At 48.1% G+C, this 144,179-nt stretch overlaps 1 protein-coding gene across 8 annotated transcripts; it reads right to left on the minus strand.

Annotated features, from left to right (window-relative positions):
* Positions 1–27,554: 27,554 nt before the first annotated feature.
* Positions 27,555–114,143, minus strand: TBX5 (T-box transcription factor 5). 8 transcript variants are annotated; one of them, XM_084761697.1, is made up of 10 exons: positions 79,060–79,200; positions 78,727–78,882; positions 74,205–74,389; positions 72,364–72,458; positions 70,389–70,508; positions 69,420–69,567; positions 65,706–65,858; positions 57,268–57,359; positions 39,642–39,868; positions 27,555–29,881 (listed from the first exon to the last, which is right to left on the minus strand). In XM_084761697.1, the coding sequence occupies exons 3-10, from the start codon at positions 74,349–74,351 to the stop codon at positions 29,307–29,309; spliced, it is 1,557 nt and encodes a 518-aa protein (XP_084617823.1). In that variant the 5' UTR covers positions 74,352–74,389; positions 78,727–78,882; positions 79,060–79,200; the 3' UTR covers positions 27,555–29,306. The 8 variants fall into 8 exon arrangements, with proteins under 8 accessions (XP_084617823.1, XP_084617825.1, XP_084617821.1 ...); XM_084761699.1 differs by lacking the exons at positions 78,727–78,882; positions 79,060–79,200 and adding an exon at positions 114,048–114,143; XM_084761695.1 differs by lacking the exons at positions 78,727–78,882; positions 79,060–79,200 and adding an exon at positions 78,455–78,718.
* Positions 114,144–144,179: the final 30,036 nt, after the last annotated feature.

The following is a 144,179-nucleotide window of genomic DNA, read 5'->3' on the forward strand; positions in this document are numbered from 1 at the left end:
CTCCCTGGGCAGGAGAGAGAGGGGAGGCTAGCCTTGAACACACATGGAGAACCAGGGAGGAGGGAGGGCTCATGGGAGGGGACACTGGTGACTGGCTAAGAGAATCATTGCAAGCCTCTGGAAAGAGGACCATTAAAGCTAGCTCCCAAGGAGACTCAGAGCCTATGGACTGTGGACTCTCTTATCAGCCCCAGTGTGGTAAACTTGAACTTGACCTATGCAGTCCTAGGCAGAACTCACATTGGGCCAACGCCACCCTCTCCCTCATCATGTCCAGAGCCCTACCTATCTCCACAGCTCACAAGAGTACTGGGACCATAGGATGTGAGTGTGATGCGGAAAGGTGGGGCTGGCTAGAAAGGATGTTCACTTCAGGAGCCAGTCAAGTCCTAGCCAGGTGCTCCCGGGAAGAGCTGCCACTGTAGCTCCTGCCTCTGTGGGAGCCCAGCCTGGACAGTCTCATCCCACTCTGAACTTTGCCTGGCTGGAGATGATCTTACCTGCCTGACTTGTGCTCCCATTGAGTCAACCACTGAACGTGGAAATTGCACACGGATTTACCAGGAGAGTGTGAAGGATATTGTTCGGGAGTGTTCCAGCTAGGAAACAGGCTTCCTGAAGTACGTGAAATTTTTCTTCATTAAAACAAACAAGCAAACAAACAAGGACGTCTCAATCGATAAAAAGCTTCCCTAGGTGTGGAGGCGTACACCTGTAACCCTGTATTCAGGAGGCAGGAGGATCCAAAGTTCAAGGTCATCCTCAACAATGTAGGGAGCTCCAAACCAGCCTGGGCTACATGAGACCCTCTCTCCAAAACAGCAAAATCAAAAGTCAAACATTGTGGAGCTAAGGCTGCATCTCAAGGGTGGACCTATAAGTAGTGATGGCTAATATTATGGGGTCTTGTGAGGTTTCTCTGGGATCTAAGTGGTCGTTGTCTCCATTCTACTGAAAGGGAAACTGAGGCTCAGGGAAGATTTGTGCCCCACAGTTGCACAGTGGCAATGGCCAGACCAGAATCAGACAGGTTTGGAGAAGAAGAGAGACCTGGGCATTTAAACTGGTACCTTTACCCTTTTTAAACACCAAGGAGCCATAGAAATCTCACAATGAGGAGGATAAAGTCACAGTAACAGTGCTGGGCAGAGGGTTGCAGGGACGGTATCTTGTTGCAGCCTTAGTACCATTAATATCCTGATTTTGGGGGGGGGGCACAAGATGGCTCAGTGGGTACAGGTGCTTGCCGCCAAGGCTGAGGATCTGAGTTCAATCCCTGGGACCTTCATGGCAGAAGGAGAGAACTGGCTCCCCCAAGATGTCCTCTGACCCCTACACATGTGCCATTGCATTCATCCCTGCCACTCACTCACTCGCTCACTCACTCACTCACTCATTCACTCAACCAATCAATGCAAAAAAAAAAAAAAGATAAATGTCCAGTTTGGGTCTATCGGTTTTGCTGTTGTAAGTCCTGTGTCCATGGTGGCGTCAAGTAGCTGCTCAATAAACACTTGTTGACTTGTGAAGAAGCATTCAGTGGATGATTAAACAACTCCGAGCCTTTACAGTTGATGATGCCCCCCCCATTAGGCTACAAATTCCACTGAATTTCACTAAGGGCAGAGCCATGAATCATATCCCTACTGTATCTAGTGCATCACTCAACACAGAAAGTCCGTAATGTGCCCGTCGAATGAATGAGCGATCACCTGCATCACCAAATCTGGAAGAGCAGAGACTGGAAATAAAATAAGAACTAAAGAACGCAGCCACCCATGACGGACAAGGCTCTTCCACGATGGGCTCCAAGTCCTGTTGGAGCCTGTTTAGAACTGGCTGAGCCCACCCCCAGCCCCCAGCCCCCAGCCCGGACATGGGTGAGTGTAAGGATTGTGTGCTTTTTTTTTGGTATTAACTGACACGATGTAGATTTTGAAACCAAGCAGATGCGATTGGGTGAGTTGGGTGCAAATGTGCCAATGGTTCCAATAAATATGTTTGGCATGAAAAGGCTCATTAAGACACAGGAGACCCAGCCAGATAGATCTGCCTGTCCCTGAAGCAAACTGGGTCATTTGTCTTTCTTTCTTTCTTTCTTTCTTTCTTTCTTTCTTTCTTTCTTTCTTTCTATCCATCCATCCATCTATCTACCTATCTATCTGTCCATCTATCTATTTTGGAGATAAGGTATTGGCAAGGATAACCTTAACTAATAACTCTCCTGCCTCCACCTCCTAAGTGCAGGGATGAAAGGAGGCATGTGCCACCATGCCCAGTTGACACGACTTTGGGTGAGGCTTGAACCCTGGGCTTTGTACACACCAAACAAGCACTCCTCCAGCTGAGCCTGGAAGGCAGATAGAACTCTATCAGGATCAACTTGGATCACTTGACGTCATCCATTGGTCCAGTTGGGAAACGGCTTCTTGGGTAGAACTCTGACTTTTCACAGTGTCTGCATCCACTCACCATCTACCACCATCCACCCCCCACAGGATGCTACATGAGAGAAACAAGGGTTTGAAAGAAAACACCCCCAAAAGGACTGTACCCCTACCAGTGTTTATACACAGAGAAAGGGGAATGGGTAGGGAGTTGGCACCACTTGGCACACATACCAGCGTGTGTGGATGGTGGACTACAAGAAGCGAGCTTGTCCCCTGCCTCCCTCTCCTCAGGGCACCACATCCAGAGATGCATCCTTGACTGTCAGTTCACTCAAGACCTCTGGCATCTTTCCCGCTTCTCCCTGATCAAGCCCCCGCCATCTTCACGCTTCTTCCCCCCCCCCCCTCCTGAGACACCAGCCTCCACCCTACTGCCAGATGCAACTCACACTCCTAGATCAGGACCTTTGCAGTTGCTGTTCGCTCCGTGCCACATATCTGTGTGGCTCCGTCACATCATACACTCAAGTCTTAGCTCCAGCATCATCTTAGAGAGAGGCTGCCCTTGGACTTGAATGTTGTTGCTACTCTCTCTCTTAGTCAGGGTTGCTGTCGCTGCAATGAAACACCATGAGTAAAGAAACTAGGGGAGGGAAGTGAGTATTTGGCTTCACACTTCCACATTGCAGTCCAGCATGGAAGGAAGACATGACAGGGAACTCAAACCTAGAGGCAAGTGAAGGAGAGATAAACCTGTTTTTTTTCCAAGTGTGGGATCAGAACGGTCTCGTGAGAAAACAGGTGAGGTTAATCCACTAGAAGAGCAACCACCTCGTGCAGTGGCTTAATTGTTGCCAGCTAAAAAGATCTGATGAACAGATTCTGGGAGGAGATATATAAATGAGCCCAGAACTGGAGGTGGGGCTTTTTGGAGACTTGAGATAATTCATCGCTGCACTTCGAGATGCTCCTAGAGAGAACTGCTCGAAGGAAGGCTTCGGGGCTCCACCTCCTGCTGAGGTTCTGGGTTCTGGTTACTCAAAGTTCCAACAGAAGAAATCCTGTAGATTGTGGCAAGAGAATCATTCCTCGGAACTGATATCCTTACGGTTTTGTTGTTGTGTCCATTAACTCTCATTTCCTGTTGTTTTGGTTAGTCGGGTTATAAGTGACGTATACTCAGCCACTAAGTTGCTGATAAAAAATATATTGGTTAAGAAAATTGAGCTTACAGGCCTCAGCAGGCAGAGGCCATGGAGGGGTGCTGCTTACTGGCTTGCCCATGTGTCTTGCTCAGCCTGCTTTCTTATAGAAGCCAGGCCCACCAGCCCAGGGATGGCAGCGTCCACGGTGGGCTGGAAGTCCGTCTCACACCCTTGTGGTGTATGCCTGCCTGTCTGTGGAGACCAGAGGTTAGCAGGAGATGTGGTTGGTCAGGTGTGGACCATACTGTTGTAGGGAGTCTCTCACTTCCTAGAACCTGGGGATTACTGATTGGCTACACTGCCTGGCCAGCAATCCCCAGGCATCTACCCATCTCCTCTACAGTGCAGGACCCCTCTGTGCCTGGCAGTTTATGTGAAAGCTAGGAAATCAAATTCGGGTCTTCCTGCTTGTAGAGCATGTACTTTATCAAAACGAAGCTACCCATCTGAGTGCCACATCACCCATCCATTTACAGTATTCAGCCTAGGCCAATAGCCAGGCCAAAAGAGCCCTACCCAGCTTCACACCCAAATGCTAAGTCCTCTAGGCCTGCTGCTAGCTGGAAGGCCCAGCTTGATTCTGACCCAAACCGCTAGAGGCTGTGAGCCTGGGCTGCACTTCAGGCGGTGCCAGGACCGCCGAAACCAAGCTCTTTTCCTGTGTGGAGTTTGATGGATTGTCTAATGAGATGCCTGGACTCTCGGAATTAAAAGCAAGTGTTTGTGCGCCCGGCTGTGATGGTGCCTCTCTGGTCACGGAACCACCCCCGCCTCCTGCTTCGAGTCTGCCAGAATTTTGCTAACATGCTCTCAGAAAGTCATTTTTGGACCCAACATAAAGAAGTAGAGCCAAAACTCACTTTGTGGAAAGATTTTATTTCCAAATGAGTCCACTTCAAGAACAGCCATGGATTAGTTTCGTTAGCCTTTTTTTTTTTAACTTCAAAAAAAAAAAATGGCTGAGTCTTTCTGAAGCAGCTCAATGGAACTGCTTCTGGGCAGTTGTGTTTCAAATCACAGGGACTGGGCACCCTTTCAATGACAACATCTGCGAACTGGCTGGCACTGCTGTGGGAAGGCCGAGTGGAAATATCCATTGAGTTCCGCGTGAGGTGGGCTGTGCCAGGGCTGGCTTTGCAGAGTCTGGTGCTGCGCCAGATGGATCCGGCTAACTCCCAGCATGCTGAATGCCTTTAACACAAGGAGAGGAAAGTCCACGTGTTAGCAAGAAGGAGGCAGAGGGTGGCCAAAGAGACCTGCCGTTGAGAGTTCCCGCCAAGGAGATGGATCCACAGGTAAAGAACGTAAAGAGCTCAAAAGCCCAGAACCCACACAAAGCCAGACTCATCATCATCATCATCATCATCATCATCATCATCATCACCTTTCCTCCTCGCCATCATCTTCTTCCTTCTCCTCCTCTTACCAAGAATCGGAACCTAGGCCCTCAAGCATCCCCCCCCCCATTGAACTTGAGTTAAAAGCTCAAGTGAGACTTAAAACAAGGTCTCACTAAGTTTCCCGGTCTGATTCTCAAAGCTACAATCCTGCTGCATCAACCTCCTGAGTAACCTCATTAGAGGCATACACCACCATGCCCAACTTGGATTCAGACTTCAGTACCCTCAAGAGGATGCTACTGCTAATCTCACTGATGAGGGAGCCAAACCTTCTATATGATAAGGGGATGCTGGGAACGGGATGCATACCCCTTGGCTCCCTCACTTCACCAGCTGGGCTGGGCTGCATGACTCCCACCTGCAGGTACTTAAAGCAAAGTGTCTCAGTTTGGTCCGATGCATGCTCAGACATCCTTAGCACTGAGAAGGAGGTGGATGGAAACCGTTTCTTATTCTACTGCGAGGCAACCGTGTTTCAAGATGTGGGGACCAGAAGCCTTGGATGGCAAATGAAAGAAAAAATTCCAGCCAGGGTAGGTTAGATTTAAAGAAAGAAAAAGAGACCATCACACCTCAATTCTACTCACCTGGGACACAAAACTAGGTGAGACCCGGGTTCATTCCTTTGGCATAAGGAAAGAAAGAAAGACACTCAGAAGCCAAACTGGGCAGGGGATCGCTACATTTATGGTACTGACAAGGGGGGAAATATTGGTGCCTTACTGGGATGGCCAGCCTGATGTGGTTAACTAAGGACTTAATTTTCTAACTCCAAGGAGAAGGGGGTATAGCTGCCTCCTGAACTTTGTTCCAAAGAGGACTGACTTGTCCTCACTATTTCTTAGAGCGTTACAGGCAGACCTCGGGAAGAAGCAATGGGAAGTCTGAAGCACCCAGCTAGAGGGTGTCCCCAACTGTCCTAACCAGCAAGAGGTTCACACCCCTCCATAGCAGCTGACCTGAGAAGACAGTTCCTTAGTCAAGGTTTCTATTGCTGGCATGAAACACCATGACCAAAGCAACTTGGGGAGGAAAGGGTTTATTTAGCTCACAGTTCCATAAAACAGTTCATCATCAAATGCAGTGAGGACAGGAACTCAAGTGCCGCAGCAGGAACCTGAGGCAGGAGCCTGGAGGCAGGAACCTGGAGGCAGGAGCTGACGCAGAGGCCAAACTTTGGTCCTCACGATTGCATGGTGAGCACTTTACCTGGTGAGCCATCCCCTCAGCCCAGTGTGTACTTTGTAAATCCCTAAGTCAAGTACAGAGCCAAGCATGGGCAGGCTGGGGGCATGAGACTCAAGTCTAACCCCGCTTACTTGATCGTGACAGTGGCATGTGACTGTTTTCTAAAGCTGAGCTTCCTCGTCTATAAATAGAGATCCGGCTAGACTTTCCTTCATAGAATCAAGATGTAGATTAAATGTGACAGCCGTGTACAATCTGGGTCCAGATGGGTCATTACGATCATGGGTAAAAGCTGAGTATAGTGTGGCGCATGCCTTTAATCCGAGCACTCAGGAAACAGAGGCAGAGGGGTCTCTGTGGGTCTAAGGCCAGCGTGTCCACATAATGAGTTCCAGGACAGTCAGAGCTACATAGTGAGATCCTGTCCTGGAAAAAAAAATCATGGGAAAAGCCTCCATTAAAATGCTTTAATGCTGTGAATGCACGATTACCGAGTAGTTTAATATGTAGGCACGTGATGTTAATGTTTTAAATGTGCTGCCAGATGGCTCGGTGTTTAAGTGTATCATTGTTATTGCCTCTTTTATTAAATATTTTCATGTCTTAAAAATATTCTGAAATCTTTGAAGGAAATGGCTTAAAGTTTAAGTGGGCTTGATTTTTTTTTTTAATGTTTGCTAAATAAATACAACTTTAAAAATGAAGATTTTCCATTAGGGAAAGGCAAATCAAACTACACCAAGACTCTTAGGGCCTGAGTTCTCATCCTCAGCATCCACATAAGAGTTGGGTACAGTGATGTACTGAGAAGTGAGACAGGAGGATCCCTAGGCCTTGGTGGCCAGCCTCTCCAGCCCAGAGTAGCAGGCTTCAGGTTAAAGTAAGATGAAACGGGAGTTGGAGGCTCTCAACTTTAATCCCAGAGCTGACAAAGCAGAGGCAAGTAGGTCTTTGTGAGTTCTAGGCCAGCTTTGTCTATATGGTGAGTTCCAGGCCAGCAAGGGCTACATATCTCAAAACAGAGATAAGTAGATAGATAGATAGATAGATAGATAGATAGATAGATAGAGTTAAAGATTGAGGAAGTCATCCTGGTGGAACCCTCTGGTTTCCATGTGTACACACACACACACACACACACACACACACACACACACACACACACCACAGTAGAATGGCTACCTTGAGTTAATAATACCCACGTTGTCTTGTGTACTCCTTTTTGTTGAGAACACTCTGAGGATCAGCTCTGTAAGCAGTTTTCAAGCATACGGGCTGCCAGCACAGTCACCACATGTGACCTTCCCCACTAGCGGCTAAGGTCTGCAGATGGTCAGGGCTTCCTTTCCCAGCACCACCAATCAACGCTCCTCTAATGAACTTCACTGGCCAGGTTTGAAGTCACAGCATCATTTGTAAGCCTACCAATTACTGTGGCGAGGGATGGGGTAGAACTTCCCGATTGGCCACGCTTGAGGTGCTGTGCATTCTGGGAACTAGAGGGCACCATCAACTTCACCTGAATCCACAGTGAAGTTGGGGCACACTGACAAGCTGCGGGTTCAGTGAGAGAGACTCTGTCTTAAGGGAATAAGGGGGAATTGGATGGAACAGGACTCCCTGTGCCTTCCTGTGCCACCACACATGTGTGAGTGCATACATAGCATGCACACACACACACATGCACACACACATGCACACATATACTTTTTTTAGAGCTAGTAGATTATAGAATTTCTCTCTTTGCTAGAAATATCCATGATCCATGAGTATGTGGCCAGTAGTAGCAATAGCTTGGGATGGCTAGATTTTTCTCTTTCTTCTTCTTCTTCTTCTTTTTTTATATCTCCTGTATTGAGTTCATGCAATGTCCTGACCCTTGAAGTAAGTGCCCGCACCATTATCATATCTGTTGTGACCTGAACACAGAGCTGTGGTTCATGTTGTGGGCGAGTCAGAAGAGACCCTCAGGGAGGTCAAAGCTAAAGGCTTCGTAGCCAGGTTGCAGACCCTATCTCTTGGGTTCAAAGATATTTTTCTATATTGGCATACTTATTCATCCATGATTCTATCTTGTCCTCCGTTTCCCCTCCCACTACGTTTCTTTTCCCCCCAAAAAATTCGCTCTTCTACTTTATTGTCTTTTTTTAAAATCTAGATTCTGCTCTTAAGAGAGAACACTGCACCATTGTTTTTCTTAATCTGTCTTATTTCACTTAACATAGCCTACAGTTCCCTGCCTTCCCATCAGACTGCATGGTTGTGTTCTTCTTCGGGGCTGTATAATACTCTATTGTGCACCTGTGTTGTGTTTCCTTTCCGTGAATCTACTGGTGGATGTCAGGGCAGGTTCAGCATATGAGCTATTGTGAACATGTTACATGGGTGTGCAGGTGTCTCTGAAATGTCAACGTAGACCCCTATTGGTGTATACTCAGGAGGGGGATCCTGGATGCCACGGCAGTTTCTTTTGGAGATTTTCATGACTATTTTCCACAGTGGCCGGGTTAGCTTGCATACTCACCAACAGTGAAGAAGGCTTCTTCCTCCTGTGCCATCTTTGTTCACCTTTTTGATGACAGCCATTCCCACTAGGGTGAGGCAGATTCTTTTTCCTTCTGATTGTTTTTTTTTTTTTTTGGTTGTTGTTGTTGTTGTTTTGTTTTCTTTTTTTTTTGTTTTAGCCTTTTCTTTCATTGAAAGAAAACTTATACAATATATTCTGATAATGTTTTCCCTTCCCTCAGCTTCTCTCAGATCCTTCCCATCTCCCCATGCACCCAATTCCACAGCATACACGCACGCACACACACACACACACACACACACACACACACACACACACATACACACACACACACACACACATACACACACACACACACACACACACACACATACACACACACATACACACACACACAATATACAAGCATACCATTGAGTTTGCTTTGTATTGGCCAACCACTCCTGGGCATGGGCTGTGCCCTTAAGTGTGAATTGTATACCTAGTGAAACTCCAGTGGAGAAAAACTAATCTTTCTTGTCAGTGGGTGTCACTTACAGAGCGCTTCTTGGTTAGCCTGTGCCTACTTTCCCTCTCAGTGCTAGGACGCCATCTGGCTTGAATCTGTGCAGCTTTGTGTGTGTCACCACAGTCTCTTGTGAGTTAGTATGTGTGTAAGCTCCGCTGTGTCTGGAAGATGACACTGTGTCTTGGAGTCTTCCATCCCCTCTGGATCTTATAATCTTTCTGGTGAGGAAGAATATTAATGTCCTTTTGATTTTCATTTATCAGATTAAAACCCTGTGAAGTCATGCCTCTCATGTTGCAAGGGCCCGTGAGACAGGGAACTCACGTATTCCCTGCATTTCACACACTTGGGACCTAGAGGATGGAGAGTTACAAAGAAACTTACCGGAAGTTGCAGAATATGACAGAAAGACTGCAAAGACCCTTCCAAGCTCCCATAAAAGAATTGGGCAGCTTGTGTCTGTAATCCTTGAACTTGGAAAGTTAAAGCAGGAGAGTATCCTGGGTTCAAAGCCAGCCTGAGCTATATAGAGACAAACGAAAAGCAAAACAAAACTAAAGACGCTTGGAAAAGAGAGTGAGGTCCGGAGAGCCCAAAGCCCAGGAGCCTTGATCTCTCAGCAATGTGTGTGAATTAAGCCTTTGGCACAGATTTGAGGGTGGATAGAGATTTGGGGGGGCCAAAGGGATGGACTGGGGCGAGCTCGGAGGCCTCCTGACAGATGTGATATCACACAAAAGGCCGTTCATCTGCATGATGAATGTGAGGCGTGGGCTCCTGGATCCCTAGAGATGAGCTCACACAGCCGGTCTCCACTTAGCCTTGAAGCCAGCTCCCACTCCCCTCTATGAGCTCCTCCCCCTCCTTCGAGGGTAGACCCACCACCCCCCAGTAAGTCCCTAGTCTCACTCGCTCCTCCCCAACAGCCCGCACACCTTGGTCACAATAGCTCTAGTTCATAAATCACGCAGCCGCATTAGATGTCTTGCAATCAATCTCTTCCAGGTGTTGGCTCCGATGTCTCTCAAGAAGAGTGTCTTGCCCCTCGAGGCTTAGGCGCTAAGAGCCTGCTGTCTGGGAGTGGTTTAAAGCCAGATCCTGTCTCTTCCCTCTCTAGGTCTTTTGGTTCAAACCCAACACTAGCCGGCCCCCGCTAAGACTCAGCAAACCACAGAGAGCGTTAGAAAATCTGATGTGACCAGACAGATTCTGGGACTGTGGATGACCAGGCTAGCCGACTCCAAGGCTTAATAAACACAACCAACATTTGATTCCACCATCCTCCATAGTACATACTTTCCATGGGCGATCTAATCCCTAACAGTGCATGTAGTAGCTGGAATTCACTGGACAGCAGTCAGTGGCATGTCAAACCAGTTTTTACAGTTAGATCCCCCCCCAATTTTTTCTTCATCCTTGCATTGGGTTACAGATCACCAATGACCTTCTGTGACTTTTCCTTGGTCACATAAGGGACTGTGCCTTTTGGATAAGAAGAGTCTGGGTTGTGTGTGGAAACTGCCAGGCAGGAATGCCCAACTTCAGCTGGTCTATTATAAATGCAAGAGACTTATACCACTCAGTTCCAGGGGCATCAATGCAGTGCCACCTCGCTCACCCTAAGAGACTACACCTGCTTCTGTACATCGAATGTACAACCCATCTTCACTTGTAAAGGCAGGCTAGTGTAAGGAGCAGTATGTCCTCCAGGAATAGTTTTCTACCCATCCATGTGCTGGTTCTGCCCACCCATCTGCCACCTCATTTGTCTACCCATCTATCCATCTACCTATTCATCAATTTAATTATCTCTCCATTTACCCATCTATCTATCTATCTATCATCTATCTATTCAGCCTTCCATCCACCCATCTACCCACCTAGCTATCTACCCATCCATCCACCCACCCGCCTTGCCATCTTTCTCTCCACCCATGCAATGAGCACATCCATTCATCCATCCATTTATGCACAAATTTGATAAATTATAATCAGTTTACCACCCATCAAGGCACCTGTTTACTTCTTTGAGAGTTTAAATCCCGCCAGGAACTCAGAGAACACGAATGTAGTAGCATCCGGGTGCTGGAATCTGGGTGGAGAGGTGACTGAATCACTGGTGTGGACATGGATGTGGCTTCACTTTCTATTTTCTCACCCACAGAGGGATGGCTTCTGTCACATCTAATGTCCACTGCTTAGCAATGTGATGGGTGTGTGCCCGAGCTACTTGTGGACTTTCCCTTTAGGGAGGAGATAGAAGGACTGAGTACCCACTAAAAACATTGTCAGCTCACGGCCCTGAGCTGTCAAGCTGTCAGAGATGGCCCAGTCAACAGAAAGCCACCTCTACCAAGGTCACCGTTTTTTTCTGCAGTGGCTCATATCCAACGATAGCTTTATGGGGAGGTGTGAAGGAGATTCTGGTCCTGTCTCCAACATGGATCATCTTAGAATAGCCACTCCAGCCTCATAGACGGTGGTTGATAGATCCTAAGGGGGCCGCCCTTTGTTCCTGCACTCTTATTCTATTTCCTTGTAGTCTGCCCTCCTCATGAATGTAGGTAGGACCTACGACTAGTTTCAAGTGGGGCTTGAAAGAGAGCTCAGTCTGTAAAGTGTCTGGTGTGATGTCCAAGAACCTATCAATAATAATGATGATTATGATGATGATGATGATGATGACGACAACAACAACAACAACAAGGAATGGTGACATGTGTTTGTGATCCCAGCACTGAGGAAGCTAAGACACGCAGATCCCTGGGTTCACTTGCCAGTCAGTTGAACCTATTTGGCAGCAAAAGACCCTGTCAATAAGACAAACCAAGGTGGACAATGCCTGAAATATGAAAATCAAGGTCAGATTTGGCCCCTCATGCATGACCGTGTGTACCTGCACACAATAAACATGCACTGAGTATGCAGACATGCATTCATTGGAACACAGAATGCAGAAGAAAATGACACTGGGACACCCAGCTTTCTCAGGGTGCCTTGTTGGCTCTGATTATGCCAGTCACCATGTTGGGGACAACCATTAACAGGAATGTAAGTGTGGCTTCCAGAAATAGCCAACAAGAAGCTGCAGTCCACTGTCCTATAGCCTGAAGGAAACAGAATTCTCCCAACAGCAATGGAGATTTAGAAGTGGGTCTTTCCACAGCCCATCCTTAATGTGGGACCCGCCCTCTGATCTGAAAATCGTGAGACCCTGAATCACAGGACCATGAATCATAAGAGGCATGTCTGGATGCCTGACCCTCACAAGCTGCAAAATGCTGAATCCTTGCCAAATCTGTACGAGGAACAGAAATAGACAACTAACTCAGGACTGTCTGTGTGGTCTGTTCCAGGAAGGTTTTTGCCACAGCCCACCTCTTCTCCTGTGTACTCATCCTCCTTTGTACCTCAGATGTTGTTGGTCCTAAGAACACACCACAGTAAACCTCTCAGCACCAAATTATCTCAGCATCTAGTTCCTGGAGAAGCCAAGTTGAGACATATATATTACTTACACGTTCTCTTTTCCTGTTTTGGGGATAAACCACTAGTTTTGATTATTTGACTCTACTCTTCCAGAGAGGCAGGCCATAGTCTTTGGGTCAATGTGTGGGGGTGGGTGGGTGATTGGATGAACAAATGGATGAGTGTCTAGAATGGGTGGAGGGAAGGTTGGTGGATGGGTGGATGGGTGGATGGATGGCTATATGGATAGGTGGATTGATGGTGGAATGAATACCGGGATGGCAGATGGCTAGAACAGTGGGGTGGATGGATAGATAGTTGGATGGCTGGTGGGTGGATGAGTGGGTGGGTGAGTAGATAGGTGAGCGGAAGATGGATGGATGATAGAAGTGGATGAGTGGATGGGTGGACAGGTGAATGAGGAATGCAGGGTTGATGGTAGATAGATGAATAAATGAGGTATTTGGAACGGATGGACAAATAGGTGAATGGAGGTTGGATGGATAGACATGTGGAAAGATGGGAAATGAGTAGATAGGTGAGGGGTGATAGGTTGATTCATGGGTGGGTGGATGGATGGATGGATGGATGGATGGATGGAATGGATGCATGGATGAGTAGACACGTAAAAGGGTGACTGAGTGTAATGGTGGGAGGGTAGATGGCAACACTTCCCTTCCTTGCTTGCTGATGTCCTCCCCACACCTACCAGGTGGCTCTCCAGCCCTGGCCTGATCATTTTAGGATATTTTGTGTGCTTTAAGTCAGGGGCAGCATGAGGCATGAGATTGCTCTGGCTCTTTCTGTAGTGTGCCTGATGTCCCCGTTGAATGGGAGCAGAGAAACAATGGAGAGCCCCCATGCATGCCTGTCACCCCCTGCTACCCTCTCCTGGGAGCACAAATACCGCTATCAGGCTGGAATCCCTCTGTGACCTGCCAGGGTCTTGCTGTGTGACTTTGATGGAGCCAGCTCCTTCCTTTCTCTTGGTTTGATCCTGTCAAATATGGACATTGAATGAGTTAAGTCTCTACGTCCCCATCTTCACTGTCATTCAAATTTTATCCCAAGTATTTGACACATGAACAAGAGAAAGACGGACATGGGCGGAGATGGGGGAGGAAGAGGAAGAAGAAGAAAGGACAGAGGATAAGAAGGGAGAAGGAAGAGAGCAAGATAAAAATTGGATTTCTAGATAAAGCCACAGACCTCCACCCCCACCCCATCTTGGTCCCCTCAATGCCACCTGGGAAGTCACCATTGCTAGCATTCTACCAAGTTACAACAAAGTCCTAAGAATTTTATAAGAATGTTTGTCCTATTGGGAAACATTCTACCTCTTTGTCCCTGCGGGTCTGGATTTAGGATTCAGTCTGAAACTGTGAGTGTCTCTCCGCTTCCTCGCCGTCTCCTAGGAAGATTGCCTGGCTCTGGATGGCAATTCTAGAGGCTAGAACGTCTCAGGGGTTGGGCTGGCCAGTAAGGAGAGAGAGACTGTTCATCTCTCCTCTTCCTCCTCCGCCTTCCTCTTTATCTGGCTCTCTTTTTTCTACTCTCTCCCTGCCTCTATTTCTCTTCTCTATCCTTCTCCTCTTCCATCTCCCCCCTCCCCTTCCTCTCACTCTTCTCTTGCTCCCCTCCTCTCCTCTCCCCCCTTCTCTCTCACTTCCCTTTTTATCTAAGTTTCCAGAATCTACTCTTGGCCTCTTTGAGGTCAGTACTGTGTCCTGTTTTATGAACAGTGGAGAGGAAGCCAGGTGAGCCGCCATGCCAGACAGAAAGAGACTGCCTAGTGTGCTTTCCTGTGTGAGGAACCCGGGCCACTGTGAGCCTAGGGGAAAGCCCAGTTCCCAGGCTGGGAGGGAAGAGGGGAGAAACCTGTCTCTTTCAGCCAGATAAGCCCACCCCATCCATCTTTCTTGACACTATCTGCAGGACTGATTGTCTCCTCCTGGGGGAGGAGAGAAGCAGAGCTTTAGGGACAGGATGCTTTGGCTAGCCAGCTTCCCCCCAAGAATAGGATTTCCAAGCTGAGAAGGTCATGCCCTTCACTCAGCCCTCCTTGGTCTGGCCTGGGTGCCAGGTGCTCAGTGCTAGGTGCTGGGTGCTGAGTACTAGGTGCTGGGTGCTGGGGATGAGATCTTGCTAGTCCTTTTTCTGAATCTCTTCCCAAGGGACTAGACCCACTTGAAACTGCAGCTTGTCTCTCTCAATTAGCAGGGGAGGGGTGAGACCCAGAAAGAGAAAGTGAGGGAGAGGAAAGACACGGTGCAGCCACTCTAATGATCTTCCAGAACATACTGTAGCCATTTTTACTGCTATGAAGTGGGCAGGCTAGTCTCCCTGTCTAGGAGATAGAAAAGTAGTGAAGTGGGGTGACTTTCTTGGGGGTCACAAGGATGATCTGAGGAATTTACCAGCTGCAATGTCTCTTGGGAGAGACCACTCTTTAGAAGGGCAGAAGCAATCAAATGAGAAGAGGTTGTAGCAACCTGGAACACGCTTCCTGAAGCTTCTTCCCGCTAAGTCAGCTGAGTGATTCTCCCATTTCCGCATCTCCCCACCCTCAGAATCTGATCATTGATTATGGTCCTCCTTTTTCTCTGGGGAATGTCTAGGCACACCTGTCTCCTTCAGCAGGCATCCTGGTGGGTGGGTGTGCCCAGTGGCCACTGAGGTTCCATCTCAGCCATATCTATCCATAGACACTGCCACCCCTCGGCTGATCACCTCCACATCCCAGCCTATGTTGCGCCCAGCAAAGTTGAGTTATATTTCTCATCCTCATCACTGCCTTATCCAAACCAAGCTTCCTGGTCTCTTACCATTGCCTCTACCTTGACTAGAGCCTGCAAGGCCAGCCTTTTAGAGTACCACGGCAAAGTTTTTCCTTTGTGTAGGCCAGAGGGCAACCTCGGCTGTCCTTCTTCAGGAGCCATTTTCCTTGGTTCTTGTTGTCTTTGTTTAATTTGAGACAAGGTCTCTCTCTCTCCTCTCTCTCTCTCCTCTCTCTCTCTCTCTCTCTCTCTCTCTCTCTCTCTCTCTCTCTCTCTCTCTCTCTCTCACCTGAAACTAACCAATTCAGCTAGACCAGCTGTCCAGTGACCCTCAGGCACCCACTTGTCTCTGCTTCTCCAGAGCACACCACCACATCCGGCCTTTTTATTTAAGTGGTCCTGGGCATCCAACTCAGATCCTCAGTCTTGCAAGGCAAGCAAAGCCACAAACAAACCTTCCTGCTAGCCATGGTCACTTTTAATGAATACAGCTCTCTGCTGTTTATTCATGCCCTGGACAGTTCTGGACCTTGCACCTGCTCTACTCTGGGTGCCAGGGAGTGGGACCTCACCAAACTGCTTTCTGTACTTTTTTGAAAATGTCTCCCTAGATCCACGCCAAACCTGTGACGAACGTGGTGGCTCAGGGTCACCATGTAGACTGCCCCGTGTTTGAAATATCTAAATCTTCACTTGGGTGTTGTACATACAGTGAAGGGTCCTAGGAGACTGTGTCCTAAAGTGAGGGCCATGGGAGACATGATCCTACAGTGAGCAGCCCTAGGAGACACAGTCCTGCTGTGAGGGGTCATGGGAGACACGGTTCACCACACTGATGTCGTCAACTGAATGATCAAGCTAAATATGAAAACCCATGCCTGTCATCCCTACATTTGGAAGGCTAAGGCAGGAAGATGGCAAGTTTGGGGAGACCAGCCTGGGCTGCAGAGTGAGACTGAAAAGGAATTAGTGAAACAAACATACAGTTCTTTTTTATTTGTTCACTTTTGAATATTAAATCAGGCGTCCTTGTGTGTAGCTGAGTGGGAGGATATGCATGTCGGCGCCGGTGCCTGTGGAGGCTAGAAGACAGTGTAGCATCCCCTGGAAATAGAGTTACAAGCCATTGTGAGCTGTCTGATGTGGGTGCTGGGAACCAAACGCCAGCTAGTCCTTTGCAAGAGCAGTAAGGGCCCTTCACTACTGAGCCATCTCTCCATCTCTGAAAGATTCTACAGCATCTTTCCAAGACCCTTGAGAGATACCCACCCCTGACCTTTAGCAAACCCCCTCCATCTGCCTATCTATGGTCAGAGTGCAGACCCTCGCCGCTAACTGTAGCTCTCCTTGGTTAGGCAGCAGGCTAACCAGGCTCCGGACAGATGGATTCCTCTCACCTACACAGGATGTTCCAGACAGAAGGCTAAAGAAGCCAGTGCTCCTAAAATGCAGAGCCATAAAACTGCCACTTAGGATGCTCCTAGATTCCAGAGTCTGGATGGAGACGGAGCAGAACAGGGGCAGCTTGACTTGGTGCCATGATGTTGACAGAAGTTCCGCAGCCATAGGAAGCTCTTGGCTCCTGAGTGAAGGATGCTGGCTCTAGGCTGGGTCACAACGCTTTGCCCTGTGGGCCTCACAGGGCATGCCTATGCTTTCTCCCAGCATGGCTCAGTAGTCAAAAGTGCTTCCTGCTCTTGCAGAGGACTCTTGTTCTCCCTGACAGTGGCTCACAAATGCCCGTAATGCCATCTCTGGGGTTTCTGGTGCCCTCTTCTGACCTTCATAGGTAACTGGCCTCATACGCACATACCCAAACACAGAAACACATGCTTATCAAAATAAAAATAAAACTGAAATAAAAGAGATTATGGCTTAAATAAATTAGTTCATCCCATAGTGAATAATTTTACAAAAGAAGCCTCCATTTTTAAAAAAAGGCAGTTGAGGGTGTATGTGTCGGACCCTCAGCACCTAGCTAACCTCCTTGTGTGACCTCAGTGGGAGCTGATTTCTGCTGAGCCCTTGGTGCTGGAGCAGGATGCTCAGCTGTACTTTGTAAAAAGTAAGTTTCTGTGCCCAATACCACAGTCAAAGCAACAGGGAGCTCCATACCAAGGAAACTCTGGAAAGTGTGAGAGACCAACAGAGGGTTGGAGCCCTTTGGGCAAATGCATAGTCACCGTTGAACAAATGGGATGTGCTAATAGGCGCAAATGGCGTCCCCATGCTTCATGCTGTGTCTATCCTGTTTTTTGTTTTGTTTTGTTTTGTTTTTATTTTTTGCTGTTTGTTCTTTGGAGACACAGTACCCCTTTGTGACTCTGGGTTACCTTGAACTCAAGTCCTCCGCAATGCTAGGATTAAAGGATTGTGCTGTCATACCTGGTTGCGTGTATTTTGCAGTGTCAAATACCATAGGCATGAGGTGGGCACCCAAACACATGGCATCCAATGCCACGCTGGGCTGAGAACTCCACATGGCCAAGACCGTGGGCTTTGGCACCATAGCTCATCTCACTGGAAGTGTCCCACGTCGGACATGAAGAAACTAGGGCTGAGAACGTGACTCAGTTGGCCAACTGTCTGCCTAGCATGTGTGAAGCCCTGGGTTCAGATCCCAGACCTGCTGCATAAATCAGGCATGATGTCAGACTCATAACTCCAGCTACTCAGGAGGCTGAGGCAGGAAAATCACAAGTTTGAGGCTAGCCTTGGCTACATAGGAAGCCTCTGTCTCAAAATAAAAAAGTAAAATGAGGATTGGAGATGTAACACAGTGGTAAGGCACTTGCCTAGCATACTTGAGATCCTAGGTTTAATTCCCATTGTACACACACACACACACACACACACACACACACACACACACACACACACACTCTTCCCTTTAAAAAACTGCTTTTGCCAACCTTTGATCCCATCAAGCCAAGGTCTTTCAGCCAAATGTTGGAGTTGGCAGATCTAATGAGTTCTAGGGTGAAGGTGGAACCCTGGGGGCAGGCCCTCATGACTGTGTGCTGGGTGAAGATGGAACCCTAGGGGCACCCCTCATGACTGTGTGCTGGGTGAGAGTGGAACCCTGGGGCCACCCCTCATGACTGTGCTGGGTGAAGGTGGAACCCTGGGGGCACCCCTCATGACTGTGTGCTGGGTGAGAGTGGAACCCTGGGGGCACCCCTCATGACTGTGTGCTGGGTGAGAGTGGAACCCTGGGGGCACCCCTCATGACTGTGCTGGGTGAAGGTGGAACCCTGGGGGCACCCCTCATGACTGTGTGCTGGGTGAAGATGGAACCCTGGAGGCACCCCTCATGACTGTGTGCTGGGTAAAGATGGAACCCTGGGGGCACCCCTCATGACTGTGTGCTGGGTGAAGATGGAACCCTGGAGGCACCCCTCATGACTGTGTGCTGGGTAAAGATGGAACCCTGGGGGCACCCCTCATGACTGTGTGCTGGGTGAGAGTGGAACCCTGGGGGCACCCCTCATGACTGTGTGCTGGGTGAAGGTGGAACCCTGGGGGCACCCCTCATGACTGTGTGCTGGGTGAAGATGGAACCCTGGAGGCACCCCTCATGACTGTGTGCTGGGTGAAGATGGAACCCTGGAGGCACCCCTCATGACTGTGTGCTGGGTGAAGATGGAACCCTGGGGGCACCCCTCATGACTGTGTGCTGGGTGAAGATGGAACCCTGGGGGCACCCCTCATGACTGTGTGCTGGGTGAGAGTGGAACCCTGGGGGCACCCCTCATGACTGTGTGCTGGGTGAAGGTGGAACCCTGGGGGCACCCCTCATGACTGTGTGCTGGGTGCAGGTAGAACCCTGGGGGCACCCCTCATGACTGTGTGCTGGGTGAAGGTGGAACCCTGGGGGCACCCCTCATGACTGTGTGCTGGGTGAAGATGGAACCCTGGAGGCACCCCTCATGACTGTGTGCTGGGTAAAGATGGAACCCTGGGGGCACCCCTCATGACTGTGTGCTGGGTGAAGGTGGAACCCTGGGGGCACCCCTCATGACTGTGTGCTGGGTGCAGGTAGAACCCTGGGGGCACCCCTCATGACTGTGTGCTGGGTAAAGATGGAACCCTGGGGGCACCCCTCATGACTGTGTGCTGGGTGAAGGTGGAACCCTGGGGGCACCCCTCATGACTGTGTGCTGGGTGCAGGTAGAACCCTGGGGGCACCCCTCATGACTGTGTGCTGGGTGAGAGTGGAACCCTGGGGGCACCCCTCATGACTGTGTGCTGGGTGAGAGTGGAACCCTGGGGGCACCCCTCATGACTGTGTGCTGGGTGCAGGTAGAACCCTGGGGGCACCCCTCATGACTGTGTGCTGGGTGAGAGTGGAACCCTGGGGGCACCCCTCATGACTGTGTGCTGGGTGAAGGTGGAACCCTGGAGGCACCCCTCATGACTGTGCCCTGGGTGAAGGTGGAACCCTGGGGGCACCCCTCATGACTGTGTGCTGGGTGAAGATGGAACCCTGGAGGCACCCCTCATGACTGTGCCCTGGGTGAAGGTGGAACCCTGGGGGCACCCCTCATGACTGTGTGCTGGGTGCAGGTAGAACCCTGGGGGCACCCCTCATGACTGTGTGCTGGGTGAAGGTGGAACCCTGGGGGCACCCCTCATGACTGTGTGCTGGGTGAAGGTGGAACCCTGGGGGCACCCCTCATGACTGTGTGCTGGGTGAGAGTGGAACCCTGGGGGCACCCCTCATGACTGTGTGCTGGGTGAAGGTGGAACCCTGGGGGCACCCCTCATGACTGTGTGCTGGGTGAAGGTGGAACCCTGGGGGCACCCCTCATGACTGTGTCCTGGGTGAGAGTGGAACCCTGGGGGCACCCCTCATGACTGTGTCCTGGGTGAGAGTGGAACCCTGGGGGCACCCCTCATGACTGTGTGCTGGGTGCAGGTAGAACCCTGGGGGCACCCCTCATGACTGTGTGCTGGGTGAAGGTGTAACCCTGGGGGCACCCCTCATGACTGTGTGCTGGGTGCAGGTAGAACCCTGGGGGCACCCCTCATGACTGTGTGCTGGGTGAAGGTGTAACCCTGGGGGCACCCCTCATGACTGTGTGTTGGGTGAAGGTGTAACCCTGGGGGCACCCCTCATGACTGTGTGCTGGGTGCAGGTAGAACCCTGGGGGCACCCCTCATGACTGTGTGCTGGGTGAAGGTGTAACCCTGGGGGCACCCCTCATGACTGTGTGTTGGGTGAAGATGGAACCCTGGGGGCACCCCTCATGACTGTGTGCTGGGTGAAGGTGGAACCCTGGGGGCACCCCTCATGACTGTGTGCTGGGTGCAGGTTGAACCCTGGGGGCACCCCTCATGAATGGGTTCTGGGTGAAGGTGGAAGCAGGGACTGGAGGCCTGATGGAGAGCAGGTGGAACTTCTATCTCTCTTGGTCCTGTTTGGTGCCGACCTCTGTTTCTGCTTTCGGTGTAGTATGCGGGTGACTCCAGAAGACAAAGAGCCTCGTTATCCACTCCTTTGCTGTGCTTGGAAATACTCAGAATGCTTGGCCCTCCATTCAAGCCCCAGCTCAGAGCCCAAAAGCTAAATCCTGATATGTCATGTATTTATCCAAAGGCAGCCATTGGCCAGGAAATGACTATAAAACACACATTTTGAATAAAACGGGAGATTTATGATGCTTTCGTGAATCTGAGCCATATCTCTCTGCCTCCCCCAAGCCAAGATCCCCTTAATCACTAACATACCCCCAGCCTGGATGCTCAGCGGGCACAGAATCACTTCCTTCTGGTTCTGTCCCAGCGAAAGATGTGATGAGGATGGCCCTACCTTAGCTGACAGTCCGCAAATGTATTGCTGCTTCTTTTGGAGCTCCCGTGGGGGCTGGTTTTTTTTCTCCTTAGACGATACAAAAAAAGGGGGGGGTACTTTTATATGGATCTTTGATCAGACAGGACTTGAAAAATTATTTTCCTAGGAGTTTATCTATCCTTAAATGCCACAGAGGGTGGGGGGGGGGGGACGGAGTTGGGGGTGGGGGTCGGGGATTGCTTACCAAGAACAACCTCTATATGTCAGAAGTTAGAACACGGTAGGAGTTGCTCCCTTGCCTTTAGCAGTGTCCCCTGCCCCCACCTGCCTCCGTCTTCCTCTTTCTTATTCAAGGAAAAAAAAAAAGATGGGCAGCAGAGAAAATTGGAGAAAAATTTTATTCACAGCTGGACTTCCAGATGTTTATTTCAAATGAAACAACAATGCTGGGGTGTGGGGGCGGGGAGAAATGACTATCCTCTGAGTCTCCAAGATCTACCTATGTCTGCCTCCAGCACCGCGATGACAGGCATGCACCACCAGGCTAGGCTGCTATGTGTTTCTAGGGATTCTGAACTCAGGTCGTCACATGTGTGTGGCAGGCTTTGGCTTTGTAGCTCATCATAATGAGCAAGCCATGACCAGAGTCATCTGTGTTTCTGTAGGTAGTTTCAGCAAACTCAGTGTTTTTCTAAGCTGGTGGTGACCTATGTGGAGTGAGTAGATCACACACCACACACACACACACACACACACACACACACACACACACACACACCACGTCATATGACAACAGATAAATCCTACCACAGACAGAATACTTCCCAAGTGGTGGAATGTGTCCTCTGAGGAGCTCATCTGATGTGTGAACAAACAGGTGGGATGTTCCTGCCCCTGCAGGGCCCTCCTGGCCCTGGACATCTGCAGTTCTAGAAATGGAAAGGACCAGAAGAGAAGGTTCTCCAAACTGCCTTGAGGAAGCAAGGTGGTGGCTGTGATGATCCTAGTGATGGCGGTGGTAGAGATGTAGATGTTGGTGATGGAGACGATAGGTATGGTGGTAGGGATGGTGATAGTGATGCTGATGATGACAGAGATGGTGATGGCGGTGGAGACGGCGATAACGGTGACAGGGGTGATAGTGATGGTGATAGAAATGGTGATGATAATTATAGTGGTGGTGATGGTGATGGTGGTGGCCACAGTGATTGCAATGGTGGTGACAACACCAATACTGCCAGCGGTGATGGTGGTACCCAGTGATAGTGATAATGGTAGCAAGATTTCCTCACCCTGACCCATACCTTAAATCTACTGTGAAACTAATGGAATTTCGTGGGTAAGTTTCTGAAGAAAAGAAAGACAAAGAAGAGAAGGAAGGAGATTAAGAAGCAATGATAGCAGATGCCATTGCTCTTGTCATTGGCTGAGGGTTCCCCGGCACTTCCCCTATGCCAGGCTTCTGCACTGAGCAGTGCATGCTGGTGGTCAAACTGACTCCTCACTGCAGCCAGCACTCCCTTTGATAAATGCCTGGGATGCTCCATGCCAAGGATGATTAAATAGAAGCTCAAATAGGTCAAGTGGCTTACCCAAGGAACAGCAAGGAGTGGAGTGAATTCAGTAATCCAGGCCACAAAACAAAGGTAAGCGCCCAATACTGAGTGAGTGGAGGAAGTGAATGTGTGAGTGTGCGGGTGTGAGTGTGTGAGGGGTGTCTGTGTGTGAGAAAGGGTGTGGGTATTATGTTTGTTAACAAGGAAAAAATACAGCTCAGGCCAGGACAACAGCTTCCCTGCACCAAGAGGACCAAGCAGCCCCACCAGGAAGTAGAGACGTAAATATCCAGGCAGCTCCTCATCTCTGAAACAGGATGTTCTGTGATTAGCAGCTGCCCAGCTGGCGCTGCTTCCAGCTCTGTCACTGTCCCCAAGTGAGGATCTTAACGTGCGTCTGTTGATGAAATAAATGAATGCAGGTAGGTGACGCTCACTACAGCTTCTTCTCAGCCTCCCATCGGCATCTACCTTCCTGCTTGAAATGCTGAGCCTGCCAATTGTTTCCCTACCTGCTTAGTTCCCATTAATTACTAGACACAGCTCAAATCACACACACACACACACACACACACACACACACACACACACACACACACACTGTTCACATTCACACATATATACACACTCAAATTCACACACACTCACATACAAACTCACATACACATTCACACATACACAGTTTCTCACACATACGCTCACATATATACACTCACTCACACACATGCATACACACTTTCTCACACATTTGCGCACATACACTCACTCACACATGCACACACTTTCTCACACATACACTCACGCATATATACACTCACTCACACACACACATTCATACACACTTTCTCACACATTTGCACACATACACTCACTCACACATGCACACACTTTCTCACACATATAATCACACGCTGACACACACTACCACAGACTGTGTTAGATCCCCTTGTCCTATCCCTCAATGACCTGTGAACTCTGTCTTCATGATTCCCCAGTGCTACAATCTACCCACGTGGCAGACTAGTTTTATTTAGGGTTTCATTGCTGTGGAGAGGCACTATGACCAGGGAAGCCCATGGAGGAAGGCATCTAATTGAGGTTGGCTTAGTGTTCAGAGGTTTAGTCCGTTATCACCATGGTAGGAAGCACAGCAGCATGCAGGCAGGCACAGTGCTTGAGAAGGAGCTGAGGGTTCTACATCTGGGTCATAAGGCAGCAAGAAAAGAGAGATTCTCTCAACCTGGCTTGAGCTTCACCCCTAAGCCCACCCCCAGTGACACACTTCCTCCAACAAGGCCACGCCTCCTAATCCTTCTCGAGTAGTGCCACTCCTTATGAGCCTATGGGGACCATTTTCATTTAAACCACCACAATACTAAAGACCTTTTATTTCACTAAGTTACAAGCATCTAGGAGTACTGAGTTCCCATCACCTTGTTTGTCCCAGTATTCCCAGTACTTCCAGAAAGTTCAGGTCAGATTCAGTAGACAGATTCAGAATGTAGCAATGTCTATTGTGCCCTGGACAGCCACACAGTGAGAAGACCTAAGCATTTTGCATTATACCCCAGTCCTGTTATGACACCCCAGTCCTGCTATTACACCCCAGTCCTCTATTACACACCAATCCTGTTATGACACCCCCGTCCTCTATTATACCCCAGTCCTGCTATGACACCCCAGTCCTGCTGTTACACCCCAGTCCTGCTATGACACCCCAGTCCTGCTATGACACCCCAGTCCTGTTATGACACCCCAGTCCTGTTGTGACACCCCAGTCCTCTTATGACACCCCAGTCCTGTTGTGACACCCCAGTCCTGCTCATTCAATGATAAGCTCCATGGTACAAAGACAGGTTGAGAATCTTTTTTTTTTCTTTCAGATTAACAAAGCTTGTGAACATGCTCTTAATTTAAATTCTTAATGATTTTAGGATGGCAGCAAGTGTTTGGGGGTGGAGATGGAATTCGTATGTGTCCAGGATGGGCATCCCTAACCCGAATGCCCCAAATCCAAAACATCATGAGCACCAGGCAACCTTCGAACCTGAGTAAAAATTCTACACCTGAATTCATGCACCCAGGCAATGGCTAAGGTCAAAGCCAAGTGTGCTGAAAACAGCACACAAAATTACCTCTAGGCTGTACTTAGGTGTACATAAACCATGAATGAATTTCATGTTCGCACCTGGGGCCCACCTCCTCCCCCTCCCCCCAAGATACCTCATTATGCAAAGGCGGCTGTCCCCAAAACCAAATTTACAAAATTTGGTCCCAAGCATTTTCTGATAAAGGATGTTTCCGTCTGCGTTTGGGTGGTCCAGTTGGTTAAGTAAGTTAGGGGCTCATCTCTTCTTCAAAGGCACGCTTTCTCTCAAATTAACTCACAAGATTAAGTATATATTGCCAGTCAGTATTTATTCTGCTCGGCCTTCCTAATTCAGACCCGAAAAAGCTGTTGACCTAGTTTCTCTATCATATGTGGTAGCAATGGGATTGTGCGTGTCGTCTCTCCATGGTTAATTCACACTTCTTAGGAACTCTGTGCCCAGGAAAAGCCCACGGTGGGCCTGATTCAGTGAATTGTGTGTAATGGACAAGGCGAGTGTCCCTTTTCCCGGGTGGGTGAGACACACGTGGATGTTTCTGGTAACTAGAGGTGTGTGGGAATCAAACCTTGATTGTTTTGACAACAGTAGGCTTGGGACATGGCTCATTGGAACCGTGAACATTCGCCTTAAGATTCATGAAGTCCTGGGTTCCAGCCCCCAACATCAAAAACAAATTATAAAAGCAAACGAGCAAATGAACAACACTCATTTCTGTTGTTGTTGTTGTTGTTGTGTTTTGTATGTTCATGTTAAATAAGTTAGGGGGCTCATCTCTTCAACCCTATGTTTGTGGGTGCACATACATGTGTGTGCGTGAGGAGGCCAGAGGTCAGCGTCAGATATCTTTATCACTTTCCACCACCGTGCTGTCTTGAGGCAGGCTCCTTCACTGAACCTGGGGCTCTCTGATCCAGTGGGGCTAGCAATCTCCCAGGACCCTCCTGTTTCCAGTTCCCACCGCTGGGATTATCGGTGCGCCCCCATACCTGACTTTTGATTTGGATGCTGGCTGAGGGTGGAAGCCAGGTCATCACATTTGTGTCGCAGCCACTTTCCCTGCAGAGACTGCCCCCAGCCCCACGCCAGCACTACTTCTGTGGTAGTTTGAATGAAAGTGACCCCACTCCTACCCCACCCCGCCCCCATAAGCCCATAAGGAGTGGCACTGTTAGGAGGTGTGGCATTTCTGGAGTGGGTGTGGCCTTGCTGAAGATGATGGGCTCTGAAGTCTCAAACACTCCAGCTAAGCCCAGTGTTTCCTTTTTCTTCCTGCTGCCTGCTGATCTGGATGTAGAACTCTCAGATAACTCTCCAGTACCATGTCCGCCTGGGTGCCACCATGCTCCCTGACAAGGGACCAAACTCTGAACTGTAAGCCTAAATGCTTTCCTTTATCAGTGTTGCCATGGTCATGGTGTCTCCTCACAGCAATTAAACCCTAACTAAGACTGCTTCATAGGCAATCTGCTGCTTTGTCTGTCTTGTGTGGGTGACAGATACACAAATCAGAAATTGTTGTTGTTGTTGTTGTTGTTGAAATGGTGGTGCATGCCTTTAATCCCAGCACTCAGGAGGCAGAGGCAAGAGGATCTCTGTGAATTCAAGGCCAGCCTGGTCTACTTAGCAAGTTTCTAGACAGTCAGATTTACATAATAGAGAGACCCTGGCTAAAAACAAAACAAAACAACAACAACAACAAAAATACTAATCCATAAGTTATCTGCATGGAGTACCCCTCAATGCATCTGATCTAAAAATAACTCAGAAGAAGACATCTCAGAAAACACCAGGCCAAGATAGTATCTACTTTAGGATAGAACCCACATTTAGGTGGCACATGCCTGTAATCCCAGCACCTGGGGAGGCAGAGGCGGGTGGATCTCTGTGAGTTTGAGGCCAGTCTAGTCTACAAAGTGAGTCCAGGACAGCCAAGGCTACACAAAAACCCTGCCTCAAAAAACAGACAAAAAAAAATCAACACTTTTAGACCAGTGTGTGTTATGGTTTGATTATGAAATGTCACCCACAGGTTTGTTTTGAGCACTTGGCTTCTGATGGGCTTACTATCCTGAGATGGGGCTGGGCTAGCTGGAAGAAATGGGTCACTGGGCGGGCCTTAGGAGATTGTACAGGTCGCTCAGGGTTCTCCCCTCTCTCTTCTATGTCCACCAAGAATGGAAGGAAATGTCTCCTCCATCCCAGACTCCCAACGCTGTGCTATTCTGCTCCAGCGTGTGGGGCCACACAAGCATGGCCCTTCTAGAAGCCTGGACGGAAACCAACCTCTTCCTCCTTTAATTTGTTTCTGTCAGGCAACCAGGAAACAGGTAGGATTCCTGAAGGTCCTTGATCCTAATGCTCACATAAATTCGGTTTTAAGTCTTTGCACCCCACGGTTCTAGTCCTATGGATAATATATTCCTGCTCCACCTTGTTCTGGAGTGGGGGGCCTGAAGTACCTCTGAGGGTCACCAGGACAGACCTGACAGCAGGCAAAAGCCATCCGCAAGCCCCCCTCCCCCCACCCCGTTCCTTCTTCCCAACAACCAGTCCCTCTATTCAGTCAACAAAACCCAGAAACAAACAAGCAAGGGGAAAAAAAAAAGCTATTCATGTCTGGTGTACTCTTTTAAGCACATGGTATTTATTAGGCATTAATGGGCACACAAATGTAAGAAACGAGTACTTGATTCTCACCCACCCCCCTTTAGCGACATTAAAAAAAAAAAAGACAAAATCGCATAGGACACGTGCAAACACTCACTCGCTCACAGGCTCCCACATCCTCAGCCACACAGATTACCCTGTTCTGTTTATTAGGGTCAGTTTTAAAAGGAAGGAAGGAAGGAAGGAAGAAAGGAAGGAAGGAAGAAAGGAAGGAAGGAAGGAAGGAAGGAAGGAAACACAAAACTTTTTTTTAAAAAATCAATGAAAGAAGGCATGAGAGAGAGAGAGAGAGAGAGAGAGAGAGAGAGAGAGAGAGAGAGAAGAGAGAGAGAGAGAGGAGAAAACACAAACACAGTTTTGAGTACCAATAAAATTAAAAGGTTTTGGTCAGCCCCCAGGCTGGGTTTCATGTTACTACTTAATTAGAATTCCTATTTATAAATAAATAGTACCAGTAAAATATTACATCTGAGAAACCCTACAATAATGTAGTACTTACATACTTTTTTTTTTTCAAACACTGTTTTTCTGCTTTTGATGAGTGTGGTTTTGTGTCCCAGGTGATTGGCGCTGGGGGGCATTTCTTGGCGGCAAGGCACTGGTAACCTGGCTTCCTGTCCTGCAGCACCTAGAGCTGTTTTGCTCCGCATCCCGGTTCCTTCAGGGTCACAAAGGTCTGAGCCAGCCTGGGGCTGACATCATTGTTCTTGTCAATCACAAAGTATATTTATTTTCACTTTCTTTTTCTCCCCTACAACTTGTAAGCGGGGAGCGTGCACCTCCCCCCCCCCCTTGCTCTGTATCACAGTTCTGTTCCCCTGTGTCACCCAGGGCGCTTTCAGTTTGTTGAAGCAAGATTTCTGGCTGAGGAGCAATGGGCCGCTGCCCCGTCTGCCGCTGGAGAGACCCGGAGCTGGGGAGAAATGGTGCTGAGGATGTGGGATGTCATGCGGAGCCCGACATCCTAACTCCATCCGCTCAGTAGAAGGCAGCTTTGAATGCCATGATACTGGGGGAAGGCAGAACAAAACCAAAAGGGGGGGGGGGAAGCAAACTCCAATCCAAAAACTAGCAGATACTCTGGGACCTTCGTAGACATCTCACATGACGGAGGTAGGTACTTTCGTTTGAGGAGGGTGGCGGATGTACATTTTAGCTCATTTATTGGAGAGAAGCTCTGGAAGCACATGTTGTGAGGCCTATTTGTCTCTGCTCTCCCTCCATTTAAGGGACTGGGTCCCGGTAAGAAAATTCAAAGGAAAAAAATATATTATTATTTATTATATAACAAAGTCAACTTTAACACTGAGACACAGAATGTCTCTCACCGTGCACCGGGGTCAAACACTCAATGAGGCAATATGTTCAAGAACCCAAAAGAAACAATCGGGGAACACGTCTAAGGGTTGTGAGTGTGCCTGGTTGATGACAGTGGAGAGATCATGCAGGGTAGAACTCATCTTTCTTTCTTTCTTTCTTTCTTTTTCTTTTTTCTGTTTGTTTTGTAGGTTTTGAGTCAAAACGACAAGAGTCCACGATTTTTGGAATGGCAGCTTCAGGCCACTGATCTGATCAGTGGCTATGGGAGCCTCAGGTACAGAGGTGAGGACAGATGATGTGAGTTTCTCATCTATGGCGTGCTCATCGCTACTGTGCCCCATCTCTCTCCTCTCCTGCCTCTCTCCCGCCCTGCCCCCTCTGGCAAACGTCTGCCTTTAGCTGTTCTCGCTCCATTCTGGCACCATACCGACGCCATGTACTGAGTGATACTGGTGTGGGGACAGGGTCCTGGGCACGCCGTGAGAGTACAGGAACTCTGGGGGCTGGAGGCCACCTGGAGACTGGAGGCCAGTCTGAGGCCCGCATTGCCTGACCACAGGCTGGTGGGCCACTGAGGTCTGGTGCTGGAACATCCCTTCGCCAAGCTGAGGAGAACCATGGTTGGCCATGCCAGCCAGCCGAGGGACCAGTGGCCCCGAGGTGAAATGAGCTGAGAAGTGCTGATAGGGTAGGCGGTCCATGGGCTGCACTGTGGTAACCGTGCAGCTGCTGTAGGAAGGCATGCTGGGCCATGTGTTACAGCTGATGTCCTCCAGGCTGGGCACCGGCTCGCTGGGTGGTGCGGAGCTGGCATACATACAGGCCTGCCGCTGGGCCGATTCTGTCCTGTACGAGGTACTCAGGCCTTGCTGCTGGGGGTAGCCTGAGCGGTAGAAAGCATCCTCTTCACTAGGGGATGTCTCCATGTATGGCTTTTTATAGGGGTGCTCTGTGCTGGAACATTCTTCATCTGCAAAGATAGGAAAGGAATTAGTCACCCTCACACCACAGCTAAGGCCAGAGACAGTCACTGGGGTCTGATACTAGAGGCTCCAACCTTCACTCTGATAAAAAAACAAAGCAAAACAAAACAAAGTATAATGGTCACACCCTTGGGCTATGAGTTCTAAGCCAAAATCTTGACCTTGAACTTTCTCCGTCGGTAAAATGTGACAAAGTGCTTTGTAGGAGCATTGAGAATTAAATGGAAAAATATATCCACTAACCAATTAATTCAGGGTTTGTTCCAGAAAATATTCCATAAAACACATTATCATCATCACTGTCACCATTATTACCATCATCACCATCACCACCATCATCAATGTTATAACACCACTATCATTACCATCACCACCACCACCACCATCATCATGGTCATCACCACCATTATCATTACCATGGTCACCATCACCATCACCACCACTATCAACAGCTTCTAGCTCTAAAGTTTCTATCTAGCTGAGGAGGACCTTGAACTTCTCACCTCATGCTTCCCCAGGATTACAACCACTAGCCACCGTACTTGGTTTTATATGGTTCTGGGAATTGAACTCAGGACTTTTGCATATTCTAGGCAAGCACTCTACCAACTGCGCTACATCCCTGCCTTATTACTAATGATAGCAATTAACAGTAGTATCATTGTTTCACCCATCATGTGCATTACCTCATCCACCCATCTGGCATACACACAGCAGCAATTGAAATGACAGTAGTACCAGCAACAACAGTATAAACAAACACACACAGTGCTGATGATGCCTGGCTGTGTTCTAACTACTTCCCCGCAAGGCGACCCACTCAACCCTCATAGCAACTGCGTGAGGTGGGTTAGTTCCATTTTATACATGAGAGAAAAGGAGAACAGAGACGTTAAGGAGCTGGCCCAAGGGCTCACATGGTGGCTGACGATGGTGGATCTGTGGCTGGTGTGATCCAGCTGTCTCACGATGAAGTATCTGCTCATCAATGTCATAATACGTGAATCAGACACCAAATATCCATGGATTGGATGGGCAGATGAGTGGTGGACTGGTGGATGGATGGTAGATAGATGAATGAGCAGATGGATGGCAGGTGGGTGGATAAATGTGTGGACAGATGCATGAATGGATGAGTGGGTGGATGAACAGCTGGGTGGATGGATGGATGGATGGATGGATAGATGCATGGATGGATGCATGGATGGATGGATGGATGGATGGATGGATGCATGGATGGATGCATGGATGGATGCATGGATGGATGGATGGATGGATGGATGGATGGATAGATGCATGGATGGATGCATGGATGGATGCATGGATGGATGGATGGATGGATGCATGGATGGATGCATGGATGGATGCATGGATGGATGGATGGATGGATGGATGGATGGATGGATGGATGCATGGATGCATGGATGGATGCATGGATGGATGAGTGGGTGGGTAAACAGCTGGCTGGCTGGATGGATGCATGGATGGATGCATGGATGGATGGATGCATGGATGGATGAGTGGGTGGGTGAACGCTGGATGGGCAGATGAATTCTGGACGGGTAGTTGGATTCTGGCTGGGTAATGAGTGAGTGAATGACTAGATGAGAGATGAAATTATGGATAGCTATATGGATGTGTAGATAAATGGTTGTTGACTGGGTGAATGATGCATGGACAGGTGGCAGGATAACTGATGGACAGATGGATGGGTAGGTGGGTGGAATTTGAAACAAATCCCCTTCACCAGTTGCTGAGTTGATACCCTGTGTTCCTGATTCCTGTGAATTGGATAAGGCCCCTCCTCTGTGCGCTAGTTAGTCTGAGTACAGCGTAGCGGAGATAACTTCATTCCTAGAAGAGTCTCCCTTAGGTACCCTTGGGAGCTAACCAGTGTGCTGGGGAAGAGTTATTTCCTAGAAGAATTTCCTGAAATAGGATGTTTTGAAAACTTTTTGCACACACAGTTTCCCACAACTTATGGGGTGTGGCAGCAAAAACTTCCTAAGACCCAGCACCCAAGCTAAGAGCCCTGGACTCGTTTGGATAGGAATCAGATTTTTCCATGAGTGTGTTGCCTGTGACAAATCCACCACTTTTGATGCAGGTTAGTGGTGTGGACCTCATTCTATGATAAGAGTAAATTAAGGAGAGGTTTGGTCATTAAAATTAAGGACTATACATGAGTAAATGCTTTACTGAATACCTATGATGTGACCCCACTCCATCATATGGTAACCCATCAAAGCGCCTGCCCATGCTCCCATTTCTCAGAAGCAGGAAGTGAACCTCAGAGATGTGACAAGGACAAGAATGAAAGTGGAAGCTGACTTCCTGAGCCTATGATGCTAGCTTTCCAATGGCTCATTTCACTCACTTGGCTACCCAGTTGGTATTTCCTGAGTTCTGCTGAGTGCCAGGCAGTGTGCTGTGTGCTTTGTACAGAGCTGTGAGCCAGGTAGATGTATGTTTTTCCCAGCCCCACTCCATCCAATACAGGGCAGTGAGTGAAGAAAACTATCTCTTCCATCATTCAGAGAAAGTAATGGAATATGAAACTTTGAGTAAGCACTCACACACCAGCGACGCCTTTGGGCTGGTTTATAAAACAGCCCCTCAACTGGATAGATGACTGTATATATGGCTTCTGCCACACAACGCCGTGGGTAACCATGGTACCCAGGTGACACCAGTGGGCAGCTCAGAAGCCTCCCCACAGTGTGGGTTGTGCCTTCCAAACAGCAAGCATGCTTATTTTTAGCTAGACATTCTGCAATACATCTGGGAACCATAGCGTGCTCAAATATTCGCACGCATGCGTGCTTGCGCACACACACACACACACACACACACACACACACACACACACACACACACACACCACTCCCCCAAAGAAAACTGCGGTCACTCTTGCAGGTGTCCTGTGTACACAATGCCAGCCACACAGATGTTTGAAGACATCCAGATGTTTTGCAGTGTTTACTCCCCCACCGCCCCCCTTCATCTAGCTGGTTTTTCTTTTTTTCTTTTGGACTCTTGAGATCGCCAACCTTAGCTCATTTCAATGCCTGTCACCTCATCTCTTGATTCCTTCCTTCTAATCATCCCACCAAATCTTAAACCCAAAGATCTCAGTGCTGCTGGGTTCACAGCTTTGGACTTTTTATTATTATTATTATTATTAACGAGGGCGTTCCCCCTTTCAATAACAGAAAGTACAGCTGCAGGGTACCCTTGGCAAGAGAAAAAAAAAGGCAAAAAGAAATCATTTTCTAAGTTTCTGATCCCTTCCAGATTCATTACAAGTTTAAACAGGGGGCGGGGTGGGGAGGAATAATAAGAAAAAGGTCGGAACACAGTTTAGAAAATCATAAAATTAGACATTCCAGTCTGTAATACCCAAAAAGATGTGGTGCAGAATGCTCAGGAAAAACTCTAAACTGATGAAAGCTGGACCTGAGAGTCCTCAAATTCCGCCCCCCCCCCCCCGGGCTTCATCACACTAAAGAGATTCTATCACAGGGTCTAGGCTTTGGGTCAGGCATGGTCAACGCACTGAGTGGGAGCTATGAGCTTTGAGCTTGTCTGAGGGAAGGCCTGGGTTTATTCTTTTAATTGTCTGGGTCTAGTTTACCTTCCCTTGTTGTGCAAAGAGCCATAGCCAGGGGTCAGGTGTTCTAATGAGACTAGCCAGAGAGTTGCTGGTCCTGCTTCAGAACGGGTGTAGCAGACGTGGCCAGTGACACTTACTTGCAACTCTGATGAACCAAGCTACGTATCTTGAGTAACAGGGAAGTTCTTCCTGAGCCTAACCACCCAATCACAGTATAGCACTGTAGGAAACCCTGCTCCCTTGGAGTTTTCTTGAAGTATGCTGTTCGATTTGTTTTGATTTTTAACTCTGGATACAACCATTTTAGGGATGATGACCTCAGAATACTAACTTTAAGGCACAGCATCACAGCCCTGATGCTTCTGGTCCAAGCAGGCATGGATGAAGGCCTGAACTGCTTCAAGCTCAATCCTTGGCTGTACACAGACACAATCTCCAAACTCCTCGTTAGGTTTAATTAGGGAAATGCCAAGTGCTGTCTACTGTCTGCCTGCCTTGCTCAGTGAGTCAGTGCAGCACTTTGAAATCTCTTCACATCTTATCTCTCTGCATAACCCACGTCTACTTCCTTTCTCTAATTTTCTCTCTTAGCCGACTAGGCAGATGGCTCTCTGAAGGTCATCCAATGCTCAGAGGTATTTGGGTGGATTCCAGAGCTGGAAGCTTCCCAGAGCCACTTTTCAAGTCACTGATCCCATTGAGCAAATATGGTCACAGTTCCCAAGTGGGTCATCTCCTTTGCCGGCTGAGTTCATGCAGGGAAATGTTATGGCGTCACCACAGACAGAGACTCTGGAACCCAGAGTATGAAACTCTTCAGCTAAAGGGATGTTCCAGGAGTCAGGAGATGCCTGCAATCCAGACCTTCTGAGTCACAGAACAGTGGTTGACAGGTGGCCCTGGAGTTTCTGCTATTAACGTTAAGTCAACCGGCTCAGCCAACATGGAGAGCTGTAACACTTGACACAGATGGATAGATAGATTGGAGGATAAAATGGCATATGGATAGATAAGTGGGTGAGTAGGTAGACAAATGGATGGATGGATAGATAGATAAATGGGTGAGTGTGTGACAGAAGGGTGGATGGGGGTTGGGTGGAATGAATAGGATGGTGGGTGGGTGGGTGGATGGACAAATGGATGGGTAAGTGAGTGAGAGGATGGATGAATAAATAGATTGGTACATGAGTGGATGGATGGGTGGTTGGATGGAGAGATAAATGAATGGATGATAGCTTCTGAACATAATATGCTCCAAACTCTCAGGACTCCGGGTTTAAATGGAGACACTGAAATGGTACCATGGGAAGACCTCAAGTAAAAATGAAAACACACCAGCTCAGACCCCATGACCACCATGAGTCTATCCACTCCCCCCATGAGGATATGTGATTCATAAGAGCAGGTCTCCCTCCCACTTGCTCTCTACCTCCGGGGCCCGCTGTGTGCTGTGTACTAAGTGCTCAACAAGTAAGCACTTGATGACTTCACTGCAGCTCTGCCACTCCTCACTCAGCAGTCATATAACCTTAGGATCTGATGTCAGTGTGCAGTACACCATTTGCCCCCCCCCCCCCAGGGATGAGGATTGGTTATTTCTCCAGCGAAGGCTGCTCTGAACAATTCAGTCAAGGGGAAGACCCTGAAGTTGCTTTTTAAAAAGCACAGCTTCAAGTTGGTGCAGCTGGTAAAGGCACCTGCTGACAAGCCAGGCAACCTGAGTTCGATCCCTGAAGCCCTCACATACCACACAGTGTGTGGAAGGCTGGAACCAACTCCCGAAATCTGTCCTCTGCACTCTACACGCTTACCATGGCATATGTGCACCCACACACCTACATCTACACATGCGTGCACACAAAATCAATGCGTGTGGAGTATGTAAAACACACCTCAGAGCATGGGAAATGCACCCCGTGGGTCCCCTGCCCTCCCGTCTCTATCACCGACTTCCCTTTGATAGCCAGTTCTGTAAATGTTTTTTGCTGCATTTTTATTTAGGTCAGTTTGGTTGTTAATGAAAGGAAGGTGAGAGAGTCAGGGCACTGGGAAGAAAGAAAGACAAGTGCTCTCTCAGGTCCTCTGTTCCTGGATTTGATTCAGTGGTGTTGATTAAAAAAAAAAAAAAGCCTGCCCAGGTTTTTTGACTCCATCCAGTGGGAGAGATAGGCTGGAGACAGCCCATGTTCCAAACGCGGGGAGGAGGCCGCTGGCCTGCTGGGCCCTTTGACATTGCATGGGGCCTGGCTCCTGGGCTGGCTGGAAGGCAGACAGACAATGAGGGGAAGTCTGATAGTGGGGGCCAGGCTGGGGCCAAGGGGGGGGGAAGCCACCCACGGAGTTATCACTCCTAGGGAGTCCCAAACTGGAAGGAAGCCTCCCTGATCCCTTATCTCCTCACACCGTGGGGGAATGATGATGAATTGCCTGCTGACCCCATTGGTTTCCCTGTCACCCATGCTCCCTTTGGAGCTGGGAGTGTGGAAGAAGGTGGTGAGGAGGACAGAGGCTTCTGGGAAGACAAGAGGATTTCTTCAGAGTACATAACCACGCCCACCCCCACCCCCACTCCCGTACTCCAACCAGTGACTTCACTGGGGACCTCTGGCCAGGCCACACACTAGCTAGGGGACTTTGGGCGACATTTCTGTCTGAGCTCTAGCATCCCAACCTGAGGGAACAGAGGGGACATGTTTTCACATTCTTATTTCCAGCTAGTCCCAAAGTCCTGGTTCATTTCTCCAGCCCTGAGCCACCGTGGTAGGCCTCACAACCTACAGTCACCTCTCAACAGGTGTCTGGTGTCATTCCTGTCCCTTCCTATCACAGCAAAGTGACACTGCTAAACACAACTAGCCGTGACACTTGCAGGCTGCTGACCCCCTGATGGCCTCCCACTGGTGTTCAGATAACACTTGGGGTTGTAATGGAAATGGCTTAGCAGTCTCCAGCTGGCCCTGCCTTTCTCTCCAGTCTTCACTCCTCGCCCTTTGCCCTTTGCTCTGGGCACCTACATCTTAACCCTTCCCCAGAAAGGATAGACACCCACCCTCTTTTGTATCCTTTCCTAGCTGCCTCCAACTTTCCCTGATTCCACATCTAGTCTGTTCTTCCAGTTTGATATTTGTTAGCAATTTGCAGCGCTCTCTCTCTCTCTCTCTCTCTCTCTCTCTCTCTGTGTGTGTGTGTGTGTGTGTGTGTGTGTGTGTGCCTGTTTGCAGGTACACATGAGCCTTGTACATGGAAGTCAGGGGAAAGCCTAGGTTGTTACTCCTCAGGTACCATCCATCTCTGTTTTAAAGACAGGGTCTCTCATGAACTTGAAATTTGCTGGCTGGCTAGGCTAGACTGGCTGAGCAGCAAACCCCATCACCTGAGGTCGTAAGTGGGTGTTGACACACCTGGCTCTTTTAATACATAGGTTCAAGGGAGTCAGGCTCAGAGCCTCATCCTGTAAGGAGGACATTTGCTAACTGAGCCCTCACTCCAGGGCCCAGTGCAATTTTAATTAAATAATCCTATGATCGCTTACACAATACTCAGCCTGCTTGGGGACAGTGTGCTGCTTAGGACAACGCGTCCTCTGTAGAGGAGAGGAAAGGGGTCACGGATGTTATGGGGGCGGGGGTTAGCCATGCCAGCAGGCAGACCGGGCATTTCTCATCTATTCCCTCATCTCATCTCATCATCAACATAACAGGTAGGATTTCCCGTTATCCTTGATTCGTATTAGAGGTACTCAAAAGCCAGAAAGGTAAAGGAATTTCCCAGGGTCACCCAGCTGCAAACTGCCAGCGGGTGTAACCCTTTCTGTAACAGGTAGACCCCTTCTCCTGCCCTGATACGTTAGTTCTAAGTTCCTCTAAGGCGCTGGAAGGTCACAGAACCAAAAAGGTAGCCGACTCACGTGGCATTTGCAGCCTTCTCACCACATCCATACAGAGGGCGTGGCTGAGGACGTACGGAGGGCGTGGCTAAGGACGCTGCTGCGACTATTGACCCTAAACGGGCTTTGATTCTTTTCAACTTCTTTCTAGCCTCTTTTTTTTTCTTTTGTTCTGGCATTAATTTAATCGACAGAGCTCCCTAATGCGAACCTGCTGAGCTCTTTATGGCCGTGTATGACCCGTCTCCACCGCAATCTCCCTTAGGAGATGACATTTTCAGAGTGTAGTTGCCGACAACATAGGCGAAATGTGAGTGCGGTGCTAAGAGACACAGGGTATAGAACGTGCAAAGCCGGCTTTTAGCTTCAAATTCCACCTTCACGAACCACTGGCCAAACAGATGTGGTGGTGTATGCCTGCAACCTCTGTACTTGAGAGCTGAGGCAGACTGCTGGGAGTTCGAAGCCAGCCTGGACTACACAGTGAGTTTCAGACCAGCCTGGGCTACATAGAAAGTCTGAAGCCAACCTGAGGTAAATGGTAAGACCTTGTCTTAGAAGAAAAAAACAACAAAAAAAAAACATAAGCCCTTTTCTACGGCTCAGCTTATCACCTGTAAGGAGAGTTCCTCATACCTACATTGGGAGAAAACTTACTCAGAGACCAAGCTAAGCTAGACCTCTTTTATCTATCACACTAGGCAGGATATCTGAACAGGAATTCCTCCTTGGATATTCTTTCCTTCCCTGAGAATTGAGGGAACACGCACACTTGCCGCATCTGGTATCCAGCCCGCCCTGCGGCGGATGTGTGGGGAGCCGGGCTGGGGGTGTTGGGGTGACATTGTTCAGGCCTTGGAGATCCAAGAAGTTAGAATGGGTTTTGGTCCATCTGGAAGTCAGGCATCATTCCCAGGCGAGGACCAACGCCAACATGTCTCCTTCCAAAGGCAAGCATGGGGCGGTCTGGACTAGTCAGTCCAGCTCCTGAGAATTCTACTACAGCAGCTTTGCCGGCAGTGCCTGCTGGTGAATGGCTTAACTAAAAGGTCCAGAAACAGGTCACTGGACTCCTGAAGGCTCCGAACCGGTACTGATGGAGTAGGGGCAGAGGCCAGACTATGACTTAGGTGTTTGAGGACAAAACAGTTGTCACTGCCTGAGCCCACCCTGGAGACACTCACAGCATACGCATGAGCCTTTACCTTCACACCAAGCCCCCAAGACCCTTTCCACCATAAGCCTTGAAGTATGGTCTCATTTAAGACAGAAGGAGGAGACAGAAGCTATGTCACACACACACACACACACACACACACACACACACACACACACAAGCTCCCAACTCCCAGAGGTGAGCTGCACCCCCGGTGTCTGACCCTGAAGAATGTGGGGTGAAAGTTATCTCCACCCTGTGTGTGACTCACAGCTGCTGTCTCTTCACATCTTCCAGGACTCGGTATCCATGGCGACTGTACGCCACCTGTTTGGGATAGCTGCAGCCTGCTGGGTGCAGCCAGTGCTCTGGGACACCTGTCCCCATTTACAAAGTGAGAAACCCACACAGGGTAAACACTCAGGAGGCTGAGACAGGAAGATTGCAAATTCTGGGGGCAACCTGGGCTACAGAGTGAGGCTTGCGTCAAAACACATAGAAACAAATGTCCAGATAAACTAAATTCTACCACACTACACGTGTTAACTATGGCGGTTCTGGCTCCCAAAGGGGGTTGACAGAAGTCTCTTTTCTTGACACAAGCTCAGACAATTTAGGGAAAAGTCATCAATTTCTCATTTGATAAAAGAATGTGTGCTGTATGTATGGTATGTGTGTGTTATACATGTGGAATGTGTATGACATGTGTGCCTCTGTATGTGTGTATATGTGTGGTATGTGTGCATGTATGTATGCATGTGTATATATCCTTGTATGTATGTATGTATGTGTTTGTGTTGGTGTGTTATATGTGTGTATGTATTATATATGTATGCATGTGACATACATTCATGCTTAATAAATGAATAAAGTAAGTTTGGACATTTTATATCTTCTCCAAGGAAAGGCTGAACTAAGAGATATACTAAATGATCCTCTTACTTTACCCGCATGGTTTGACTTTCCTATCACCTCTATATTTCTGTATTATTTACTTTTAAAAAAAACATAAATGAATGAATGTCACTGTGCACACCACCTAAACGAGGAATGCAGTAAGGGAGAAGGCACTGGCAGGCCTGCCACACTTACCTTTCCTCTTGGTGCAGTGGTAAATCTGGCTGTGCTCCTGGGGCAGTGGGTATGGGTTAGGCGGGGGCAGCAGGTCCTGGGAGGGGCCAGAGACACCGTTCTCACACTGGTACTGGGACCCTAAATTGGACGAGGTGGATAGAGCTCGGGTCTCACTGCTGAAGGGACTGTGGTTGGAGGCCACTTTGTGCCTCACTGTGCTCCTGGGGACCACGGGATACTCTTTACTGGAAGTAAGAAGACAGAAAAGTTATGTCCACCGGTGCTCTGATGTAGCCCTCCCTCCCCCCAATCTTTGCTGAGGCACGTGTCAACGAGTCCACCAAAAAAGTCAATAAATGAGAAACTAAGGGGTCTTTGATAATCAAGTTGGCCCAGTGACTCCTGGCATCCCATGCCATGAATTGTATGTCCAGACACCCACTTCTCACATTGTGTACATCAGGCTCGTAGGTCTAAAGACAGCCCTGTTATAGACAGAAAAGCCCTCTCTGCCATCAGGGCACTCAGAACCTTTTCAGCTCATCTACATATCTTTGAACCATCCAATTCCAAAGCTGGATGTTTATTTTTTACTTTCTGAAAAGGCTGCACATATCTTAGCCCAAGTAGAACAGACCACCCTGGATAGTCATGTGCAGCCTTAGGTCATTCTAACGCAGCCGGGTTCCTGATTGTAATGTCTAATTCCTTTTAAGTTGCTATCTTTGTCCCACTGCAGCATCTAAGTGCTCTGTGGCTTGGTTTTTCCCCATTTGTAAGTTGAGGAAAATCAACACACCTAGGTCATGGGCAGGCCCAATGGCTCAGTAGGTATAGAACTTGCTACACAAGCATAGAGACCAGAGTTCAATCCCTAGAATCCACATAAAAGTGAAAGGAGAGAGCCGTCTCCACACAGCAGGGCTCTGACCTGCGCACGCATGCGATGGCATGTGCACGCTCCAAATACATATCACAAGCACATATGCATGGATACACACGCATGCACACATGTACACATGCGTGCACACACATACTTTATATAATAATAATTAAAAGAAGAAGTCCTCAGGGGCTGGAGAGATGGCTTAGTAGTTAACTTTGGTTCCTCAGCACCTATATCACAACCAACAGTAATTCCAGCTCCAGGAGAAAGCTGACACCCTCTTGTGCAGTTTGTAGGTATCTGCACTCATGTGCACATAATCCCCCTCACACACACACATACATATAATTTCAATTTTTACATATGTATATATATATGTACACACACACACACACACACACACACACACACACACACGAGACTATAAGTGAAAGTGACCCACTTAAAAAAGTTCCCAGTTAAAAGAGTTGTTGAGAGAAGGAATGAGGAGATTGTCACAGCAAGTGCCAATCACTGTTGCTATTGTTTTAAGTGGAGTTAAGAGAGAAAGGAGGAGAAGATGGGAGGATAAAGAAGATGGAAATCACAGAAGGAGATGAGGCAGAACCAAATACAAGTCCCCCCCTTGCATCACTCACACACCCTGCTGAGCCTTGGCATCCACAGTGCGCATTCCTGCTCAGCATCCTTCCAGGTTCTTAGAATCTGGCCCCTCCCAAGCTTAGGATGTAAGTCAGTTGGTAGAGGGCTTGTGTGGTGTGGCCTGCATTTGATCCCCAGCACCAAATAAACCTGGCATGGAGGACCACATCTATAATCCCAACACATGGGAGGCAGAGGCAGGAGGATCAGGTGTCAAAAATAATAACGGTAACAACAATGACAATTTGATAACAATTTCAACATGATTTGTCTCCTTTCTAGAGTATGTGTTTTATGAACCTAATCACAATATTCTGAGAAACAGCCCTCTGGCACTAGATAGGCTTGCCCAAGGCATGTGTGGATCAGAAAATCCCAAATGTTAAAGGTTTTGTTTTGCTTTGTTTACCGTGATCTAAAATCAAATATTTCTTCAGGCATTTTTAATCCAAATAGGTTTGGTCTCAGTATGAGCAATCACATGTGTGAGAGTATGTGCTTGGGGTACTGACTCAGCTCTTCTCACACAACTAAAATAAATGTTTACTTGTGGAAATTAAGGTGTGCACCTGGGACTGGCATGCGTGAGGCCCTTGGTTCCATTCATAGCACCATGATAGGTAGGTAGGTAGATAGATAGATAGATGATAGATAGATGGATAGACAGACAGACAGACAGACAGACAGACAGACAGACAGACAGAAATTCAGCTCAGTAGCTGTAGGTTCAATTCTAGTACCACAACTTGTGGATTGGTTCGTTAATAACAGGCTAGGGATGTAGCTCAGTGGTAGAGTATTTACACGAGACATAAAAGGTCCTGAGTTTTAATACCAGAACTGCAAAAAGCATTAGAAATAAAATAAAATGCAAAGCTCACACTATACAAATCCCATATGCACTAAGGGTTCTGGAGAATGCCGCAGGCATGAACCCATGGCGTCTTTCCCATGATGCTGTGATGAGGTTAGGGTTGTTGTGCCCATTTTACAGATTAGGAATCTGAAGCCCAGAAGATGAGACAACTTGTCCAAGGTCCGAGGACTGGTTAAAAGAGAGCAACCAGAAAGAATTCTGGCCCACCCATTCCCAAAACATTTCATTCAATGTCTAAAACAGAGGCCTGGGAGGAGGTCTCCTTCTATAACACCTTCTCTACTCTCTAATCCTGCCTCTGTCTGTTATGAGGAAACATATCATGGTGGCCAGGCGAGGGATATGCAGGGGCGGCCAAGTTTCCATGACAGTATACACCTACGCTCATGACACCCAGGAGTCTCTTGGTCATGCCTCCTCTGGGGGGGGGGGGGCGCTGTGCCATCTTGGATGCCACAAGACCACAAGTTAGCCAGGAGGCTAACCAGAATGGCATTAGCTTGAGAGCTCTGGCTTTGTGGTTCAAACCATGTAATGGAAAAAAAACCAAGAAGAATAAAAGAAAAGGCATAATAATAAAACACTACCAAAGCCATCAAATCTCACCGGTAATTCAGCTTGGGTCTGCTGAGGTCAAGTGCTGGGCTGTCAGCACTCCAGGAGGAAGGGAGAAATTGTTTGGGGTTTTATATATTTAACAGGGATGGTTATTTTTTTTAATTAAAGAAAATAAGCCTCCAAAAATATTGGCTGAGGGAATTTACAAGGGAGCGTACCAATGTGCTCTGTGGAATTCTCCCATCTACCCTTGCCAAACTGCAGAATTACTCACCCTGAGAAAGGCCAAACCCAGTTTTATAAACACTTCCAGAAGGGGAAAAGTGATACTATCCCCAATAACCACGTGTCCCTCACAACTTGTTCCCCTCTAAGGAGCCTCAAACAGCATCCCCAGCGTGTATCAAGAACATCTCGTCTGGTGCCTAAGATTCTGTGTCCTGAGGCCATCTGACAGGTGCTGGGCTGTGGGCAAGAGAAGGCAGTGTGCCTCCTCCACCCAGTGAGACAAGAGAGACACAGGGAAGGAAATGTCTGAAGTAAACCACAGCAGGATGGTCCCACGGAGCTCCTCAGTGGACCAATCAAAGGATCCATCAGTCAGAGAAAATGTTAGCATCACTGTGGTGCCTGGGATGGGAAGGTGAGTTGCTTTCATCTGCAGCTTTAAAATATCCATGAAGAAGCCAGAGCATCGCAGATTTAGAGTGAAGGTTGAAAAGGTCACTCTCTCTCTCCCTCCCTCTCTCTCTCTCTCTCTCTCTCTCTCTCTCTCTCTCTCTCTTTGTGTGTGTGTGTGTGTGTGTGTGTGTGTGTACACGCGTGCGTGCACAGTAGCCACAGAGGGCAGGTTTTCACCATGGTTACCATCACTATGACCACGACCATCATCAGTACCACAACCATCACTATCTCCACCATCACCGTCAGCATCACCACCTTCACAGTCGCAGCAGCAGCAGCACTACCATCACCACCATCAGCACCACCACAATCAGTAGTGCTCTGTAAGTGCCTCCTCATCCTTCTTCCAGCCTCCTCTTTAATGTCCCCCCCTCATTTGAGTCTAGATCATTCCTCATTTCATGCACATACTTAAAAGTTACTATAAAGATAAGAAATTTCGAGTTCAGAGAGGCTCAGCTTACGATAGCCAACAGTGAGTTTCCTTCAAGGTCCATTCTATTCCTAACCGCTCTCAGGGAGAAGCTCCACACACACACACACCCCAGCAGTGTAGCGAGCACCCCTTCCTACAAAGCAGGCTGATGAGGACAGAGCAGGGGACTGGCTACCGTAGGGCAGAGCTGAGGTCACACTTGTAAGTCCCACTCGTTCATGGCCCCCTGCAGCTCCTCCCACCCACCAGTCCCACCACCCCTTCACCCCACCAACCAACTCTGACCAGAGGCACCAGACACAAGCCAGATCTTGAGTTCCTCAGCTCTCCTTGGCTGCCATAACCCACAGACCAGACCCTCCCTGACTAAGGCTTCCTGACATTCTGTTCCCTTGGAGCGGGCGTAGTGAATGACGCCATTGTCACTGGGTCTGGGTTGTAAAACGTTACAAGGGAATATTGAAACCCGAGGGCCAAACTGCACCATCAGCCTGCCGCCAGCTAATGAACCGGTGTTCCACGGGCGGGCGCGGCAGCGGATTGAATCGGCCTTTTCACGAAGGCAGGTGGCAGGGGAGCTGGCGTGGCGGGGGGGCCTTTGTTCAGTTCTGTTTTCTCTAGGAGATGCTTTACCCAGTTTCTGGCAGCATTTTTAAACAACCAACGTGGGGTGAGAGCTGTAAAAGCCCTGTTCTTGTGGGGTAAATTCCTCTACGTGCTCCCCACTTTCATCTGAGACCCCCCCCAAATAAAATGAGCTGGACAAAGACAGCTCCTAGGGAGCTTTCCTGTCTTGTTCGCCTTCTAATCCACTGGGGAAAGTTATTTTGATCTGACACGTGTGGGCACCCCCCGGAACGAGGAGGGCACGCCCCAGGTGGCATACACCCCAACTCAGTGCAGATAACGAATCCATCTGTTTCTCAGCTTTCATGGCAGAAGGGCAGGGGGCCATCTCACTAGGGGAAACAGGCACAAATACTTTATGTAAATTTCCTACTAGGGCTGTGTGGTTGAGAGGAATTGAGACCCTCTCAAGGACTTCTCCCCACTGTGGTAACGGCCATTGCTTTGCAGCTCTGGGGCCCTAGAGAGAGTAACAGTGGGAGCTGGCTTCTGGCTCTGATGCTGGCCTGCCTGTGTGTGGGTGCTCAGTACTCAAGCACCCAGCCACAAACGTGATGACTGGCTGGCTGGATTTTCCTTTGCTTGGTGCCTCAGTCTCTGCCTGGAAAATGGGATCATAATGGCAGCTGCCTCTGGGGGTTGTGAGATGGTAAATGGATGGGGTGGCTTATCGCGTGAGGGGACATATAGCTCAGTAGAGGACATAGTGGGGGTGGGGTGGGGGGTAGGCTAGGCTGTCCTCAAACTCAATATATAGCCAAAGATGACTTTCAGCTTTTGCTTTTGTCTTTGTTTTAATGTGTATGAGTGTTTCACATGGATGCATAGAGAGAGAGAGAGAGAGAGAGAGAGAGAGAGAGAGAGAGAGAGAGAGAGAGAGTGTGTGTGTGTGTGTGTGTGTGTGTGTGTGTGTGTGTCTGGTCTCCATGGAGGCCAGAAAAGAGCATTGGATCCCCTTAGGAACTGAGTTATATATAGGTTTAAGCCACTATGTGGGTGCTGGGGAATTAAATCCAGGTCCTCTGAAAGAGCAGCAAGTGCTCTTAATCGCTGACCCATCATCTCTCCAGCCCCATCTCATTTTTTAAATTTATATTTTAAAAATTAGATTTATTTATTTTATTTTATGTGCATGAGAGTTCTTCTTGCATGTGTGTCTGTGCACCACATGTGCTCCTGGTGTCCAAGAATTTCAGAAGAGGGCACTGGATCCCCTGGAACTGGAGTTACAGTTGTGAGCCGATATGTAGGTGTTAGGAAATAAACTCTGGAAGAGCAGCCAGTGCTCTTAGGTGCTAAGCCATCCTCTCCAGCCCACCGTCATCTTCTGATCCTCCTTCCTCTACTTCCAAGTACTGGGATGATAGGCATGCCCACCAAAATGGATATGGTAGTTCCGAGGATGAAGCCAGTGCTTTGTGAATGCCAAACTACTATCCTACCCACTGAGCTACACTCTCAGTCTCATTGATTTTTGAGGGAGTGGTTTAAGGATCTCACTATGTAACGAAGCCGGTCGAACTCCCGTCTCAACCTTCTGAGTGCTAGAAGGACAAGGGAGCATCACTCTATCCTGCGCAACACACTCTGAACCAGGACTTGGCGCCTAGATCTGAACTGCCTCCCCATCTCAAAAATCAAGTACTTCAGGATTGTCAGTTTTCTAGGGAGATGTGTGTACTTGAACCCACTACCTGAGGTGGGGTCTGAAATTCTGAGACAGCTCCGAATCATAGCAGAGCCTGGGCCTCCCTCCCCCCCACAGGATGACTTCCTTTGTCTCCTTTTGTCCCTCTGTCTTGTTTCTTCCATTTACAGGAAAGGAAGATGAAGGCATACCCTGCAGGACATCTGGTAGTCTCAGGGAAGAAGGTCCAGCATGGAAGTGGGGCTGAAATGTGGGAGAACCTTGGTGAGCTCAGGCTACCCCTTAAGCAGGCTTCCCTAGTGTCTACAACACTGCACGACACAAAGAAAGGCTTACAGTTAATTCTTAGTGGGCACCCACTTGCTGAACAAGCCTGATGGTGGTAATTTGGATTCCTAGCATCTTCATATGTGTGTGTGTGGTGTCCCACCTGTAGTCCCAGTGTGAAGGAGGCAGACACAGGGGATCCCAAGGGCAAACTGAATGCCTAGACATGTGAGTCAACGAGCTCTGAGTTCAAGCAAGGGACTCCACCCACATCAATACATAAGGTCGAGAGTGATGAAGGAAGATACCTGATATTAACCTTGAGCCTATACACACACACACAGAGAGAGAGAGAGAGAGAGAGAGAGAGAGAGAGAGAGAGAGAGAGAGAAGAGGAGAGGAGAGAGAGAGAGAAAGAGAGGGAGGGAGAGAGAGTATGTGTGTGTTAGATATACTAATAAGAGGAATAAGGGGATTTTCTGGTATGTTATAGATTATGACAGGAGTTTAGATTTCACAATTATGTACATTTGTCAAGAAGTGAAAGGTAAACTTACAATGTGTACATCTCACTCAGGTAATCTAAAATCGGAAGAAGAGCCGTGAACAAAAATTGAATCTTAGTCGATGATGCACACACTGAAGGGTTTGGGGTGAAATGGTTCATTTCTGTGATTTAGATTAAGTTTCATCTGTTAAAGCAAGGATGATGGATGGATGGACTGGATGAGTAAATGGTTGTGCGTATAGACCAGAGAGATGGCCTGGAAGAATGGATGGACAGACAGATGAATAAGTGTGTGATAGAGCAGACATATAAGCAGAAGATTTGCTCTAATCTTTCTGGTTTTTGCATTTGTTAAGTGTTTAATGATAAAACATTGGTCAAGGCTTATGGGTAGCTTTCCTGCTTAGCCAGAACTGGGCATAAAATAGAGAAAGAGTCTCAGTCTTCAGAAAACAGCGTTTCTTATCTACCCATCTGCTCAAGGTCAAGGAATCAAGCAGGGGTCACCAATGAATCCCTCCCTTGGTCATTTGAAAGAACTTATCCCAAGGAAGCTTTTGTTCCATCCCAGAGCCACAGACTGTCAGGGAGATGTGGAAGCCTGCTTTCTAATATGCTCCCTTGTAAGTATCATAAATACTGCTGAAGAAACAGATGAGAGAAACATACAAAGATGATGATGATGATGATGATGATGATGATGGAGGAGGAGGAGGAGGAGGAGGAGGAGAAGAAGAAGAAGAAGAAGAAGAAGAAGAAGAAGAAGAAGAAGAAGAAGAAGAGGGAGGAGCCTGGGAGAATAGCTTAATAGTAAGGCACATGCTTAGCAAGATCAAAGTACTAACATCAACCACCAGCACCCCCCCACCAAATAATTAGCTAAATAAAAATATAAATTGCATGAAGGATCTGAGCAGAGATTTCTCCCAAGAAGGAACACGAATGGTCAAGAGATCAACGAGGAAAGAGTCAACTACCCTTTCTGGGGGGCTGCAAGGCAATCTCACCAGGAGCTGTCACTTCACACCTGATAGAATGGTCACTCTCGAAATGACATGAGGTAACAGGTGTTGGCGAGGAGGTGGAGAAAAGGGAACCCTTTCCACCGCTGGTGGGGGCTGGTGGGGACACAGTTTGGCACACTCGTCATAGGAAACATTGCAGAGCTCCTCCTTCAAAAGCTAAAAATAGAAACACTGTGTGATCCAGCAGTTCCTTGCTGGGTCTGCATCCAAAAAGAATGGGATTGGTGACTGGATTCCCATGCCCATCACTGTTCTGGTCATCAGAGGCAAGAAATTGGAATTACCTAAGGCTGAGGGTGAGTGAAAAAAGAGAGCGTGGAGTGTGTGGGCAGAAATCCTCTCATTTGACACACCATGAGTGAATTTGGGAGGTGTTATGCTAAAGGAAAGAAGCCAGACACAGGAAGATATAGGCTTCAAGATACCGCTTCCTAGGTGGAGTCTAAAACGGTCCCAACTTTCAGCAGAGCTAGTAGAGTGGTGGCTGCGTGGGCTGGAAGAAGAGGCATGGAGAAGTGTTGGTCAGTGAATAGAGAGTTCTAGGCATGCCAGAGAAGCATGCTCTAGAAAGACACTGAGCAACGTGATATAGGGTTGACGGTGCCACGTGGAGTAGGGAGATAGGCAAAGGGGTAAGAACTAGGCGGTCCTGGAAAGCAGGGAGGGAGAGGAACAGGGAGGTGAAAAGAGGGGAAGGGAGGTAAAAGGAGAGGGGAGAGGGGAAGAGAGATGAAAAGTAGGAAAAAGAAGGAAAGGGGGAAGAAAGAAAATAAAAAGAGAAGAAAGTAGTAGTTAGACAAGGTGATGGGTTGACTCCTATTGGACTATTTTATATTCTGTATATCAAAGCTTTGTTATTCGCTTCTATATATAAAACTTTTGTCAGTTACACCTCAGTAAAAATGGTGAAAGTGTAGATGAACAAATGAGTGGCCCACAGCCCCTTCTCTAGAAGGCAAATGCCCTAAGTCAGGGGTAGGGATGCAGGAGGGACAACTGTGCAGGTAAGAATGTGGGGATCTATCCTACCCAAGCATCCCATCTGCTCTCTGCCATCCCAGATGGAGGCTCCGAGGACAACACTGGCTCTACATCGCTCATGGCTGGGCTTTCCACACACAGCCTCATTCTTGTTTGAGATAAATATGCTTCTCCCAGGGGAGCTGGAATCACAGGAGGGTGGGGAGTCTAGGCTGCTGGCACAAAAACAGCTCAAGTCACTTCTCCACTACCAGGCATTTGTTGGCCTTTAGCCACAAGCAAGAGAAGGCAAGAGTGCTAAGCTCTCCTACAAAAGTCAGGCATGTGTGGTCACAGGCTGAAAAATTGATTTACAAGCAAAGGAATAGAGGCAGGAACCCTACTGCAGAAGAAATATAACTTTGGAAGGGCCCAGCCCCACGAGTCCCTTGAAATAGTTAGATTTTTTCCTTATGTATATACTATAAATATTTCAGATCTTTCTTGCTTTCATTCAATTTATATGTGCACATGCCTGCGTGTGTGTGTGTGTGTGTGTGTGTGTGTGTGTGTGTGTGTGTGTGTGTGTGTTTGAGACGAGAGTTTCTCTGTGTAACCCTGGCTGTCCTGGAACTCACTCTGTAGACCAGGATGGCCTCAAACTTAGAGATCTACCTGACTCTGCCTCCCGAGTGCTTGGATTAAAGGCGTGCACCACCACTGACTGCTTTCATTGGACTTTAAGAAGGAAGAAGGAAAATAAATAAATCTTTAAATAAAATAAAATAAATAAAAGAAGGAAGCAGTGGAAATGGCGGTACAAGGCCACACAGAGGTAGAGGATAACAGTCATGTATAATGTGGCCAGGCTGAGACCCTCAAGCCTGTCACTGGAATGGGGGCAGGGAAGAGGGGAAGGAAGGTTCTGACCTGGCTACTGTGTCCTGAGCTCCAAACTGCCCCACAATATCTGGCCGAGGACAGCTCAAAATCTATAAATGCTGGGGTGTGTTTCCTTACATTTGAGAAGGTATCTGTGTTTTCAATTGTTGATTACTGTAGCAGAGAGGTATGTGTGGGGAGGATTTTGGTATTGTTATTTCTTTGGCCCATCACTAGGTTTTCTATTTGTAAATGCTTGTCCTTCCTCGCCTGCCCAAAAGATGAAGGCATCCCTCAGTGTCTTAAGACAACCAAAGAGATGGATATGGCGTTGTCTTACTGCTGATTGGTTATGATAAAGAGCTGATGGCCAATAGCTGGGGCAGGAAGTAAGGGCCAGAACTTCTGGGCAGGTTTGGAGCAGCAGGAGGGACTTGAAGGAGCTACAGAAAGGAGCAGAAGGGAGACCAGAGATGAGCGGGGAGGTAAAGAGCTAGCCAGGGACACAGTGCCCATAAGTTGGGTTAAGGTAGAAGCTAGCTGAGAGTTCGCCCTAGTAAAAGGTCAAAAGCTTTAAACTCTATGGAAGTCTTGTGTCTTCTTTAAGCTGCTAGTGGGTCCGAGAAAGCCTGGCAATACACAAATGTCTACCTCAGGGACCACTTTCCGTTAAAAGAGCAAAAAAGCACAGGTCCCGTGTGCTCTCTGAGGCCACCACAATCCACAAAGTGTGTCGACCCACACAACTGGCTAGCTCCTGGTAAGAGTCCATCAGCACAAGCTGAGTGTCCTCAACTCCCAAATCCAAAGCTCTATTTCCTGAAGCCTTCTGTACACAGACACGATGACACCTAGAGTGGAAACTTGCTGCAATCAAATGCGTAGGTACAAAGCCAGCAAGATGGCTCAGCAGGTAAAGGTGCTTGTCTCACAAGCCTGGAGACATGAGACCCATCCCCGGAACCCCACATAAAGGCAAAGGGGGAAAAAATTGGCTCCACAAAGTTGTTCTCTGACCATCACACACACAACAGGGTACACATGCAGTGTACATGAAAACACACACACACACACACACACTAATTATTATAATAATTTTGAAGTGCAGTTTAGGTCTGGGAATGCATCTCAATGATAGAGCACTTGCTGCTTGGCATATGCAAAGGCCCTGGGGTCTGTCCCCAGCAAACAGACAAAAACAATTATGTAATTAAGCATGTAAATTAAGTAACACTAAGAACCCTCAGGCTCTGAAAAAAACACCATACAGCATTCCCTTCAGGCTATGTGTACAAGGCATTGAGACACAAGTGAATCTTGTGTGTGGAGTTGAGATCTCTTAAATACATGCAACAATCCAAAATTCCCAAAACTCCCAGGTCTTGAAGGCCTCTGAGCTCAAACATTTTGGGTGAGAGACATTCAATCTGGACTGCCTTTGGCAGAAAGGTCACCAGCACTCAAGGCTTTTCTGTAGAAGAGAAGTAAAAAGTACCAGCCAGGCCTGGGCAACTGCCTCGAAATCAAATACCCACCCCTCACCATGCAGAAAGTGGTCCTCTTCATCCTGCCTCATCCTGTAGAATGAGATCCCTCTCCACCCTCACCTCACCCTTTTTTTTTTTTAAGAACAGGGCTCCTCTCCACCTGCCTTCACCCTATAGAAGTGGGTTCCTCTCTATCCTCCCTCATCCTATACAAGAGGGATCCTCTCTCTCACCTCATCCTCCAGAAAGGGGTTCCTCTCCAACCCCCATCATCATAGATAAGGATGTCTTGTGTCCTGAGCTCCAAACTTACCTACCCTGTCTGTCTGAGGACAGATTAAAATCTGGAAATATCTACCTTAGGGACCACTTCCCATTAAAAGAGGGGGAAAACAACAGAAGGAGCATCACTCCTCCCATCTGCTCTCAGAGGCCATCACAGACCCCCCAAGTGTGTCAACCCATCCAAATAGCTAGCTCCTGGTAAGATTTCATCAACACAACCACCAGGCCATGAGGTCTCTTGCATCTCAGTCATTTGTGACCCTGACAGATCCACCTGCTTTGTAGCCTCATCGAGATATGCACCTGTCTCATCACCCAGCACAGACAACATGGAACATGACTGATCAGTGCTATGCTGTTTCTTTCTGTATGAGCCGGGTAGTTTTAAACCTCAGAATATCCCTTATCACTCCCATCTAGGCCAGTGAAGGACATTAAAGATCATCTATTAGAGACAGAGCCCATGTTGAAGAAGCTGTGGGTGGGTGCTCCAGTGCACAGCCAGTAAAGAGCCCGCAGAAAGCTGGAAGATCATAAGAGTGCATGCCCTGGAAGCTTGCCTTTCCTTCCTCCATGAATGGGATAATAAGCTAAGGACCGTCCAGCCAGTCTGGGGCAGCTTGACATTTGTTTGACAGCAAGAGTTATTGTTTAGATAAGTCTCTCCCAAAGATCCATGGATTGAAGACTTGGGAGGGAGCTGGAGCTGGAGAGATGGCTCTGCAGCTAGGAGCACTGGCTGCTCTTTCAGGGGACCCAGGTTCCACTCCCAGAACCCACATGGCAGCCCTAATTCAGTTCTGATGTCATTTTCTGGCTTCTGCGAGCACTGTACATATCTGGTACACAGATATACATGCAGCCATGCACTCATACACATAAGGTAAAATATAATAAATGTTTCTAGAAAATGGCAGGTGGGAATAGCAGGGTTTCAGAGGAACCCCCACCCACCCATCCTTTCCCACTTACTACAAGGTGAGTAACTGCCGCTGCCATATTTGCCTTCCATGGGCTCTGCCTTGCCACAGGCCCAAAGTGAACATGTTAATGGACTGTGGCTTGAAATGTCTGGAACTGTGACCCAAAATAAACTTTCCTCTTTTTAAGGTGATTGTGTCGGGTGTTTTGTTGCAATACCAGAAAGCCAAATTACAACATTTCACTGTTGCACTGGCCCTAGTTGCCCGTAATTAGCCTCCCTTTCATAGGTCAGACAAGGGGAGCCGCAGAACTATGCAAGGATCCCCCAGTTGCAATGCCCTTTGTCTGTACTTGAGCCCTGACTTCTCTGTATGCTGGCTTGTCTTTGCATAACCCCAGTGCCCGGTACACAGCGAGCATTTAATAAAGGTGAAAGAGGAATAAGCCAACAGGTTAAAACCTTTACAGAAAGAGTCCTTGAACTTCAGGTTTTTCTTTTCTTTTCTTTTGCAACGCTGCGAGTGGGAGGGCATGAACCAGATATTGTCCCCTGCTGTCTCAACTACCTTAAAATCTAGGCTCCGGGAGTGGTTCTCACGATGTCACCCTGCCCTGCTCCTCTCCAGCTTCCTCTCTGAGACCTGTGGGACATTTAGCCTACTCTTCAAGCCCCTGTGTGTCCACTGCTTCCCTCCCACGAGCCAGAAACCCCTCCTCAACACATGTAACCCCTATCCTTCCGGGAGCTACTGTGGCCCCTCCATAAACCTTCCCTGATCCCTGTCGCAGCTCGGGACCCTTCAATTCTCAGAAGTCCCCAAGCTGCCTGGATACTCCAAAGACACCGAAGCCAAGTTCAAGGCAGTGAAAAGCAGGGTGTAGGGTTGTCTCTGGCAGCAACGGAGTCCTTAACCCCTCCTGGGGCTGAGCTGCCGTGCGCAGGCGCAGAATGTCTGCTGTCTGACCCATTAGGCGACAGCATCACCTCTTCTGGAAGGCTCAGTTACCTGGCAGTTAACCAGCCTTCCTACTTGCTAGCTTCCTTCCTTCCTTCCTTCCTTCCTTCCTTCCTTCCTTCCTTCCCTTCTTCCTCACTTCCTCTCCTCCTCTTCCTTTCTCTCCTTCCCCTGCTCTCTATCCAGTAAATTCTAAAATCAGCTCCTGAGTCTCTCATCTCTTAGGACTTGAGAAATACTGCCGGCGAGAAGCTGGGTTTTCTCGGCAGCCCGGGCCCCCTGCCCCCTCCCCACTACCTTTTCTAAACAACCTGGGTGTGTGCATGCGCACTGTCACAAGAAGCTGGAAACAGGCTGTTCAAGTGGTTTTGTTTTTCCCCAGCTCTCCCATGTTTATTATGAGTGGTGGTGGCTCCTGTAACTGGACACCATAAATGAATACTGGAGAATAGCTAAGTCACTGTCGAGTTTTCCTAAACACAGGATCAGAAGAGAGAGCGCGAAGCAGGGTTAGTGTCCAGGACTTGGGCAAGCCGGTCTAGAAGCCAGCTGTGTGGAAGATCTGTGTCGCCCTCCAGAACCCGGCCTCTCTCTCCCTTCTTCCAGATTTCATCCCTCCTCCTCCTCCTCCTCCTCCTCCTCCTCCTGGAGTCAGCTGTCACCGAGTGTGTGGAGGACAGGAAACAGAATTACAAGATTAACAGTGAGCCGCTCTTTATCACTGCTGACTCCAAGAGCCCCAGTCTTTGCTTGTCACTACCTATTGCAACCTGGGAGCTGGGACAAGAGCCCAAAATAAATTCTGAACAAACTTAGAACTGACAGTCCCAGGAAGATTTTTCCCGGATCAGAGACAGTGTCCTGAGAATGGACTAGGATCCAGATTCCCTGCCTGCATTGTCTCAGGTAATTTTTACAACACCGTTAAAACATGTAGGGTATATTTATTTGTACCCATTTCACAGGTGGGAATATTGAGTCTCTGGATGTTAACTCACTTTCCCAGAGTCGTACGGTGACTGACACAAGAGCCAGGGACAACCCCAGCTTTGACTGACCTTGAAACCGTTTTGTCAGTCACTTTGCTTCCTCCATCACTGTCCCTAAGGCCACCTGCAAAAGAACTGGATAGTGGCAAAGGTCTAGTCTCCTCTCAGCTTCTCAACACAACTCCTCATGTAGCCACAAAGACCTGTGGCTCTTAGGCTGAAAGACTGGCTTCAGTGTGACAAGCAGCGGTGACCAGCCCTTCCCTTCCCCTCCTTGCCCTCTCTCCACCCCTCCCTTTCCCCTTTTCCCATCTGACACCTGGACAGAGAGAGACCTAATCAAACTGGAATAGGTGTGGTGGGCCGGACTGGTTAGGATAGCCATGTGCCCTAGATCTCAAACACCTGTCCTTCCCCGCCTGACACCTGTTCCTACGAGCTTCCAAAGAGCATGGCCCAGCTGGGGAAGATTCTTAAAGGAAGAAAGGACCACAAGAATCGCACTGATGCTGAGAACTGGCCCCGGGGATGGGGGTGGGGGGATGATCAGCAGCAAACTGATCAAGAGCAGCAAACAGGTTCGGGCGTGCCTCCTTTACTGGGAGCCAAGGGAGCCAAACAGACAGAGCCCATAAGGGGGTTGGGGGAGGGGGGGGAAGCAGGGCCTGACGGGACGGGTGTGGTTGGTCAGTGGTAAGAGATCTGGACCTTCCTCCCATGATCAGAACTGGGAGAGTTCCCAGTTGTACAGTGATCTTATCTGCCTGTCTTTTCCAAGGCTCTCTGTGGAACTTCGTGGAAAAGACTCCAGAGGAGAAGAGGGTAGCAGTCAGTGTAAGACGAGAGGCTGCTGCTGCCAAGGAGGAGCGGTGGTGCGTGCCTGTAATAATACAAGTACTCTGAGAGGCAGGGACAGGCAGATCTCTGTGAGTTCGAGGCCAGCCTGGTCTACAAAGCGAGTCCAGGACAGCCAAGGCTACACAGAGAAACCCTGTCTGGAAAAATCAGAAGAAGAAGATGAAGATGAAGACGACGAAGAGGAAGAGGAAGAATCAGGCCAGCATGGGCTTATTGTGCAAAGGAACTTGAGTTCTATCCTTGGCAAGGAAAGAGATATGCTCTGTGGAACTGAGGAAGCTGGAGAGGAGGTGCCCCTGACTTCTTCTCTTGTAGAAAGGATGGGAAGAGGTGAGTGATGCTAAGATCCTTTGGTGAGCTGTGCTTCTACAAAGTAGTCCACAATGGACCTTCACCTGTTGCTCTCAGACAAGGCTTCAGCAGTGGTTGTGGCTACCTCTCCAGCAAAGTCACCATCAGTGTGGGACATGACTCTGAACTTAGGTTTCTTGGGTCCTCGAGCAGTTGTATCATCTCTGCTTAGAGGGGATTTTTTTTGTCAGCACAGACTCCTCTGACCCTAAAACTACAGCAAGTGCCAATTTCAAAGTACAGTTTGAAAATACTGAGTTTAAATATTCCTGAGGCTGGAGAGAGAGAACTCAGCAGGTAAGGGCAGTTGTTGCTCTTCACTGAAGACCTAAACTTAATTGCCAGCACTCACATGGCAGCTCACAACCATTTGTAACTCCACTTCCTGGGGATCTGATGCCCTCTTCTGGCCTCAATGGCACTGAACATATACAGCACACAGACTTGTGTGCAGGCAAAATACTCGTGCAAACAAAATAATAATATTTTTAATTAAATTAAATTTACAGCACACAGTTCTCAGCCCAATGGTTAGACCCCAAGACCACTGGGGCCTCTGTCCCTTTCTCTTCCTTTGGTCCCTTGCCCTTTGTTGAATGGCTATGTCTTGCTATCTAACTGACTCTCCCTTTTCCTCTTTTCCAGGTGTCATCAATGATTTAATTTTATTTAGAATCGATAAGCCCAGTGAGAGTGGAAAGAGAGACAGAGAGAGTGTGTGTGTACCCGTGTGCATGTGTGCATTCAATGTGTGCATTCATGAGTATGCATATGTATCTATGTGCATGTGTGTATGTGTGTACCTGTGTTGATGTGTGCCTGTGTGTATGTGTGTATTCGAGCATGCATTTTGTCAAGGGGATCAAAATGTGATTTCTAATTATCTTGCCTTGTAGTGGGTTGCACTGGAAGTTGAGAGCACAAACTGACTTTGCTCATCCAATCCTTTCAATCAGACCCAATTCCCTCTCTTGTACGTTTGTTCCAACCCCTTCTATTTGTCATATCAGCGGCTGCGACCACAGGATATGTAAAACTAGCAAATGATTTTTTTTAGCACTGGCTTCCAACCCCACACCCCCCCCCCACTCCTCAGGGTGCCCTGGACACCACCTGGTGTCAAGTTGGCCTGTGTTTTACCCCCAGGAAGCCGAGTTGTTAACTTCTCTCTCGCTAATAAAGAGCTGTTGCCAAAAAGAACAGCCTTCATCAGCTGAGATGGATGGGAAGAAGGGAAAAGGGTTTCAGGAGGAGGAGTGGGACACAAGAAAGGAAGAGGAGGCATGTGGCGTTGGGTGCCTGGTGGGCTGGATTCCACAGTCCCCCACCTGGACGCTCACACTGCAGGCTGCCTGAACATACCCATCCAGATCATATGGGTTATAAGAAAGGGACTGGGGGCTGTAAAGATGGCTCTTTCCATAAAGTGCCAGCTGCACACGCATTAGGACCTGAGTTGAGTCCCTAGATGACACAGCAAAATCCAGGCATGGTGAGGCTTGCCTGCAACGCCCCGTTGTGGGAAAGCAGACATTGGAGGACCCCTGGAGCTCAATGGCCAGCCAGCCTGGCTGAAATCAGGGAGCCTACACTCAGTGAAGGACTCTGGCTCAAAAAATAAGGTGGAGGAGTGATTGAGCAAGGTACCTGTTTTGGCCTTTGACCTACACACACACACACACCCACAAAGAGAGAGAGAGACAGAGACGAGATTGAGAGATCTCTTTCTCTGTTGGATGGCAGGAATGCTGGTGGGGGGGGGATTTGTGGGGTGCATTTGGCCAGATTTCTTACCTTTGCATCCGTGACATCCTGTGTAGTTCCATGTCATCGCTGCCCCGAAAGCCTTTGGCAAAGGGGTTGTTCTCGATTTTCAGCTGTGTGATCTGCGAGGAGGAGGGAGGGCAAGTTGGTTCATACTTGATTACCACAAGAGGACCTTGGGACAAGAGTGCATAGCAAGTATCATAGAAAAGAGACCACCACCACCCCTGCCCATCCCCCAGACAACCCAGGGACACAGTGCAGTCCATCACACCGACAGGATTCCCCGCTGCAGCTGAGGCTTTGAAAAGTGTCTTAGATCAGACCATTGTTAAAAGGAGCCGGAAATCCTGGATCTGGTTTACTCATTAATTGAAGGCATACTCTTTATCATCATCATCATCGTGTGTATGTGTGTGTGTGTGTCTGTGTGTCTGTGTGTGTGTACATGCACTCATCTGTATGTTGGGCATTTTGCATTTCAAAGAAGAAGGAAACCTCAACATTTGGTCCCTCTTCCTGAGAAAGCCATGAGTGTTGACATAGTGACTGCACATCCCACACAATGTGGTAATATCCCCGTCGCAGAAAAACACATCTTGATCGTAGCTTCCAAAGGTCTGGCCCTGCCCCATTTCACCATTTTGCAGACAGTACTGACTAGCCCAGGTGTAAAACGCTGCCCGGTACAATAAACACGGACGTCTGAGGCTTCCACAGATGGTAGCTGTCCCGTGGATCTGACCCTCTGTGGTTTTCTATCAAGGAAGTGGAAACTCTGTCTTTAAAATCTGTGTCACAACCCTGTAGCAGAACTGTGGGTTTTTTTTTTTTTCATGTTTTGGTTCAAGGCCCAGCACTTTAATTTAAGCCATCAGCACATACTATATTAGCGTCAACGTAATAGTGGATCCAGGTGGCGGACTGCATCCATATGGAATTTGCTAGAAGTGTTTCCTAAAAGTTGTGTGTGAGTTCAGCTGTCACACATAGAATCATATGACGGACACGAGGGCTTTGTGACTGCCGTCAGTGGCTTGGGGTTCTCCTTCAGGGCCACTGCCACATCTAAGAGCATTTGTATGCCTCTCCTATTAAATTGGAGTCTGTTTTGTTTTGATTTACACACACACACACACACACACACACACACACACACACACACACACACGCAAGTGATCCAAACTCCAGATCTCAGGTCATTGTAGCAAGTAAACAAGTACTTTGTCTGCTGGGACAGTTCTATTTTAAATTTTTGCTTGTTTGTTCTGTTTGTTTATTTGTTTGTTTGTTTTGCTTTTGTTTTTCAGAGACCAAGTCTCACTATACAGCCTAGGCTGGCCTCCTGCCAAAGATGATTCTAAAGTACTGGGGTTACACCTGTAACCCCATACCCAGCTACGATTTTTATTTAAAACAACTCCCTTTTTGTTCAAAATTATTTTACCCAGAAATATTGTTCCCAACTGTATATAACAAAGGAGAATCCAAGTCTGGTGGAGTCACTTGGTAGTCAATAAAAAGATGACAAACTCTCTCTTTTGGTATCCACAGGAAGTTTTGAAACCAAAGCCCGCCTTCTGGTTGGAAGGAGAAAGTTGACAAAGCCATTAGAGGAGGTTCCAGCACAGACTAGTCCTGAGCTAAAACTCTCTAATAGAAAACTAGAGGGTTAATGGATCAGTTGGAGTTTCACTCTGTAGCTGGATTATATTCACACCCTGAGAACTGTCTTACCCACCCAGCAGTGCATCCACCTAGGAAAATGAACTTTGCCTTCAAACCTGATGCCCTGAGTTCAATCCCCATGACCCACGTGGACAGAAGGAGAAAACTGACTCCCACAGATTGTTCTCTGTCCTCCAGACCGATGTCCTGGCACTTGCAGCATCCCTTCACACACACACACAAACACACTCGCACATACAGACACACACGTGTCCATGTATATACACACATGCCCATGCACACACATGTACACACACATACACTCACATACACACTTGCACACACATACACATACATGCAATGGGCACATGCACCACACACCACATGCAAAAGCACACTCAAATAACTTTCTGATAAATTTAATAACTGCTCTTAGGACCAGTGAGATGGCTCAGCTTACAATGCACCTGCTGAGCAGGCCTGGCGATCTTGAGTTCTATTCCCAGAACCCATGTAAAGGCAGAAAGAGTGAACTGCCTCCAAGAAGTTGTCCTCTGACTGCCACAGGTGCTGTGGCACACACACACAATAACAACAATGACAAGGTGGCTGCGTGTTAAAAGCACACACTGCTCTTGCAGAGGACCAGAGTTTGATTCCCAGCGCCCGCATCAGGTGGCTTACAGCTGTCCATAACTTCAGCTCCAGGAGATCCACTGTCCTCTTTTGGCCTCTTCCGGAACCTGCAGCCATGTGCGCAAACTCACACACAGACCCACGCAGATATACATGATTTAAAATAAGGTAAATCTTTTTGTTTTAATTGGTTGACTTAAAACATTTTATAAATATGTATATATGTGCATACACATACTCTCTCCCTCGTTTTTTTTTTTTTTTTGTTTTTTTTTTTTGTTAAATAGACCTGTTACTGCAGCTTGTTTGCTATCCCATTTCAACCAATCCATCTGATCCATGAGTTTTAGTTCAGGACTAGTTTGTGCTAGAACCTTCACTAACAGCATCAACTTCCTCTTTCCAACCAGAAGGCGAGCTTTGGTTTCAGAACTTCCTGTGGATACCAAAAGAGAGAGCTTGTCATTTTTTTCTTGTATATCAGGTGACTCCAGCATGCCTGGATTCTCCTGGATTCTAGCCTCTAATCCTTGATCCTCCTGCCTCAGCTTCCCGGGTGTTGGCATCACAGGCCTGCATGGCCCAGCCTATTGCTTTCTGGTTTAGGCTGAACTCTTCATTGTCAGTCAGAGTCTATAAATCAGTTCATGAAGCCATCTTTGAAATGTGTGTTTCTGAATACAGAGGTCTGCTTGTCCATCTGAGATGTTGTCATAAAACACAATCCGATGAAGGACAAATCATTTTTTAAGGAATGATTTAGCAAAAACTAACTGGAAACTAGATCATATAAAACCATGTATGCCGGCACACATCTGTCGTCTCAGCATTCTGAAGGCTGAGGCAAGAGGATGAAGAGTTTGGGGCCAGCCCGAGCTACATAACAAGACCTTGTGATAATTACAGCTATAATAAATAATTTGCACTGGGTATACAGCCTAGATGACAGAGAGCCTGCGTAGCGTGCAGAAAAGCCCTGTGTTCAATTGCGGAAGCGTGAGTAAGACATGATGTCACACTCGTGTGACCCCCAGCACTCAGGCAATGGAGGCAGAAGGATTAAAAGGTCAAGGTTGTTACTATGTACTGAGTTGAAAGTCAGCCTGGGCTGCATGAGATCCTATTATTTAAAAAAAAAAAAAGTAATAATAATTAGATGATTTAAACAGGGTGGGACAAGCCCTCTGTCCCTCATGCCTCCTGCGACCCCAGCCACTGAAGCCACTGAACGTGTCAGTTCTTACAATACTGAGGACAAGTGGTGATGTGAAATCAGGGTGCATCCCAGAACATCACTGTCCTTTAAGAACTTAGGACTCGGGGGCTGGAGAGATGGTTCAGTGGTTAAGAGCTCTGTCTGCTTTTCCAAAGGTCCTGAGTTCAATTCCCAGCAACCACATGGTGGCTCATAACCACCTATACTGAGATCTGGTGCCTTCTTCTGGTGTGGAAGCTCACAGGAATGCAGAACACTGTATAAATAAATGAATATTTTTAAAAAAAAAAGAACTTAGGACTCAAAGTTTGTGCAAGGAAAAGTGGAAACCATGGGCTTTATTTTGTCTTTTTTTTTTTCCTCTGAGCTGGAAAAATGGCTCAGCAGTTACAAACACTGGCTGCTCTTCCCAGAACCCACATGGTGGCCCACGGTTATCTGCAATTCCTTCTCCAGGACACTGTGGGCACCAACAAACATATATGCACATACATATGCTTACATGCTTTCTATGTCACTTCAGGTCATCACACATTTAAGGCATCCAAAGCCACGCCAGCAGCCAGTTGTGGTGGTCCACACCTGCAACCCCACCATGCTCAAGGTAGAAGCAGCAGGGTCCTGAGGCTGAGGTCTCTTACCAAGACTCTGCTTCAGACAAAAACTCATTGCACAGAATGAAAACGAATTAGTTATAGATACACTCAAGCATATTTGATTCGGTTGCAAACGTCTCCTTTTGGGCAGCATTGGAAACAGAATCAACAGCTTTGCACGGACTGCTCCAGGGCTCAGTCCTGCACCACACCCTACACTCACTTCTTTCAGGGACAGCATAGACACCTGCAGGACATGAGTGTCGCTGGGGAGGCTTGGGGTGACGGATCAGGCAGGGGTGTGGTGGCCCCTAGCACAGGCATGAAGACCTGAGTTCCAGGTCCCTCTGAACACTGGTTCTGGATGTGCAGACACAAGAGGATCCCCAGGAACTCACTGGCCGGCCAGTCTAGCCAACTGGTGAGCTCTGGGGTCAGTAAAAGAGCCTGTCTCAAAGATAAGATGGGGCCAGTGAGATGGCACAGCTAGTAAACGTGTTCCTAGTGAAATCTGGCAAACCGAGCTATATCTCCAGGGCCCATAGGAGGGAAGGACAGACTAGACTCCCTCAAGCTGTCATCTGACCTCCACTTGTGGGCATGATATGAAAGTATACATACACACACACACCCTACAGGCATGCATATACACATGCAGATGTACACACACACATACACATACCACAGGCATGCAGATGCATATGTATACACACACACCACAGGCAAATACACATGTGCATGCACGCACATACGCATATGCACACACATGTGCACACAAACATGCACATACCACCACATGCATGCATATACATATGTACACACATCCCACAGGCAAACACACACATATATGTGCATTCACACATACATACACATATGCACACATACACACACACCCCATAGGCACGTATGCACACATACACTCCATAGACACACATATATATATGTACACACACACCCCACAGGCAAACACACACATGCATGTGCATGCACGTGCACACACACACAACACAGGCACTTGTGCACACACATACAGAATCATCCTTGAGAAACCCTTCTAGATAGACTCATCTGCTGCTGAAGCATAGCTTCTTTTGCATACTTCCTGGCACACTATAAACCACTCTATAACCCCCCCAGGCTGCATGTTAGCTTAGGAGCCCCCCAAATCCGCACACCTGGAAGCCCTTCGCCTACCAAAAACCTCCAGGGAAACCTACTTCTATTTACCGGATATGGGGGGGGGGGAGGCAGGGGGAGGGGGAGGACAAATATAAATGCCGGCTCCAACTGGTGAGACAGCGGTTGTAAAAATTAATGAAAATAATTGTTGCAAATTCTTGCTGGGGGGGGGGAACAACTCATGAGGGCCAAAAAAAATCTTAATTATGTCTCTGTACTAGGGGCTTCATTTCCTGGTCCCAACCAGAAAGCTCATACCTCATAAATATGAACTCCGTACACAAGGACTTAAGCTAGAGCAAAGCTCCTTGGGGTGGAAAAATGAGTTAACATTGAGGGACATGCACACTTGCATACACAACCATTGCAGTAAGAGCCGGGAAATGAAAAACCTGAGTGACTTGTGTTTAGCACCTACATATTTCCAGGCAGTGTGCTGGGAGCTGCTGACAACTGCTGTGAAAATCCAAACAAAAATGTGTTTCCTGAGTGAACGTTGTAGCTGGGGAAGATTCGGAGTTTTTAAAAATCTCTCTCTCTCTCTCTTTCTTTTTTTTCTTTTTTCTTTTTTCCTTTCAGGCTGTCAAACATCTGGGGAAATAACTCCCAAATCCAGCTTAGGGTCACAGCTGGCCTGAGGAAATACAGCTCGTCATTAAGAGTCCTGAGTGTGTGCCTTATAAGCCTAGGAAAGGAACGCTGCCACACGCTCAGCCCTACCTGGCGCTAGCTCACAGGGAGAAAGCATCCTTGGTGCGCTGCGGTCTTGAACCCTTTCCCACACTGAGCCTTCATTCCCTCGGTATTCCTGGCTGTTCACTCACCCAGAATATTTTCCCTCAAACTCATTCATCCTAAACAAAACAAGTTAGTTCTTGGTTGACAACGAACCAAGGAAACCACAGGAACCAGCATTTTTAGTTATTTTTCAACCACAAAAATAAGACCTAATTTTAAAATGTCAGTCACTCAGATTTTATTATAATCAAGGAGTGATGGCAGAGTGGCCAAAGAGTTTTCCAAAAACACCGCCGAACTTTTGAACGGAGCTGCCCAGTGAGCAAACTGACCAGTGGCCAGATCCACAGCACACTGCCTTGTCACCTATGCGATTGTTGTTGTCACCCTAGCAAGAGCCCCATGAAATGGGTGTTGAGACTCCCATTTTACAGGTGGGAAACTGAGTTAGAGCCTGCCTTTGAATCTGAAAACTCTGCCTCCCCTATGGGGTCCAGCCCTCAATCCACATGGTGCTAGCATCTCAGCTGGCTTACCCGTGCCCTCAGCCGCCTCAACACCCGTTCCAGCTGGGACAATAAAGTGAGAGACGCTGTCTACAAATCATAAGAAACCATGGAGCGCTTATTTAACTCACACGTCATATATATCCACTTGAGGAATGTTTTCAAGGGTTTTGAACGTGACTGGGAAGTCTATCCTTTGGGCTCTTCACACTGGATAATTAACAACTTTGGGGCCCCGCAGGGAAGAAATAAGCAAGCTCTTGTGTCCTGTGTGCATGTCCAGAATCTGCCCAGCTGGCTGAAAAGACCTTCTTCGTGTGCTCAGAGTCCCAGACCCAACACAGAAAGCAGGTCCCGTGGAGCGTCTATGCCGTCAATAAACACACACCCAAATGTGTGTCTGGAGACCCACACTGGCAGATCTGTGACTGTTTAGACCCACAGTCCAAAGGACTGTGCTCAAAACCCATACATGGGCCAGCAAAATGGCTCAGGAGGTAAGAGTGCTTGCCACCAAGCTGGAGATTCAATTCCAGGAACTCATAAAAAGGTAAGAGAGAACCAGCTCCCACAAGTTGTCCTGTGACCTTGGCCAGCACACTAATAGCACATGTACGACTACACACACACACACACACACACACACACACACACACAGTGCACATACACACATACACACATACACACAGAAATGTGACCATGTTGGGAGGTATGTCACATAGCAGTCTTCAAGGGGCCAGAAATGCAGCTATGTATGCTTAGCAATGCTCAAAGCCGTGAGTTCAAACCCCAATGCGCTCAAAAACAAACAATAAAATGCATACTGTATAAAGATAAAAACAAAAAGGAGGAAAAGGAACAGTGAATGTTTACTCTATTGTGCATATGACCATATGACGTAACATTATCATGACAGAATTCAGGCCATGCCAAAGATCCAAGGATCCACACTTTAAAGGTTATTTTATATGTTCACAAGCATGCACACACGCACACCTTCCTCTATGGACCTGGGTTTGCCTGAGTGGGAGGTGGACGAGGTATTTGTGTCCAGTCTGGGATCCTTTAACGGGTGCTGTGACCACAGTTAAATGAGGAAGCCGATTTCTGGGAGTGTGAGAGACACAATTTCGCTAGATCATAGCAGCTGGACCTCACCATTTTGCCCTTGCTGTGGTCAGCCCTGTTCCTTCCCTTAAAAAAAAAATAATTATGTTGGGGAGGAGGCAGGGGTTTCTTCTGGGGCAAGAGAAGGAAGTTCTCCCTGATCTGGAAGGAGTCAACCATCAGTCTCGGGGACTACCCACAGTGGGTTCTAACGGAAGATAGTTGAGGCACTATCCGCCACCTAGCCAGCACCCAAACGACCTCCTCTGGACGACCCTGAACTAAACCTGCCCGAGACCGGTCTCTGGCTTCCCCAGTCAGCCTTACAACCATTACAGCTAACTGCACCCACTTGAGGGGGAGGGGACAGTCTCCACTGAGCTCCTGCAGACTTCCCCTCCCCCAGTTAGGCCGGACTAGGACACCTGCCCCGTTGTTACGTGAGGCTCCTAGAAAAACCAGGGCAAAGTTCTCAACAGAGAAGGCAATCCTCATCACAAAGCCACCTTTCTCCCCACCCTTTCTGTCGCGCTCACCAGTTGTACTAAGAGCATGACGTGACAAGTTCGGTTCTAACTAGAAAAGGATGAGTAAGAGAGATTCTCCGGACCATGAATACAATGCAAACAGCTCCAACTCGTCCTCTGCCCAGCGCCCCCACCCCCACCCCACCCCAGGAGAAAAGCAGCTGAGGCTGCAGGACTTGTGGACCCAACCTCAACCTCAGCCATTAAGCATAGCATTCCGGTGAGGACCCAGCGCATGCGTCCACGTAAAGCAGCAGGCGGCCCCGAGTGCAGGCGGCCAGAGTCTGGGGCTTACCTTGTGATTCTGGTACGAAGTCACAGCGATAAACGCGGTCTCCGGAAAGACGTGGGTGCAGAACGCAGTATTCTTTGAACCAAATCCATTATTTTCGTCTGCTTTCACGATGTGTAATCGGGGCTGGTATTTGTGCATGGAGTTCAGGATAATCTAAAAATAACAGAGAAAATGAGATTGTTGGAAGAAAAAAAAAATCAAAACTCCCTTTGTTTCCAGCTAGGTCCTTGCTCCTCCCCCATCTGCTCTGCCAATTAGCTTTATTATATGGGCTTTCAGAAAGAAAGAAAGAAAAAAACCTCTTTTTTCCCCTTCTGTTTTGAAAAGGGGCCAGTGATTTCATTTAAAAGAAACATTTCAAAAATGACAATTTTCACATAAGAAAGTCAAGGTAATATTCCAGGAACCTACCCAAAGCACACAGGGCAGTAAATCAGAATTCTTAATAAAGTTTGCTTAATAAATTAACTCTGTGTATAAGGGCACTTCCCGCCCCCAATGGGAGCCTGGGAAGTCTGGACGCAGGGACCAGCAGGGGCTGGGAGGGAAAGCTGGGACGGCGGCGGCGGCAATGTAGCAGCGAGGGACAGGAAGAAAGAACGTATGTGCATACATACAAATAGTCACGGCATACGCCGCCCCTCCCCACTCCACCCCCACCCCCGAAATGCCTTCTGAGGAAGGCCAAAGGCTGAGCCAGCCAAGAGGCAAAGCAGTTTGGGATTCTCTGAGGCTTGGTGCCTCTGATAGACCTCAAACCTCAACCCTTTGTTTTGAAATATGAAAAGGAGGAGACAGTGAGGGAGGGCGGGGAGACAGAGACAGAGATGGGGGTGCTTTGGTATAGGAGAGTTGGGTCTGGCTTCCTAGGACTGGGAGGTGAGGGTTTGGAAGTGCCTCAGTGTCAACCCCCTAAGGCAGAGACTGGCTGACCTGGAGGTTTCCTTTCTCTGTATCAACATTTGAGACTCAAAGATGGATCTCTCCATCTGCTGGGAAAGAGGTTGTGTTCTTCTCCCTTCTTGGGGTACTCCAAGTGAGCCTTACCCCTGCCGCAGATGGCTGCTAGTTCTACAACCACATCATTAGTATTAGGAGAGGGAGGAGGGGAGCGAGCAGGATCCCCTGCTGCATGATCTGGCTGGAGGCCGCCTGAGTTCTGCATAAGCATTCATAGAAATAAAACTGGGTTAGCTGTCCAGATGATGCCTAAATTTTGATGCAGGGAGGGGGTGTGTGGCTGTTTAATAGTCATTCAAAACTCTCTAAAGCAACAGGCCACATTAACCCATTCCCCAAACCTGGACTGCTTTTCCCACAGGATCCCCAGGATTTCCGATTATTTGCATTACTGTTTCTGGTTTGCAGAGTCCCTGGCCTAATCCTGGAGCAAAGCCCTGGAGATTCGACCTCTTAGTTCCTGCCTGGGATGTCCAGGTCTAAACACACACACACACACACACACACACACACACACACACACACACACACACACACACTGGCCGCCAGGCTTATAATGACGCTGGCTGACCAGCGGTGTGGCGACAGAGAGACGCATTGGGGCCCCAGGCTTGACTGCCACAACCCCAGGGCCAGCGCAGCCGTCCCCATGGCTTAACCAAATTGCTTTGACAGCTGGGGACAGTGTGGAGACTTCAGATTGAGGGTGATCTAATGGCCCCTAATTCCATCAGGGTGACTCTAGATTCAAAGTCAGAGTAGAATACTCCTCTCCTTTTCTATAGGTTGCTAAGAGAGAACTGAAACACACACACACACACACACACACACACACACACACACACACACACACACACACCCTGCTAAGTGGCTTGTATCTGTTTATAGGACCAAGGATGTTTCTTGGATGTCTACCCCAGAATGACCCCCCAAAAAGCTGTCAGAAAAAAGAGAGGGGCAGCTTAGAGCTGAAGTGATACTGGGAGACAGACTCAGTTGACAGCTGAAACTTCCATGGTAGGAAGCCCCCCACCCCCATTCAAAGGTCCCAGCACTCAGGAGGAGGGAGCCAGAGGAAGAAAACAGGCAGAGCCTCCCAAGACCTTGAACCTAACCATCTGGTTAGTAACTACAGGGGTATCCAAGCCTTCTAACCCTGCACCAGACACCACGGCACTGCAATCACTATGAATTCAGTGATTCATAAGAAGTGCTCTGGGTAAACTTTCCTAACCAGCAACCCAGCCTTCCCCCCTCTCACATGCAGAACCCCCTCAGGGGACCACCCTGAGACCCTCTACTCTCTCCAGGTCCCAGGTGAACACCTCTGTCACCATCACTCAGAAAGAGCAGATTGCTCATTTGAACTTGGCCCCAAGTACATCCTGCCCAGCCCTTCATTTCTCTAACCTAGAAATTGTGTGTCTACCCCCCCTACCCTCACCCCTACCCCACAAAACCTCTGTCCCCAAACAAACTGTATGAACTTGGGAATATCCTCTTCCCTCCCTTGGACTTCCCTTTGCAAAAGCACCTGTGAGTATAAGATGTCCAAGGAACAGAGTTGAGCCATCTAGCAAAGAGTTCTAAATGGAGAATCCAAAACCAAAGCAAATTATTTGGGGGTATTTCTCCAAAGTCCAGTGTGTTGATTACAACACTTCAAGACATGCTCCTAGGTTTGTTTAATAAGTTCATAATAAAATATACTTGTTAAAAAGTTAAACTTACACCAGTGTCTTGCTGTTCTTTGGGAAAAGAAGGGTGAGGCAAGGCTGAAAGACCATTAGAAGCCCTCTTAAAGCCAAAGAGACTCTGGGTTTAGGATTCTGACCTAGGGGCTGGAGAGATGGCTCAGTGGTTAAGAGCGCCCACCTGTTCTTCCAGAGGTCCTGAGTTCAATTCCCAGCAACCACATGGTGGCTCATAACCATCTATAAAGCGATCTGATACCCTCTTCTGCAGATAAAGCGATCTGATACCCTCTTCTGCAGATAAAGCACTCATATGCAATAAAAAAAAAATAAGTAAAGATTCTGATCTAGATTTGCCCTCCCTAAGCATGGAAAGAAGAGAGGGGACTGGATACAGCGAGATAAAATAAAACGGGATGGAAGCACTGAGCCTAAGGGAGGCTCTGAAACCAGGGGTCACTTTGTCACCTGTAAAAGAGGAAGCATGAACTCTGCACTCTCCTGACCTGGGCAAGATCGATCATAAAACAGAGCTTGGAAACAGGGACTCCTAAAAACCTATCTCCAGCCCCCACCCCCCCCACCCCCCCACCCCAGCCAGGGAAAAGATAGATCCTGGGATGGACCACAGGGTGGGCAGAGGAAAGATTGTCTTCTCGGTTGGTTGGAGAGTGGTGGAGACAGTAGAAATAGTTAAGAGGAAAAAGAAAGCCAGGGTTACCATCTAACTGAGGAGGTGACAAAGAGAGGGGATTCTGAGAACAGGCTTGGGGGGAGAGGTGAAACAGGACTGTTCAGATTAGAAAGATAAAAGAGCTGGGTATGGCAGCTCTGGCTGACAATCCTAGACTGAGGGAGGGTTCCAACTAGTTGCGCTGGGGGAGGGGAGGGTGGGGGAGGGACAGCTTGGGGGAGAACGATAGGGAAGTAGGAGGGAGGAGGAGAAGAGGGAGGGGTAGTCAGAAGATGGAGACCCAAAGAGAGGTATGGAGTGGGGGTGGGGGTTGTCCCACACACTGGGGGGGGGGGGGGAGGCGGGCGGCAGGGACAGGCTACTTACATGCCCAAATGGGTCCAGGTGGTTGTTGGTGAGCTTCAGTTTCTGGAAGGAGACAAGTTGTCGCATCCAGTGTGCTCCAGTTGCCGGGGAGTCTGGGTGCACATAAAGGCGGCCTGGCATGGCAGGCTCAGCTTTGCCAGTTACAGACCTGAGTTAAGGAGATGAGAGCTACAGGGTTTTCTGTGGCCCAGGGGTAGCTGTCCTGAAAAGGGCTGCTAGAGGGGACTGCTCTGGGTACATTGTGGTTTACTTCAGTCCTTCACAGTCCCCTGCTGCCCCAGAGCACACCACACTGTTCCCAAGAAAGGCCCTGGCCTGCCTTCCTAGCCCAACACCAGGACTGTGTGGGACCTCAAAGCCCTGCTGCCCACAAATTATTAGTGGTATCTGAAAATATGCACGCTCAAAACTCCTGAAAATGCTTTAAGTCCTTTAAAAGGAGCTCTGAACTGTGCACTGCTGCCGGCTGCCTAAGGAGCAGTGGAGACCACAAATAGTTTCCCCTCTGCTGACTGCTTCACCAGTTAAAGCCATTGGCCAGTTTTGCAGTTTCATTAAAAAAAAAAAAAGAGTCATGTTCAAAGCAGGTAACTCATAAAAAATAACTATAAATGGTTTTATGCCCCCCAGAAATATATCCAGTACTTGGTAACAATACCCTTTTAAAAAATAAAATAAAAGTGCAGCCTATATGGATGTAGAAGCACACAGGATCCCCTCACTTGCTGCCAGCCTCAGTTTTCAGGTCTATGAAATAGGAGCAACACTTTTCTATGCGTCACAATAGGCACACAAGCCTGAGTTTTAGTAGGAGCTAGATGATGATGATGATGATGATGATGATGATGATGATGATGGAGGTGGTGATGGTGATGATGGTGATGCATTTGCTTGTTCGGTTGCCAGGAGTGAGACAGGCATCACAATTTCCTGCCAGCCCTCCCTGCCCTTTGGAAATCTGGAACCTACCATTTATTATCTGCAAATTTGTATCTGTGGTCATCCGCGGGAACAATATCCATGAGAAGAATATACTTCGTTTTAGGATTAAGGCCAGTCACCTTCACTTTGTAACTAGGAAACATCCGTCTGGGGGTGGGGGGGGGAGGATGAAGAGAGGAACACACAGGAGAAAGAAAGGGGATTAATGCCAATACTCCGAAGAGAGGGTCCCTGCTCTTTAGCAATTCCTGGAGAAACAAAGAACACTGGCCCCACTCCATCCTCTGTGAGATCCATGCCGGGTTTCCCCTAATGTTACAGGGAGGGGGAAAGGGTGAAGAGAGAAGGGGGGCGGCAGCCGCAGGGACTGCAAGCACCTGGGGAAAAAGTAGGGACTGCCTGCGGTCTGCAGATTTCTGTGTTTAAAGAGACTCACTTTCAATGGGGTAACCTAGAGTCACGCGGAGGAGGCCCGTGCAGGACAAAGCTAGCCACTTTCTCACTCCAAGCCCCGAGGCTGCCAACCAAGGTGGCACCCTAGGGACACATCACCGTTGATACTGACTTTAGTTCTCTGCCCTTGGAGGCGCAGGTTAACTGCAGCTGCCAAAGTGGTTTCCCAGTTCGCTGGGTTAGTGACCAGGCCCGCATCGCCAGCACCAGCGTGCGGTTACTCGCCTATGATCTGCAACTTCTCCACAGTGCTTGGCAGGTTTCCCCGGGGAGCTTAAACTCTCAGGCACTCAGGAAAGACATTCCAAACCCTTCCAGATTCGGTTTTAGAGAGAACCGAAGGCTGAACTAGAAAGTTGATGGTACACGACTGACGCAGAACTCGGGTTCCTAGGGCTCCCATATACCTTGGCCCCACTAGTATTTTATTTTCCTTAAGGGCTGGTGAGGACTGCGCTCCAGAAAGCAGGGGTCCGGCTGGGATTTGCGCACCGGGACAAGTCGTTGGAACATAGGTCGGTGCAACTTGAAAAGAGGCTAAAGGAAGGCCTCTCCACCGCAGGCCGGGAGCCCGGACATCCTCGTGTTTATCTGCCCCAGCGAGAGTGCCTGCCCGGCAGGCAGAGCCACCAGAGACGTTGCAGGCCTTTTATAGTTAAATCCTCTCGGCTCCAGTGGGGGGGGGGGAGGAGAGAAAGGCAGCCGGCTGGGACTTTCCCTCCTGGCCAGGATGGGAAAGGGGACCTCAGATGTCTGATATAAACAGACCCACCGCCTTCTAGTTCACTAGGGCCTTGGGCTGAGCGGGAGAGCCGACATTGTTTAATTTCAAGAAATAATAAACGTCACCGTTGTCAGTTTATTGAGGGTGGCTTGGGCTGGAGAACCCGCGGAATCTGGAAAAATCAACTCCACCCTTTGCCTTTACACACCCGGCAGCTTGGGTCTACTGGCCTAGCCCCTGTCTCTTTGCACACTTGCTCTGGGCCGACTCTCGGGCCTCTTAGATAGTGGGGACACACGTATGGTACCTCACTGGTAATGAGTAGGTTCCCCAGCCCGGGACACACCACCGTTCACAGAATACCTAGAGCTAGCACCCCTCTGCCATCCCCCTCCCCTCCCCCACGCTTAGCCTGTCCAACTGAAACTCCTGCGGGCCTTGAAGAGCAGTTTTGGGCCCAGCACGATGGCTGATCGGCGGCTGTGTTTATCCCTGTCTGTGTACAGAGCTCCGAGGAGCTCCCCGCTCGCTTTCAAAGGCCTTGCCTGCTCTCTATAAACAATGGAAGAGGTAGCGAATATATTCTGCAGTTCGGGGTTAGGCAATAACTGAGTGAGACCCTGGAACTACTCCAAGGTTAGAGAAGGTGGGGATAGGGGTGAGGGCAAGGGATCAAGTCCAAATCTAACTACTCAAAGCTCAAAGTCCTTCTTCATTCTTTCATTCTTCTCTCTCTCTCTCTCTCTCTCTCTCTCTCTCTCTCTCTCTCTCTCTCTTTCCTTCCCGCCAATGGCTGCCCTCTGTCTGTGCCAGGAGCCGGCTCACCTCCCGGCCTTCGTGATGATCATCTCTGTGCCCACTTCATGGAACTTCAGCCACAATTCTCGTTCATGAAGAAACACCTTGATTCCTTCCATGCCCTAAGAGATAGAGACAGAGAGAGAGAGAGAGAGAGAGAGAGAGAGAGAGAGAGAGGAGTTTAGTGGTAAGTCTTAGGGAGCAAACCTTTCTCAAACTCCCCTTGTATGCAGAGGCCGTTTCTCAGGTACCCAGTGAAGCCAGTGGGCTCTAAGAAAGGAAGCTCTAATTTCTGTGGTGTGATAAGAACTCTGGGGAAAGCTAGGCATCTGCCTACCATTTCCTATGTGGGCTGGAGCCTCTTCCAGCAATCTTCCAGCTTCTGTCTCCTCCGCTAGCTTGAGGCCTGGAAATCATCTCCCACCACTATGCTCTTCCCTAAAGGACCAGGCCAGGTAATTTTGATTCATTTTTAGCTGAGATATGGTTGAGGAGGGGTCAATCTAGAAAAATCTCACTAAGATATTTTTGTATAGTTGCTCAGATGCAAAACACACAGCTATACAAATACATTCCTGAGTATGTATATCTGCATACAAGAATGTCTCAATATTTATTTTTATTATTATTATTATTATTATTATTATTATTATTATTATTATTATTATTAATGACAAGGTCTCAGTCTGCACTCCAGGCAGGCCTGGAATTCACTCTGCAGCTCATATGCTGATATCAAACTCTTGGCAATCTTCCTGTCTCACCCTCCTAAACACTAAGATTCCAGCACATGTAAGCCACTATGTGGAAATTTTCAATCTCAAGGACTCAAAAAAAATTAATTATCAGTGTCTATATTCACAATCCTTCCAGGCCCTCACACCCAGCATATCCAGCACCACAACCCAGCCTTTCTTTGACTTGAGACAGCCATTGAAGCCTTATAACATTTTCCCTTTCAACTGGAAGCTAGTTTTAAAAACCAATACCAAAGCAGTCAGAGACAAGTCTTCATTTCGAAACAATTACTAACCAACTAAAAGGTGAACTTGTTTTCCCCCTGCAAAATATCTGTGAATTTAAAAATAAAATAAAATAAAGAATTTTTTAAAATCTGTGAATTTCCCGCAGCTATTCTTAAGCCTCTCTGCTTTTATTAAAAATATGCACACATGAAGCGTAGGGAAGAGCCTGAGAAGGCATCTAACACCCAAGGAAGGTTTTCTCCATCACTCCCATCTCTCTGGACAAGCCTTTCCGAGGGTGTCCCTTGACACCTAGTTTTAAAACCTACCTGAAGCACCAAAGCGCTGGGTGCTCAGAGCGCAGGACATAGGGTGAAGCCCCCTCCCAGCTTCTAGCCCGGCGGAGCTCCGAGGCTTCGGGTGCCTTGGTCCCTGCCCCCGAGTGCTCTCCTAGCGGATCAGGGCGTTCCACCAGGCCCCAGAGCAAGATAAATGGTGCTGCATGAGGGGCGAGGCGGCTGCGCCGAGCAGGCAGGCCGAGGCGAAGGCTAAGAAAGATCTAAGGAGGGTCAAGCCATCGCTCATGCCGGCCTGAAGCGGCCGCTGACCCGACCCTTAATAAGGCATACCCGGGGCAGCTGGGAGAGAATTATCTGAGCCATTGTTAGCTGACCCCAAATAGTCGGATAATTGAGAGCTCTCCAATAATGTAAATACGTTTCGAAAATACGCAGGCCATAAAGATAAACGCCTCGATAAAGTGGATTGGAATAGAGTGGAATTGGGGGAGATTGGATGAGACTAGCCAGGAAGTGCTAACCGGCCGTACCCGCCCCCTGCACTGCTAGCTGGGAACCACACTCAAGCCTCGGTCTGAGCGCACTGTGGGCTGGCTTTTCTTACCTGCTGGGTGAAGGCGGCCTGCGGGGATGCTGGAGACTTGCTGGGAGCCCCCAGAGAACTCTCGGGTTTTGAATCGCAGGACCTGTCTTTGGAATCAGGCTCCAGAGGCGTGTGGGCCAGGCCGAAACCCTCATCTGCATCGGCCATGGTGCGCCCGGGGTCCAGTGCCCGCGCGAAATTCTATTCTGAGGACAAGAGAGAGCGAGTTGGAGAGTGTCTAGCAACGTAGGGGACAGACGTTTGACCCTCCACTCCCAGCTGAAGGAGGCTTCGGAAAGTCTGTTTTATTATTGTACTTTCCGACCACGCACCGCCGCCGCTTGCGAAATACCCGCTTCAGACAGGGAGGAGGTGAGGCGGCAAGGCCCCCCGCATCTCCCCTGCACAGGCTCTAGGTGATAAGAGAGCTGTCCGTCAAATTTGTCTGAACTCCTGGAAGAGCCAATAAAGATAAGGAGTCGGTATTTTTGGAAACCATCGGGTAGGAACCCAAAACAAAACAGAAAACAAAAACCCAGTGCCTCTTTGAGAAACAATCTTTGTCAAATTCAGGAGGCCATGCCAGCAATTTTATTTTTTATGAAACCTCCTTAAAGACATTATTTTTTCCACAATAAGCAAATGGCCAAGAATAACCCGCATCTTGCAAAAATAAAAAAATAATAACAATTAAAAATGAACAAGGGAGAAAGGACTTGAAGAGATACACCGGAAGGATAAAGAATAGTAAAGCTCTGTCATCTGTTACAAGCCTTAAGATGAGACAGCCTTTAAAATTAAATCTTCCCGTCTTCCCAACCTTCAGCAACACCGATTAAAAACAAACAAACAAACAAACAAACAACAACAAAAACGTAGCCACACTGAAGACAGGAGATCAGGAGGTAGATCGGCGAGGGCCTGAGACTACCGAGTTCTCTCTACTGCAGGCCGGTGGGCTGTACCCTCAGCGCTCTTTCAGACCGCTCTCTGCCGGGCAGGGGAGGGGGGCGGAGGCTGGCGTTTTGTGGAGTAGCCAGGCTAAAGGGAACTTCTTTGAGCTTCAATCAGGGCTGGCTCGCTCAAACTGCAGGCCTGGCTCCAGCTTGGATAGTCTAAAAATCGGTCCCAGATAAATCCTGGGCTGCAAGCCTTGAATGGGCTGCCAGAGACAGAGGTGGCTGGTAGGGCAGCCTGGGGGTTCAGCCGAGGAAGAGGAAGCAAGCAGCTGAAGTTCTTCGTTCAGCGTTCAGCGTTCAGCGTTCAGCCTCCTTCCTCAAGTAAGGATTTTTACCACGCCTCCACCTCAAAAAACCAGAAGACTTCATGAACGGAATGGCCCCCCACAATTTTAGCAGCTTCTAGAGCAAAAGGAAACTGGATCTCAGCCTGCTTTGCAGAGGCCTGAAACCTAAACCGGGCCGTGGACAGTTTCTGAGGCCCAATTCACTCCTGCATCTTTCTTCCTCCACCCTTAGGAGCTCAGAGAAGACTGCTCTGGGAGCCCCATAATCTTCTCATAACAAAGAAAAACAGGGCTGGCGCCCCACACGCTCACCCGTTCACGGCCAGCCATCGGGAGAAACCCACCCGAGCCCTTGCCAGGATTCCGGCAAGCTTAGGGGCTGGCGGAGGCGAGCAAGATGTGGTTTGACAGAACCAGGCCGTGTGCCTTGCAAGCCTCAATGCTGCTCCCCCAGTCTCAGCAGCCTCCCGGCTCCCCCTTGCCTTGAAAGGTTCAGGCCCGGATAAAATCTGGAGTCCGCCGCCATTCTCCTCCGCTCCCCCAGCTGACTGCTGCTGCCTGCTCCCGCCCAAGTCTCCCCGGCCATCTGTTAGTACCGTTACCTCGCACTGTGCAGCGGGATGCATTCACCACCACCCCTCTTCCTCTTAGCAGGAAAGCCGGAGGCCAGGTGGGGGTGCAGGCATGGTGACTGGGGAGTTTGTGCTGGGGACTGCTTGCCCAAGCTAGCTGCTACTGTTGCTACGAGAAGTGTACCCCACTGCTGGAGCCTCCCAGCGACTGCCCACCTCCAGCACACACCTCCTCCACCACCGCTCGCTGGCTGTTCGCTAGCCCTAAATACTTTTAAGTTGTCAGGCTCCAGAAAGGCTCAGAAGAACTCGAAACTGAACAGCAGAAGATCCGGGAGCAACCCTAAACCATACACAATCTCAGTGTCCTGCTCTGCCCTTGCACTCCCGCTTTCCCCCCACCCCACCCCACCCAGAGAAGAAAAGCCGGGGGACCTGAGAGAGCCTTGGGAATTGGCCAGCTGTTTTCAGAGAGACGCTTTCAGGGGGTTAAGGTTCCAGAATTTGAGGTATGAGTCTCTCTCTCTCTCTCTCTCTCTCTCTCTCTCTCTCTCTCTCTCTCTCTCCCTCTCCCTCTCCCTCTCCCTCTCCCTCTCCCTCTCCCTCCCTCCCTCCCCTCTCCTCTCCCCTCCCTCCTAGACAATTTAACTCAGCTGGGATGCTGGGATGCTTTCAAAGTGTAGAAATTGCTTCACCCACTCACCCATTCTGTTCTCTCTCCCTCTCTCTCTCTCTCTCTCTCTCTCTCTCTCTCTCTCTCTCATCTCCCCCCCCCACTCCACCATTTCCAGTTTTTCACTAGCAATCCCCCAAACGCTTGAATCACTACTGGACTCTCAGTTCTAGACCTGATGATCTCTCCCCCCACACACACACACTCCCTACTCATCCTTCTTCCATCTCGGTTGGCTGCTCTGAGCCAGGGCATGCCGGGAGGAAAGAAAGAAAGGAAGAAAAAAAAAGGAGGGAGAGAAAGAAGGAAGGAAGAAAAGCTATAGGAATCCGGGTAGAGCCAGCCAGTTTCTCTTCAGGAAGCCCTGCCATTTCAGTGGCCCGACCCTGCAGAGAGCGAAGAGTGGACGCATTAGGCGTATGCGTGCACACACCCAGGGACCTCGGCAGCCTCGCCCGATTTCTGTCTCTAGAGCTGACCTCAGACAGAGAGCGAGTGGTGTGACCCTGCCTGGCCTCATGCAGAGTCAGAACAAGCTGCCTTGACAACTCACAACTCTCCTCCATGCAGACTCACACACACCTGCCCTGCCCCAAGCTCTCTAGGTCTTGGAGGAGAAGGTGCCTTGGAATGAGGGGGGGGGGGCAAAACTAAAGATGCCAAGAAATCATTGTGTGTGCTCACACACACACACACACACACACACACACACACACACACTCGGGTGTACACAGGGCAGTGCCCGGTTTTATTATAATAACCAGTTACTGAGGACTGGCTAGGGCTTCCCTTGGCCTGCCCTTTGCCTCTCTGAAGCCTGTAGTTCAGAGGGTGAATGAAAGCAGCAGAGACATTGGCAGTAGGTCTCCGTGCATGCAGACCCAGGCTGGGACGACACAGAGTGTTCCTTGAAACAAATGCCAGGGGTCCCATTCTGTACCAACACCAGCCTCCTTATGCCCTCTCGGCGTGCTTCTTTTCTGGGACCCTAATTTAGAGACTCTCCCTTAGCGACAAGGACTGGAAAGAGGGAAGGGGGTGCCCTGACTGGACCCCAGCAACAGCAAAGCCTCTGTGGCTGCCAAATTTGCAGGTCGCCCCTGCAAAATGTCTCCAGTGGACTTTTCAGTTGTAAGCGTGGGGCAACTAGGGAGAAACACCACCCTCTACCATGCAGGTCTGTTTTCAAATGCAGACCTTGGCCAAGGCCAGCTATTTATCTGTGCAAACAACGTCGCTCTTCAAAAAAAAGTCCTCTCGGAAGGCCTTTGGGTTTGAACCCAGGCAACCTCAACCTCAGGGCGGGGGCCGTAGGACTGAAAGGCAGCCTGACCTCAAGATGAGAGCCTGCGTCTCTGGTTGAAGGAAGGGGAAATCCAGACAGACCTCTTCAATCCCTTTACATTCACAGAGATTTGGGGATAAAATTAATCCCCATAAATACTCAGCAGGCCCTTCCCAAGAGGGAAAATCTGGGCTTCCCCCAAGCAACAACACAGCCAGACATACTTCCTTCACTGGGCTTAGAGGGTGCATGGCGCCAGCCAGCCATAGCATGCAATGTTGTTGTTTTGAGTATTTTCCATGAAACCTGTCTCAAGAGATCTGTTCTTGTAGGTAATAGAAGACAAAAATGCAAGGACGCAGATGGCTCTTCAATAGCGGTAAGGAGGAGGTTCAGCCAGGCCTAGATAGGGTGGGAAGTGAGGTTCCAAGGAAAAATAAAAGCCACCTTGAGCTATTCATCCCGCCTTTTAGTTCTCCCCAAAACGAGACTCACCTCCAGGAAACTCAGTCTTCTTTTAGCCCGGAAGCCAAAAGGGTTTTGCTCACTGAGGCAAGGTAGCTCACAAGGAGTTTCGAAAGGACATCATCCCCCACGAAAGGCCCCTTTTTTAAAAAACGAAGACTTCTTTCAGGAGCTATCAAAAAAAGCGAGTACCTCCCAGCTCGACGTTGGTTTGTGGTCTCCGACAAATTAAATATTACTGTTTATTGCCAGGCATACCCCAATAAAATAAAGAGGCAACCGGGCGATAGAGACTATCTCACCAGGCGCTGCTCCTATAGGGCTTGGAGACGTCACGAGTCACGCAACCAGCCCGCGCCTTGTCACGCTTGACTGGGGGGCAGTGGTGGGTGGCTGAGTTCTCTCGGTCTTCGTCTATTAAGGTCTACTGTAAGACACAAGTCCAGGATGCCTGGATCCTGGGGAAAAGAAATAAATAAATAAACAAACCCAGGGTCCTCTGGACAAGTGGAAAGGATGAACAAGAGACAGGAGAGATCAAGAGAAGTGAGAACAGAGCCCACCTTAGCCCCACTTGTAAGGAAAACCGGTATTTCCCAAGGTTCATTGCAAAGGGCAAAAGGCTTCTTACTTACACAATTTTACTTTTCTGATGAGGAGGTCTTTTTAGCTGGTTACATTTGGGGTGCCGTATCTCATGCCCACGTCCGTTCTTGCACTGAAATTATTATTAGGGGCTATCTTAGTGGGTATCAGATATCTTAGATGTCGGCCAAGGTTCCTTACAGAGAGAAAGGCCATTCGCCTTTCGGTACGCCGCTCCTTCAGTGAGGTCCAGGGTTGCAATGGGTCCCAGAGTGGCCAGACGGGGGCGGGGTGCGAGTGTGTGGTGGGGCGGAGTGGGAAAGGGGATGGAGAAGGGTGCACTGTGCGGAGGGAAAAAAGAATTCAGCGCCGGGTCCTGCTGAAGGGCGACGCTCTTTATTTTGTTTTGTGGAAGCCGGCAATTATTTCTAGTTGGTTCAATGGGCATAATTTCCAAGTGGCCGGGTGGGTCTGTGCAAGTTTCTATGAGCATTTGGAAACCCATTCCGCTTTGAGTTACGAAACGGACCGCGTAGACTTTACCCCACCCCTGGTGGCGCCCAGCGGTAAGCTAGGCCTGCCCTACAGGGAGCCAGCTAGCGCAGGGCCTTCCCGAGGGTAAGTCGCCCCCACCCCCCACCCCCCACCCCGCCCCTCCAACGACCCCAGGAGGGACAATTTTTTAATTCGGATTTGTCCCCAGTCTCGCAGGTCTATCCTGGGCTTTTGCGCTCCCTGAAACCCTAGGGTTTCCAGAAGCATGACCCGGTTTCACTCTCGGTCCACAGGGAACTGGAGCGGCGATGACACGGGGCGGCCCTGCTGTAGCTGCAGAGCCAAGGTCAGGCCCCAGAGGACAGCGGGTAGCGGCCTGCAGGACGGACGTGGGACACCAGCGCATCCCTGCCCTCCTTCCCAAGAGTCCAGGCTGCCGGGCCTGCTGCTCCAGCTTCGCTTTCGTTTCCCCAAGCGAATGACTCTGACTCTCAAATCCGCGAATTCTCCTAGACGCCAAGAAAGCAATCCGAAATGCCTGTCCTCCTTTTCGACTGGGGTGACCTGTAGGGCCGAGATGGGCGGGAAACCCAGACCGAGGGCGCACTGCGAGTGGGCCGAGTTCCTTTCACTTTCCCCTTTGCTCGGCAATTTCGGGTACAACGGCTTGCACCAACCCTCAAGGGTTTCACCAGCCCTGCTTCATAGACTCGCCCCGCGCTCTGGAGAAAGCAACCGCCACAGAAAAATATTACAGTCTGGATTTTAGCGGCTCATCCCGCCTTCCCTCCGTCCGCTGTCTGTAGATTCTCATGAGGGCGGCGGCACACCTCCCTTTCCCCTCCTTTGCAAGAGCTGTGCTTTCCCCAGACTTGTTCCTGCTGGCTTTTCTCCCCCAGTGTACTTCCTTTCCTTTACAAAATTTCTGCCTTGATTTTAAATACCTAGAAAGACAGGAAGACGCAGAATCCTATTAAAACAAAACAAAACAAAGGGAGTCGTTGCTATTATTATTATTATTATTATTATTATTATTATTATTATTATTATTAATTATCGTTGTCGTTGTCGTCATCATCACCACATTTCCCCTTCCATTTTAAAGTCACACCCAGAGCTCAGAAGAGAATACCCTCAATATATTCAGTTCAGCTTCCCTCCCCACGGGCCCAGTCCTGCCTCCTTTCGGTCTCCTCTGGGGTCAGAAAGTAGAGAGAAGTGCATACAGGCCTGGGAAAGTTAATATGAATTCTAAAGACAATAGTTATGATGAGAAAACTAAACTTTGGCCAACTTAGATCGGAAAAAGGAAGAGTCCTGGGAAGGGTGGGAAGTTTTGGGTTTTTCCCCCCCTCAGGAGGTCACTTTCCCTCTTGCCTAGTGAAATCTGACTTTATTATATTTTTTCCAGGACCTCAGGAGTGGTCTTTCCAGTGTTTTATTCAGCTCTCAGCCTCCCAGCTTGAAGCCTTCAGAGAAGAAAGTTGGCTGTGTTTATTATTATTCAATATTCGATATGCCCTTCTAATATTCCACCACTTAGGATTATTGCTCTTGATTACGTGGGTGGACCGGTTGCTTTGTTTTTCAAATCAAGGATTATGAGATAAGAAATGGTAACGTTCCTCTGGACAGCCAGCTGTTGGGCGAGGAGTCACTCCCTCAGAGTAGCAGGAAGGTGACGGTAGAACTTGGTGGCCAACGAGCTGAGTGGAGCAAGCGGAGCCGCTGTCCAAATCCCCTCTAATTTGGGTGGTCACCAGCCCCAAAAGGCGAGGGCCTGAACAGAGAAGACTTGGAGCCCCTGCAAGGCTGTGGTGAACCCAGGAATTTGAATCCTATCTGCAACCCTGAAGTCGATGAAAGTCCTGCGGGTCTATACCTACACCATCAGCAGCTCCAAAATGTGTGTGTAGTGTCCTTGTTGCCAGAGACTTATGCTAATAAATCTAGGTCTGGGGGTCCTCCATGAGAGTAAAGCGACCTGTCCGGATCCACCCCTACCCCGACTTCATGAAGGGTGCCATGGAAACTTGGGAGTGCACTGTTCTCTGGGGCTCTGGAAAAGACAAATTTTCTTTGGCAGAAGGAATGGTGTCGCGCTGTCGACACGAAAGACTATTTTTCTTGTTCCCTTTGGAGGGTGGTGGTGGGGGAGAAAGAAGGCAAGAAAGAAAGGAAAATTAAATCCACACGTGTTGCGCTTGCTCAAAGGGCCAGATTCAAAACCAGAGATGAAACTACACCTCTGTCAGACACTGACGGCAGCCTCCGAGGGCCCTTTCCAGCCAGCCAGCCCAAAGAAGTGAGGGGTCCCACCAGAGAGAATCCGACCCCAGTTTCATAAAGGGCTGTGCATAAGGGGGGAGGGGAGGGGAGGCGACGCCTCACCCTGAGCCTGGGGAAACAAAGGAGGAATTGGAAATGGCTACTTCTCCACACCAGCTCAGTGTGATAGCTCCAAACTCAATTCACATTCATGCAGAGGCCAACGCGGGCTAGGAAAGTGGTTTGGGAAGTTCCGATGGTCCAATTAGACTTTTGAACTTGGACCTATATGGTCAAAAATTATCATTTTTATCCACACAGATGCAGCCACCTTGATCTTCATGTAGTGTTCTCTCTCTCTCTCTCTCTCTCTCTCTCTCTCTCTCTCTCTCTCTCTCTCTCTCTCTCTCTTCTCTCTCTTCTCTCTCTGCTTCCCTGATGAAAATTTGCAAGACCCAAGTCTAGGAGTACACAGTCCTCTGCTGGGGCCCACTGAGAGGCAGGAAGTGAAAAGAGTTGACACTCCTGCCTGGAACTGTGAGTGAAAACTCTGGTAATGACTTTAGATAGGTGACGGGAGGTGGGGGTGTGGGTGAGGGTGAGGAGGGTAGCCAAACCCCAAAGTGGAAGAATCCGTCACCAAGACAATTGCTTGGTCGAGACCTCTAATTTTTCTTCCCCATCAGCCTGGACTGCTAGCAGTCCCCAAGTCAATCTCTTCCAGCCTCACACAGCCTTGCCAGAAAGCTCTGGAAGCAGATACATACAGTCCCTCTGTCCCAGTCACAACCAGAAGAGCACTGGCGAGTGGGGTAGTGGACAGAACTGGACAGAGTAACATCTCTGGGTTCTCTGATTACTATGGCAACCAGGAGTCACACTAGACACACTCAGCAATGAAAACTGAGGGACACTCCAGTCCTGTGCCCCTCAGTGTCCTGAGGCCTGAAGATGCTTTCACTGGTATCCTTGGCTTTCTGCAGAAAATTGATATTTAGTATCAGCCTGACTGAGGACCCCTTGGAGTGATGAGCCTTGGAACCCCAGCCAGGTCTGGGTCGTATGTATCCTACATAGTACACCCCATGATTATTTCAGTGGTCCCATGGCCACCCTAGCCTTCCCTTTGCTGGCCTGGAGCAACCTCTTCACAGCAGGAAGAAGTTAGAAACTAGAAATTTTGATATTAATGGTAAATGCCACCCCACTTTCATTTAGGAACAACAAGCAAACAAACAAATATACATATTCCGGTTGAATTATTCCTTACATTTCCTGTGAGAGGAGAGTTACTGATCTTTTCTTGGAGTGAGGGTGGACAATGGGCAATACAGGCTAAATTTCTTGTGTCCCTGTGAGGGGCAGCAGTGTGTGTGGGGAGGGGTAGTGCTCCTCCCTCCCGCCATCGACAGCCCAGCTTGGCAATCATCAACCCAGACAAACAGAAGAACAGAGCGAGGGCCATGGGGAGAGAGGTCTAGGCCCATAAAGGCCTTGGAGATAAGGGGTGGTTTCCATCCTACCACCCTCAGAAGCGGCCAGGGAAGGGAATAGTTGCTCATCTCTTTCCTCCAATTCCTGTCTGGGCAACTAATGTCAGCAAAGCTCCTCGCCACCTGTAGGGCCTACCCAGCCTGTCCGGCCTCAGCCTGGTGAGGCAGGCAGGGGTAGGGGCAACTATAGTGTCTCATCTCTTTCTTCCCAGTTCTTTTCTTTTTTTGTGTGACGGGTCTTATGTAGACCAGGCTGGCTCTAATTCCCTATGTTTGCCCAGGATGACCTTGAACATCTGATTCTCCCACTTCCACCTCTCTAGTGCTGGGATGGTAGGCATTTGCTGAGGATAGACCCTTAAGTGAGCACTCTAAGTCCCCAACCCCCTTTGCCAGTGTCCCACTGGTGTCTACACGCATGCACACGCATGCACAGGCACACAAATATTTTAGGCTCATGAATCTGCCAGCACTTGAGGTTGAGGACTAGTGGATTTTTCCAGCAGCGCAAGAGCTACCTGGACGTGAGTCCCCCTGGCTCATTCGGTTCCATACAGAAACATTCACATGTGTCCCCAGCTTTGGTTTCTGGGTGCACTGACTTGGGCCACAGTCAGACAGTCTGACTACAGAGTTTCCCCAGCTCCTTCATCATTAGGCACTCTGGCTTTTTCTACAGAACTTGAGGAGGGCTCCCAAAGAGATCTGTTGGGCTGGGTAAGCTCAAAGGCCACCTTGTTGGCCTCAGTCCTCCCTTTATCCTATGAGAGAAGTTCCAACCTTGTCAAGGTACCTGATTTCTCTCTACCACTCCCATTGGCATCCGGCAAACCAGTAGAGGACCCTGGTTTGCTGGCAGCTGAGGTACAAGATGGAAGAGTCTGGAATTCCACTTCCTACACTTCAGGGTTGTACTCTCATAGCCTGTGCCCTAGAGCTGTAGAGGGGGCTATATTTAGGTGTAGGGAATGTGAAGACAGCCCCCATAGTAAAACCTCACACCCACACTCTAGTCTCTGGCACCCCAGGTAGACCTGCAAGGGAGCCCCCAGTGCAGGAAAAGCTGACCCGAGAGTGCTGCCCTGTCGGGGCAGGGCTGCGAGGACCACAAGGCTTACTGTTTTTATGTTTCTGACATGCAATTTTCAGGAGAGAGGCATTTCAACGTTGGTCTCTCTGCTGTGCTGACTTCCTGGGGCCCAAGTAAGAGTCATAGAAGGGTCCTAGACCAGTGCTCAAGTCTGTACCTTGGCTGCCTGAGCCCAGGAGTAGAGGACTTTCTTAGAAAGGAGCATTGAGAGTTTAGTACAGCTCAGTGCCTAAAGTGGAGTCCCCACTCTCAAGTTCTGTCCCTCTGCTCCTGGCATCCTGGCTGCCTTAACAGCCTACAGGGAATACCTTCCTGGGAAGATATCTAAATCTCCAGGGTTGTGACCTCCAAATCTTTCCCACTTCTATTTCCACAATTCTAAAATTGTAGACCTTGCCAGCACACCCCTCTTATGCTGTGCTAGGGATGAAACATGGGCCTTTACGCACACTAGATGAGCTTTCTACTGATCCAGCCACAACTGTTGTTGCATTTGCTTTGTTTGTTTGTTGTTTTGGGTTTTTGTGTGTGTGTGTGTGTGTGTGTGTGTGTGTGTGTGTGTGTGTGACACAGGGCCTCACTATGTAGACCAGGCTGGCCTCACACTCAGAGATATGCTTGCCTCTACCTCACTAGTGCTGGAGGTAAAGGTGTGAGCCATCACACCTAGCCAATCAATGAAAATTATGTGCGATTGTCTGTCCATTTGGCAAGGGATTTTGTGTCCCTGTGTGTGCTTTCTTGAGGTATTTAAATATATACATTTAAGTATGTGTCAAATGAGAGTTGTTTAGATATATCACTGTGTAAGCTTCCTTGGAGAATTAAAACATACACCCATTTACAGTATGCATTTATGCATTCAAATATATACTTATTATTTCCTATGTACCTCCTTATATGAAAACACCTGTAGACTATAGTGTGCATGGGCATGGGGCATGGGCTGTGTGGAATGATCATGCATGTGCCCATCATCATGGAAGGGCCATGCATGCATAAGTGTGTTTGTGGAAGTGGAGTGGAATGTGGGACTCTGCACGTCTATGTATGTGGTGTGTGCGCATCAGAAGACAACTTGCAGGATTTGGCTCTATTCTTTTACCATGTGGTTCCTGGGGGATTGAACTTAGATTGTCAGACTTGGCAGCAAGCCCCTTTCCCCTCTGACTCACAGCCTCCCCCATCTCTCCATTTTTTATCATCTACTTTTTTTTAAAAAAATACTTGCTTATTTATTTATTTAATGTGTATGAGTACACACCAGAAGAGGGCATCAGATCCTATTATAGATGGTTGTGAGCCGCCATGTGGTTGCTGGGAATTGAACTCAGGACCTTTGGAAGAGCAGCCAGTGCTTTTAACCTCTGAGCCATCTCCCCAGCCCATCATCTGCTTTTATGATTACTGTTTTTACCAGCAGTACCAGGTGTGGGCCTGAAGCCATCCTCTGGCAGTTGCTTCTCTTAAGGCGCAGCATTCTAGAGGCCAGAAGGGATGTCTACAGACAGCCAGGGGCCACCCACTCCTGTCTATATTTGGAAACAAATTCCACAGTCACTTCCTGGGAACTGGGCAAAAGGTGCCTGAGAATAAAGGGGCAAGTACAGCTGAGCATGTCTCTTTCTGTCCCCCAACATGTGGGGGAAGCCCCCACTCCTGATAGGCTGGCAGGACCAGGTGTATGGCGCCCACAGGTGTATGGTGGCAACAGTCTAGAGTACACAGTGGCTGCAATGGAAGGCACAGTGACTTCCTCTCAAGATAGACACATAGCACTCCAATCCTTCATAGCCTTCTAGGCTTCCTGGTCTCAGGATCGGGGTGTTTCCTCTAACCTGTACCTCTGATCGTTTCCTCCTGGCTGGTCCCTGTGCTCAGACAGCCTTTCACCTTATCCCCTGTGAACAGGCCTGTGGGTTCTCAGGAGCCAGTAGCTACTTGCAAACCAGTGTTTCAAGGTGTCTCTAGCCCTGTCCTCCTCTGCTTCATGGTATTAGAAGGAGGCTGACTCCCCTGCTCCCAGGAGACAGGACCTTTGCCACCAGCTGGTACATCCTTAGGGAAAGAATCAAGCAACAAAATACCGAGGGTCACTTAGAATGCACACAGCACATGTAGTGTAGCGTTTTCTCATGAAAATCTAACACAGAATGCATGACAATGTAGACAAAGCCACGATCACTCAGAGCCACCCACAGACTCAAACCTGTGAGCTGGTTAACAGACATGTGCACACTCAGTAGGACTTTTCTTCGCTGGACATCACACCTGGACACCTTCCTCATTGTCCAGCACACAGCACATCTGTGACACATACTTGTTCTCCATCACTCACACTCATAGCTGCATCTTAAAAGAGGGTCTCAGGTAGCCCAGGCTAGCTTTAAACTCACTATGCAGATGATGAAACTGGCTTTGAACTCCTGATATTATTTTTCTTCATCTTACAGGTGTTTGTTGATATGCTCTGCAACTATAGTCTCCCTCTGTCTTACTGTCTCTGTCTCTCATACACACAAAGTGAGAGAGAGAGAAATCAGCCGTCATCCACAACAAATGTCTATCACAACATAATACAAGTCAGTTAGTACACACACACACACACACACACACACACACACACACACACACACGTGCACGCACACACTCAGAGTCCCATTTATACCTACTCATTCGTGATCGACAGTGCATCTACATCTGCCATACATGGACCTAACCTCTTCCCTCTTACACACAGCCTTCCTTTAGGGACGCAGCCAGGCCTGGTGAGTCCACCTTAAGAGAACTGACTCAATAGACCATGTGCAGACTGAGACCAGACAGACTGAGCCCATCTCTATCTGCACTTGGACCCTCAGCCTGCCTTTCCTTGTCTCCTGCCACCCTCCCAGAGGCTCCAGGGCCTTGAGGCGCATCAACCCACCCCAGGCCTGGAAACCACATGGGCTCAACAGCCACTGGTCAGACAGACTCCTTAATTCTGCTCAAGGAGTAGTGGATGTCTAGAGCACCAGGTTTTCGGAGCCCAGCTGAGGCTGGGACCAGCATCCTCTTCCCCCTGCTCAAACTCACCACAGTGACTCCTGACAAAGGACCTGACCCTGCTTCTCCACCAACTGACTCACTCAGATCATAGGTAATGAATCAGTAAAAATGTGCAGGGCTGTAACATTCTCCCTCTTCCTTACAATTGAAAAAACAGAAGTCAGAACGGTGAGACGTTTGGAGAAAAACTAAAGGCCCTTTGTACACATATATGGGGAAGACGGGATGTCTGAAGACCCCTCTCTGGATCCCTCTGTTTATCCCTTGCCAGTCTCTCATCTGTCTCCTTCCATTTCTCATTCCTGGCCCCTTTCTTCGACCCTCTGTCTCTTCCCAGGAGAGGAAGGCAGCTGATAGGTGAAAGTGGTATTTTTATAAGCTGATAAACCCCTTCCTTATCTAGAAAGTTCTGTCCCATGCCCCACCCCTAGAGCTTCAGGCATCCTGGGAAGGGTGACCCCAGCCGTGTCCCTGTGAGTTCTCAGCTCACTTTGGCACAGTCTCCTCTTACTCTCTCCCCACCCACCCATGGAGGACTACCCTGCCCCCAAAACTTCGTTTCAGTAAAGTGGCAGGTGACAGGAGATGGGGAGAGAGACAGGGTGAGAGAAGGTCTGTATGTCCCCATGGGGGACACTTTTTCTTTAATGACACCAGCTATATTAAATTCTCTACTCCGAAGTCTCTTAAATCCATTTATGGCCCATACTGGACCCTGAGCCATAATAACAATAAAATAAAACCAAGCAAGCATTTATACATCCAGGGTGTTGCCCATAGCTGGCAGAAAACACCGTGCTTCTAGCTGTTTTTGCTGGCCTGTCACCCACGCTCTGACCTCTTGGTCTCACTGGGTTGGAGCTGGAAGGAGTAAGGAAAGAAAGCTGGGCTCCTGCTGAGCACAGACATTTAAAAGCTGGGGAGCAGAGGGGCTTTTTTTCTGGGTTCAGCTCAAACTTTAGCCTGTCTCTCTTTAAACCACAGTGGACTTGCGAGTGGGGAGATTCCCGGGGTGGGAAAACCAGGCTGCAGAGGGAAGCTCTTAGACACGGTTGTGGGTTCAAATCTCCACCCTGCCACTTCCTCATTGTGCGTGCCCAGCAAATGATTTTAATTTCCCCTGGCCTCAGTTTCTCACTCTGTGCAATGAGTCTCATTCCTCAATGGGTGGTTATGAAAGAAAATAAATAAATAAGATGGCCATATATGTGTAAGACACATGACCTGTACATAAACAGGGCTTGAGACACGTATTGTCAAAGACCTCAGGACCTTAGAGACTAGGGGAGGCAGGAGGCGGACTCGGCAGGTCAGTGTGTCCATGGTCCCCTCGGGAAGAAATGAGCGCCACTTACTAAAATCTGCAAGGAGAAGTTAAGAGTCCTCTGGCCCAAGAGATGTTGTTGAGGGCAGAAGGAGGAGGTCAGAGATGCTCATGGCCCCAGACACCCTGGCCCCAGCTCCAGATTGGGAGCGGGGGACGGCTGGTTTTTTGCTATCAGGGGCCCAGCTGCCCTAGGCTGCTGCAGCCTTTGCCCCTATCTCCAATCAGCACTTAACAACCTAAGCTAACCCCTGACTCTCAGGCTTTCTTCCTATGGGCACATCCCTTTCAAGGCAGGGACTATGGATCTGTCTTCCAGATCCTATGCTATCAAATACTCATGGCTGACTCAGGTGGGGGTGGGGCATTCCCTGGTAGAATATTCACTTAGCAATGTTGGAAGCCCCTGGGTTCTAGCCCTGACCCCTCACTGAAGAAAGGAAGGAGAGATGGTGAGTGACTAATAGAAGGGGAAAGAAATGATGAGAAGCAGTAACTTGCCCACAGTCCCAGCACTCAAGAGGCTGAGGCAGGAGGATTACCAGCCTGAGCTAAGGGCTGAGGCATATCTCAAAAAACAAACAAACAAACAAACAAACCAAATAGACAAAACACAAGCAAGCAAACAAAATGATCTAGGGTGAGACCTCAGGCCTTCAGGATCCCAGGATCTAATGTTACTGAGATGTCTTGCAGCTGAGATGCAGTGACGTCATTTCTCCTATTCCTTCTTTGTCTCCCACTTCCTGACTGCATAAAGGAAACCACACTGGCTATGAGAGATTGAGTGGACTGGATGACCCTCCCCATCCTGCACATCACATATAAGGCCAGCTAATGCCAGCAGCCTTGCTGCACACAGCCGCATGAGTGCCATGGTCCAGCTATCCACAGACTCACAAACAAAACTAAGCCTGCCATAGTGGCTCTTTGTTGTAAAGAACTATTACACCAAAGATGTTTGATACGGGGCCTTGAGCTGAAAGCAGCCCTGACTAGCTCCATGTCCCAAGTTAGGAAAGGAGTCATGAGCATCCCATTGCAAAATTTCAGCCCTTCCCTTGAATTTCTGAGAGTATCAAAAGCATCAGAAAGGGGAGTGGACTTGACTCCCTCAGCCTTTCCCTGTGGTGTGTTGCTGAATAGATTTTGAATGAAGCACCCCAAGCTCCCTGTGGGGGGAACACTTGAACAAAGCACTCTCCCTGGCCTCTGTCTCTCCCTCAGTCCTCCCTCAGGGCTGTCCGGATTTTTGGGGGCTGGCGTGGCTCAAATGAGATAAATGCATCCTTCTACTTTCACAGAAGGTAAGGCTGACTGTCAGCTGGTCAGAGGGAAGGGCAGCTCTCCACCACACCGACCTGGCAGTGACGACCACGCTTGCCACTCCTTGTCTGGCAGAAGCATGACTCTCCTCTCTGCTTCCACCTCAGAGGTGGCGGTCCCCCACGTGCCTGTATGAACCCTTCCTCTTTTACAAGGGTTCCAGTCAAATGGGGTGGGAGGGTACGGCCCATCCTAATGACTTCATTTTCATTTAATTGCCTCTATAAAGCCCGTATTCCCCCCATGAGGTCACATTCCAACAGATGAATTTGGGCAACGATGCTATTCAGACCCTAACAAGAGGGTCCTGTCATCTACGCCGGCTCACAGAAAGCATCCAGACGTGTGGGCCCATTTCCAAGGTCTGAATGGTTGACATCCACTGGCCAGAGGACCCACACAAGGGTGAGGCTGGTGGGAAAAGACATTTTTAAGGACAGGATCTTAGATAGCCCAGGCTAGCCTTGAACTCAGTATGTAGCCAAGGATGGCCTCCAGTTTTTCATCTCCCCGCCCCCTCCTTACCTGGGTGCTGGGATTGCACAGAGTATCATGCGGGGCTGGGGATCAAAGCCAGGGTTTTGGATGTGAGAGCCAGGCCCTCTGCTGACAGAGCTACGGCACTAGACCCTACACAGGGTTTTTAGACTGACAACAGGCAGCTGATGCTCTCAACCTGACTGTTCTTTTCTCTTCGTGGACCTTGGATGCCAGCTGTCTCTCAGCTTCAAGTGTAACAGTCAGCTTGGTGGGAGAAGGAGAGAGTTTCAAGAATTCAGGGTACAGCAGGTAGAGGCATTTTCTCATAGGTCTCCTGACTGGAATGCTATCCCCTGATCCAGTGAGGTGCAGGAGAGAACCAAGCCCTTTGAGCTGTCTTTTGATACACACACACACACACACACACACACACACACACACACACACACACACACTTTTTAACATAATATTAAATAAGTCAGGGGACATATGGGTACCTGATCATGAGCAAGATAGAGTGGGAGAGTCTCCAGAGTTCTGAGTTCAAATCCCAGCGTCTACAACTGCATAGTCTGAGATCTTATTGGTTCACAAGCTCCTTGGGCTTCAGTTTTATCTCTAAAGCCATGACAACCACAGGCTTCTCAGTCGGCTTGGTATGTGTTTGGGTGACAGGCAGGGTTCCGTGCTGAGTGTTCCACGAATAGCACTGATGTTCCCTCTTTGCTTTCCCTTTGGATATTTATTTTGTTTTGTGAGACAGAGCCTCACCATATAGCCAAGGTTGTTCTTGAAATCACCATCCCCATTCTCCCAAGCGCTGACAGGCATCGGCCACGATGCTCAACTCTTCAACCTCATTTTTTTAAAAATATCATTTTAGATTTTGTGTGTGTGCCTGTCTGTGTGTGCCTGTGTATCTGTCTTTGTCTGTACACGTGAGTGCAGGTGCCCTGGAAGAACAGAGGCATCAGATCTCCTGGAGCCGGGGTTACAGAGAGCTGTGAGCTGCCTGATATGAGTGCAGGAACCAAACTCCGATAATACAGAAAAGCAGCAAGTGCTGTTGACTTCTGAGGCATCTCTCTAGTTCTTTAATCTCAAATTTAAAGACCAACAAGGTATGATTTTTCTTGAATGTAAGTGTTCTTTTTTTCTTTCTTTCTTTCTTTTTTTTTTTTTTTTTTTTTTTTTTTTTGAGGCAAGGTTTCTCTGTGTAGCCTTGGCTGTCCTGGACTCACTTTGTAGACCAGGCTGGCCTCGAACTCACAGAGATCCACCTGCCTCTGCCTCCCAAGTGTTGGCATTAAAGACGTGCGCCACTACGCCCTGCCCGAGTGTAGTTTTTCAAAGCAGGGTCTTGATAAAGCAGGAGAAAAATCACCTGCATTTATTTCTGCCATACACGACTCTCTGTCCATGTTTGGTGTCCAGAGAATAGAAAATAGTTCCTGGAGAAAGGAACTTTCCCACCTAGACACCAGCTCGTGCAGTGTTGTGTTTCCAAGACCTGCCAGTGACGTAGCTGAGAATGAAGCAGAGACTGAAAAAAATAAAATGGCTTTGTCAGCTCAAAACTTCCAAGGCACGCGTGCGCTGGCTAAACACACGGAGGCAGCTTGGGGAGTATCTGATGACAAGTTATCCGACCTTCCCAGCTGGGTTTCTCCATATCCCACAGGTCATGAAGAAGCTGTGCCTGGATGTTTACCAAGCCACAGTGAATAGACACATCCAGTCTTCCAGTTTGAGTGTCCGCACTCCATCAACATTCCCATCAATGGAGATTTTAGCACATGGACCCCGGCAACACCAGTCCCTCCCAGCTCTGCTCATTTACGTCAATGTCTTGTTTCCCTTCCCGAGCCCTTAAGAAGAAAACCCAACTGCACAGGGATATACAATGTGCCCAGACTATTAAACAATGACAGAAGTTGGTTCTACTCAAAGATGACCTTCACTCTCTTCTGCTGAGTGGTGGAGAGAATTCAAGGGGTGGTCCAAGCCAAACGCTTGGGAAGCCCACGAAGGAGCTTTCACACTGGTTCATATGGGGGCTGGAAGTGTTGAGCGATGAGCTTATACCAGCTCACGTGTAACACTCAACACACCCCTGACAGAGGTAGGGTCACTGTTCCTTTTTTTTTTTTTATGTGACCCGTGAGCAAAAGGAAACTTTAACCCACAGGAGAAGAATCTTTAGGCAGAGAAGGTAAAAAGCCAGACCTGAAAGGTTGGGCTAGTCAGTGTCTGCAAAAATCAGAACGCACGAAACTATGAATACCCAGCACACACAACTTTTGCAGACAGGGAGGGTTCCTGGCATGTTGGCACCGTGGAGGATCCCACTCACTGGACTCACTGGATAACTATATCACAAGAGGAAAAGCCAACCAGAAACCTAAGGGCTGGATGTGTTCTGCTTAGTTCACACCATTTCCCAGAACCCTTGTAAGTACAAATGATACATTAGCTCACACCCACTGCAGTGTGATTGACAGGGACATTTAGCAGATGCTGTAGGCTACAGAGACAGCTCGGTAAGGCAAGTGCTTGTTGTGTGAGTATGGTGACCTAAGTTTAACAACTCCAAACTGCAGCACGGGACATGCTTGTAACTCCAGTGCTGAGGAGATGGAGACACGTGGATTCTGGGGACTTGCTGGCTGGCCAGCCTTGACTACTTGGCTATGAGTCCCAGCCAATGAGAAAGATCCTATCTCAGTAAAAGAAGAGGCAGGCAACGCCTGAGGATCCAAATACACATGAATGCACACATGCATGCATGCACCCACATACACACACATACACACATACACATGCAATATACATGTGCACATGTATGCATGAACACACACATGCACAAGAAATTTAGCAGGTGTGTATCTGAGCTACATACATGGGAATTAATTTAATGAACAGGGGATACACAGTTTAATTCAATATTGACCACAGCATGCCTGGACCCTATTGATGCTGAAGTTAGAGTAGGGACTGAAGCCAACGATCAGCTCTGCGTCACATGACCCGCATTTCATGTGATGAGTGCACATTCAGCATGCATGAGGCTCTGTGTTCAGTCCTCAGCACCGACCAAAAGAAAAGTTAATTAAAAGCAGATGATATTAAGAAGTTGAATCTGGCTGTGTGGAGTCAAGATTTAACATATGTGTAGCTGGGTGCTGGTGGTACATGTCTTTAATCTCAGCATTTGGGAGGAAGGAGTAAGCAGGTCTTTGAGTTCAAGGCCAGCCTGGTGTACAGAGTGAATGTTAGGACATCCAGGGCTACACAGAGCAATTCTAGCTCAAGAAGAAGAAGAAGAAGAAGAAGAAGAAGAAGAAGAAGAAGAAGCAAAAAGAATATCTATATGTGTGCACATGTGCACGTATATATGTTCAAATGCATAGTTGAGGTACAGACCTCTCAGGGCTCTAGCAGACATCAAACCCCTATCTTACTTTAACCCAAATTTAAAGTCACTAATTCCTGTTATTGTCTCCCATCCATGAGTGGAAATGGTGGCGGCTCAGCAGACAAAACTAAATTCATAACTCTTTTTAGTTTTGCTTTCATTACTTTGTATTTATGTGTACATCTACAAGTATGTGCATATGGTTACAGGTGCCCTTGGAGACCAGAGGCATCAGATCCCCCCTGGAGCTGGAGATACAGGTGGTTGTGAGCCACCCAGTGTGGTCCCTCTGTTCAAACATCTCTCAGTTGGATAAAGAATCGCTCCAGCACGCCATCCATCACTCGTTATGGGCAGGGGCACTTGTGGGTAAAATAGCAGCCCCACCCTGGAACACTGGGTATGCGCTGAGCATAAAGAAGTGAAGGACGAACAGCACATCTTTGCTTCTGCAGGAAGGCTACCTTTCTAAACACGTCCTTCCAGGTGACCCAAATCTGGAAGCCGACTCATGGAAATACACTTTGCTGGAGAGGACTCAAGGGAATCCTACGAGCACACCCTGCAGAGGCAAGAGGAGAACATGAATGAAAGCCAGACTTGGGTAGCTATGTACGGTGACCCTGTCTCAATAGGTAGATAGATAGATAGATAGATAGATAGATAGATAGATAGATAGACAGACAGACAGATAGATAGATAGAAATTCCCAAAGCAACATTATACAAACTCAAATCTTGGTATGTTTTCCAGTACAGTTAAGCAGTACTCTCCCAAACTGCCAAAGCCAATGAGGCCCATCTTCCACCACAATGGTAATGAAATGTGGACTATGACTTCTGTGAAAGACAGGAGACAGGAAGCTGTCTGACTAGGTGACTGCTGTGGGATTCTGGGAAACTTCATCCTAATTCTCAGTGAATACCAGTTCTTGCCTTTGCTGAGGAGAGAAACAATGTTTTTCATGTGTGTGGTTCATTAAAAACTATGTATGTTCCCGGAGAGCTGGCTAAGCAGCTAAGAGCACCGGCTACCTCTTTCAGAGAACCCAGGTGAGACTCCCAGCATCCACATAGACAGCTCATCACCATTTGTAATTCCAGCTCCAGGTATCCAACGCTCTGTTCTGGCCTCTGCCAGCACTACGTACATGCATAGATAGACACATACATAAACAAAAATACATTTGAAAGATAATAAGCATTGTATATGTGTATCATTTAAAAACCTTTACTGGTTGTTACTGTGTACGCATGCAGTGTGAGGGAGGGGGAAGAGGTGCCATGGTGCCTATTTGTGGGCCTGAGGAAAGAAAACTGGTGTAGAGTTCGTTCTTGCCTTCCATTCAGAAGAGGGTTCGGAGGACTGAACCCCGGTTGCCAGGCGTATGTCTTCAGATGATAAGCACTTCCACTCACTGAGACACCGCCTCAGCCTCTGTGTTTATGTAGTATATAAACACATATGCAGAACCAAAAGACCCAAAGCCATTATTAAGTTCCTTTGATTCTAAATATGCCTGAAGGCAGCACAATGTATAAGATTCATCAGTTTCATGATCCAATAAAATCCCCCCTTTTAATTCATTTTTTTCTCTCTTTAATTTCAGTTTTATTATTATTGTGTGTGTATGTGGTATGGTGTGGTGGTATGTGTGTGTGTGTGTGTGTGTGTGTGTGTGTGTGTGTGTATTCTTACACCTCTTTGAGCATCTGGACAACCTGTAGTAGTCCAGTCTCTCCTTTTTTTAAATTTTTTTTTTCATTTTCTCCTTTTACCATGTTAGTTATGGAAATCAAACTCAGGCAGTGAGGTATGTGAACCCAGTGCTTTTACCAACTGAACCATCTTGCTAGTATATTCTCATTCTCTCTGTCTTTGTCTTTGTGTCTGTGTCTGTGTCTGTGTCTGTCTGTCTGTCTGTCTGTCTGTCTGTCTGTCTCTCTCTCTCTCTCTCTCTCCTTTTCTTTGTATCCAGGTAGGTTCTTGTATACTCTAGGCTGACCTTGAACTCATTACTTAGCCAAGAATGACCCTGAACTCCTGATCCTCCTGCCTCTGCCTCCCCAGTGCTAGAATTACAGGCACGTTCTGCCACACGCAGTTTAAATGTCACTGGGCTTTGTTCATACTAGGCAGGAGCTCTACCTGCTGAACTATATGCCCAGCCCCAGTATGCTGCCTTTTTAAAAATGTAGATCAGTTGGAGTTGGAGTCCTGAGAGCTGAATGAAGCAGCCACACACTGCAAGAGTCCCCTGCAATAGCAAATGGCCACCACCTGCTTCAGAAAGTAGGCATACAAAGACCAGCGAGGCCAACCCTCCTGAGGACCCCACCAAAACAAGAACAGGCTTTCCTGCTCAGAAGCTGCCTGTCTTCCCAGCCTCTGCGAACTCCACTCCCATGCAGAGTGGCAGCTTCAGTGGCTTCCGAGAAGTGACGTTTCCATAGTAATGGGACTGTTGTCCATCCCCTTCCACAAAGAGTCACTCCATCTCCCCTACACTGCCAGCGGCATGCGTAGCTTTGGGGAAAGCTGTGTCTAAAGACTGTGGTGAAATGATCGTCGAGCCGTGTACTTGGGGTTCATTAAGCCTTATAAATAACCTAGCAGTGGCTGGATGAAAGGTGTGGGTGGGCACTCGCTGGTCATGCTGGGAATAATGACATTTTCCGAGAGAGAGTGGCTGAGAACAGATTCGCAGATGAGCACTCGTTTCCCATTAGAACCATCTGACAGCGATCCCCACATCTTGCGCCATGAACACGGGCCAGAAACTCTTTAGAACACTTTTCATTTTATGAAAAATGACTGCGTCCTGGCTGTGGGATAGCTCAGTGACGACGGGAGGTGTGTTTCGCATTCCCAGATGACAGAATTTCTGTAAATTTACCCAGATGACCCTGGCACTGCTCCTGCCCAGGCCCTACCATCCCCTCTAGGATCTGTATCACCATCTGAAACTTGGTTCTAAGTAGGAACTGACCACTTTTGTGTATGGGGCTGACCACCAAGAGCAGGGGTTAGGACCTCCTGGGGATGCTCACTCCTGGGGATACACGCTTCCCTGAAATCTGGAGTACTCACCTGTTTATTCATTTAGTTATTTGAAGCACTGAGGATAAAGGGTGGGGCCTTGCTCACATTTAGCCATGCTCCCAGCCCCTCACTGGGTGATTCTAGGCAGGGGACTCTACAGCTGAGCCATGCCCCCCAGTCCAGAAGCATTTATTACCTTCCAAGCATGGTACAGAGCTTGACATGGTCAATCTTCTTTTAATTCTTACAATTCCATTATGGCACTATCACTCCACTTAAGGACACTCTCACAGGTTAATGAGATCACCTGGACATAGTCACATTGTTGTTATAGAGTCCAAACTTTTAGTCAGGTCTCTGTTAGAGCCAGCCCTGTGTTTTTAAGCCATTGCCCTCAGGTGTCCCATAGGATTTCAGCTATAGTCAGATAAACATAAAAAGAAAATGTTAACACTGTATATTTATTTTGTATCTATGTCATTAGACATGCATTATATATATATATTATACACATGCATATATATACATATTATGAATATATGTGCACATATATACAGAGTGAGAGAGATGGCCTGCCAAATGAAGCATGGCTTCAGAAGACTCCCAGGAAGATGCTTAGCTTCAGAAAGATGAACGCAAACTGAGACAGCCAGGTGGAGGTGACATGATACACACACACCTGTAACATCCACACTTCAGCACTTAGGAAGTAGAGACAAGAGTTCAAGGCCAACCTAGGCTACATAGCAAACTCAAAGTAAGCCTGGGCTAAAAGAGGACCCATCTCAAAAATAAACAATGAAAAGATTAAGTAGTGCTCAAATATTGGCAAAAATCATGAATAGGGTGCGCCATTAATTGGATTCTGAAAAACAGTGGTTTCTCTGACATATAAATGTACATAAATTCTCATAAAACCCATCACAGTGTGTCTTGGGTCACCTTGACACCCACACACCTCATGCTGTAAAAATTATAAAAAAAGCCATCTACTTATGTTATATGTGCATGCCTGTGTGCCTGAGTGCATGTATGTGCGTCATGTCTCCTGAAACTGGGATTATAGGGAGACATGAGCCATCCCATGTAGGTGCTGGGAACCAAGCACAGGTCCTCTACAAAAGCCGTACGTGCTCTAAACCATTGGGCATCTTCCAAGCCCCTCCCCTTTATTTAACCTCCACCTAAAGTTAGTAATAGAGTCTGGGATGGTGGTGCCTCTCTGCCATCCCGGCACTCAGGAGGCTGAGGCAGGAAGGTCTCATATTTGAGGGCAGCCTTGACTACATACAGAGACGTCTGTCCCTCACAAACCAAATGAAGGGAAATAAAAGAGGCGATCACAGGAACAATGGAATTACACTTGTGCCTAGTGTGCACTTTTATCATTTATAGCAAAAAATTTGCCCTCTCTCCTCGCTTTTGTCATTCTCCTTATTTTGTCATTCACCTCCCTGCCTCCTCCCCAGCCCCGCCCCCCCATCACTATTATCCTCATCCCTACAAGTCTGGAAATGCAAAGCAGCCATTCTACCCTTAGGACTTGTCTGGAAGCAGGTTTGAATCACCGGGTGGAATGGGTCTCCCCACCCCCTCCCTTCCCCCGGTACATGTTGTATTGTTCCTTTGCCACCGAAAAGCAGCCAGCATCTTTCATCAGGTCTTCAGCGTGGATTCTGGGGGCTTTATTAGTGCAAGAAAATGGCCCGGCTCCAGCTGACTTCAATGGGGTCCCATCGAGGAGTAAGAGCTGAGCATTTCCTGTGGAGTCCCAGCCTCAGACAAACCAGTTTGAAGAGAAGCCAGTTGGCTTGACTGGAGCTACCAGCAAGCTATTTTTGACATAAAAAGAAGCTGAATGTAGCTGATAACTGATTAAAGAAAATTTAAACATAGCTAGTTGGGGTTTTACTATCTTGGAAGTAGTGGCCAATAGACATAGAGGGAAAAAAAACCCAACAACAACAACAACACTGAACCGATCCGAGCAAACTACTCAGAAAACAACTAATTGCATCCCAAGTTGGGGCCAGCTGTTTGCAAAACAACTTTCCGTATTGTGTTTCTTTTCTTCATTTCTGTCTTTCTGCGACCACATCCGTTTATGGATGAGAACAAAGCCTTCCAATTTTCAGGGCTTTGCACCCCCAGAAGTTGGCACATCCAGGAATAAAATCCCATTAACACTAGTGGAGTCTGTCCCCTGCCCCCATCTCAAGTAAACTGGTTTCAAAGGTTAAGATAAATCCCTCTGAGCTGCTCCGGGCATATCTGCAAGAGGAACAGAACAGCTGCCTGTCTGGTGAAACTTAACATACAGAAAAGATTACCTTGAGCATCAATTTTAATTTTATTTTTATTATCTTATTATCTGTGCTAGGGATGAAATCCGGGACTATGATCACATGAGGCATGGGCTTGACCACTGAACCACACCACCAGCCACTGATCCCACAGTCTTTTCTATTTAGTAATTCAGAACAAATTTACCCTGACTCTCACCTCCAGCCATGTCGGTGTGTGTTTCTTCCTAACGGATTGCTTTTGTAAGACAAGAAACTATTGGTATTTTTTTCCTCAATCACTTCATGCTGTCACTTCATGATGTCACTCCAGCCCTACGTTTCTATTCCTTTTTACTTCCTCTGAGTTGACTGGAGCATTGACATGAAAATAACCAATGAGCCTCCTGCTTATTTTTAGTCTGTGAAATAGACAGTAGCTAAGAATTGCTCATTTCAGTACAAAAGATTGGGGTGTTTCGTTCTTGTTTTCAGTGCTGGGTGTTTTATTCTTGACTAGGGCTGGTTCACACGGTCACAGCAGAAATGGCCTCTCTCCAGACTACACAGAAGAGCTCAGGGCAAAGCCCCCTCCTGACCAGCTTTAGCCCGCATGTTCCCATTCTGCCAGGGAAAACACCTAGACCCAGCAAGGTGGGGTCTGCCCAAGGAAACACATGGAAACACTGGCACTGAAACTACACTGAAGGAGCCTGCGCGAAGCCTCAGCCAGTAAGGATGCTTGCCACCAAGCCTGACAGTCTGAGTTCAATCCTTGGGACCCACATGGTAGGAAGAAAGAAAGAAAGAAAGAAAGAAAGAAAGAAAGAAAGAAAGAAAAAAGAAAGAAAGAAAGAGCTCTGAGAGCTGTCCTTTGACCTACACACACACACACACACACACACACACACACACACACACACACACCAATTACATATAATTTTTAAAGCAAAAAAAAAAAAAAAAAAAGAAATGCTCTATGAAAATACAGCCACCTCTGAAATGTGCATAAATCACAGCATATCAATTCCCTATTTTGAGGTACACGCAAAAGCAAATCCTTGCATACAAAATAGCCATGGGCACTTGAAATGCAACAATGTCGTTCTCTGCGTCACATGTAGGACTAGTTTAAAAAAAGGAGGGCTATCTCAGAGTCCATCAGCAGAGAGAGAGAGACCTTAGGCTGCTTACTCCTACCTCATTGTGTTTATTATTAAAAGAAAAAGCCAAAAACCAAACCAAAACAAAACAAAAAAAACCAGACTTAAGGCTAGAGAGATGTCTTGGGGATAAAGGCACTTGTCAAGCCCAGTAACCTGAGTTCAAATCTTCAGCCCCCACCCCCAACCCATAGTAGAAATGGTAGAAGGAGAGGACAAACTTCCAATAGCTGTTTTCTGACTTTCACATGTAGGAGATCTCTCTCTCTCTCTCTCTCTCTCTCTCTCTCTCTCTCTCTCTCTCTCTCTCTCTCTCTCACACACACACACACACACACACACACACACACACTAAATACATACATAAATAAATAAATGTCAAAAAACAAACACATTTGAACATACACGTACTTTGTGCTTTTTTTGTGTGTGTGTTTCTGGATATGAGAACGTAGGTATGTGAATCTGTGTATTTTTCCATATTTAAACATCTTTTAGTCCTAAAGAAAAGAGCCTGCAGAGCTTGTGTCAGTGTTGCTACAAGAAGCATATTTTATGTGCATTGGTGTTTTGCCTGTGTGTATGTCTGTGTGGGGGTGTCAGATCCCCTGGAACTGGGGTTACACACAGTTGTGAGCTGTCATGTGGATGCTGGGAATTGAACCCTGGTCCTCTGGAAGAGCAGCCAGTGCTCTTAACCACTGAGACATCTCTCCAGCTCCCCCAAGCCCCACCCCTCGGAATGCACTTCTATGTCCAAAAACTATTTTCAAAAGCCAAGTGATTATAGTTCATGGAGCAGCAAATAGCATCAACTTTTTAAATGTGACCACACACATTCTCAAGCCCAAGGTAAACTTCTTTTCTTTAAAAACAAAGTGTACAGTATTTATTTAATCTTATCTTTTATGTACACCAGTGCCTGGCACCCAGGAAGTCCAAAAGAAGTCATTAGATCCCCTAGAACTGGGGTTCCAGACAGTTGGGATCTGCCCTGTGGGTGCTGGGATGTGAACCAGTGCCTGCTGAGCTGCCCCTCCACCTCTTCCTTCTATATTGAAGTTTACCCCCCAACCCCCTCACCCTCCTAGCTCCCCTTACTCCCCCACCCCCACTGCACAAGATAGCCAAGTGGGAGTGCTAGTGGGAATTTGGGGTTATGGCTCAGTAGGGCACCAGCCCCAACCTCTCTGAAGGTCGGCAGGGTGAGAGAGCAGCAACCTCAGCCATTTCCAACAGTGCACATTCTAAGACATCTCTGCGGATGAAGGAAGACTGCTCTTTTGGTTATTTTCCAAAAACATTGGCACCCATTTCATATCAGGGAGGCTGAAAGGGCAACATACAGTTAGAGAAGCTAAGGAGCCTGGCTGGATAAAAACCCTGGCTGCTTGGCACACCTTTTGTTGTATCTAATCTTCAAAGGAAAACTTTAAGGTGGGTACCAAGAAAGAAAGAAAGAAAGGCCATTTTACAGATAAGAAAGCCAAGGCAGAGGGGTTGAAGCCTTCCCTCGGGATCACAAAACTAACGACTGGTGGTGTGGTGCAGCCCCTTGGTACTCACACAGTGGGCTGCACGATGAATCTGAAGGCTCGGGAGGTTCCCAGAAGATGAGGTTACCCCCTGCTTAGATCTGGAAAATGTACCCAAAAGGAGCTATCAAAGGAATGACTTTGGAAGAAGGAAACTGGGGAGTGGGAGTAAGCAGCTGGGCTAGAACATCATGATACACCACTTAATTTCTGTGGTAGAGAAATACAGAAGTGTCTAATGCACGCTGGGCATCTGGGATGCTCAGTGCCTTGAGCTGTTTGTTTCCCTCTGCTAAAAACAGCAATTGCTAGTGCTTTCCTGAGGCATTGCTGAGGCAGCAGAGGAATGCATTTGAAGTTTGAAGGCATCACCTGCAGAAGCGAAATCCTTAGATAAGAGGAAATTTGGTGAGAGCTGCTGCGAAGCCTGTGCCTCTGGGGCTCCCTGCAGGAATCTTGGCTCCACATCCGGATCTGAAGCAAGAAGTTTTCCAAGCCAAACTCTTTCACCCCAATCAGGGTTTAGCACAGGCTCTGGGAAGGAAGACCTGCCAGGATTTATGGGGACTGCTGGAGAAGCCGAAGAAAGGGACAGGACTGGGGACCTGTGAGGTCCACAGGAGGGCTTCCTGTGAACAGTTGAGGGAAGGACGCGTCTGACTTTAGCTGGCTTCATCAAGCCCACTTTTCAGACCACTGTGTCTCTCGCACCTTTTTGCGTTTCGCTTTCTATTGGCCCATGTCGGTCTGGGCTCTGCTGTTTCCAGAATTTTATTTTCATTGCTTCAGTTGTGAGTGGTGGGAGATGGGGTGGAAATTAATGGCTGGCTGAGGGGCTGGGGATGTGGAGGGAAAAGAAGCAAAGGAGAGCACACCGCTGTAAAGGAGACTGCTTGTAATTACTTGGTTAAACAGATAATTTGAGCCCCCAAAGCATCTTAAGTATGTGAACATGGTCAGAAGACCTGCCCTCTGTATGCACACCTGTAAAATGGGGCTAAGGACATCTATCTTATGGGTGTCCAATGAGGATGGCTGAGTTGTCTTTAAAGCGACTGACACACCTGGACACATGATGAGTGTTCCTGAGTCTGTGACTATTATTTTGAAAGGGAGAGGGGCAAAGAACAGAAGGTGGAGATACAAGGGCAGCCAAGGAAAGGCCAAGAGGTCAGCTGCCATTTCCTCCTATTAAGAAAAAAAAATCATAAGTGGTGATCCTCTCTTGTAATCCCAACACTCAGAGAGACAGAGGCAGGAGGATCTCTGTGAGTTTGTGGCCAGCTTAGTCTACGAAGCAAGTCCAGGACAGCCAAGACTACACAGAGAAACCCTGTCTCGAAGGGGGAAAAAAAAAAGACTAAAGAAAATCAATTGCAATTACTTACAGTGTAGGTAAGACAAGCATGAAGCAAACAAGGAAAGCACTCTTCCAAATACAAAATTCCCTTCATTTAGAGGTGATCATCACAGTGGCTGTTTGTCTTGAACATCTTCTTGGAGGTCTCCATCACAATACACACACACACACACACACACACACACACACACACACACCCCACTTCATGCTATCCCAAACCATTCTGCCACTTGCTTTCCATCCAATCGTCTTTCACTCTTTGCAGCTACATCCTCCAGTTGAGAAATTTCCTAGATGTTCTCCCATCTGCACGATAATATACCACTGCCTAATTTACATAATTAGCATAGTCAGCCTCTTGTTAATTGCCAGCAAGACCTTTCCAAACTGTGACTGGTGAGGAACATTCTCATGCAAGAGTCATTCACAAGTGAGAGGCCACAGCAGGATAAACACCTTGGATTAGGAGTCTGGTTCAGAAAGCTCCTGCACGCCTGGTCTGGGTGGCTGGACCCTACTGCCCTCCCCCCGCCCCCCATGGTGGCTGCAGCCATTACCTAGAATCACACGCCCTCAACGGTGCTGCTCGTGAATTTCAAATATCCTCAACACCAGTCTTCAAAAGAGCTACATGACCATGAGCTGAAACAGGGCTCAGAGTCTTGTGGTCAAGAGCCTTTCCAGGAAGCCTGGAAAGGAGCCGTGGGGCTGCTACTAGGAATTCTCTCCTTAAATTGCCCCCCCCCCTTGGATGGTCATATACAGGAGCACCTAGTGCCCCTCCGTCTCTGGAAGCACAGGGTCCCTCGGGTCCCCCAAGAAGCTTCTGTGCTTGGGGGAGGGGATTTAGGAATCACCCTGCGTCAGACGTGCTTGCATTTTCTCCTAGTGTCCTCTGAACTGCTGGCTGTGACTAGAGCACTGGGGGAAAAAAAATGGCCTCCGGTTAAAAGAAAAGGTTAGGAAAGGTGGATGGGAGTGGGGAGGCTACTCCTGGGGGGCACAATGGTCAAATGTTAATATTCTCATCACGTAGGGGAAAGGCCAGTAGCTTGGCATTGCCACACTCTTTGTCAAAATTTAAAGGAGTGAGGCTGATGGAGAATGAATGTCGGCAACCCCCCGAGCAATGCATTACGGACCCGTGGAGCTTTTCATTCATGTGTATTTATGGGTTTATATTTGCCTAATAAATATGACAATAGATGAACAGCTGTTGAGAAGGGGAGACCCTTGGCTCAACGGCAGAAAAAAAAATTACAGAAATCTGTCATCCAGGAAGGGAACTAGGTGGTCTCAGAAGGAGCCCATTCCTAAGTGGTTTGTTGGCCTTGAAATGTCTGCTCACTCAAATATAGGACTCAAGCAGATAGATGGTATCCAAGGATGCTGTTATGCACTCGGGCGATAACACATAAGGTGGACCGCAGCTGATAACGCAGCTTCCTGGCTTCCAAATGGACAACCATGTTGACTGTGGAAAGCGGGGAGCCTTAGTCAACTTCCCCCCCCCTCCTGTATCTCCTGTATTCCTGTCCTGGGGAGAATGGCAGTAACCCAGAGTGAGACCCATTGATAGAGCTGTCAAAGCCTTCTCTCTCCTCTTTCAAATTTTGCCAGGCCAATGAGATCTGTTTCTAGTCTAGTTTGTAATAATAATAATAATAATAATAATAATAATAATAATAATAATAATAATAATAATAATAATAATGTTGAAGCTCAACTTCTGCACATTCTGGGACAGAAAGTGGAGACCAGACAGTAGAGTGGAAAGAGAGGGTTGGGGGGGTGGCATGTGGTTCAAGAAAAGGAAGCATAAAATAAATACTGTAAGGAAGGTTAAAAAAATAAAAAAGATAATGCAGAGGAAGTGTGCTTGAACTACCACCAACTAGGAAAGAAAGGGGGAAAAAACCAGAGAATGCCAGTTGGGAGGTAGCTCAGTAGTACAGAAATGCCTGGCGTTCGTGAAGCCTCGGGTTCAATTTCCAGTACTAGAGAAATTCAAAGTAAAATATGTATATAGGAGGAAGAAGGAAAAATGAGCATAAACTGGGAAGAGAAAGAACAGGGAGAGAGAGAGAGAAAAAAAAGAAGGAAGGTGAGAAAGAAAACAGAGGTGGGGTGAGGGCGAGAGTAGGAAAAGAGAACAGAAAGAGAGAGAAATCTGGAAGCAAGAAGAAAATCAGAAGCTCCCAAAGGGCTAAAGAGAACTGTGATCACAAAAGCATTCTGAGCAACGAGGTTTGTGAAATTCTTTGCAGGGAACCCCCGCATCGGAGGCGGCGCGTACACCCGACCTCTTAAACGCCGTTTTTTGCTCCTGGCTATCGTTATAAACGATATTTTCGATTAAACGTAATTAGCTAGCCGAAGCTAAAAGGCCGGCTGCAGGCGGGAGGCCGAGGCTGCGGGCATCTTTGTTTATCCTAGGCTGAGGTGCTCGACTTAGTCCTCTTTTTGCCTAGCCCACCGGGTTACGGGCAAAGCTCCAGGCCTGTACTTCCCAGCACCGGAGCTCGGAGGCTTCTCAGGCGCACAGGAGCTTTTGTGCTGATTCGTGGTCAGCACAGAATCCCCACAGCCGTCATGTTCTCTGGCCGCCGGATTTAGGGTTTGTGTTTTATAAGGCAAATCTATAATTTACACATTTTTTTTATTCTGCCTGTGATTCAGCCCGCTAAGGTCCGAGGCCATAAAACCCATGGGGCCTGGCAGAGGGACCCCCCACCTCATCCCCCGAGGCCCCGGGTCTCCCGAAGTTTCTTATCTGCTACAAATAACTTTGTGGAAAATCGCCAAGAAAAAAGGAGAAACCGAACACAGCATCACAGCCCTCCTAGGTACCGGTCCCTTTGAGAACCAGCTGGCTCCATAGCCCAGGGACACTGGGCTGCTGCGCCACGGATACTCCGCTCAGAGCGCACCCGGGGCTCAAAGCACAGTAACCTGGTGACCTGGTAGCCCTGGCTTCTGCTATCTTTTCTAGCAAGAAAAACTGTGTGTGTGTGTGTGTGTGTGTGTGTGTGTGTGTGTGTGTGTGTGTGTGTAAAAGAGAGAGAGAGAGAAAGAGAGAGAGAGAGAGAGAGAGAGAGAGAGAGAGAGAGAGAGAGAGAGAGAGATCCTAGTCATCCTAGCCCCTAATAACAGCAAAAAGCAAAAGTGAACAGTTTTCTTTTTTAAACTAGAGAAGGCTCCCTAGTAGAGACCCATGGTTTTCACAACCTAGATCCTCGCGGGTAGGAGTATGCAGACGCAACAACCGCATGGGCGCCTTTATCGCTCTTCCCGTAGGAAAGCGATGAGACCTTTGCAAATCCCTGAGCGCAAACTCGAATCTGTCCGCAGACAATCTCATGTGAATTATCCATGGCTCAGAAAGTGCAAACAGCACGCGCCAACGGTGATCAGCGCGCGAATGATCCCGTGCTCACGTGCCTCCTACTCTGGGTTTGCTAGTCCCTCCGTGTGCAACTCGCTTGCGGCGTGCACTGGACTCGGTCGTCTTCCTCGCTGCTAGCAATCAGGTAGCTGCGTTTAAAACTGCTCTCAAAGTTGTTTATCCTCTGCCGGTTTCTTCGTGTGTCCGCAGCACTGGCTCAGCCAGTGTAAACCAGAGCAAACAAAGCCTACGGGCGTTCCGCGGGAGGGAAGCATCCCTGTTCTTCCGCGCGGAACGGAAAGGGAAGGGTAGAAGAGCGTTGCTTTTAGGTCTCCATCGTCTGCTTCCACTAGCTTCTTCTTTGGTTAAGACCAACTCTCTCTGGCTGTCACCGCGTCAGCCAGCCGCTCTAAATCGCTTGTCCCAAAGACCTACGGCCTCTTCTGTGCCCCGTTGGCTGTGAGCAGTTGCTCCAATGTGGCAGGATCCTTCAGGAGTCTCTAGCGTTCCGTGCCTCCAAATACCTCCCCTCGGTGGCTTTAACAGACGGGAAGCCAGGCCGAACCACCGCCCCCAGGAGAAAGAGAAAGCTCGGCCGCTGGAGAGCTCCAGCTGCAGGCGCTGGGGAAGAGAGTGGTCTCGCAAGACCGCCCGTCCCTCCAAGGGCAATACAGTGTCAGAGCATGTCCGGGCTACCGCAAGTCTCTCTCACCGCGCGCGCGCACGTGTGCCCAGAATTATAATACAATATAACACGTCGTAATATCGGGTATTATACGCACCGCGTTTACCTTCCTTTAGGATTTGTGTGTTGTGTTAGGGTGTGCTTATGTGTTTCTTACGACGTGCTGGGACGATATAGCATTCCCTGGCCCATGTACCCACGCACCTACTCGCTTACTTGACCTCAAGCCTCACAACAAAAGAACAAGCGACAGTATTCATTTCTCACGCTGTGCATAGAAAGAGGAGGCTCTTTCCTAAAGTCACCCAGCTAGAAACAGGAGCAGAGCTTGGAATTGAACTCATAGCCCAGAGACAAGCCTAGGAATAAAAAGGGAAGCATCCACCCACACAGCCCAGAGGGGACGATACCACACACCGCCGCCTCTGGAATAGCCTTGCAATATATATTTATTTTATTACATTCTCACCATCTGGTTGGGAGGAAAGAGCCAGCATGCGTTGTTCTACAACTCTCTGGCTGGGAACTCAGGCTGGACAGGTCTCCCCAACTCTAAGGGAAAAGACTCATCTGGTCTCCAGCCTTCCTCTCCTGCCTTCCCACTCGACTTCTCCTAAAAGCCCAGTCACCTTCACTGGATAAGAACTGAGTTCCAAAAAGTGGTAGTTCTCAACCTTCCTAAAGCTGTGACCCTTTAAGGCCAGTTCCTCATGTTGTGGTGACCCTGAACACAAAATTATTTTCCTTGCTACTTCACAACTGTGATGTTGCTAATGTTATGAATCGGAAATATCTGCGTTTTCCGATGGTCTTAGGAGACCCCCCATGAAAAGGACCCTTCAGCTGCCCAGGGGTCGCGACCCACAGGTTGAGAACCACGGGGTTAAATTGTTTATCCAAAGTCATGGAACAGGTCAAGGGTCCAGGTTTCGCGTTGCGTTCAGACCCCACAGCCCCCCATCTGATTAGTTAGGAAGTCTAAATCAGGTCCGTGGCTGAGCAACAGGTTCTGGGTAAGGGATTCTGCTTTGGGGAGTCAGGAGCGTCTTTGGGGTACAGTAAAGCCCTGAATCTCTTTTCTCAAGAGGAAGGGCTCATAAGTACAACTTCTGCAACCAAGAACTGTGGTTCAGGCTGTAGTGGCTTGAGGGCCACAAGCTTCCCCTGGCTAGTAGAGTCCGGGCTGAGTCTTTCACCATCACCCCGCCCCTCCCCCACCTCCTACCTTTGTGTACTCTTAAAGGGCAACCACAGGACACTTGCTTAATCCCCTCTCCAGCCCGAGAAGTCAGGGTCATTGGTGCCCTCAGAGGGTGACTGACCTAGCCACCAATCTCAAAGTGGTCCCAGGGAGAAGACTTGGAATCCTCCCGCCAGTTCTCCCACTTCCAAGAGGTCTACACTGGAAAGCAGTGAGCAGGGAAAAAAGGGCCAGGATCCAGCCCTGTGGGGTTATTTTCAGTCCCTACCGAAGATGCTTGAAGCTTTGCTTGCAGCTTTTCTGTCCGTGTATCTAATTTGTGTGTGTGTGGGGGGGGGGGACTCACCAAACAAATTCACTTTATGTCTGTGTCACAAATTCAAAAGTCCAAGAGAAAACCACTGATATATAATAACACCCCCCCCCCAAAAAAACCAAGGTTACAAATCACATCCCTGGAAGTAAGAGCATGCTACCTTATCCTAAACTGGAAGAGCGAACAAAACCCTCTTAACAGGGCCTTGTTCAACTCCTGCAGATTTCTCAGATTTGGTCTGAGGTACCTACAATGGCTAAGCACAGGCAAAGGAGTTCCTTTTTTTTTTTCCCTGCTTTTTAAACCTTTCCAGCCAAAAATGTATGCCTTAGACTTGTCATTAGTGGATGGCAGCTGCAAAACCCGAGAAGGTTCCTCACAGTATCAGCTACCCATAGAGTCCTTGGGAGAACTAAGCTTATTTTACAGAGCAGCGCCTGGAAGGCCCAGCACTTGCTTTGATTCCACAGTCTCCTGTGGATCTTGGGAGCCTCTCTGGGCACTTCCACTTGGGAAACTCCCAGCAGGCGAGGGAATCTCTATCCCAGGCCACCAATGCACCCCAAATCCAGCAGAGTTCTGAGAAGAGGCCAAGGCACCCCCTCCATGAGGGCTGCCACCGCTCAGGATCAAAGATGGAAATTTAGACGGGTGAGGGTCCAAATGTAACTGGAAATTTCAAGAGAGAGCGGAACTTTTGGGGTCTTGAAGGAAGGAAACACTTGACAGAATCTAGACCCAGTTCTCCATAAGATTAGATTTTCACTGAGGGGCAAATCCAAAGTATTTAGAATATTCAGCGCTACTTCTAGATAATTGTTGGATTTGGAGTGGGAGTTCAAGGGATACCTGAGGAAGGAATGTCCTGCCCTCGCTGCCAGATTATGCCGTTCTGCCAGATTATGCCGTTCTGAAGGAGCTGGTGCTGGCTGAATTTTTCCTTGTTTTAATTAATTAATGTTTAATTAACTAACAACGCCGGATTTAAGGTGGAATTTCCACAGGGTGCTGGGAACAGTCCACCATGGTGGTCCCTTGTTTCAGCCAAGTCCCCGTGAAGCAAATCCCTGGGCGCTCAGCGGGGTCCCCACATTGGAGGGTAGGGTCTGGGGAGCGCAAATGCAGCGGTGCGCACCCTACACGGTGACGTAAGTGGCGCTGATGAACACTGCCCATTCCATCAAGGGGTCCGGTCTGCAGCATGGGCCACAGGGATTGCCTCACACTTCGGAGTCAGGCCCAGACACGTTCAGAAATGTTTTACGGAGCGCCTTCCCAGTGATGGCAACAGCGGCCTTGGCAAAGCAGAGGCTGGCCACAGAACCCCCCACCCTCACCTCCAGCCCTACCCCCAGCCCCACCCCCACCCCGATTTAGCTTGTTTTTGCTTTTCTTCCCAACGCGGTTTGTGTGACTCCTGGGGACAGGAGCCAGCCTGCAGCTGTGACTACAGACATGTTAAGGAACTGCACACTCAAGAATCAAGAATCTGGCACAGAAGAGGCACCCTGGGTCTCTCCCACCAATCCTTGGGGATTCCCAGTAGCAGAAAATTGTCCCAGTCACCGCTGGGTGTGCAGAGGCCCTTGCACGACCTGAAACTATATAACCAAAGAATGGGTCTTGATGTGAGGCTTCCCTTGTTTACCAGGTCAATCTTTTGGTACCTGCCAGGTGTCTCAACTCACTCCCAAGGACATCTGACATCTCTGAAACCTTCAGGGTTCTGAGCTTGACCACACAACACCACACAGCACCATACACACACACACACACACACACACACACACACACACACACATACACACCTTCGGGAACTGCACTAGTGCATGCTGGGAGTAGGTGAATATGACTGCCTAGCTCCAGTTGCTATGGAGCAGGATGCTTGCTGCAAGCAAGACCCCAATGCCACCAAGCTCCCTGTCCTCCCGACAGCAGAGGGAGGCCACTTTAGTTCCATCATCTCTTCCTTTGTTAGGTGTCTGAAGCCAAACAGTGCAGCTGGACCAACAGAGACATTTACACCAAGGTTGGGAAATAGGCAGCCACTGGGGCATCCGTGCCCAGGCCAGCTTACTCTGGGGCCTGGGAGAAAGGGAGTTGTCTACAATTCCACAGAAGACTGGGGTGTAAAGGCTGGAATCTTTAATGTTACTAAGAAACCTGAGTGAAAGGTAAAGACACCACAGAAAGGCCACACCAGAGGCAGGTGTGATGGCCGACTAGCCGTAGTTGTCACACAAGAGACAATTGCCCTTGGTTAGGAAGCAAACTAGGACCTTGGAAGACTGATATCTGGTTCCCACCAGTCTTTGGCCACTACACGCCCCGCCCCCCCCCCCAGACAACATAACAAATAGAGAGAGAAAAGAAGGGGAGTGCAAGGAAAAAACTTGGGGTGAGGGTAAAATATCTTGGAAATAATACACCAAGAGGAGGAAACAGGGACAAACAGTTTATCTGCACCCCCCCCCCCCGCCCCTCACTACAAGCCTGTTTAAAACCCCTAAGTAATTTTAGATTCTGTCTTCAGTTAATATATCTCTCTCCCATTCTCGAAGGCTGACAGGGAAGCACCAAAGCCGCAAGAGTCTATGGAAAAGGGTCTTTAAGAGTTTCCACATTGTTTAGCGACACAAAAGTGTTTGCGGTTCCCGAGGCCCTTCCCTTCCCCCACCCCTTCCCAAACTCATTTCACTTCAGAACTGCAATTGTTTGAGGGCGCCTGCGCCACATAAATCCTGCTCCCAGATTAATCTCCCTGCTTGCTTGCTCTGGGTGCAGTGAATTTTCCTGGGTGGGTGGGTGGGGGGGCGAAAATCTTTAAAGAGGGTTACAGTGCAAAGATTTATTAACAAGGAAAAATAGTTTATTTTTATAGCTGACCTCGGAAAGGTGGGGGTGGGAGCCAGCCAAAGAAGGGAAGAAACCTAGTGGCTCTGAGACTGGGTTTTGGGGTGGGGTGGGGGCCAGTGCTGTTAAGGACTCCTTCTGCTGAGGGCTTGAACTTTTCCCTGGCCACACTTGGTTGGGTCAAGAGTCAAGGCAAAGGTTGGAGGGACTTAAATGGGCTCTGTGTGGAACTGCCCCACAAGGTCTCTCTCTCTGTCTCTCTCTCTCTCTGTCTCTCTCTCTGTGTGTGTGTGTGTGTGTGTGTGTGTGTGTGTGTACAAGAAGCCAGAGCTTGATCCCCCAAATCAGGTATGATCTTTGTGCCAAGTGTAGACACACTGTCACGAAGAACCTTCACTAGTTTCAAAGTTGCTTGTGTTGGTTTGTTCCTGTAGACAAAGCTCACAATTTCCATGAAACCCACGGAGTGAGGCAAACTGTCAAACTGGCCCACTGGCTGGCCCCAGTCCTCAGAAACGTGGATGCTGGACACTCACTCAAGCTTTTGACCTTTCAGCTGAGTCTGGCACTTTGGTCCAGCACTCCAGAGGGCTCTATAAAGCAGTTTGGGCCATGGTTTAGGCTCCTAGGAGGGTTAGTGCACACATCTGCTCAAGAGGCCTAAGGGACATGGAGACTTTGAGTCTCTGACTGGCCTTCTGAGCTTGAACCCTTGGTTGTGCTCTTAGGGTTTCCCTTCAGGCTTGTGTTTGGAGGCTGGTCTCCATCTTGAGATCTTTCTTCATTAGCCTTGGGAGCGGTTGGATTACAGAAGGAGCTGACACCAGGCTCTCGGTACACTTTTGGAAAGGATACTTTTGAGTGTGTGTGTGTGTGTGTGTGTGTGTGTGTGTGTGTGTTACACAAGAGTGACCTCTTTGTCATGGATGGCTGACTGCCTTGGCATTGCCCAGGGAACAGTACCCTGTCCATAACGAACCTCTTTACATATGGCTTTTTTTTAATGAGCTTTTTTTTATTTTAAATGAAATTTTAAAATATTCTAAGCACTTGGGTGTTTTGTGGTAACCTGTGAGTCCTGGGCAGGTGAAGTCATCCAGTTTAAAGCAAACAGATGGAGCTTAAACTCTGAGCACTGCATGTTGAGTATGTCAGAAAAGAGCCCCAGAGAACCAGAAGGCTGTCCTAGCAGTCAAACTGGTCAGGACCGCCTGGTGCTTCCCGGATTGCAGAGCAGGGTGAGAGGGCGAGAGAGGAGAGTTCCTTTGATTGTGAGCGCAGACTGTCCGGCTCCGCGGCGTCTGTCTGTCTGCGCATCTGCTCCCATCTGCTCCCGTGTCCTTCTGCCCTTAGTGAACTCTGTGCGGGAGGCCCAACGCGCACAGCAGAATGCAGACCCAGGGCTAAGGTGAGGGAGTGCAGTGCCTACTACTCTCTGGCTGAACCTGGCAGAAGTCTTGGTCCAACTGAGAGCCTCTTATGGGATGCGGAGGCTTCGCTGGAGGCCTTTAGCAACTTTCTGCGAAACCCTGGAGCATCACAAGCTCTGGCCTCCCAAATGTCAGGACACCTGCTCAGAGCCAGCCCGACCAGTTGGAGCCTACCTGGGACTCACGCACCCTGTCAGTCTCTCCCAGACAATCATCAAAGTTTTCTTTAAAAAATAGTTACTTGCCCAAAATGAGGGTCTATTTTTATAATGATTACTCAATTCCTCACCATATTAAGCTCACGACAATCTATTTTCTCTGATGTTTCCTCTCTGCCAGTCGAGGAGGTCAGCAGCAGAGACTTCAGGCAACCCACCCACCTGGGAGCGCACAGTAGTAAGGAGGGGAAATCGTGAACTCAAATCCTCTGGCATTAGGTTCGAAGCTCTTGTCATGCACGGCCGTGCCACAGACAGGTCCTTATAGTATCATCCACCCCAATAGACACACTAGTTTCTTGGTGAGACGGGGATCTCACATCACTTCGGCGTAGGCGGCTGAGAAAAGTAAGCGCCTGACAGGTGAGGTGCGCGCACATCGCATACCCTTCCTCACCACTAACGGTGCACAGGCCAGCACCTTTTTCTCTGAATCTGAGACATCTTCTCACCCTAAGGAAGTCCAGTGAGCTGGTACTCATTTCGCCATCCCTGACATTGCTCTCGCTCCCACCTCCCTGCCCTAGGGTATCCCTAAAATACCAGACTTTTGCCTGTCTGAGTGAGTAAGAAAGGAACAGATTAACTGGGGTTCCCCAAGGCTCCCCAACCACCTGACGACGACTTACCTGGTGGTAGCGGGATAAACGCTGGCCCGAGTTCAGAGCCTAAGCATTGGCGAGTGCGCACCGGGACTCGAACCCCTTCATCAAGCCGGCTGAGGCCGATAAGCGGGAGAGACCGCAGCTGCCGGCCTACCGGGGCAGCTGGGGCCGGTCCGAGTTCCTGGGGACCGGCTGCCTGCCAGCGGCGCTCAGGACAGCGACGAGATTCCTGGCCAGGCCTTTCTGGTTACAATCACCTCACACACCGCCGCATTCCGCCCCCACCTCATCCTTACCCCGAGTCTGAAGTCACACCTTCTCAGGCCTCGGAGCTTAGCCTGGCGTGGGGGCGATGAGTGAGGGCGAGGTTGTTAATCCATAGCGCTCAGGCAGGTCCCTACAAAGGAATATTTTTGGTGGCGCGCGGGGCAGAGGGGGAGGGGGGGAAGGTAGTAACACCCACCAATATTGAGTAGGTACACCGCCTTCTCCCTTATCGACCAGGGATTATTTTTTCCTCTCAATTAACCGGGACTGTTGTGTTTCTCATTATTTTCTACGAGGGCTTTTCTCTCTTAGATGTAGCTAAGGTGAGGAAAAAGGCTCATTTAATCTAATCTGTTTGGGAATTTTTACCGATTGCTTCAGGAGCTTGTGTGTTAAGAGAGAGAGAGAGAGAGAGAGAGAGAGAGAGAGAGAGAGAGAGAGAGAGAGAGAGAGAGAGAGAGAGAGAGAGCGCTTATTTTTCACATGAGCAGTTACAGATTTGTGCCCTGTTCTTGGACCATAGTTGTTGGGACATTTGCCTTAAGTAGAATTCTATTGTTTCACTTAGGTTCAGAGTGGACCAGTGATAAAGGCTACCCCAAGTCTGACCCTGACCATAGAGGGAGGGGAACCCTCACTAGCTTGTCTTGGAAAGTAGTCTGTCACCCAGAGGACAACACAGTAGACCCTCAGATGGCAACATTTCCGTCCCTGTTTGTGGGCATGCTTTGTGCCTGGCAAGAACTGGAACTGTAGAAGGGCATTTTCTTCCTTGGCCCTGGAGGGGCTAAGACTATCGCCAAGCATTCTGCAGTAGCTGCTACCAAACTATTCCTCTGCCAGTCTGGAGACCTAGAGGTAAAGCTTGGGGGCCCTAGGAGTCACCCTGATCCTCTTTTCTCTCTCTGAGTGAGTCTGGTCCCCTCTCAGGAGCCCTGGCTGGAGCCAGGCTCCGGGGTCATGAAGGCTGTGTGGGTCCTCCCCCCATCTGGAGAGCAGGGCCCAGGATCTTCAGAGCAATTAACCTCACCCACCCTCTCCTTACCAGTTTCCTTAAATAAATGTGACAGACATGAGCCTAATGATCCGTGGGGGAAGATCTATATGCTTCAGGGCCCTAACACATGGCTGCCCCCTTCCCAGGTCGCCAGGCAGACGGACTTCAAAGCATAGAGAGTTAGTGCCATTCAGGGCTTCCTGGCTTGCAGGAAACAAACAAGTAATCAGGCAGGTTATTTAGATGATAACAGCCACAGACAAGTACACTAATGATGGTGATGATGCTGATGGTGGTGATGATGATGATGATGATGATGATGATGATGATGATGGTGATGGTGCTGGTGATAGTGATGTTGCCTATCCTGATGGTGGTGGTGGTGGTGCTGCTGCTGCTGCTGCTACTGCTGCTGGTGGTGGTGATGATGGTGATGATGGTGGTGGTGATATTTTTTTAACACCAGTTGTTAGGTTCTAAGCTGGTGGGGGTTCACATGCACAAATTCGTTTCTTCTTTGAACATCAGGGGAGGGGGCAGACAACTGAAAACCTTCTTTTAAGATCAAGAATGGCTAAAGTCACATCTATGCTTTTGGAGCTGGTTATGGTAAAGTTGAGTTTTGGTCCAGATCCATCAAGCTTTTAGAACAATACTTGGATTAAAAATGGATGAAAACAATAACTGGATTAAAAATGAATTTTTAATATACATGGTAGAAAAAAACCCAGAAAGCTAGACAGAGTGGCATAGGCCTGAAACACCAGAGGACCACTAGTTTAAGGGCAGTTTGGGCTACATGCAGAAGGCATTTCTCAACAAAACAGGAAAAATGAAGCAGGAAAAAAAAAAAAGTAGTGAGGCTGGGCAGCAGTGGCTCACGCCTTTAATCCCCAGCACTCGGGAGGCAGAGGCAGGCGGATTGCTGTGAGTTTGAGGCCAACCTAGTCTACAAAGCAAGTCTAAGACAGCCAAGACTACAGAGAGAAACCCTGTCTCAAAAAAAAAAGGACAAAAAAATAACAACAACAACAACAACAACAACAAAAACAAAACAAAAACCAAAACAAACAAAATTATGCAGTGATTCCAATCTCTACTGGTTTTAAGTCCCCTATCTAGCAAACCCCACACCCAAGTCTGTGCTTTGTGCTATTTTTCATTTACAGATGAACCTAGAAAGAGCTCTGTTCTTTGCATTTTTTTTTCTGTGATTTTTGTGATATGTGCTCTAAGCTAATGTGCAGGGAAGCAAGATGCTTGGTGGGGCTGGTCTGCTGGGAACAGTGCAGGGCTCAGTTTTTCTCAGGGCCATAGTAGGGGCTTAGAAACAAAAGGTGAAAATGACAGTGAGGAATGGAGGGAGGGAGGGAGGAGAGAGAGAGAGAGAGAGAGAGAGAGAGAGAGAGAGAGAGAGAGAGAGAGAGAGAGGCAGGGATATCAGAAAATGCAGACATCTGTCGCATTCCTTTGGGAGATAGCGGATGTTCCTGGGACAAAGCGGCTCATCTTCTCTTGGCACGGGTGACACCAGCTTGTATTTCAGGGCACATTTTTAAAGCCTTAAATGGTCTCCTTCAGCGAGGGGCAGAGCCAAATCCATGGTGAGTTTTGCACGGAGAGGCAGGGAGGCCTTTGGGCCCTGGTCAGCAGGACAGGACATTGGGAGCCTTGCCTATTTTGGTCCTTGCCGTCCTGTGTAGTCTCCTTTGCCAGGATGCAGTTGGGTGCTGGGGAGTGTGTCCTGTTCCTCCCCCTCCCCGTCCTGGGCTCTCTATAGCTTTCATGGCTTCATAGTTTTGAAAAATTCCCTTTGATGCGTTTTACTTCAAATAATTTTTTTTCCCCAAATGCAAACAGGATGTGTTCTTAAAATCTGTGTTGCTCCAGGTAGAAGCTTCTGGGCTGTCACTTCAGAGGGACTGCAGACTCACTGTGAAACAATTGGAGTGGACAGAACAGAATGCCAAAGGCAACAGGATCCCGCCATGACCTTCAGGACTCTTAGAGCCTTCAGAGAAGCCCTCCCTGGCCCCACCATGGTCCCCACTGTCCAGAGTCTAGCAAGAGGAAGCTTTCCCAATTTTCTTGTTTCTCTTTCACTGCCTTTATTTTTTTTTTTTCATCACCATATCACCTGTGTTTATTTTGGTCTCCTTCTGCCTTGTCCCCCCACCTCACTTTCCCCTCCCCCTTCCCCCCCCTCATTTCCCACTTATCCCTCTGCCCTCTATAGGCCCACCCCCTTCCCCAGTCCCTCTTTTTTTCCCCTCTTTCTTTAGATCTCTGTTATTTTGGGGAGGGAAAATTATAATGAGAAATGCATGCCAAGTCTCTGGGGCCTCCCAATTCAAAGGATTTTGGGAAAGGGCCCTCAACAGAGACAGCAAGTTCCGTTGACAACAGGAGGGGGGCAGAGTGCAAATTGAAGCCATCCCACCCCAGGCAGTTTGCAGTTTATTTTAGAGGTCCATGCATGCCTGTTTCATGTCTAGAAAAGTTTTCTAAAGAAATAATCAGAACCACAGGCAAATATTTTATCTACAAGAATGTTCACACCAGCACAGCATCTAATAACAGGGAAGCTAGGGGCTTAGAGGCCTCAAAATAAGATGCTGGTGCAATTATATTCTATGTAGAGATGGAATACTATGCAGCCACTAAAAGTCCAGACTTTAATGAAAAAGGCCAATGAAAACTATTGGGATTCCTTTCTTTTAAAAAAATGTGTGTATGTGTGTGTGTGTGTGTGTGTGTATGTGTGTGTGTGTGTATGTGTGTATGTGTGTGTGTGTGTGTGTGTGTGTGTGTGTGTGTGTGTGTGTGTGTGTGTGCATAAGCTTGTGGCAACACACATTAACAAGATAGTGGATATATCAAGATGCCAAGATACGCAGGATGCCAATGCTGAGAAACAAAATGGCAGGGAGTTTGGGAGGTTTGGGGTCAGAGTTGAGACGGGAAGAAAGAGAGGAGGCAGAAAGACAGACAGACAGAGAAACAGAGAGGAGGCTGGAGAGAAGAGGCAGAGACAGAGAAAGAGACAGAGAGACAGAGACAGGGACAACCCTCAAAGTCCAGGTCTCATCTCTGAAAGGCTCCAGGATCCTCAGCTGAGGAACAAGCTTCATTCAGGAGCCTCTGAGGACCTACTACATTAAAACCATAGCACCAAGCAGTGTTCTAGATTTTGTTGTTTGCTTTTTTTTTTTTTAAATAAATGTGGGCACACGAGAAAGACCAGACCTAGCTTGTTTGCCCCTTAGGGCAGCTTCGGGGCTTCCCCAGAGCTTCCCTTGTGGCAAAGGTTTTTGATGCTATCCCACCAACCCAACAGGAGCCTGAGGGAGAAGCAGGGTGCTGCCTGCTCAGCTTCCACTTTTGGTAGTGAGCTCTGGCAGCAAGGGGCCATCCAAGAGGCCAGGAGCTAACACGGGCTTGTCACCTCTGGAAAGGCTCTTTGGGCCTGGGGGACATTTGGTTGCTATTACAAAAGAAGTAATCCAGCTAAAGTGGGAAAGTGGCCAAGTTGGGTGTTTGAGTGGAGAAAAGCCCAAGGGCACTCACTGGGCTAAGTAATTACAGAAGCCTGGAAGCCTTCCCACGGGGAGGCTGCGTCCTGAGGTGGAGCAGCTGACGGCAGAGAGGCTCCGCCAGCCAACGCACCTATTTATTTCAGGCTAGCATGGATCACAGCATCAAACAAATTATGCACATACTATCTCATTTAGCCAAGCAAGCAGTGCCCTTCGGCAGGAGCAGGATGGATGCAACAGCAAAGACACACGTGTCATTTACTGAGAGCATCCCGGATGCTGGATGCCGAACATGAATCCTTAAACTTTTTATTTAATCCATGTCTATTTGTTACATTTCTCACGGCTTCGATAAAATGCCTGGCAGTGGCCCTGAAGTGAGGGAGGATTTTGGCTCACAGTTTCAAACGGTTCTGTCCAAAACTGTTTGACTCTAACTGCTTGATTGAGGAGGGCATCACCGGCAGGTATCATGTCTGCTCTCTATTGACAGACAAGAAGCAGAGGAAGAGGAGACAGGAAGGGTTCAAGAGGAGATGTTAGTCCCAGTGGCTAACCTCTCTCTCCTAGATCCCACCACCCATCTCCCATCTCCATTGGCTCACAATAATGTGATCAGGTTAGCAATCCATAAAGGGAGCAGTTAGGTCAGTGCACTCAGTCAGGATCTGGTCACTTCTTGAAAGCCCATCACTGGAAGTTCAGAGCCCTCTCTTTAGGGGTCCTGCATATTCAAAATATGACATGTCATGCTTTTATTTTTGTGGCTTTAAAGACTTGTGCTCAAAATTTTTATTTTTATTAAAAAAATTTTTTTTGAGACAGGGTTTCTCTGTATGGCCTTAGCTGTCCTGGACTTGCTTTGTAGAGCAGGCTGGCCTCGAACTTATAAAGATCCACCTGCCTCAGTATCCCAAGTGTTGGGACTAAAAGTGTGAGCCACCACTGCCTACCATACTCAGAATTTTAAAAGATAAAAGTCACATTTATTTTACTGGGAATAAGTCATAAATGCATTTATTTTAAAGTAATATATATAATTTTATCACATATTACCAGTAAAAGAAAATTAGCATGTTGATGAGATATATTTACTTATATCTTTAAATAGAGAATTAAATTAAGATGAATACCAGATAGTGCAATGCACTGGGCATCTTTCATGTTTGTCAGAACTGATCAATATTTTTATTTTCTTCTTGTCAGTACTGAGTGCCCTTTCTGAGACAGGGTCTCACATAGTTTGGGCAAGCCTCAGACTCACTATGTAGCTGAGGCTGACCTTGAACAACTGATCCTCCTGCCTTCACCTCCCAAGTCTGTAACACCCTGTTTATGCTGGCTGAAGCCTGGGTTTTCTGAATGATTGTAGTCGCTCTGCCTACTCTACTGCACATTCGCAGCATCTAAATATCAGAATTGCCCTCATTTTATAGATGAGGGGATGGGAATCAGGAGCCGTTTCTCCCAAATATTCCAGACAGTGGCACAGGCTCAGGCCGCTTTCCAGCTATAGTCAGACTTTGGCCACCAACGCCTGACACAGACGAATATGTTTGTGACTTACATCCTCATATGTGTTGGTGTATGTCAGCATGTGGGTGCTGGAAGTCAAACATGGATCCTCTGGAAGAGCAGCCAGTGCTCTTAACTCTGAATCATCTCTCCGGTCCCCAGATCTTCACTGCTTAAAAATAAAAATCTTCTTGAGAGGAACTGGAGAGTTGGCTCGGAGGTGGTTGCTCTCGCAAAAGACCCAAGTTTGGTTCTCAACACCCACATTGCTGCTCACAACCTGTAAATCCAGTTCCAGGAGATCTGATGCCCTCTTCTGGCCTCTGTGGGCACTGCAGCCACATGGTGCACATACAAACACCTACACAAGTACTCATACACAAAACTAAAATAAATCTTTTTTTAATGAAGTTTTTTTTGATGAATATTTGAGGGGGATGTCACACATGTTGCTAGGTGTAATTGGAATGGGAAAATCTCCATAGATTACTGAGGGCAGGGTCAGTGGTCCTCCAGAGAAAGCAAGCCCAACTGTCACTGTAGCATGGCATGGGTTCTCCATCAAAACTCTGCTGCCTTCAGAGCTGACAAGTCTGCAACACACTTCAGTCTTACCCCGAGCCTTTCATCTGAATGCAACACAGACACTGTTAGACACAGGAGCTGAGGCAGGGGGTGTAGAGGGGGACCACGGGAAGTGAATGACCACCTCCACTCTGCCTCCACTCTGCCTCCCCTCTGCAGGTGAATCAACGGCCAGGCCAGGCTTACGGACTAATATGTCTGGACTCTTGCACTTTTGACCCAGCTATTAGATAACAGCTCCACCAGCTATATCTTGGGGGGTGGGGTGTTTTAGGCTTTGAGAGCCCATTTGATAAATAGATGACATTTTATTTATCTAAATTTCTGAAGGAGTGGTGTTTAGTTTAAAGTGGAGGAATGTAATTTTTAAGCCATTTATTTGCCAGGGATGAGTTCAGACATTGGCTCTGTGGGGGCAACAGCAGCTCAACAGGGGAAAATTGAAAGAGAACACTCCATTCTTCCGATCTTCCTCCCTTCTTCTGGACTTTAGCAGGTGTTGTTTTTTACCTGGCGTTGTTATATTTCACATCTGATCCTGTGGTTAAAAATGCCTTCCCAGTGCCCCCCCATGATCACTAAAGTAAGAGGATAAGAGGGTTACCGTAGTGTCACTGAGCCAGTCGCTTGTGTTGATGCTGTGATAGAACACCTGACAGAAGCCATTTAAGGATGGGAAAGGTTCCCTCTGGTTCGCAGTTTGGGGGTGCAGTTTATCCTGGGGGGGCAAGGGGAGGGCACAGGACATGAGGTCATACTACACTGTAGTCAGGAAGCTCCTACATCAATTAACCCAGTCCCAGAACCTCTCACATGCTTGCTTCTGTGGCAATTCTGAATAGCATCAACTCCCAGCTGTCAACTACCACAGTTGCAGTTTGTCCAAATACCCAGGTAGAGGCCTGTGAGATGGCTCAGCAGGTAAAGGTGCTTGCTGCCAAACCTGATGACCTGAGTTCAATCCCTGGGATCTACCTGGTGGGAGGAGTGGACAGATGTCTGAAAATTTGTCCCCAACCTCCACATACATACTGCATTATGCATGCATGCACATGCACACAATCGATAAGTAAATGTTATATATATATATATATATATATATATATATATATATATATATATATATATATATCCAGGAAGGCCATTCAAATATCAACAACCCTTGCCCTGTGGCTCAGCAGCCCCATTTTAAGATGAATAATGACACAATTGCATAATGGAGTGTCTGCAGTGTGATTATTGTAATAGCATTTGGAATAGGGCAAGACTGGGAATATTTTCTTTTTGAGACAGAGTTTCTCTGTGTAGCCTTGGCTGTCCTGGACTTCACTTTGTAAGCCAGGCTGACCTCACACTCACACAGATCTGCCTGCCTCTGCCTTCCTGAATGCTGGGATTACAGGCACGCGCCACCATGCCTGGTTTAAAGATTGAAATTCTTTTAAGAGCCTAGCCACAGGAATGTGCCTCGAGAAATCATGGTTTAACCCACAGAGAATACTACACAGCCATTAACAGGAAGAAAAGGGACATGTAGCTCTGACAGACATTGCTAAGGAAAAGCTAAAACCCATAACTGTGGGTCTGGCATGTGCCCAGACTTGCGTGTCCAGGATCAAACAAACAAACACAAAAACCCAACAACAACAACAAACCAAAAGGACTCAGTGTCCCAAGGATGAGGTGATAGTAGCTGCCCTGGGCTGGGGAGCTGAGCTGTTGGGACCAATGGTGGGAGGCAGAGTGCTCACCATGTATATACGCTTTCATGTACACTTTGGGAACCTAGCGTACAAAGCACTGAAATTATCAATGCACAGTGGGAGAGCCAGGCTCTTCCTGAAAAAAAAAAAAAAAAAGAATGTTTAAAGAGACCAGCACAGGCTCGGCTGTCTATAGGCAGCACCCGGAGCGCTTTACACATTTCCTCTTTCGCTGCCCGCACTTTCTGCTATTTCAGAAACGAACATGAAAGCGTTCTTTTATAGATGCTTTACATAGCAGGAAAGTGATGGCTTTCCCTTCCTCGGCCTCGGTGGCACAGATTCCTTTGTGAATGCTCCCTATCTCCGGAGTGGTCATTCGAGACAGATGGGGGGGGGGTAGACACTAATAAAATAGAGGGTTATAGGCATCTGATGACCTGGAAGGGGAATTCCAGATGCATGAAGGTCCAGACAGAGAGAAGAGAGAGAGGCTCCTGGCTTAACATGCAGAGAGATGTGCCTGGGGTATACTCTCGCTTTCTTCAGGACCTCCCTACAGACAGACTACAAGTTCCCAGGCAGGCAACATCAAGATCACAAAACTTCCCAGGATGGGTACATCCAGACGTTGAGAGAAGCCCCTCCTCAGCTCTTCCATTCATGACGCGATGAAAAGGCACCCCACATCTGTGATCTTGTTTAAATCTGTAGGTTTTTCTGAGGATTGAACCAGAGCAATCCCCTTGAGTAGTGGCCAACCCATACAAAAGCCACGGCTGTGCTCTTCACGGACTTGTCAATTAGTTCTACGGCCCTGGCATATCCACGGTGGTCTGTTCTAGAAGAGAGGTCCTGTGTGTCTGAGATCTGTTCAGGTCTCCATTTTCAGCAGGCTGGCCAAACTTCTAGCGTTTTCTCACCTGGGAAATTTGCCTTAGGCATTGGTGAAGTTCTTGCCTGGACATAATGAGAGGTAAATGTGGCCCCTCCGCTGATGACAGGCCTGGGTCAGCGGCCAGTAGGGTGTGGCGTATAAATCCTGCAGCTTTTGCATCAGTGACGGGTGGGGGGCAGGTCACACAGCTGGGAAGGCATAGGCTAATGGTCCTTGACTTTCCCAATGTTGGGATCCTTAAATATAGCTCCTTGTGTTGCAGTGACTCCTAATCACAACATTATTTTTTTGTTGCTACTTCATAACTATATTTCTGCTACTGCTATGAATCATAATGCAATTATCTGATGTGAAAGATATTAGATATGTGAAAGGGTTGTGTGACCCCCCAAAGGGGTCAAGATCTTGGTATACAGCATAGACCAGCTCCTCTCTCTCTTGCCCCTCCACATTGTATATCACACTACTCTGCACCAGCCTTGCTTTTATAAAAATGTCTTCTGTTTACACAGCAGTTTGCACCCTTTTTGGGTAATAGCTCATGATGGTCTGGCTAGCAGAAGTCTTCCAGCTTACTGTCATGTCCTAGTCCCAGGCTCTTCCCTTCCCACTTAAGTCCTGCGTGAGTCCATGTACACACAGGTGAACTTCATGCTTGCCCAGGAACCAAACCAACACAACACCAGGGAAGTAGCCCGTGCTGTATAAAGGACATTTTGAGCTGAAAAGAAAACCTTTGTTTCAGACTTGGTATATCACCATCAGGGATAGCTACCATTTAAAAGTGAGTTAAGGTCTCAGAGCTTGGGTCTCTGGATGGTTTGGGGGAAGAATGGGGCTTTGGACATTGCGGGTAGACAGAATGTGAGGATCCACCCTGAGGAAGGCACAGCTGTGTGTAGAAGTTGAGGTGGCTTGGCCCTGCGGACATGTCTCAGGGCTCTGATGTTGAATCTCGTGGTGATTTGTCTCTGCTGTGGTGGCCACTGCTTTCAACAGTGATGGATTCTGAGACCTAGTAATAGGTTTTAACCAATCAGGTACAAGGAAGTATATTCCAAACAGATGGCTGCTGACAGCTGGCTTCCAAAGATGACCATATTCACAGGTGACCTGAGGCTCACCATCGACACTCATGGGACACAAGGCCAGTGTGACTTCCGGGGCCTCCTCAGAAATCCAAAAGCACTCTCATCCATTGCCTTGTTTGTTGCAAAAGGAAGTCAGCATCAAAGGAGAAATCCTACCAGTTGTCAACAGTGCCACAAGGAGGCTGGACAGCCATGTGGAGAGGTTGCAGAGGTAGCAAGACACTGGACAGTGCCTAGCTTCTTGTCACCCCAGCTGAAGCAATGAGTGAGATGCCATTTTAAATTGTGAGCCCATATAATTATTGCAGTCCTAGTGTTCCCTTGATCCATTGCACAAGAGACTCTAAGACCAAGAGAAAGTTCTAGAAAACGTTTCCTCATTTCTAGGAAAGAGCAAAGAGATGGGTGGTCTCTCCCTCTGATATGGTTTCTCTTCATCAGGCCAGGTCTGGGAAAGGGACAAGGTAGGGAAGGGGAGGTGTGGGGGGGGGGAGAATGAAAGGGAGGGGCAGGGAAGAGAGGGGAGGGGAGAAAAGAGAGGGGAGGGAAGGGGAGAATAAATAGCACTTCAGGGAAGGATGGGTTAAAGATATCTGATGTATGATCCAATACTTCATATTGATAACCATAAATACCAAGAAGGCATATTTTAATTGCTGTAGTGACATCAATTAACTCCAAAAAAAACCAAAACAAAACAAAACCTCTCAGTATGAGAATGGGAGAAAATGTAGGGATGCAGCTCAGTTCACACCCTGACTGCCAGGAAACAGACAGGGAGACAGGGAGTGGTCAGAAGTAATAAGCCTTGGAGGATACACCCTTCAGTGACCTATTTCCTTCAGTTCAACTTTGCCTCCTAAATTTCCAGAACCTTCTAAGATAATGCCACCACCAGGGACCGAGCATTATGGTCATGGGACACTTTTATACCCATGTCATAATAGTATTTGTTTCTCCAAGGAAGTTAACCCAGAGGGAGAGGTGGTGGTACATGTTTTTTGTGAGTTTGAGTGTGTGTATATGTTTATATATGTGTTGGTCTATGGGTGCGTTGCATGTGTATGTATGTTTGTGGAAGCCAGAAGTTGATGTCTGATGCCCTTCTCAATCTCCATCTTATTTTTTGAAACAGGCTCTCTCATTAGGCCTGGAACACCCTGGTTTGGCTAATCAGCCTGGGATGCAAGTCCAAGGGATCCTCCTATCTCAGCCTCCTCTGTGGGATACCAGGAACAACACCTGTCTTTACTGGGGTGCTGGGGATCCAAATGGAGTTACAGATGGTTGTGAGTTGCCATGTGGGTACTGGGACTCAAACCCAGGTCCTCTTGAAAAGTCAGTCAGTGCTCTCAACCACTGAGCCATCTCTCTATCCTCTTAAATGACATATAAAGTCACCAATCATGTTGTATTAATTTTGGCTTTATGAACACATTGCATTAAGATGCTATTTATTGGGGAAGCCATGGTAGCTCCCGAAATCCTGTCTTTAGAAGCTGGTACCTCACTGTCATCTCCATCAACCCTTTGTGGCAACTGATCCAGGTTATCTTGACCTTGGGGTGGCCAGCCTGGCCACAACTTTCCAGGTGACAACCCACAGTAGGTTTCACCACTGTCCACGCCCAGCATGCCACATATTTCACACCCTCTTTCAGTCTCCCTTGAGTCCATTGGAAATCATAGCCAAATTTAGGACACAGTGGCTTGTGGTCAATTAGGAGTCTGGCCAAGGGGATCCGGCTGTTTACAGTCCCTGCCTTGATTGGCAGGTCCACCCTCCCCGGCTGCCTTGAATCTTCCTTGTGTTTTGAAAGCAGCCTAGAAACTCCCAAAGCTCTGCCAAATGCAGCTTCTGTTATTCACTGTTTTGAGTTCTGGCTTCACTCACTTCCAAAGGGATGGAGGCCACTTTTTGTCATTGCCACCGCTATCCCCACATGGTGGCCTCATGAATTCTCTAAGAAGGGAAAGAACCCATATTTGAGGCATTTTCCCTACTGAACACACACCCTAAGAAAGAGTCTGCATTTGACTGCACGACCCTACCTTCTTCTTTTTTATTTTTATTTATTTATTTTTGTTTTTTTGTTTTTTGAGACAGGGTTTCTCTGTGTAGCCTTGGCTGTCATGGACTTGCTTTTGTAGACCAGGCTAGCCTCAAACACACAGTGATCCGCTTGCTTCTGCCTCGAACCTATCTTCTTTAAAAATGTATGTATTACATTTGTGTGTGTGTGTGTGTGTGTGTGTGTGTGTGTGTGTGTACATGCATGCATGAGTGCCCACCTGCAGAAGGCACTCATGTGTAGGTCATGGGACAACTGGCAGGAGTCAATTGTCTTCTTCCACCACGTAAATCCGAGGGACAGAACTCAGGTCGTCAGCCTTGGCTGCAAGCGCCTGCTCAGCCATCTTGGCAGTCGTTGGCTTTTTAACTTCTGCAAACCTCATTAGCTCATCGACAAACTGCCACAAGTGACAATACACGGGCTGAAGAGGTGTCAAATTTGTCACCAGATGGCTGCTAGGAGAGTCCTATGCCTTAGAGTGCTCCAAGTGGTACATGGAGCTCTGGGGCTGGAGTAGGGAGAGATGGTGGGGAGCCATGTGGGGGTGGAGAGCTAGGCCTGTCCTCTGTCCCCTCCAAGCCAGCAGCACTGCCCTTCCCAGGTGTGACAACTATAGACACACCCAGACATGATCCAATTGCTTCCACCCACCAGGCACACCGAGACCCACTGCCTTTGCCCAGTGCCCGGGACATTGTAAGGACTCAATAAACTCTCCTTCATGTTAATATCGCTGTTATAACAGAGTCACACATTTACTGGACATAAAATGTTCAATTGCTCAATTAACATAACTTTTCTGCTGTTTTAATTGTCTGCGGAGGGGTCCGGTTTCTTTTTCCACCCTTGGCCCCCGTGGGTCACATGCGCCATTTCACCTCATACGCAAACCTCTTCGTATTAAGAGCTTTTGAATTTGTCGAGTATCAAAACACTGGTGAAATTTGGCCATCTTTATTACCCCGTAACTCCTCACTTTCTCTTCTTTCTCCCCATTACAGCCTCACATTGAACAACAAGCTGTAGCAGACTTACTTTTTTTTTTTTTTTTAAGACCTCATTTTGCACCAAGGTGTTTTTGCTCGGAGCTCAGGGAAGACGGCTGACTAACGTGCAGCCATTCATTGGTGGGCACATTTGAGTTTGAACCCCGGGGGGATCACCTGGAAAATGATGCAATTATCTGATCTGCATCCATCCCATATTGTCCAACACGGGTACAATGCACACACTGTCCCCTGCTTTCTATATGGAGTCGCTGCAGCCAGCCCCGGGAAACCCGAGAGCCCCGTGCACCTGGCTAAATGCTCTCTCTGTCTCTCTCTAAATAATCCGAGGCTCCAGGTTTTCGAGGATCAACCTGAAATGACTTACAGTCTCCAGAACAGTTTTAAGTAGGGAAATAAATTAGAGTGGTAATAATCATGACAATTATACAATAAATGTCTACCATTGTAAGTTTCCCGGTGGACTTAATAATGTTATTTTGGTGTGTGTGTGTGTGTAGGGGGGGGTGGGGTGGGAGGTGGATATGGAAATTCCACACACAGGGCAGCTGGTGACATCATCAACCCAAGTGAGAGGCCGGTTTCTAAGCACCGGACGGCACGGAGTGAAATGGTACTTGGGCTTTTTGGTAGCGTTTGCAAAGCTTGAATAATTAAAATCAGCATTTGCTAAATAAATGAGCAGTCTGGATTGGCAATGCTTCTCTCTCCTCCCCCCCCTTCCTCCTCCTCTTTTATCTCTGCTCCTCTCTTCCCTCCATCTTGTCTTCTCTCCCTCCCCTCTCTCCTTTCCTCTCCTCTCAACCCAAGAAGACCACAGCTGGCCAAACCATCTCCAAGTCCCCACTTGTAATAATCTCAGCTTCAGACTAAAGAAAAATGGGTCTGAACACAGGGATGACAGCCATTCCCCCCAAACAAGACCTTTCCAAGAAGGCTCGGGGCTAGAAAGCACATTAACATCCCCAAAATGGGTGCTAGGATGAAGGCTTGGGTCTGGAATTCTTCCTGTGAGGGGAAAGTAGGCAGCCACAAACCAGCCAGGCTGGTTTCCAGTAAGGATGCCACTGGCCATTGATGCGACATGGTGCTAAAGCCCAATGCTCCATCTGTGTGACTCCATTCTTCCCCTGTCGGGGACAATTATTGTACCCACTTTTCAGGTATGGAAACTGAGGCCCAAAGTGCACAAACATGTGCTTTAGGTCACCATGGCTTTAATCAGGAGAGGCAAGAAGGCACACCCAGATCAGGTGACTGCAGAACTTACACCCATGATGCTGTTACCAAGGCAACACAGCCAGGGTGCAGGTGCATCTTCTAGACATCTGCGGTTTTGCCCAGATCTGGAATGGTCAATACCATACCACAGCCCCATGGTTCAGGCTTCTAATTATTGCTGTTCATGCGGCCGAGATAGGAGGATTGGAAGTCCAAGACCTGGTGGGGCATAGTGGTGCACGCCTTTAATCCCAACACTTGGGAGGCAGAGGCAGGATGAACTCTGTGAGTTTCAGGCCAGCCTGGTCTACATAGTAAGTTCTAGTACAGGCAAAAATACATAGTGAGACCATATATATATGGATGTAAGAAAAGAAAGAAGGTCTGAGATCTCTCTGGGCTATAGAATGAGTTTCAAGGCCAGCCTGGTCAACCTGGTTGTCTCAAAATAAAAAAGGTTTTTTTGTTTTGTTTTGTTTTGTTTTGTTTTTTAAGTTCTGGAGATATCATTTGGCAGTAAAGCGTCTGCCTAAAATCCCTAGGAAGGGGCTGCGGGCATGGCACAGCAGGACTGAGGCCCATGTTCTACCTGTTTGGCCCTTACTGAAAAGCCATACCAACCAACCAACCAACCAACAACCAACCAAAAGTTCACAAGCTGTCAGCACATGCACACTCAGACTTGCCCCCGTACTCGTGTGAGTGTATTTTCTGATGTGGGTTTTCTCCTCATTGCCACACAGACAAGGTCTCTCTTCCTTTCCAGGAGTGACTGAGAGACCATTGTGTGAACGAATCCCAAATGTCCCTTCCATGGTGTACTTTTCCAACTCTTTCCCCAGCCTCAGACCTGAGACAGTCCTTGGTTTGAAAAGTGGACTGACTGGATACCCACGCAAGGTGGTCCTGAGCAGAGTCCTACTTCCCTCAAACTCAGAGATCCCTCTGTGAACCAGAGATGTTTTCTTCACGCCATCAGCAGTCCACACAGCATCCTCTTCGGTAACAAATGCCAATTTCATTAAAACAAGACACTTGACTGCCATCTTCTGGAAAACCGTTGTAATAAATAGACAGAAACTTGGGAAAGCCAGGAAGGGTGTGGGTGGCACCCCTTTTGTGTGGTGCACTGCCTGGGCTGCTTGTACATGGCCGCCCTGAAAATTCTTCATTGGATTATTGGAAAAATAATTTGGTTTTTTCCAACAGTCCATCCTCCGCACTACACAGGGCACAGCACAAACCACACCCCTGGAGGTCTAGCAATGCTATGATTCAGACACAATGGGGGCCACTGCCTGTTGTGGCCAAGGGACAGTTGCTGAGAAACATCGCAGTTTTCAGTCACAGGTCATCTCAGTCAACTGCAGTCCATTTCTTAGTAAGTACTCACCCTGTCTCTCTCTGTGCTTCCAAGCAGCCACCCTGGTTACCTTTTTCTTGTCCCCCGCTCAGGAGAAGGCTCTTTCTGAGCCAGCTCTTAAAACTCGCTCAGCATTTTTTAGATACTGTCTAAGTTTCTGAGACTCCTTGGACAGGCTTACAAAATGTTTAGCTTGCTTGATAAGCTTTGTCCTCTGCCAGAAAGTTCTGGAACAGGTAAGGGACAGGAGGTCTCATGTCTAACAGACACCTGGTTAGACTCTTACATTGCCCAGCTTTTTACTGTGTAACAACCGTGTCATGCTTCAATTTCTTCACAGGTAAGAGGGTAATTTTTCTCAACAGGTCACTCTTTTCTAGCTGTCTATATCTAATGACTATACCCTTCCCTTTTTGTTCACCACTATGAATGCGCAATTCACCAGCCCGTTAGGACCCTAAATCTCATAAACTGATTGATGCCTCCTTTTTTGATAGGGGCTCTCTATGTAGTCCAGGCTGGCCTCAAACGCATACAGCTTCTGCCCCAGCCTCCCAAATGCTGGGGTTATGGGTGCGTGCCCTCTATCCAGTGTTAGGGGGAGGCAGGGAGTGATGTGTGCTTGTGAGCATGGAGGGCCAAGGTCAACCTTCAGCGTCATTTCTCAGGATGTTTTGAGACCTTGTGCTCTGAGACAGGCTCACCACTCATTGGGCCCCAGAGGTCTCTGATGAGGCTAGGATAGCCACCAAGCCCCAGGGATCATCTGTCTCCACCACCCAGCACTGAGATTACAAACCTGAGCCACAGTAGCTGGCTTTTCCCATGGATTCGGAAGCTGAAGCTCAGGCCCTTCCTTTTGCATAGCAATGTTTCTCATGGCTCCCCAGCCCTCCCGACTCGCTTAGTATAAAATGTCCATTTATAGCAACAGCTGGGGCTGGTCCTGTTTACTTCTGCATGGTAGGCATCACCCCATGTCACATGCATCCTGGCTTCTGTGAGGCACAGTTGCTTGCGCTTGAGAAATGTTTTGAGCTCCACAGCTGTTGCATCTCCAAAAACAAATGCCTCCAAACTGAGATGAGCCACAGAGGGCAGCTGTGGGGAGGGGACAGCAGGAAGGCTGAGCTCACTCTAGAAGGCTTCCTGTCAATCACAGGATTTTCTCTAACCACCATGCCTTCCCTGCCTTTAGAATTTGAGGCAAAATCAGGGCATGCCACCTCTGAGGCTTCTGTTCCTCCCAACTATGTCCCTGGCTCAGGACCTCTGGAGCCATCTCTGTCCTCAGGACATCTGTAGCTCACTGAGACGGCCTTGGAACACAGAGTCCAATCCTGGGTTGTTACTGGCTAGCAAACAGCTATTTTTGGAGCAGTTTGTGTTAGGGGGATGGCAGGACAAGGAGTCAGCTCCAAATGGCAGTCTGAAGGTTGACAATGCAGAGGTGGGTCTAGGGTGGAATTTAACCTGTGACTGTAGGAGTGGGGGTGGGAGTGGTGTTCGGATGACTTCTCATCCTCAGATCCATCTACTCTCTGTCTTCAAATGTCTTTAACTGTAAACTTAGGCAGGAAATGTCTTGGAAAACTAAAGGCTGTGAAGCAAATCTGTTTGTTGCACTTTGACCCATTATTTAGCTGTCGTGCATGAGGGCCTTCCCACTCAGGGCGTCAGTTTCTCTATTTGTGGCGTCAGAATGAAGGACAGCTCCTGAGGGCTGGGGAGAAGGCTCAACCAGCAAAGTGCTTGCCGTGAAACACGAGGACCTGAGTTTGGTTGGCAGAACCCATAAGAAAGAAAGTACCGCCAGGCGCCGTGGCACACACCTGTCATCCCAGCACTTGGGAGGCAGAGGCAGGCAGACCTCTGTGAGTTCAAGGCCAGCTTGTTCTACAAAGCAAGTCCAGGACAGCCAAGGATACACAGAGAAACCCTGTCTCAGAAAGAAAGAAAGAAAGAAAGAGGAGGAAGAAAGGAAAGAAGAAGAGGAAAAAGAAGAAGGAGAAGGGCTGGAGAGATGGCTCAGAGGTTAAGGGCGCTGACAGCTCCTCCAGAGGTCTTGAGTTCAATTCCCAGCACCCACATGGTGGCTCACAACCATCTATAATGTGAGCTGATGCCCTCTTCTGGCCTGCATGTACACCTGCACTGTATACACAATAATAAATAAATAAATAAATAAAGATAAAAAAATATTTTTAAAAAGGAGGAGGAGGAAGAGGAGGAGAAGAAGGAGAAGAAAAGTTATCTAAGAGTGGTGGCATGCATTTGGAACCCCTGCATCCATTACTAGGTTCCTGGGGCCTACTGATCAACCAACCTAGCCAAATCAGTGTGCTCCAGGTCAGAGAGAGACCTTGTCTCAAAACACAAAAAGCAAGTTGGATGAAAGTGACCTCTGGCCTCCACACATACATGCACACACATGTGTGCATGCTCTCAGACCTGTGCACAGACATATGTACAACTCGAACACCTGGACACATCTATACGCACTCTAAGACATATGGGCACATATGTATGTGTACACACAGTCTCACACATGACAAACCACATGTAGGCATACTCTCATACATGTGAACTTGCCTGTACACACACACACACACACACACACACACACACACAGACGCTAAGCTAAACTAAGCTAAGTGTGGTGGCTCACATCTGTAATTCTAGCACTTAGAAGGCTGATACAGGAGGATTCTGAATTCAAGGCCAGCCTGGGATGTCTGGTGAAATCCTGTGTTGAAAGACCAAAGCCCAGACAAACAAAAGACAGGACCTCTCTTCTGAGCTGGCAGTGAGGATTCAAGGAGACAGCACTTTGATAATCCCCGGCTGTGTGTCTGGCCTGCAGAGCACACTCTGTAAATCTGAATCATTATTGTATGGTTGTCAGTGAAAAAGAGGCTTTGGAGCAGAGGAGATCCATTCATAAGCCAAGAAAGCTGGGGTCCTTTCTTATTCTAGAGCAACGGTCCCCAACCTTTCTAATGCTGCAACCCTTTAATACAGTCCCCCTCCTCCGAACCACAAAGTTATTTTCCTTGCTACTTTCTAACTGCAATTTGGCTACTGTTATGAATCACAGTGTAAATATCATGTTTTCCAGTGGTCTGAGGTGACCCGGTGAAAGGGTTGTTTGACCTCCCTCAAAGGAGTCTTGAGACCCATAGGCTGAGAACCACTGGACTAGGGTTTACTGGTAGAGATCGTCCATTAGAAATCCTTCTCCAGAAAAGTCCCAGACCCAGCAGGACTGTCCTCCGCAGGACACACAGAAAACATCGTTTCTGATCTCATGAATAACATTCAGGATCTTGACCTTCTTCAGGGGGCTGGGCCTCTCTGCTCAGTCACAGCCAAAGATGTCACAGGGAACCATGTCACATCCCCTGGCACTATCCTGGGCCTCTAGTTAGAAACCACTATGGCACCCTTTAAAACCCTCCCCCGCACTTCTCAAGTGCCTGTGCCTCCAGCCAATAGCCCAGCACCCAAGTTTGCTGATTTAGATTTTGCCTTGAAGGCTGCCCTGGCCAGGTGGGTGAGGACCAACCAGGGACTGCAGGTATAACACTGAAACGGCACAGAGATAACTCAGTTATCAGGGCAAATAATATTTGGGGTGTGCTCATAGATACATATGTGTGTGCATATATGTGTGTGCACATGGAGGCCAGAGCTGAGTGTCTGAGTGTTGTGAGTCCACCACAATGGTTCTTTACTTTTTTTTTTTTTTTTTTTTTTTTTGAGGAAGGTTCTCTCACTGAACCCAGAGCTCATGGATTGGCTGAGCTGGCTGATAAGCCTCAGGGATTAGCCTGTCTCAGCCTCCTCTGTGCTGGGATTATGGTGCATACTATCCTGCCGGGCTTTTTACATATGTGTCGCAGGGGTTTGAACTCGAGTCCTCACACTTGTATGGTGAACACTCTACTAAGCCATCTTTCCCAGCCCTAAAAGACTATATATATATATATATATATATATATATATATATATATATATATATATATATATATGGTTTGTTGGTTTGTTTGTTTGTTGGTTTTCGAGACAGGTTTTTTTCTGTGTAGCCTTGGCTGTCCTGGACTCACTTTGTAGACCAGGCTGGCCTCGAACTCACAGAGATCCACCTGCCTCTGCCTCCCGAGTTCTGGGATTAAAGGCGTGCGCCACCATACCCGGTGACAAATAATATTTTAATGTGACAAATTTAACAAGTCAAAACTGATGTAAAAGAAAAGGAAGCCCAGGATAGGAGCCCACCCCTTCCCTCCTTCTCTCCTGTTCTCTCTCCCTTCTTTCCTTTGGCAGCCTGAGTACTCAGGACACTGAACTCCGAGTCTTATACACACACCAAAGGCTCTACCATGGAGCCATGCCCCTCAGGCCCAAGTGCAAACATTTTAAACAGTCAATTTGATCAGTACCCTGGCAGCACCCTCTACTCTGGCAGCCCACAGTGAAACCAAGAACAGGCCATCAGATGCTGTGTCCATTCTCTGAACCTCACACCTATGAAAATTCTTTGAAGACCACAGCCACGGAGATGCCCTCGCCTCGCCAGGCCACCCTTTCTGGAGGTGAGCTGGGGTGAACCTTCAGGCTGTAGCAAGGCTTAGGCCAGCGGAAGAGGGCTGGGATGGGCCTTTCCGGCTTCTCATCTTGGCTCCAAGCTCCACCCACCTTCATCCTTAATCAATAAAACAGGTCTGTAACTTCTTTGGTCCAAGGCTTTTTTTTTTTTTCTTCCCTTCTAGTTTATGACCTTGGCCACCACACAGCCTTTTAAAGTTCTCAGACTGGCTTCCTCAAATACCTGAGGTCAAAGGATCAGAGAGTAAACATCTTGGGAGGGGCAAGTTCAAGGTCACCATCCCCTCCAGGTTTCCACACCAGGTTCAGGATTTTGAGCTCACCAAGAATGCTAAGCTTTTTCCTTTGATTTCCTTCTCTTTTTTAAAAGGGGGCATCCTGGGAAATGAGGTGCCGAAGGCCTGCTGCCTCTGACTCCAGCTCACTCTCCCCAGAGCAAGAGGACTGAACGGCAGACCTGGAATTCCTTTTTTTTTTTCCCTCTTTTCCCCTTTTGGTTTGAAATTGATCGATTCTATCTGGGAGCTTCAAATCGAAACCAGGAGAGGGGCTTTGAAATGTCAAAGAGAAGTTACAGAAGACAAAAGGGGAGCAGGAGGAGGGAAGGGAGAGAGGCTATAAAAATAAAGTGAAGGAGGGGGCTTGCCTGTCTCTTGATGTCCCCTCCACTTCCCAGTTTCCAAGGTGTTTGGGACTCCCTGTACCTTTTTAAAAATAGAAAGCTAGGATGCATCTTTGGAGAGCAGCAAGCCTTTATGTTGAGTTTCAGCAAACCTCAGGAACAGTGTATGGGCCTGGGCTTTTTGCACAGTTGAGTAAAGGTTTTGCAAAACTCTGCTGGGCCATTTACAGTGGGACTGAATCATTCACAATTTAAAAAATTGTTTGGCCGGGTGTGGTGACGCACGCCTTTAATCCCAGAGTCGGGAGGCAGAGGCAGGCGGATCACTGTGAGTTCGAGGCCAGCCTGGTCTACAAAGAGAATCCAGGACAGCCAAGGCTACACAGAGAAACCCTGTCTCGAAAAACCACACACACACAAAAATTGTTTATGGGTTTTCAGCCTGCATATGAGTATGTACATCATGTGTAGGCTTGGTGCCAGTGGAAGCCAGAAGAGGGCATTGGATCCTGGAACTGGATGGTTGTGGGAGCTGGGAACTGAACCCAGATATTCTGCAAAAGCAACCAGTGCTCCTAACCACTGAGCGACCAGGGATCTTAACCAGCCCTCCAAAAGTAAACTTTTAATGAGTTAATTAGAGTTGGGAAGGCGGGGAGGGAGGGAGGAAGGGAGGAAGGGAGGGAGGGAGGGAGGGAGGGAGGGAGGGAGGGAGGGAGGGAGAACAGAAAGATTGGTATGAGTTGGAGGCCAGCCTAGGCTTTGTGATAAATTCAAGACTAGCCTGAGCTACCCTGCAAAACCTTGTCTCAAAAAAGAGCCTGATCTGGAGTAGACCAGATCCTCTTGCAGGGCTGCTAGCTGGGAACTGAAGTTCTCCCAGCGCCACCTCACTCAGACATCGCAAAGCCCCTTCATGTGACCTGCCGTCTCTGGTTTGCAGATCTGCTCCAACAACAATCCTCCAGGCCTTTAAGACAGCCAAGCGTGGGGATGCATGCCTTTAGTCCCAGCAAGCCGGGAGGCAGAGGCAGGCAGGTCTCTGTGAGTTCAAAGCCAGCCTGGTCTACAGATCAGAGTCCAGGACAGCCAAGGCTGCACAGAGAAACCCCGTCTCGAAACAACAAAACAAAACAAAGGCTGTCATGTGGTGGCCTGTGGCAGCTCACACCACTGCACCCACTGTGCTGAGGAACTTCACCTGTAAAAGGGTGATACTCCAAGCGTTACCCGCCTCTTGGATCCAAGTGGCCAAAGAGCCCTTGGAAGTTTGCTGGTGACTTCTCAGCTGACCCAAAACACAAAGACGTTGCCACCTGCCAATCCCCTGGGAGACCTGCTGGGGAGGAACTTCTGATGTCTCTCCGTACTCTGTTGGCTGAGAGCCCTCTTATTCTCCAGTGAGGGTTATTGAGGGTCTCATGAGAGATGTAAGGCATCCTGATGGGTACAAGGAGCTTCCAGGAACAAGAGAAGGCCAGTTAGGCTCTGGGAAGATGAGAGATGGGGGTCAGTTGTTATGACAACAAGGACCACTTCACCCTCAGTAGAACAATGAGGTTCTTGAGGATCAAAGAAGTCTTACAGTTGTTGCAACCTTTAGCCTTATATGTCATATATATATGGTTACAAATCTCAGTTACAAATCAAGGAGCTGCTATGAAACTTTCTCTCTCTCTCTCTCTCTCTCTCTCTCTCTCTCTCTCTCTCTCTCTGACTTACTTTGATTATTTCATTGTGTCTGTCCCACTGTCTGTCTGTCTGTCTGTCTGTCTGTCTGTCTGTCTGTCAGGTGCTGCGAACCCAATTTGAGGTTTGTTTGTTTGTTTGCTTTTTTTTTTTTGCAAGAGGAGGAGGCCCCCTTGGCCATCGAGCCAGTTCTCCAGCCACTTCTCTCTTAAATGAGGTTACAGGGTGTCTCCAGAGGTGCCTTGCATAGACTTACAGTCTTGAGAGATAAAATTGGGAGCCACTGGAATATCTCATGGGGTTTAGGATGTGTCTTTGCCAGTATATGGGATTTCTGGTGAGATTCCTAGAAAACTAAGTCTACAGCTGGAAAGAAGAAAAAACTTCAGTAGTGACCAACTCAAAGTGAGCCTGAGAGTGGGCATTTTACCCTTCAGATCTGCAGCCAGAAAATAGCTGATCAGGGCCTGAATTCAGACTCTGGTGCATTTGGGCAGAAGTCTCTGGATACCTGGAACATGCTTTTGGTTGGCCAGGAGATTTGGAGCAGAGTCCTCCTGTATAGGACCAGGCTTGGCCCCACCCCAGCATGGCTGTACCTACAGAGAGTCCTCACAGCCCCACAGTGTGCACATCTGGTAGTCAGTGTTTCTCCCCAGTTAGCTTCTCCAAACACGGTCGTCTTGTTTCTGCCAGATTCCTCTGGGAATGAATTCTGCAAGCGACTCAGGCCCCTGTGTACAGAGCATTGGTTCATCTTGGCTCAGTCTGGCCACCACCCTTGGTGCAAACACAGGCATCTGCATAGCACAGAGGACCTTACAGGGTTGACTGTGGGGCTGGGCAGAGGCCCAGGAAATCTACCTTCTCTATTGCTGGGACCAGAAACCTCTCAGTAAAAACATCAGAAAGCAAGTGGGGACAGAAACCATTTTTTAAAATTACTGTTCTCTAGTTGCCCCCAAAAGTTGCAACTGTTCCAGTTTACTGGTAATACCCCCTCCTTTCCCAGCCAAGTGAACAACTTGGGGTGGCCTTGAGCTTGCTCCCGCAGACCCTGGAAAGAAGTGTGTAATTCTATGTGCATCTACTCCCCTGCCATCCCATGTCAGAGCGTGCCTGCTGCTCCATTTTAAATAATAATAATAATAATAATAATAATAATAATAATTATTATTATTATTATTATTATTATTATTATTATTATTATTATTATTATGTGTGCTTCTGTGGAGGCTAGAGGACAAGATTGTGGAGTCAGCTCTCTCCAGCCACCTTTACATGGGACTGGGTGTAGAACTCAGGTCACAGGGCTTGCAGCACAAACACCTTTACCTGCCCCCTCCCCACAACCATCTCGTCACCCGTCTTTGTTTTGGTTTTTGATTAAGAAGCCCAACTTTCATCAGCTTACCTAAGATATCTACGCCCCAGTAGAGCTGTGGACACCTGGTCTAGGGGGTTGATGGTTCCCAAGGTCTCTTTTCTGAAGGTGAGATCACAAGGATGAGTCCACGTCCACCAGGTCTGTCAGCGGAGGCGCGGATAATGGAACTTGGTAGACACGAGACGGGATCGTCTTTAGCCGTAACAAAGAAGGAAGCTATGCCATTTTCACAAAATGGGTGCCACCAAAGACAATCACTTTAAAGTAAATTGAATCAGCCTCAGAAAGACAAATGTCACACTTGCTTTTGTAGATCATATTTTATATACGTATATGAAATTTTGTATGTGTGCATGACAGGCCAGTCAAAAAAACCTGTCTAGGGGGAAAAAGGCATTTAATAAGAGAAGGACACGGGAGGAGGGGAAACGTATTTAATGTAGACTATATTCTCTTTTTTAAAGATTTATTTATTTATTATGTACATTATTGCATGAATTAGTAGTAATACAATTTCTAATTTAAAATTAAGTAATTTAAAATTAAGATTTACTTATGGAAAGAAAAAAACATAAAAATTAAAAGCAATCACACTTCATGTGGTAAGACTGTGGTTAGGGATCCTGAACTCTGACAATGGGCAGAGCCTTCATTGGGCACAAACAGACCCGCACATTGTAACAAATTCCATTAAGACTCAGGAGGACTCCTGATATAGTGGCACAAACCTTTTATCCTCACACTGGGGAGACAGAGGCAGGAGGATGTCTGTGAGTCTGAGGCCAGCCTGGTCTACATAGTTTCAGGAAAGCCAGAGTTATATAGTGAGACTCTGTCTCGAAAGCAAAACCAAACTAAACAAGAAATGTGAAGGGGGGGGGGGGGACAAGATGACTCAGTGGGTTACAGTAAAGGTGATTGTCAGAACCCTTGATAGAGGGGGGAAGATGGGTCTACAAAGTTGTCCTCTGACTGCACGTATGTGCCATGGTGTGTACACTCACACACTCACACTCACACAGATAGGAAGGGAGGGAGGGGGAGAAAGAGAGCAAGCCTGGTGCTTACAGTGTCCATTACTCGGAGGCCAAATTTGGGCAAGGCTTCACTTGAATGGAGTATTAAACTCTTTAAACTACATGTTAGGGGGCTGGAGAGATGGCTCAGAGGTTAAGGGCACTGACTGTTCCTCCTGAGGTCCTGAGTTCAATTCCCAGCAACCACACGGTGCCTCACAACCATCTGTAATGTGATCTGATGCTCTCTTCTGGCCAGAGCACTGCATACATAATAATAAATAAAAATTAAAAAAAAAACTACATGTTAGGCTAGATGTGGTGGCGCATGCCTTACAACCCAGTACTTGGGAGGCAGAGGCAGGTGGATCTCTGTGAGTTCGAGGCCAGCCTGGTCTACAGAGTGAGTTCTAGGACAGCCAGGGCTAAGTAGTGAGATCATGTCTTAAAAAAAAAAATAGAATCTGCCTCCCCAAGCCAATAAATATGTGGCTTGCGGAGATCTTAGAATGGTCCCTACAAGTTTCAGGGGGGACTGACCCCCTCACACAGCTGAAGCAGACAGGAAGTGGAGCCCAGATTATGAAATTGAATGGGACCTAACTAGGCTGGGGACAGTGGGCAGAGGGGGAGAGCAACCCTGGAGCTTGGAAAACAATTATTTCCCAGCCTGTGTTATTGTCCCTCAAAGCACATAAAGATCGAAACATAATTCCGACTGCTCCTAGCAGGGTATTAAAGGGTCTGACGGTATTATTCTCTTCCCTTTAAAAATTCATTAAAGACAAAAACAATAACAACAATCTTACAATCCCCTGTTGACCTCTAAACCCTTAAAAAACAGAACGAAATGAAATAAAACAAAAACCCTGAATATAAAGACCCAAGTAACATCCCCAATCACAGTTTGCCCAGGGAGGTTGCCCTCCAGGTCTTTGAAGTTCGCATTTTTTTCCCAACCTTTTCAAACATCCCAAATAGCTATGTACTGTTCCCTCTGGTTTGCCTCTCATTAAATTCCTCAGATGCAGGAGCCAGAGGAAGCCTCATAGGGACCAAATTATCTGTGTTCCACATGTCTGCGTTTTTTAATAATAAAAATACAATGAAACAACCCCCAAGGCCGCAGTCTTCCTGGCCTGGCTTTTATTGCCTGATGGGAGCACATGTCTTGGCCAAGTTCAGAGGGAGTAAGACCCCCGGCCAGGGCTTTGCTCAGACTCGGCTAGTCTACTCACCCCAAGAACGCTCCACAGCCCTCCTCACCAACGGCTGATGCAGTGAAAGTCTTCCAAAGAGCGGCTCCAGCGCATGCTGCTTCTGCCTTGACTTGCCCAAGTGCCCCAGCTCTCCCATCAACTAAGCCAACATATATATGGTGTTTTCTTTTGCTCCTTGCTGTATGTGTATTCTCAGAGGCCAGGCTCAGAGATGGCTCTGGTGTCCTGCTCCACCATGCTTTGCTTTCCTTTCTTGAGACAGCATCCTGCCCTTCCCCACCCCCCACCCCATCCCCCATCCCCTGAGCCTAGAGCTAGGCCAGCAAGCCCCAACCATCCTTCTATTGTCATTTCCTACAGCACTGAAACTTCCCCTGGCTTTTAAAGTGAGGGGTGGGGATTCATTATGTTTTTCAAGACAGGGTCTCTCTGTATTAGCAGGCTTGGCTGTCCTGGACTCCCTTTGTAGACCAGGCTGTCCTCAAACTCACAGAGATCCTCTTGTCTCTGCCTCCTGAGTGCTGGGATTAAAGGTGTCCGCCACCACACCTGGCAAATTTTTGTATCTTAAAATTTTATTTTTATTTATGTGTACAAGTGCATGTCTATGTATGAGTATGTGCCCCTGGGTGCAGTGCCTGAGGAGGCCAGGAGAGGGCATCAGATCTCCTGGAACTGGAGTTAACAAGCAGTTAGGAGGTGCCCAGTGTGGGTGCTGGGAACCAAACTCTGGTCTTCTGCAAGAACAGTACACATTCTTAAACGCAGAGCCACCTCTCCAGTCCTTGTAAACAGTTTTTTTTTCAATTAAAAAAAGGATTTTAAAACTAGCTTTCAAGGAATTATATATCATTACAACATTTTCAAACGCAGATTCTCTCCTCCTTTCCTCTGACCTCACTGTTGTCCCTGATCCCCCTTGTAGCCCCTCCATGATCCATTATCCTTTTGTTATGTTACTTGTTCCATTCTCTTTAGCACCTTCTTTCACCCTCTTTTGGTCTCCTTTATACCTTCTAGCCATTACCCACATTTGCCTCCATAATTGACATACACATTTACACTGCAAGCTAGGATCCACACATAAGAGAAAACATTTGGTCTCTGTCTTTCTGAGTGTGGGTCACCTTCCTTTTTCATATTATACTTTCCAGATCCATCCATCTTCCTGTAAATTTCAGGATTTCATTTTTCTTTCATAGATGAATAAAATTCCTTTGTGTGTATATGTTCCACATTTTCATTTTCCATTCATCTGCCGATGAACATCTAGACTGCTTCCATTTCCTGGCTATTGTGAACATGGACTGTGCAAAGTGCCTTTCTGGGAGGATGTAGTGACCCTTGGGTGGATGCCCAGGAGTGGTGATATGGTAATACTTTTTCAGTATCTTGAGAACCCTCCATATTGATTTCCATAGTGGCTATGCTCTTTGGCAATCTCTCCATTTGAGACAAAGGTCCCTCCCTCCCAGCATCCTCGGCAGCACCTGTTGATCTGATTCCTTAACGATAGCTGTTCTGAACAGTGTAAGGTGGACGTTACTTTAATTTGCATTGGCCTGAGGATCGAGAATGTCAAACACTTTGAAAATGACTTATTGGGCATTTGCGTCGCTTCCGCTGCGAGCTGTCAGGTCATTCCATGGGCTTATTTGGTGAGTGGCAGAATTATGTTGTCATATAGTTTTTGTCTCTTTTGATGCTTAACTTTATGCAATTCTTTGTAAATCCTAGACATGAGTCTTGTGTCTGAGGTCTGGTGAGAACAGCTCCCATCAGCTCATATACTTGAATATGAGTTTGGTCCACAGTCGGTAGGACTGTTTGGGAAGGATTAGGAGGCGTGGTCTTGTGGGAACAGGCGTGTCACTGGCGGTGGACTCTGAGGTTTTAAAAGACTTATGGAATTCCAGGTCTCCCTTTTCTCTGCCTGGTGGTTGTGGATCAAGAGGTGAGCTCCCAGCTGTCCCTTGGCTCTGTCATCACGAACTCTAACCCTCTAAACTGTAAGTCAAATCAAGCAACCTCTGTAAGTTGCCTTGGTCATGGTGTTTTACTACAGTAATAGAAAAGTACCTAAGACAGACAAAGGAGCAGGGAAGGGTTTTCTCCCATTTTATTGGATATCTGTTGGCCCTGCTGATAGTTTCTCTGGCTGTGCAGAATTAATTTCATTTCATGTAGCCATGTTTGTTGGCTCTTGGGTCTTCTGCCAGTGCTGCTGGAGGTTAGTTCAGGAAGTCATTGCCTGAACCTATGTAAATGTATATCTTTTAAAGTTTTGTTTTATTTGTAATTATGTATATGTGTGTAAGTGTGCACCTGAGTGTGGATGCCCTTAGAGGCTGGAGATGTCAGATCTCTTGGAGCTGAAGTTATAGGTGGTTGTAACTATCCAACATAGGTGCTGGGGACTGAACTCAGGTCCTCTGTGAGAGCAGTATAGCCTTCAACCACTAAGCTGTCTCTCCTTCCCCTAAATATATATTCTGAAGTGCATTCTCTAGCAAATTTTCTCTTATAGTTTCAGCATCCTTGGCTCTAAATCAAAGTCTTTGACCTGTTTAATGTTAATATTTTTTACAGATGAAAGATATGGATCTAACGTCATTCTTTTGTACCATCTTTTATTAAGTAGTCTGTGTTTTTCCTACTGCATATTTTTGCCAACCTTGTCAAAAATTAGATGGTTACAGGTCCACTATTCTGACCCATTGATCTCACTCTCTGTTTCTGTGTTGGTAGCAGCCTGTCTTTGTCAGTCTGGTTCTGTAGTGTAATCTGAGCTCAGGTGTTATCACATCCGTGTCCTTTCTTCTTAGCTTCTTTGGCTATTTGTGAACCTATAAGAATTCTCAGGTTTTTTTTTTTTACCAGTTTTGTGAAGAACAAGATCAGAATTTTTATGGGCACTACATTGAGTCTACAGATCACGTTTGTTAATGTAGCCACATTCAAAGCATCAATTCCCCCAGTTCATTCCATCTTCTAGTGTCTTTGATTTTCTTTTTCAGAGTGTCTTAAAAAAATCTTTGTTGAGATCTATCACTTCCCTGGTTAGGCTTGTTTTATGTCCTTAATATTTTTTAATATTTATTCTTATTTTGGTGTACGTGTCTGTCTGTGTAATTGCCATGTGTGTGGAGTACCCTAGGAGGCCAGAAAGGGGCCATGGATCTAGAGTTTCAGATGGTTGTGAGCAGCTTGAGGTAGGTGCTAAGAAGTGGACTTATGTTATCTTAGAAGAAAAGCAAGTGTGATCAACTCCTGGGCCATTTCCCTAGTATATCCCTGCTCCCCATCACTTAATGTTTTTGATCAATTATGGAGGTATTTTCTCAATTTCATTCTCT

The sequence above is a fragment of the Acomys minous genome, assembly GCF_964271855.1.
Source record: "Acomys minous genome assembly, chromosome: 16".
NCBI lineage: Eukaryota > Metazoa > Chordata > Mammalia > Rodentia > Muridae > Acomys > Acomys minous.

What these genes read in the sequence shown, in the direction of transcription:
- TBX5 (XM_084761694.1), bottom strand. Translation starts at nt 76,055, where the DNA reads ATGCATCCCGCTGCACAGTGCGAGGTAACG. An exon ending in ACCTGGACCCATTTGGGCAT is followed by an intron (nt 65,859 to 69,419) that starts GTAAGTAGCCTG and finishes TGTTATTTTTAG; the next exon opens with ATTATCCTGAACTCCATGCA. An exon ending in AGGATGTCACGGATGCAAAG is followed by an intron (nt 39,869 to 57,267) that starts GTAAGAAATCTG and finishes TCTTACTTCCAG; the next exon opens with TAAAGAGTATCCCGTGGTCC.